The following is a 112,466-nucleotide window of genomic DNA, read 5'->3' on the forward strand; positions in this document are numbered from 1 at the left end:
TAGCTAACAGCTGCTACTGGGGAAGGAGGAGATCTGGAAATCTGTCGTTGCACTTCCAGCCCTGTTTGTGGCCTCCCACAGCTACAAGAATGATAACCAGGAGGGTGGCATTACTTGGGATGCCCATGACCACTGTCTGGGGCACTGACCACACAAGATGTGTCCAACTCAGGAAACTGCAAGGAGTAAACAAAGCTCTTGATGCATCACCAGGGCAGCACGGGGTCTGGACCCCACCTGCAGCACATCCACACTGTCTCTCTTCAAGAAAGACGTACTAGGGGCCATCACAGGGCTCCTCACTGCCCTGATGCATCCTGTAAGGAAGGAAACAATCATTTGAGATCCCTTTTTGGAAAAAAAAAAAAAGATCCTTTTGAATGCTGTAAAACCACATTAAATTATGGTCACCACAAGGCCTTATTTCATCATTTAAATATTTGAGATATAAGTATTCTCCCTGAGTTGTTTTTTCACATTTAGTAGTGAATGTCACATGTGTGTACCCAGCTCGTTTTCTCCCTGTTACTGCTGAAATACACATAAATATGAAAATACAGGCAAATATTTACAGGCAATAAATGCTGTGTGGGGTAATTAACTAACATTTCATATGGTTACAAACCAAAACACAACATTTCAGTAATAACTAAACGCAGGAAAATTAAAACTCAGTTCCCTTACTCTTCTCACACCTAGCAGCTTATTTTTTAGCTAATTAAAAAGTGGCAAATCCAGAAATGGGAGAACGAAGACATTTTTCTCCCACAGTACATAATGAATCTGTGGCTTTTACTGCCACAATGAGCTGAGGATACGAGATCCAGCGAGGCTGACAGGGGGTGGGTGTTTCTGTGGACAGTGAGAATGGCCAGAACTATCATGGTTACGAATGATGTGAATTTTGGAAGAGGGCAGACCTCCAGCTGTGGCTGCAAACCAATCTTTATTAGGGATTAGGAAAAGAGCTATGGTGACAGCCAGGTTATCTGCTTACAAGGGAGCTGCACATACTTTCCACCTTCCACCCGTCGCTGGAGGGACTGTCTGTAATAACTGCATGTTGGAGCTGGTTCAATTTTTTCCGTCTTCAATTTTTGTGAGCTAATCCCAGCTCAGCCACTCACACAAGCCACACTCACCCATGTGTGCAATGCCTGAGCACTTGGAACATCAGCCTTACTTAGCAGAAAAAACCCCAACCATCCTTTTCTTCCCAAACAAGGCATGCAAAGAATAAACAGCATTCCTTAGCTCCGGAGCACGCTGCCTAAGGAATAGAGCTGGGGACAAGACGCAAGGGAAAAAAAACAACCATGCAAGATGGCTAAAAGTGTCTCTCATAAATAAAACTAATTAATAGGCCTCTGAGCAAATACAAAGGCCAAGAGGCAAATAAGATAAACACTGCTGCAAGAGATCAGCGTGCTGTTCCCTGCAAAGCATCACAGCCACTGCTCCTTGCGCAATCGATACAAAAGTGATTGCGGCTCCAGAAGAGAGACAGAAGACAAAGGAAAAAATGACTGCTTCTAAAGAAACAAAGGAACTGCCCAGCTTAAAACACGGTTTTTCCTTTGTTTATTCTAAAATACTAGAACTACAAGCCAATAAATGAAAGGGGGGGGGGGGGGGGGAGTCAGAATCAATGTAAAAAATACTGGCACTTATCAAAAACACAGCAGGCAGTTGTTCAGTTGTTTCTTCCAGCCACCTCCTCAATAATTCATGCCCAATATACCAAAGCCAATCTTGGGAATACACAGTGCCTGAAAACAGCCAAGGGAACTGTTTCTCCCATCACCCAGATGGAAAGCACAACTCCAAAACAGAGGCACCAGCCTAAAGCACTGTACTTAAACCCCAGTTCCAATAAATAACACCAAAATGTGTCTGAAGGAGCTCAGCTGTACAGCAAGCGTGGTCCAGGAGGTTGGGTGGGATCCTCCATGCCACAGGATAGCCCTGGGCACCCAAAAATGCCCTTTGCAGGAGCCAAGCACCCGTGCCTGCCCAACCACCCAGATGTGTTCCACTCCAAAAGCACCAGCTATGTTTTTATCTCCTTGCCAGCTTCCAAGGGAATGCAGTGGGTGATATATATAGAGTTGTAAGGATAAAAAAATGGATGACTTCAGGTATCCACTGGGGATGAACCTCAAGGGCTCCACACACAGGGCTATGGAGTCACAGGGGTCATCTGTGCCATCTGTAACACGTGGCACAGACAATTGTGGGCAGCCCTGGTGAGGAGGGAGAGCAGGGCAGGACCAGGGCCAGTGGGGACATATGGGGACCACCCAGCCCTCCTGCCACCATCCCCTCCTGACATTCCCAAGGGAGGGAACATGCTCCAGCACTGGTAGTGTTTGCTGTATGAGGTCAGGAAAGAAAAAAAATCAAAGATATTTAATTAACAGATGGAGAAATCTCAAGAAAAGCAAAATGAGAAGTGGATGAACACAGGTGAGGGTCAGATATGACTTCCCCACCATCCTGAATGAAATACAACTGAAACCAGGGATGTTTGGAGCCCCCATTATTTGCCTTCTACTTGTTTTGAGCCACAAGCTCTGGTGTAACACATTTGAGCTCCCTTCTGACACTACAAAGGCTACAAACCCACTTCTTCCTGTGACCCCTTTGAGGCTGGTGTCCTTCCCCTGTGCGCAAACACCAGACAGGCCCTTGCTAGGCCTGCTCAGCCTTGAGAAGAGACAGCCGAGAGGGCACTCATCAGTGCCTGTCAGTGTCTGCAGGGAGGGTGCCAAGATGACGAGCCAGGCTCTTCTCAGTGGTGCCAAGCAATAGGACAGGTGACAATGGGCACCAAGTGATGCACGGGAGGTTTGACAGGTGACAAGGAGCACCAAGTGATGCACGGGAGGTTTGACAGGTGACAAGGGGCACCAAGTGATGCACAGGAGGTTTGACAGGTGACAAGGGGCACCAAGTGATGCACGGGAGGTTTGACAGGTGACAAGGGGCACCAAGTGATGCACGGGAGGTTTGACAGGTGACAAGGGGCACCAAGTGATGCACGGGAGGTTTGACAGGTGACAAGGGGCACCAAGTGATGCACGGGAGGTTTCACCAGAAAATGAGTTCATACTTTGCTGTGCAGTGACACAGGAACTGATTGTCCCGAGGGGCTGCAGAGCCTCCCTCACTGGAAACATTCCAGGATTTTCCGAACACAGCCCTGCACCACGTGCCCTGGGATCACAGGATCGCAGAATGCTTTTGGCTGGAAGGGCATTTTGAAGATCACCCCAGTTCCAACCCCCTAGACCAGGAGCCCCTTCCAGCCTGACTTTGAACACTTCCAGGGATGGGGCAGCCCCTTTCCCCGGGCAGCCCGTGGCTGTGGCCGCGATTTAGCGGCAGTTTTTGTGTTTGTGTCCCCGTGTCCGGGCCGGGCCCGTCCCCCCCGCTCCTCCGCCAGAGGCCGCCCCGCGCCGCCCGCCGCCGGGGACCTCCGAGCCGCCAGGGGGAGCCGCGCGGCGGAAGCGCGCGGCCGCTTCCGCCGGTCGCGGCTGAGTCACTGCGCCGCGCCGCCCGCCCGCTGCCCGGCGCCTCCCGTCCCGCCGAGCCCCGGCCCCGCGGCCCCCGTCCCGCCGCCGCCATGCCGCTGGAGAACCTGGAGGAGGAGGGGCTGCCCAAGAACCCCGACCTCCGCATCGCCCAGCTCCGCTTCTTGCTCAGCCTGCGGCCCCGCGCGCCCGACCCCGCCGCGCGCGACGAGCTGATGGCGGCGGTGCGGCTGCACAGTGAGTGGGGCCGGGGGAGGCTCTGCGTGTCTCTGGGGGGGTCTGTCCGTCTGCCCGTCTGCCCGCCGGGCCCGGCTCCCACCGCGTGTCTGTGCAGCAGCCGTGTGACCGTCCCTGGTCATCGATCCCCGGGCAGGGGGGGTGTGCGCGGCCCCCGCAGTTCGGCGCCGCTCTGCCCCCGGCTCTGACTCCCCCGGGGCACGGACAGCCCGAGAGCAGCGGGGCAGGCCCAGGGCCCCGTCCCCGACAGCTCCTACATCCTGCTGGGACTGCCCGAGCTGTGGGTTGAGCACCGCGGGCTGCTGTGCTCACAGCGGGATAGAGAATCACAGAGCATCCTGAGCTGGAAGGGACTCGCTGGGATCATCAAAGTCCAGCTCTTGGTCCTGCGCAGGATGCTGCACTGTGCCTGAGAGCGTTGTCCAAGTGCTCCATGAGCTCTGCCCTGGGGAGCCTGTTCAGTGCCCCACCACCCTCTGGGGGAAGAACCTTGTCCTGATAGCTGACTGAAAGCTCCCCTGACACAGCTCCATGCTGTTTACTCAGGTCCTGTCACTGGTTTCCAGAGCAGAGATCAGCGACTGACCCTCCACTTTGTCTCGTTAGGAAGTTTTAGACAGCTTTGAGATCTTCCCTCAGTCTCCTCTAGGCTGAACACAGCAAGTGCCCTCAGCTGCTCCTCATACATCCCCTCCAGACCCTTCATCATCTTCGTGTCCCTCCTTTGGATGCCTTTTAACAGCTTAATGTGCTTCTGGTATTGTGGTGCCCAAAACTGTCCCCAGAACTCAAGATGAGGCCACCCCAGTGCGAGATAGGGTCAGTGAGATCAGTGAAGAAGCAGGGGCTGTGCCGTGTCTGGATTCAGCAGGTACCTGGTCACAGCAGGGACATCTCTGGCATTGACAGTCCTGTTGTCCTTTTAGGAACAAACACGCTCTTGTTGCAGCAGTGAACAGCAGAACCCTTCCTGCTTCTCTTTCAGACATGGCTCCATACTACGAAGCCCTGTGCAAGTCTCTTGAGTGGCAGATGGACACGGATCTGCTGAACAAAATGAAGAAAGCCAACGAGGAGGAGCTGAAACGTCTTGACAACGAGTTAGAAGATGCAGAAAAGATCCTGGGGGAGAGCGAAATCCGGGATGCGATGATGGCCAAGGCTGAGTACCTGTGCAGGATTGGGGACAAGGTTGGTGACAGCAGAGGCTTTATGGACTCAAGAAAAGACTGCATGGGAACCCTGTTAGCTGGGCAGGTGCCAGTGAGCACTGGGGGACTTGCAGAGCATTTTCTCTATGGCACAGCTCACACATGGCTGGCAGATAGGGGAGGCTCTTACTGAAATATAAATTATCTAGAAACAAAACAGTCCTTGTCAGAAATTTTTTTCTTGACAATGAGAAAAGCTTGCAGACACCATTATTTACTTTCCTTACACTGTTAGACTTTTCCAAGCTATTTAGATCGTGCAGCTGAATTTCAGGTTACAGAGCAGATTTTCATAGTCTTTAGCTTTAAAAGATACATGAGGAACAGCTTTTCTAACTTGGATATGTCAAGATTATTCAGAATGCATGATGTCAAAGTCACAACTACCAGTGGGAGACAACACATGTTCTTACAGCAGGTATTTTGTGAATGTTCTGGGTGCTTTTAACATTCTTACAGTAGCAAATTCTGTTTTGCCAGGAGGGAGCTCTGACTGCATTCCGCAAGACTTACGACAAAACTGTGGCCTTGGGACATCGCTTGGATATCGTGTTCTATCTGCTCAGGATTGGCTTGTTTTATATGGACAATGACCTCATCACAAGGAACATTGAGAAGGCAAAAAGGTACTGCTTGGGTTGCCTGAGGGCACTAAAGCATTTTTGAAACAAGCTGTAAAAAAGAAACGGAAGATAAACACTTTTCTGTGCAGAAAGACTGGGACCTGTTGTGAGAGCAAATCAGAGGGATGGGTGGGTGTTGCTTTGTTTTAGAGCACTTCCTGCTCCTGGATTTTTTTATGGGGGCAAGAGAAAGGTTGAGATTTTGTGGTAGCTTTTCTAGCAGCTGGCTCAATTTGTATTTGTAGCCCAGCTCCCACTCCCACTTGGGGTATTGCCTGCTCCCAGTGGCACCCAGCTGGCTTTGTAAAGAGGGAGCTTTTCCTCTCTAAGCAAGAGTGGCATGGTGTGTTTTGGTGCCACTGGTAGCTTCAGTGTCTCTGTGCTCCCAATGTTTTGAACCTCAGCAGTTCCTGTAGAAAGCTGTGGTTCCAGTCTGCTGCTGCCACGAGGCACCAAGGCAGAGGAGGTTGCCACTCCCTTGTTCTTGGGCAGGGATATTTTGTGTTGTCTTCTCAGCAGTTTTGTCTCATCCCTGCCCTTCTTACAGCCACACCAGTTTTGTGCAGAGCCTTAAAAAGTGGCAACCTGAATCTTTTTCTTCTATGCTGCAGCTTTGATTTTAGCAGCAAAGGCAGTGGAAATCTGTGGCCACAGTCCAGACTGACAGTAATATTTACCTACACATCCACAGAGACTGTTGTCACAGCTGAAGAGGCTGTAAACTTTTCCTTTCAGCTGAAACTTGCACTGTGTAAAAGCCTTTGGCCTCTCCTGTCCCAGGAAGCCACTTTCCTAAGCCAACAGGTGTACAAAACCTGGGCTGTTTCAGCAAGCTGGAACATCAACCAAGTTGTTATCTCTCTAATCTCATGGTATCAGTTGATTTGTACTTGTTTCATATAACTTATTACATGACACATGAGTGAATATTCTTTGTTCTATTTTAAGTCTAATAGAAGAAGGAGGAGACTGGGACAGAAGAAACCGTCTCAAGGTGTACCAGGGCCTTTACTGTGTAGCCATTCGGGACTTCAAACAAGCAGCAGAGCTGTTCCTTGATACAGTTTCCACATTTACCTCCTATGAACTGATGGATTACAAAACCTTTGTAACATACACTGTCTATGTCAGCATGATTGCCCTGGACAGGCCTGACCTGAGGGAGAAGGTAAGGAGAGCACCAGAAGCACTGGTGCAAGCTGACACAGCCTCAACTCGTTCATCTTGAGGCTGAAGGGGATGGTGGCTAAAGGTGTGTGTTTGCTTTCAGGTGATTAAAGGAGCAGAGATCCTGGAAGCCTTGCACAGTTTGCCAGCTGTACGGCAGTATCTCTTCTCTCTGTACGAATGTCGTTACGCAGCCTTTTTCCAGTCACTAGGTAAGGCTGGGTTGTGTCCCTCAACACTGTTTCAGATCATACACAACTTTTGTGGAGTAGCTACAGTCTAAAACTAGAGCTATGTGCAGAAAAAAAAAACCTACAGAGATTTTTTCAACAGTGTCCTACAATTTTCTGCTTTGATTTTTCAAACAAAGAAAGACAAATTTCTCATCCAGTGAGCCTTGTGAAAGGTCACATCTGATTAGGTGAAAAAGCACTTTGAAAATGGCTATGAAAAACCACCTTACTTGAAGAGCCAGATCAGGAAAGATTTGAAAGCTTTCTTTGTAAAAGGGTGACACCAAAGAAAAGCTCTTCAGAAAACCCTCATTCTTGCCAGTTCTCAGACTGCTTGCTTTTCTTCTGTGAGAGAATACAAGAAAATGAGATATTTAGGAAAATCAAGGAAGATCCCTTGATTTTGTGGAAGGCTAGGCCTGACCTGATGAGACTGAGTTAAAGGGCAGCGTCTTCCTATTGCTGGCCTCATCCCAAGCTGAGAACTGATGCTGTCAGGGGAAAAAAAATCACTGCCTGGAAATCCTTGTAACTAATTTAAGAGCTAGTAGCAGAAAATTAACGTTATACCCTTTTACAGGTCTGGGTAACAATGTTTCTTCAAGGGGTTACATACCCAGTCTGCTTGTTACCCAGCCCTGCACGCAGCCCGTCCAGCTCTTGCCTTCGGTGAGGCGGTCCCTGTCCCCCTGAAAGAAGAATGCTGTGTGTTTTTACAGGCTCCCATTAGCTCTGCCACAGTATTGTTTGCATGTTCTTACAGTCCTGATTGCAGAACTGATACAGATTACATGAATTTACTTCTCTTAGTGCAGAAACCCTTTCCTATCTCGAGGAGTGCAAGAACACAATGCAGTTACGGTCACACCTATTACTTATTAACTGGTGCCGTGTGCTTTATTTACTGATATATGACATTTCTTAGAAGTTACTGACTTCTTTTATTTATTTTGCTTCTTTCTTTTCCTTTTCAGCTATTGTAGAGCAAGAGATGAAGAAAGACTGGCTGTTTGCCCCTCACTACCGATACTACGTGCGGGAGATGCGGATCCACGCCTACAGCCAGCTGCTCGAGTCCTACCGCTCCCTCACACTAGGGTACATGGCAGAAGCCTTTGGAGTCAGTGTAGAGTTCATAGATCAGTAAGTTCTTTGGCTTTTTCAATTCCTAGACATCTCCCTTTTTACCTTTTAAATATTTATGGTGATCTCATTATGAGTAAAAATCTTTGTTCACTTGTATTCTAAGTATGCCGAGTTATGTGTCTATGAAGAGTGTGAGAAGCTGGTATTTTATTAATTACTTTGGTCTTTATGTTGCTGTATTTGTTGACCTCCATGTGCTATGAAACTAGATTTTAGACAGCTTAGTTCACAGCTATGCAAAAACTGAGCTGTTCCAGCTTTGGGGTTCTGCACATTTTTGTACTCTACCACTCTCCCTCTCAGTTTGCTTGGTTTCTGTTATGTGGAGAGTTTTTCACTTAAATCAAGCATACTCTGCAGTACCAATTTGAAATAATTTTAAAATAAAACCAGCAGATTTAGATCATTATAAGAACTAAGTGGTGAATGAAGTGAGAAACTGACTTTTACTCTGTGTACATGAAGGACATTATTTTCAAATGCCTTCACAAGAGTTATTCTTGTTTCAGAGAGGTTTCAGATTTTCTAACATAGAAAACTTACAGAAATAGGAAAGTGCCTGAAATATTCAGAAATTAGTGTTTCAAGAGAAACCGAATACCATTTAATTAAAAAGTAAATTTTTTAAAGTCATAATAATGCTTATGTTTTCCTGTAATTTATTATGAGTTATAACTTACCTTACTGTTGAGCACAGGAATATTTTCTTCTACCATCACTGCTGTAGACCACCAGTTGATTAAACAAAACAATAATAATAAAATTTTTTAAAGCATTTTAAAAAATTAAATATTATTGAGATACTTTTCTAATTAATTGACTGGCATGAAGATATTTACCTCAGGATAAATTCCAAATTGCCACTCTGCATTACTGCTGCCTTTGGATTTGAAAAGTAGTTGATACAAAGCTCAGTGATAAGTTTCACTAACTCAAGTGCAACACTTTGGCCTGAAGAGAAAGAACTGAGAGGTTTTGTGTTCAGGTCACTAAAAGGATTCTTTTTGGGTGCAATGTGCAAGCCTGAATGAGATGAGGATGCATAAGATACCTGATGAAGATCCATAGGCTGTTGTTCAGAAATACAGCGTGGTGTAACAGCAGTTTCAGTGCTCTTAGGTGTACAAGTCCCTGGTGAAACAGGATTTAACTGACTTTTCTCTTTATTTAGGGAGCTTTCAAGATTTATTGCAGCTGGGCGATTGCACTGCAAAATAGACAAAGTAAACGAGATTGTAGAAACAAACAGGTATGTAACAATTCCTGGAGGTTGTTTTTAACAGACCAGTTGAATTCTATATATTCTGATGACGTTTACTACAGAAATGTTTAATGCTTTGGTATAAATCATATTCTCAGTTCTAACCCCTGTTTTTTCCCCCATGATTCCTAGGCCTGATAGCAAGAATTGGCAGTACCAAGAAACCATCAAGAAAGGAGATTTGCTGCTAAACAGAATTCAGAAACTTTCCCGAGTAATTAATATGTAATTTTTTTAATGCAAGGGAATGCAAAATTTAGATGTTTAAAACATTTTGGAAGTAACCTATAAATATATTGCATAACTTGGTATACTGTAGGGAAAAAAATAACTAGCAAGAAAGGTAGTGTTTTTACTTTCCACTTCATTATGTACACACTGTTCTGTTCTGGTGTATGGAACCCAGTTCATTTATTAAATGTATGATACCGTTGGTGATCTCTTGTAAGAGACTTTGTTCCTTTCCTTGCCTGTATATCCAGTGTTCCATGCTGAACAGCAGAGCAGGCTCACAACCTGTGAGCACAGACAGCTCATGGCCACTTCATGCTTGCTGTTTTAAGACTTTTGTATTGGAATCAGGGGTGAAAACAATCAGTTGCATAATAGCAAAGTGGCCAAAAATTTTAGTGAAGAGTGCACCCTGTCCAGATAGGAGGGAGTCTTGCAATGAAGGGGTTACAGCTTAAGGGAGAAGGAATAAGGAAGCAATGCTACAACCACAGAAACTGTGGGACTAAAACTTTGGGAACACTGGAACAGAAGTAGCCTCTCTCTTTAAACTATTTTTTTGCAAACTGTCAAAAAGGAAGCCAACATGTGAGCAAAGCATTGAGTTTGTAATTACTGCCTGAGTTAGATCTGCAGATGTCAGCGATGGTGGGAGCTGTGGAAGGGGCTGCTGCAGTCTGACAGAGCTGATCAGGTACTGCAGGGGTTACAGTTCCTTTCTTCCCAGCTGCTGAGGAATGAATGTCTCACTGGGCTGCTGCCATGCTGATGACACATGGCTCCTGGCCTGGCAGAGCCTCCAGCAGCAGCTGTTTACCCTGCTGGCCTGCCTTGAGGGGTTTTTTTCCCTCCTCCCAAAGAAGGGCTGTGAGTGAGCTCTGTGAGCTTTTGATGCCACTGCACTTGGAACATTTACTGCCTGTATGCATTGCAGCTTCAGTGCTGGAAGGAACCCCAGCAGGTAGGTGTACCCAAAGAGCAATCCTAGCATTTGGAAGCTACTATGCCACAGACTGGACGGCTTGGAATTTCCCCTGCCCAGCCCTCCCGTTGCAGGATCATAGAGGATCTCCTGTCCTGGAATTGCTGCTGCTTGCTGAGGTTGGAGCCCTTGGTGCTGAGGGCCCATTTCTCTGATGAACTTTTCTGAAACCCAAAATACAACCTCACAATTTTGGGGTTTTTTTTACTACTTACTAGAAGCTGTTTTGGTTGTTTCCCCCTCCAAGAAGCAGCTATTTAGCCAGAGTTTAAAGATTTGCATTTCAGATAGTACTAATCAGAAGAAAACTCTGATCTTTCTTCAGAGTAATAAGCAAGATCTCTAGTTTACCATGTGTTCAGCTCTGAGTCTCGGTTTTGTGTGTTCACACAGATACCATTTCCTATTAAGTTTTAATTGATAAAACTCAATATTCAGACTTTACAGACCTGCAATAACCTCTCTTGTTTTTCTCCATCTGTTCCATGCCAGATAAGTAGAGCTGGCTAGGAAGGCTTTAATCACTCTGACTTTTGGGAATATTTCCACCTTCCATAGGTGCAGGTGTGAAGCCTATCAGAAAGCCATACTGTCTTCATGTCTTCACTGACTTGAGGAATTTCTATTTAGTGCATAAATAAATTTTTCTTTCCAGCATATTTATACATGACGTGGCCTTAATTAAAACTACATCAAAGTTTCCATTCAGCATATGTATTACCATGCATTTCTTTAACTGTAAAGGGAATACAAACCTACTCAAGAAAAATCAGGCTAACAGAGGCTTCCTGCATTCCAGAGAAATCTTGCTGCTCTCTTAGTGTAAGAGCAGCAGAAAGAAAAATGGAAATCCCTACTCTCTGTGGAAAACAGAAGCATTGCTACAGAGTTTTAGTGCTTTAAGATACTTGCAGAGCTATCAACCATTTTATCTTAACTGTGGCCATCATCCTGTGGGAGCCAAGCTTCAGAATCTGGTGTTCTCTGCTCAGGTGGGTGAACAATAATGTTCCAAACAGAAGTACACAATCCTACTACAGCAAAGACACCCCCTTATTTAAAGATCCCAACTTGCCTTCACATTTCCTGGGGCCAGCCTACATCCTGTAAAAGAGGATCCAGGGAGAGCCTGGAGATCTGGACTAAGATTTTTGTGCCACAGCCTGGCAGGAAAGAGTCACAGCAATTTTAGCTGAACCTTTTAAGGCTTTGTGCAGCAGTTCAGGTCTCAGCCATGCCAAATAGTGGTGGGATAAAATTCTGGGAAAGGTGAAAGGCAGCACCTCGTGAAGCGCACAACTGGAGGCACACGGTTTAGCCAGCATGACTTCACATTGTTCTGAAAAACAAAACCAAAAAACAATCCAATACACAGGTTTTCCAAAGAGTAGGAATGCTGAGGGGTCCAGGGTGGTCAGACCTTGAGCTGAACAGGGGCATCATTTTGTCTATCCTGTTGTTTTAAAATGCCTTCTTCTCTATGTCAAATCAGAAGCATTAGAATTTCTACTTCCTGAAGTAATTTCAAGTTGATTTTTACTGTCCTATGATCATGTTAGTTTTATATTCTGTTTATCTGATCTCATAATTTCCCTTTATTTAACTCTGATTGTGAGTAGCACTCCAGACACAGGCCTTCATGCCTCACTTTTGACTCCTTTCCATGGATTTATAGTCCACATGCCAAAGTTGTACATTCTCTCTTGTAATTTAAGCTTGGGCAGTTCCTTGAGCTAATGCCATTCTCCAATTTCGCTTTGCAAGGCTGACTTGACCCTCTCTGCAAGGTAGCCAGAACCAGACAGAGATTTCAAGCCACAGCTTGAACTTCTCTCTGCAACTCATTCCCTGCATTAATGGTGGGAAGGGCAGGAGATGGGGTGGTTTAGGATTTGTTAGTAAAGCTCTGATACAAAGCAGTGGAAGTGTCATTTCTGTGCATGTCTGTGCAGTTTCTGGCTCACCTGCCAACACCTCTGGCGCTTCTCTGCTGAACACTGGGCTCCAGAGCTCAAGGTCCAGCCTTGCAGGCAAGGGACAAGGCACTGGCTTTAGGGAAAGGTCACCTGTCATGGGCAGGTAAGGATTCAGGTGAAGGGACCTAAACTGCAAAATGGAGGACAAAAATCTTCCAGCACTGTCAGAGACCACCAAACACAAGCGGCAACACAGTCCCTGCTGATGCTGAAGAAAACTTTTTTTGTATCAATTTGGGCACAAATATCAACGCCAGCTATTTCTCATAGGCTTGGACAAAGCTTTTTTTACTTAATTTCTCAGGCTGTTTTTCCTCCTTGGCAATAAAGTTTCAATCCACATTAGTTTGAACAAGTTCCTTAAAGGTTTTTGAAGTTTGTTGGGTCAGAAAATACCCCAAGCATATGCCACTTTTCCATGACAAAGCTCCCATGCTGCTTGTTAGGAACTAATCCAGCCACTAACACAGCTCTGAGCCAACGCACTGAAAAAAGCATCCAGTCAAAATAAAAAGTCCCGCGGTGGATCCTACAAGCCACATGCGTTTGATTATTTGTTGCAGGAGAACGTGATAATAATGCACCAACAGGAATTTGCATTTTAAAAAGCCAGGGCGGGCCCTCCTTTGGGTTGTTTTGGCAGCCGGTGTAAACGAGGCGCCCACGGAGCGGCGCTCCGGCCTTCGGAGAGCCCGAGGGCAGCCGGCCAAGCCGCAGCGCTCACCCCGAGCCGCACGGCACAAGCAGGGCCGGGCTGCAGCCCTTGAGCCCAGCGCTGCTCCACCAGGGAGAGCCAAACACCTTCGGGCTCCCAGGACACATCGCCCCAGCTTTGATAGTAAATGCAAAGGGCACCGACAAGATGCACAAATACACAAATCCTACACTCGGGGAACCTCTGACCCTGGGGTTTCGTGGCATGCGTTTGCAGTTTCCTACATCACCGAGTAACTGTCCCGTATACAAACTGGAGTATTTTCCTATGAGGCAGCCACTGATGGAGGGGAACTGTTTTGCACCCACTTCAGGGACATCTGTGCTTACTGGGTTCCACTTCAGCACCTGGTCAGAACCATTTTTCATCACTAACTCCTTTAGTGAACAGAGTCACCAGAAGAGAGAAGCCAAGGAGCAGCTTTGCTCTGCCCCAGGGTCAGGGCTCCCTGGCACTGCACTGCACCAAATGCAGCAAAGAAGGGGAGAGGGAGAACTTCCAACTCCACAGAGCTCCGAGAGCACAGGGTTACACAGGGCAAATGCACCTTTTTTCCCTTTTTTAACCTTGCCAGTTTTAGAGGACACTGAACCCTGTACTAAATGCAATAAAATGCAGAGTTATTCCTTCAGTGTTGAAGCAGTCAGAGTCACGAACCTGCCTGAACACGACAGCCAGCACAGAGCTCTGCACTCCCACGCGCTCCGGGCTGTGGTCACTGGTACAGCTCTGCAGAACCAGCAGCTCGTGCAGGATGGCACAGGTGGTAAAAATTGCTACTAGGAAGGAAAAGGATTTGCAAGAAGGCAAGACAAAAAAAAAAAGAAATTAAAATACTCAGTAACACAGAAAGTAAATGTAGAACTCCTGGAGGTGCTTATTATAAAAAGACAAAGCAGAAATTGCCTGTTGTCTGAACCCCATTTGTATTTTGCAGAATTTATTCTAAATATTAAGAAAAACTTGGTTTAAGAGGGGAAAAAACCCAAACCAAAACAAAATAGAGACAGAATAAAGGAAACTTTGCCACAGATGTCACCCTGAAGTCCTGTCTCACTAACAGGAGCTTTACTGGTTCTACTGCTCCAAACTCACCCATAACACTCGTGAGTCCCGAGTCACGTGCAGAGAAAAGCTCTGCAGGAGTGTTTAACCTGCTGAGTCCACACACTGGATCTTCAAACTGTGAAAACACTTTTTTAGCAGGAAAAAAAAAAAATCCAGGAAACACGACGACTCAACCACATCTCAGGCTGTAAAGGCTGCTGCTCATTATTCTGATTAGAAAAATAATATAAAGTGTGAACCTTAAGTAACAGAAGGTCCTTTGCACAGGAAAATGCTGCAGAGGTGACACAGACACCGCTCAAAACCAGGTACCAGCCCAGCCCCCTGCAGGATGGAAAGCTCCAAACCACCGGGGCTGACTCATGATGCTGAGGGACAATGACAGAATTTGACCACATCCAATTCTGAAATTAGTTCACATAGGCACCGATACAGATAATGTTTTCCTTTAATAGCGAAGGATTTTATAATGAAGCAGAAACATATAATATATTCCATGCAACCAACCTCATTTATTGAAAAGTCCTAATTTTATTGCCTTGTTTAGTAACATGTTTGTTCAACAAACTAATCTTTTCCATGAAGCAAAGCACAACTTTTTCTTATAAATAGTATAAATTATTTTATTTACAGAAACTTGTTACAAAACAAATAGACTATATATTTATTTTTCTTTTAAATATCCAAAGTAATTTTTCTATCCCATGACATTTGTTCATGTACTATACAGCAGCCAACACAGAGTTCAGCTGATCAGATGCTCTTGATTATGTATACAAATTATCAAACTATTCACACATTTTACACAGGAGATTGCTTTTAGAACCAGGCTCAACACCGAGCAAGATGCTTCCAAGGCCTACATTCACATTGACATTATGTAGTGCTCATTTCAAAATTATCTTTAAAACATAAAATATCTCGCACAAAAGGTAAAAATGATTATTTTCTGCTGAACAGTGAAACATTTAAGAATCTTTCTAAGCCCAATTCCCTCCTCCAGGACAGAATGAGTAAAAGACGAGAGATTCCTTGGCAAGAGAACTCTTACAGGAAGACAACTGCCTTAGAAATGTCATTTGGAAATCACATCTTTATTTTTTTCATGCTTTTAAGAGGTACTTACTACGGGTTTTTTCATTGTTTTGGAATACCAACAATTTGGAACATTTTCTAAATTATTTGACTAACGAATATTGCTCCCCCCCTTCCCAAAATGAGACAGTTAAATAAACTGCTGGTTAAAACCATATTTCAAACTCTTGGCATTATACTAAATAGGAGTTATCAATGGGATTGTTCCAACATAAGGTATTCAAATTAAAAGATTTTACAAAATCTACCAGTATAATTTGCTTTCTTTTGTCAACCCATCTCATCAATTTCAGATATATAGATATATGTATGTGTGTGTATATACACACACACATATATATACTACATATAGGTGGAAAAAGCAAGCTCCAAAATTTCAACTGAACATTCAAGTCTTTTAAGGAGAAGCTGTCTAAACAGTCCAAGCTTAAAACTAGTTATATCAGGCACTTTCAGTTTTTCCGTTAGTTTTAAACCACATGAGACCCACACGGATGCGCACGCACACACACGCACACGAACACTAAAAAAAGAGAAGCAGTGTGTCACTTAACTAAACGGAGCTCCTGGGAGTCAGGCAACTGAGGAGCAATGCCACATCAACCTCGAGGGCTCCGGGCTCGGCCATCCTTGGCGTGGATCCACCCGCTCCCGAGACAGGGAAAAGGGACACGGCTTTCACAAAACGGAGGCATCCCTCACATTGCAAAGTAGGCATGTTAACTATTGGCTTGGCAGTGAACCACTTCAAATTATAAAAAGGTATTTGCTTTTTTTTTTATTTAATTAATTAATAAATAAATACTAGATGATCTCAATTGTACCAAAACTGGATATAAGAAAAAAAGACCTGTGCAAAAATACATATTTAAATATGTACAATCAATTAACAAAATATGTCTTCTGAAATAGGGATACTTCAATATTTATAATAGAACAAGAAATTCCAAAATAAAGATACAAAAGTATGTTTTTTTTTCTTGTATAATTCTTTGTTCATCATTGCAGCAATTTTTTAGGTTAAGAAAACTGCAGGAGTCATAACGAGAAGTTGGAAAGACTATAAAAACTGTATCTCTTAAATTAATACCAAAATCTGTCTAGAAACAACCCAGCCACTGCAAATTCAATTTTGCAAGGAAAATTAATTTTAAGCTTCCTTAATTATTTACAGTAAGAACTAAGTGACAATAAAAGCTTCAGGAACAATGTTCTGCTTATAACCAAGATCTAAAACATAATATTTAGAGCAGGTCTAGGGCAGGCAGAACTTATGCTCGGACTCTGCTCCAGTGGCTCAAGCCCACATGGAGGAGGTGGCTGCACCCACTGGCTCTGGAGGAGCAGCCATCAGGAATTCATTTTGTACACATCTGCATGCTACTGAAGGAGCACAAATTTGCCATTTTGCTTTCAGATCAACAGAACCTTAAAAACCAGAGGACAGTTCAATCACAAACTCGCCGGCGCCCAATCTTGCCAAATTTCTGTTTCCTTTACCTTTGTTTCTACCAAGAGTCAAATTGCACTTGTGACTGATGCTATCCTGAAGTGGAAGCTCTGCCCCAGGGACTTTCATCAGAGCATGGATTTTTCTCAAACGTGCAGGATTGAATACACTTGGATTTCTTTTCGTGGCATTTTGCTTTGGTTCCTTTTACATTAAACCAATTGCAGTTCTAACAATCCTTTCAACAGGGCATCCTATTAAATACGAATCCTTTTGTTCCTGAAAAGCTGTCTACTGTTTTTTTTTTTTTTTAAAGTTTGCATAATAAGAGTCTCTAGTACATTGCTTTCTCAGTGTGATCTTTTGTATCAATTCAAAGCTAAAGTGTCTGCATAGAGGCTTCTTGTTGTTTTGCTGTATTACAATGATTTCATAGGAAGTTCAGGAGAAACTGAAAGCATCGTTAGGTAAACAACTAAGCAACTGCTACTCAGAGTGGCTTTGGATTCCCTGATGTACTTACTACTTGCCACCAGAATGGGGAGAAGGCTGGGCTACGTGAACAGCTGGACAGGCTCAGATTGTCTCTTCTCAGCAATAGCTGATGCCCCTTTAAGGCAGAAAATAAAAATCTTCCTCGTTAGGATTTCATCTTCCTTTGCTTTGCCCCCTTAATAAAAGTTTAGTCAGTTTTGAGCCTTTACCTGATGTTTAAAAACTTAAAAACATCCAGATGAGTCAAACCATAATACAAAGAGCCCTTTGGCGGAATTAATTTTTGAGGTGTTTTGAAGCAAGACAAAATAGTTCATAAAAATTGGCTGGATTATACAAAACTGCAAAGCCCCCCATGCTCCTAAAGCCTGAGCGGGCCTGGGATGACTGTGATGCACAAACCAGTGCTTCACAGTGAACTCTGCTGTCAAATTGGCATTTATTCCAGAATTTTGACTAAAAAAAGAAATCTGACTGAGTGGTAGAAGACATAACACATCAACAAATTTGTTACACAAACAAGGCAGAAAGAAACTGACCTTTATGGTTGTTAGAAAATATTTAAATATTTTAAAAACTCATTTTTAAAAGGGCTAATTTTATCTGCTGGAAGAGGAAGACAAATCCAGCCTAATTTCATCAATACAGTTTTTCTTTTAAAAAAACCAAAGGCCTGTGGTATACAGTATAGGTCAATAAATACGTTCTTTGGGCATAGAGTTTTAGAGGTTATTAGCCTTTGTCTGTTTGATATTTTTGGAATTTTTAAAGAACAAAATTAACTTTTCTTCCACAATAAAATCTCATTCAAAAGAATAGAAAATAGGTTTTGTATCACACAAATACGGCATTTTTATACTTGTTTTCTGAGCAGTGGCCTCAAACAAGTTTTTCTGGTTTTGTTGGGTTTGTTTTATTTTAAACTCCTGATAGCTTCTTATCCCAAATTACCTGCAAAAGGCTGGGCAAAACAGACTATTTTTTGAATTGTGCTATTTTTTATATTCCATTAAAGGAACATTGCTATAAAAACACTAAAGCCATATTCCCTTCTTGAGGGCTTCTTTCCATTGTGCCTCACACATTTTTCCCCTTGTCACGGGGTCCTCTCTCCGTTGAGGGTGTCTGTCTGGTTAGCTATCACCTACAAAAGACACCATCAGTATAAAAATAAGTCCACAGTAATGTTTATTTCCCCCCAGAAAACATTCGTTTGCCCAGCCAAACTATGTCAAATAGTGGCAAGATGATGTACTCCTGTAAGGAAAATCTCACAGATTTGTAGCAAACAGTCCAGACCACTGTTAACACTGATAAGAGCAATTATGTGGCTGAACTTCATCCAGTGTCCATTTCTAGTATATTCACTGCTACAGACATGGCTTCAGGGAAATTCCTTGTTTAAGTGACAGTCCAGTAGATTTCCACACCTGAGGACCATGGGAAGTTGGGAAAACTCAAGGCATCTTGGAGTCCAGAAATCCAGATGGAGGTTTTGCTTGTAGTGAAAACTGTCCAGTTTGTTTCTCACCGTGGTGCCTTCAGCTGTCAGGGACGGGCCTTCGGCTTGGGGGCAAGGAAAGAGAGAACCATCAGTGCAGGCACTGAAAACAAATTATTTTGTGGCTATCAAGGGCATATTTGGGGGAAAATCTCAGGCACAAAGCAACCTTGATAACCTGAGGTTGGCCTCTCTGAGACTTGAAGATCCTCAACTAAACTTCTTTGAAGCTGTAATGGTTTCAAGCATGCTTTCCTTCTTAGTTCACTCAAATTACATTTCTTTTTTACTTATATCGCATAGTTGAAATAGTAATTATTAGATAAGTCCAAAAATAAATTCAGCCATCTGAAGGCTTTCTTTTCTTAAGTAAACACACAAAAAGGTGAAAATCTTCCTCTGTGGCTGAAACTGAAAATTAAGAAACCACTCTCAAAAAGCTCTTACTGACCTCCTGGCTCTCCAGCTACAGAGATTTCAGTTTTTAGCAGCAGAGAAAACAAAGTTTCTTGGATTTTTGATCCTGAATGCACTACTTTTCCAGCGAGATTTGTTTTGAAAAAAATCAAAACCTCAAACTAATTTTTAAAATGGGATCTTACATACTCATGAGATCTGCTTTCTTTATAGCATATCTATTTGCCTTACCAACTAAAAAGGTTTATTATCTGATTTATTACATTTAATCTCATTATTACTAAGAAGTTAGTCAATGACATCTTGGGATAATAGGCTTACTTTATCACAGTATCACAGTTCTGTTATCAACATCATTATGTTCCACTTTGTAGAATGTTTATTCCTGACACAGAAACAAGGAGTCAGGCTGAGGCACACAGCTCAGTTCCATGGTAGGCTGGCGAGACTCACTTTTATAATTATGGTTTAAAAATAAGACGAATGAATTTTATCTGAAAGCAATTTACAGGCAACAGCATCTAAGGAATCTGAAATATCCCATTTAAGGTTTCTTTCCTAAAGCGTAGCTTTTTTATTTAGAATATGTATAAAAGTCTTGAGTAAATGTACCATAAAAACACTTAAAATGAGTACTGGACAAAAATAACTACCTTTTACTTGAGCAGGATCTGGAACTGGCTATCTATTTAATAATTAAGAGAACACATGAATTATAAGCACGTGAGGAAGCATTTCATGCTGGCTTAGTTCGAGACAAGATTTCCTACCTGATGAAACAGAGAATTGTTCATCAGTCCTTGCGTCCCTGGGATTGCACCAGTGTGTTTTGCATGAACATTGTTCACCGATGTCAGTTTGGCAACTTTGTTTGATTTGCTGCTGCTGCTGTTGATGCTGCTTGAACCAGGTGAGCACTTTCTTTTCTTTCCTATTAATTTGTCAAGGGAAGTATGTGAATGTGAAAAACTGCTGTGTGAATTTACAGTCAGCTCACTAGACTGATGAACAAACGGCCCTAAGGAGAGCGTGGAGTCGCTGCTGTTCATCATCACACTCATTCTCTTTATGGATTCTGCAGGGCTCCCGGTTGGAGGACCCCTCCCTGATTGGTCATGTTTGAGGCTAACAGAGTTAGCTTTGCTAGTCATACAGTTGAGGCCAACGCTGTGGGACGAAGCTGTCACTGACGGATGATAGGAGGCCCCAGAGTTTCCAGAGTTAACCACACAGTTTTTTCTAAAGGACTCTGTGGAATGAGAAGGTGCGAGCAGTGCGGAACTGTTTTTACGCTTCTTTCCTGAGCCGCCGCTGCTACTGACGCTGCCGCTGCTGTTACAGGTGCCACTGCCAGCAGGAGATTCCTTAGGTTTAAAAGATTTGCTGGATTTCATTTTCTGAGGTTTGCTGGCCATAGGTGAAGGTACAGAGGAAAGCACTGTAGGTGTTGAAGGGGAAGAAGACACTTGTCTTGATTGCATACTGCAGACGGGATCCACTGCACCCAGAGCAGCGGGGTTGGCGTTTAGCGTCGTCCCGTGGGACGGTACCGATTTGCCGCTCAGAGACACGCAGGAAGGAGACACCAACGCTGGCGATGACATAACCGTGGTGGGTAAGAGGAACCCTGCTGCACTGACGCCGTGCTGAGAAGCAGGCATCAGGTTTGTCCGATGTGGAGCACGGACTGATGCTGTGTTACTGGATGCTGGAGGAATTTTCCTGCAGGTGAACAGAAAAACAACGATAGTCCCCACATAGTCACCATTCTTCAGACTAATGCCCGTATACACTAATAATGCTGCCTTAAAATGATTGTATCTTGGGGTCGATTAATGCCTCTGATTATATTCAACTGACAGTTATTTGCTGCAAAAAATGTAAAGCCCAGACCATCAACCTTCAGTCTGAACACAAGATTACTTTCTTTAACTAGAATCACAAGGTTCCATGTACTTCTACAAACACCAAGAAGAATAAGAACTCTTTCACTTCTACTCACTTCCACATCTGTGAATTAAGATGCTTCTCCAACATGAAGTCAAGTGCACATCGAATGTGGTTCCACCGCTTGTCAAAGACGTAATAACCTCTTCCAATTTGCTGACTACCAAATGTGCAAAACTGAAAAGACATGATTTTTATTGGTGTTTTCTACTTTCAGTGACAACTCTCTGAATAACAATTTGTTTATGATAAATATGCTTTTAGATGTTTAAGGAGAAGATAAAAAAAATAAATTAGAGTTTTCATGTCTATGATCCAACAACTATTTTAAATTTTTGGCCTTAGTATATTGAGATAATTTTCTTGTCTTCTGATACTCCCATACTTAATAGAAGAAGTCAAATTTTACTTTAACCAAATCCTTTGATTAAACAGAGAAGCTTAGCAGTATGTTTATGTATAAATATTATACACACAGACACATATTTATGTAACATCTGCTTCTGAGGACCTACCAGCTATCAGCTAGAAGTATGTTTCTAAAAATAATAAAATTTGACATCCAGGGCAATAAATTTGCTTTTAGTTATACTAACTAACTTTTGTCAAAATTTAAATATTAAAATACCTTACTGCTATCTTTAACATGATGTTGGTAACTTGAGTAAAAAATGTATGTGGGTGTGGAGGGGGGAGTCCAATAAGAAAATTGCACCAAAAAGACACTGTTTACTTATTCCAAAACCACAGCCCTTTAGAGCAGTTAGCAATTTCATCTTTAGTATTCTGGCATTTTGTTTTCTTTTAGATTGGGGAAGTGAGCTATGAACACATTTTTTTAGAATGCTTATTTTGCAACTAGTTAAACCTTCGCTGCCTACTAGGCCACAAAATAATTTTCCCAAAATACAGGGAGGGGAAAAGATTAAAAAAAAGAAAAAAAAAGAAAAAAAGTATCACACACCCCACAGAAAACCACCCATAAAACCCCAAAGTAACTTGTTTACACAATTAGAGCCAGAGACAGACTGAGGTTAACTTTGCAAACGTACAGCGGCTGGTTGAGGATGATGACCTGAATAATGACAATCCAGTTTTTCAACAGGCTCTTCTTTTTCATCACATTCTCCCTCATCACTGGATAACCGAGATGCTGGCTCAGCTGCAGGCAAGGGAGGGTGTGGGGACTCGTGGACAGAAGGAGACTCACTGGGGGCATTTCCACTGTGCTGGGCTGGACAGCCTGGAGGCCTGGGCAAGGCAAGCAGTAACCAGGTGTTATTGAACCCAGTCCAGTTAAAAATTCCACCCTTTAAGTGCTTGTTATTACTGAGAGAAAGAAATCTACATTAACAGATCCCTGGTGTTGTCCACGGTCTCGTAACCTGCCAAGGGCAAGGACAGAATATGGCGGTTCCCCTGGAAAAGCAACGTTGCCCAATTGTTGCTCAACCGCTTCCACTGATTGCAAGTCAGCTTTTACTACTTCAAACAGTAGTTTTACTACTCCCTCCTCACCAGGAGTTACCCTCAGCAGGTAATTGCTAATTGCAGACAGGCACCAGGCCTGCAGCAAACACACTGCCCCATCCAACAGATCCCTATCACTCCCTCAAAATCCACCTCATCAAGCTCCCAGTGTTCGTTTCATACCACTGCATCTGCAGATTTTCCTTACCTTGGAAGACTGGGGGGGTGAGGTTTGGGTTTATTAGGTAATAAAGGCTTTGATTCTGTAAGAGTAACTCCATGAGAATTTTGGTGCAGCTCCTGGGAAGTTTTAGTAGGTGAGGGATGTGGTTCCCTGAGAGGGGGCATCTGCTGATGATGATCCGAATGTCGAAGAAGTTCCTTTTCCCTGGTTTTGCTTTTGTGCTCAGCTAATAACACATCAAATCGTTTTCTTCGACCCTGTACAGCCCTCCGCTGGGTTAAGGAATGTGTCTGCAGAACCAGGAATAAATCATTAATCCCAGGCTATGACATTTGTGGAAGTCAAACATTCAAAACATGTGTCAAGAGCTCCAAAACAGAGAAAATCATCACAGTCCTGGTTTAGTAAACAAAGGGAAATACAACTTAGAAAACAAACTTTAAAATTGCTTGGTGGATGATTATATCCTTGTCTGATACAGAACAACAAGCCAAACAATTTGGTAAAAGGTTTCTGTCAAACTTCTTTTTAAAAACCAAAGTGCCAAATTTTTAATAAGGTTAAGACTAGAAGCAAAAACCTTTTTTTACATTGATATTTCAACTGCCAACTCCTGCAAAACCAAGAAGAGAAAATATTTACTTCCATTTCAAAAATATTCAACAAAATAATGTTTAAAATCAGACTTCTAATGGGAGACCTGAAAAATATTTAGAAAAGTACTGTGCTGCCTTCTATAAACGAATATATTCCTTGAAAACTAATGTAATCAAATAGATATTGAGGAATTCAAAACATCCACCAGAATCCAGAGTCAGTGAGGACTCAAAGTTCTTTGAGTGTCCTGAACACTACAGACAGTAAGATGTGTATGTGTATAAACAGCACCAGTTCTAAGTAAGGTGAAGTAAATGAAAGCTATTTTTCTGAATTGTTAAAGTCACACACAGTACCTTTCTAATATGGCGCAAAGGGTTTGATTTGGTTCTTTTCAGTAGGTAAAAATTTTTGTCACATAATTCAGACACAAATGGCAATTCCAAAAATTATTTTATGAGTAATATATTCTAAAGAGTTCTTGAGAAATGCTTTTACTCTTTCTTTTTCACTTTTGATTTGCCTATTTCTCTTGTAAAATCTTGCAGCTTTCCCCTCCTCTATTAGCAAAACAATTTCCTCCCCTCTGTAATTCCAAAAGGGCAATGTGTTCAAGTTCAGTTCCTCTGGGTCATTAGTGCCAGCTTCGTGTACCTTTGTTCTGTAGGTGGTTTATTTACCAGACCTTTCCCAAACTGAGGGTAGAGCTGCTTGGCAGGAAAGCACAAAATTTTACAAAGTGCAGGGCATCTGGATTCTTGGTTCCTTGGGAGCAAGTGACAGCCCTCTATACACCCAGGGTTTTGGAGCCAGAGGATACATTTTGTCAGACTGGAAGTTTTTAAGATTGTTTAAATTAGAGTTTGACCTCTAGGCGTGCTCCATGGCTCTTTCAGGAGCTGGCTGTAGCAGTACAACCTGCAGCATTAGCATTTACACAAATTCTTACCAAGAACCTGCTGCAGACTGCTGGGGGGAGAGGAAAGAGTGTGAGAAGGGAAGAGCTTGTATTATTTAAATCCTGCATAAGCAATATTTTCAACACTTATGAGGAGTTTTAAAATTCTTTATCTACAACTGGAAGGTTACCCCCAAAAAGAGGGACACGCTGCCCCCCGCTACCTACATGTGGAGTGACACAGTTTGTTCCATGTCAACATCCATGTTTAAAGGGTTTATACAAAAATACAAATCTCCAGGTTACTTTGAGAAATGCTTTCTGAATAAATAATTAACTGAACTTCAAAAACAATTTCCTCTTGGTTCTCAGCAACATGTTTTGAGAGGTACCACTTACAGTGGTAATTACCAACAGCACAAATTTGCAGTTCTCCGTTTTCCATCATGTTCCTCAAGAATTTGAATAAAACCTTCAGATACTCTTATCCTGATTCAGATATCCTACCTTGCATGTTAAAGACCTAGTACAAGGTTTCCTGGTTTCCACATCAATGACACCACAGTATATATCAGGATCAAATTCTCTCTCTGTCAAAGACACAGTATTGAAAAGTTAGCAAAAGACATTTTGAAATACTAACATTTAGTTTCATCATAAAAATTAATCCTATTGGAAACTTTTCAAATATGACACAGGCAAATGTACAAATAAAAATGCACAGTGAAATTGTACAAATGAATTTTTCTACACTCTCAGCAAGCTTATGGTGTGCTAAAATACAGATCTCAAGTCCACAAACACTTGTAAGTGTCCTCAAAGGAGGATGTGATGCTCCTTGATAGGAGTAGAGATCACCATTTATGGATTGTGACAAACAAATGGTGGGTTTTTGCTTGTTGGCTTTGGTGTCAAGAACTTTTCTACCATTCTACTAACACTTCAAATAATTGTGTTAAAAAGTATAAAGAGCAGACTGGGTTTCCATTTTTCAGTTTATCAGGTGCTAGTTTTTTTGTTTTCTGTGTACGTTTGGACCTTCCATATAGAAAGAAGGAAACTAAAATCTTTAGACATAGCAAGAGTGTAATTTTAAAACTGTCAGAACTGACAGGCATTTGAGATCTGTACAGGTTTCTGAAAGGAAAAGTCAATTTCAAGGTGTTTGCATCCTTAAAGTGTTTGTCAAATTATAGATTTAAATTATAATATTTAAAAACTCTTACTACAATTTACAGTATTACAGGAGTTTTTATTTACTTCTGGAACTTATTTCCATATATATATTTCTAATAAAAGGAATATAGCTAATAATAATTTTAAAAAAATTACCTGACAATCTTTTATGTAAAAATTTCCTATTATTCGTATTTTCTTCAGGTTTCTTTTCCAAAAATGGAGGCACAGAGAGAAGACCTTTACCATTCAGTATCTGTCCAGGGGAAGGCAAGGGTGGCTTTGGTATTGAGGGACAATTAAGGCCAGTCTTTATTGAGGAACTCACAGTAGTAGAACAAGTTGGACCAACAGCAGCTTTCAGTTGGGCACCATCTATCTTTGGATGAATCTTTTCCACTTTGACAGATGGAGTCATACTGTTATTTATGAAAAACAAAGAGAGAAAAATTGGGAAAAAATAAGCCAAAATATGTTATTATTTAACAACACCCTGATCTATTCCAAATATAAATGCAAACCTTCCTCCTACTATCTTTCTAATTTTCACATTTCTTATGATATCCATAATCTCTCCCGTCCTTTTCTCCCTGACACTTCAGAGTGTCCAGGGACTTCAGAAACCATTATTTGCATTCATGGACAGAGAGCATCACTGCAAACTGTCCAAAGGAACTGCAATGGACCCATTACACCCAGTGAGAAATGCACCATTCCGTAGCAGTAAATTTTACCAGCATTGCTGTCATCTCTCATGTGCAGGTTGAAAACAACCTGAATCAGAGTTAAAACTCCCTTATGATCAAAGTATGCAGATTACATCAAAGAATTAGGAGCCTCTAGTAAATGACCTTTATTCTTGGTGATTTAAGATGTAGCTTTGCAAGAGTTCTTCCTCAACACAGATATGAGTATTAACTATAATCTTTGACTAGGCTGTGGGAAACCATCTGGAGGAGTTTAAAATTATTATTTTCTAAACCAAAAACGCTCTGAAACAAAAGGAAACTTCCTTGACATAGCAGTGTCTATGCAAGTAATGACATTGAACTCTCTTTCAGAAGGCACACTCACATTTTGTCATGGGGAACTTTGCTGTGCTGTACCGAATGCATTAACCTGTTGTTTCCGCTGATCTGCAGCTTGTCTTTGGGTGATTTCAACAGCTTGGAATTTGATGATGATGCACTAGTACCTCCACTGGATGAACGACTGCTCCCACTTCCACTGCTACCTTTGTTTTTTGAAGGGAAAGATGAAATGAGGGAAAATACTGAAGAGGAGGGAGGAGTCAAAGGCGGCTTGCTGGAGGAGCTGTGTCTTCTTTCTGAAAGAGTGAAAAGGGGTTTTAAGCTCCCATACAGAAAGAATTTGTAAATACTTCATGTCATTTACTCCATTAACATTTTTCCTTTATTGTCTTGGGAGGTTCCCTGCCACACACAGAGCATAGAGGATTCAAGCCTCTCTGTAATCCATGAGGTTCCACTCAGTGCTGGTCTCCAGAGGGTTACCGGAATCTCTTTAAGCTTTGGGAGCTGCACATCTCAGCCACTAAAGCTTAGCTCTCCCTCCATTTTAAACAATCAGCTCTGGACCTCAGACACACAAAGCCAAGAGAACCCTGTCCTCAGGCCAGGCAAGCTTAAATATCACACTACCTTAAAGGATAAGAATTATCTGTAAGTATGTCTCCTAATTGTCAAAATTATATTGAATCCAACATTTTCACTATTACTTCATGACAAATTTCTGGTATGGTCTACCAGACCTCCAATACGGAACACCTCTGAGAACATCAGTTCAACTATTGACCTACACTAGGTTTTCTGAGCATTCTTGGTTTTGTTTGGTTGGGATTTTCCCCTCTTGTTTCTATTTAGCAGCAGCACCACTAAAAGCAGCAACAGATATTCTTCTACAAAAACCTGAGTATCTGAATTAAGAGAGATCAGGTTCCATCACTGGACGTGTTTTTTAATTAACACCAAACCATGAAAACTTCTATGTCGCTAGCACCATTTCAGGAAAAACAGTGTCTATTGTAAAGGCAGTTCTTTAGAACCATGAATTCTCAGAACACCTGGCAGCTTCCAGCTCTGCCTACACAGGCAAGGTAACAGACAGTGCGCTCACTGACACATGGACACCCGTGATTGCTCGAGGATCCGTGTCATCAACACCTACTTAAGAGACACTTCTGGCAATCAAGTAAATGAAAACCACAGGTCTAAGAGACACAAGAAAGAGGTCTGTCGGGACTGCAAAGGCAAGGGTAACACCTCTTTTGCAGCCAAGTATTGTTAGAGGTGCCCAAATCCACCACCGATCAATCTCGGGATCACCTTACAGATTTTGACTGGAGTGAGCTGTGGAAGCAGCAGGCTACTCATGGAGTTACAAATAGAGCCAAGAGTGACAGCCAAGTCCAGTGCAACCTGTGCAGAAGCCTGTAACGCTCTGGGAAATGTAAATTAGTACATCTGTGTTTGTTTCTGTGACCTATTTGGAAGCAGCACTTGATATGTGTTCATGAGCTTAGAAAAATAAAAATAATGAATAAATACAGAGTTTGGACTAAGAAAGAAACTGAACCAACTCCTGTGTGTTCCTCTGTTTAACTGCAACAATGGGTGCAAACTACCTAACAAATCCTCCGCAAAATTTTGCAAAGTACTCATCACTTCTGGATTGGTAATTGCCGGGAAGTGGAAAAGTCAAGTGTGAAATGCTCAACAAAAATACCAAACAAATTCAGTAACTTATCAGCAATCTCAAGGAACAACTGCTTTAAAATTGTATTATTTAAAACAATTAGTTATCAAAATCATCCACTTAGTTTTCTGGAACCAGCTGCCACTGAAGAGTCTGTAAATGAAATATTTTAGCATATTCATGCTCTAGTAAATGCCTGTGCTTCTAGTATGACGCAGTGCTTATTGCCAAATGGCTTTTTATAGCAATGGCAAGAATCCCTGAGCAGCTCTGTTAAGTTACTATTTGAGGAGCATTAGAGTTCAGTGATGCTACACCCTGTGAGATAATGAGAAACATTACTCAATACTCTTCCACATTCTGTATATTTAGAAAATTCAAAATCCAAGTGCTTATGACAGTTACAAATAACCTCCAATAAGCCAGTGGATGACTAATGCAATCCTTGGGAGTTTGTTATGATGACGTTGTCTCTCTGAAGGAAGTGAGACTATTACTTTCTTGAAAAAAACCAGCAGATGAAAGAAGAAGGGACTAGAATAAAACTGACAACCTCCTTGCATCCCATCAATTAGGAAGAAACTAGACAAAATAGTAATCCCAGCTATTAATCTGGATAATAGGAGTATTTATCTTCTGGCAACTGCAAACTGAGATGCTACGGCTATTTGCACAAATGTTCAACAGGCTCAAGCGAGTTTAATAGAAAGTGTTTTTAATTGGTGATAACAAAAAAAAAAAAAATCACCTAGAGAACTAAGATTAATGGCTGATCGTGCACAAGTTTTCAGTCTACCTGTCAGAAGATTTCCATATACAGACACACACACCCAGAAAAAAATCCATAAAATTAACTTTTTTAGAATTCTGGGACAATTTCTGAAGTAACACTGCAGGGCTGTGAAATCTTCACTTTTCACATCTGTGAATAACCACGACTTATGTTGTCTATCAACAAAACAAGAAGAATTTTCAGCTCATTTTTCATAACCTGCCTAAACCTATTTTTTTTGTTGACATACATACACATTAAAGTAGGGCTGCTCCTACAATTTGCTGATATTTAATGTTTCAGTCTTTTTATAACATTCATGGTTTTAAATGAAATCTACCTAAGAACTGTTTTGCAAACCATGTGAAGAGCACTGAAGTCTCATCTTAACAGAGAAAGCTAATATTATTTTTGAAAACAGACGTGTTAAGAATTGCATGTTTGATCTCATGAATATAGTTACAGACAGACTGCCACAGTTTTTACTGGAAAAATTACTACACAAACTGTCACTGAATAATCAAGACCACCATGCTTTTTATGCCAAGCATATTACAATAATAAATTCTACTAATCTTCTGCCAATTTAACATAGTTCCCATTTGTCATTAATTCTGTCTCAGCCTGAAAACATTTAAAAATATAACTATCTCCAGGTGTTCAGGCTGGCAATCACATCCTTTCCCTTCACATAACTCTTAAAGAGGAAAACAATTTTTTTATATCACGATTGCTTATATAGCAGATCAAAGTGATATTCCCATGTCTGCACCTGTATATGATGATTCTAAACTCTAAAATTTAGGGGAAGGAGGGGTTTTATTGTTTTTGTTGCTTGGATTTTTATGTTTTTTGGGTTTTTTTTGGTTGGTTTGTTTTGCTTTTTAAATATCAGAAAAATGTAAGCTTTGGCTTTGGACAAAGAACCAGAAAGTCTTCCTTGACGCCACAGCACTGGAAAGAATCTGATCTAAAATGACAGCTGTGTTCAACACTAAACTTTAACAGATAAACTCCTCTTTAAACACCTTTGCATTTGTACAACAGGATTGTGACACTGTGGAGAAAGGCTGGAGAGAGTTACAAAGCTGTGAAAAGAGATGGCATCCCAGCAAACGATGTCTCTGCTCCATGACCAGGGTAACTGTTAACTATCAAGCTGGAAAAAAAACAGTGTCTCTGTGCTACAGCTGAGCAAGTATTATAAATGCATCAGGCCAAAGGACACAGGACTTCCTGATAAAATAGATACTGATAATATAGATCTCTTCCAGAGCTTAAAAAAAGCTTTACCTGGCCCTTAGTCTGGGTGCCAATTTTGTTGGGATTTTTCATTCTATTTCCTACTAAGCATGCAGCAATCTCTGATAAAATGCAAAAAAGTAACCTGGAAGGGGCAGGAAAAAAAAGAAAAAAAAAGATGGAAAAAAAAGAGAAAGGTTCTCATTGTGTTTGGCTACTACTGCTTATTCTTCTAACAGTTGGACTTACTGTGATTCATGACTTATTGATATATTAAAAGACTATACCCTTTTATTTAAAAAATTGATTTTTCATAAAATGCCACTTTCTTTGCTGCATGCTTACCAAAAAAAAAGGAAAAAAAAAGAAAAGAGAGCAACAACAATCTTAAAAATTTTCAAGACATTCCTCCCAGGTTCATGCTTATCTCTCAAAAGCTAGCAAGTATTTTGTGCTGTTCATTCTCTCTGGGCATCAATTAATAGCTTTGGGCAGCAAATACAAGATGTACAGATCAGGTTTCATAAACCCATTTTTTTTATACTGACTCCTTACATAAGTACTGGGCAAAAAGTCAAGTGCCCTGTGTCAGTGCTGGTGCAGCTGCCGTACAAAGCAACCCAGGAGCACAGACACAACTTCGGTTCAGCTAGACATGCTGGAACTTCAGTGAACATTCAGTAAAAGAGTTAACACAGGTTAAGAGTATTGTGTGGAATAAGTGTAAGAGTACTGCTCAAACTATAGGATTAGATGTGTATATTGAAACAAAGTATAAAAAACCCTTCATGCTTAAGCAATTGTTATTTCATGTCTGTTTCACAAAGTATAAGCACAATAATCATGAAACTTAAACCAAACTTGTCCTTTTCTCTGTCATACTGAGCTACTGTGTGTCTTGTCATCTGAGAAATTTAGACAGGCATATTAAAACAAACATCATCTACCTGAGGATAAAAAAAATACTTATTTTCTGTCAGTAAGAGTATTTCATCCCTAGAATAATGGAGAGCTAATTGACTCAGAGAGCTAATTGCCTCGGTCTTCTCATTTCTCCAGGAAGCTCAGATCCGTGACATGACAGCAGAGCACAGACACTGCTATGGAAGGGCACCTCAACACAGCTCCAGATTTTACTCAGCAAGCAACTAAAATCCCTTTTGCAGCTCTAGTCCACCAGCACACTGACCTCATCACAACAAAGATTAAAAAAAAATTAGGTCCATAAGGATTTTGCAGGAGAAACTGGGAACTAAAACAATCACAGGCATGGCAGGCAAATTGCTCCTCCTTTGCTGCCACCCTGGCAGCGTGCAGCTGCTTGGTCTGTGCAGGAGCTTGATCTGCTGCTCACTCACTTATTGCTGCTTCATTATCCTGCTCTAATCACGGGACCTAGATACCAAGGATTCTGCCTTAATCTTCCACTGATGTCCCTTTAATCATGCCATCAATTCTGTGCCCACTCTAAGGCAGGATGAGGTCACTCCAACTGCGTGGTGTTTGATCTTACACACTTAGCTGAACAAAGCCATCTTCACTTCAGCAAGAAGGGTACAAAACAGATCACTTATGGAGCCCAAGCAACCAATGTGACAGACCAACAGGGCCTGATGGGCACCAGCACTGTCTGTCATGTCCTGAGATGCTTTGTCTCACTGTTTCATAAAAAACCATTGGTTTGCATCTGGCAGCTGATATTATTAGTTTATCAGTGCTAGCAAAACCACAAGAAGAAACCAACTGACAGTCACGTATGCTTGTGGCACTAAGAAACAGCCATCTATAATATCTTTTAAAAAGATAATGGCCAAGCAATACTGAGGCAACCTTATGTCTTGCACTTCCTCACTTGAGAAATGTTCAGCACAGTAAGTTCATCATTTTCCTAGACATTAATTTTGGAGAACTAAAATCCACTCACAAGTGATCACTGTGCAAAATATGTTCAATAAAGGTGTAATAAATTATGCATTAGCAGGGTCAGTTTTGTTGCTGCCACTGAAGAAAAGAGAGGTAGAAATGGAAAGTGATCATCCTCACTAGTAAGATTCTGAATGACAACTTCAGTACTTTGAAATATTTCAAAGAGGAGATAATTATGTAACTATAATTTAGCATAAATTGATTTTTATGGTATAACCACAGGATGGGTTTTAATTCTCTAGTAACACACATTACCTGGCCAGGAATTCCATCTCCTCTATGGTACCTGCTGCAAAATGGCCCCAAACCCAGCACACTTCCCCGACAGCCAAGACTACCATCACAGGGAAGAAGAGTGAGGAGCAGATTGCAAACACAGTTATTAGGAATATAACACTAAATTATTGTATTTCAATAAATAACCTTCAAGTATCTCCCTTCCCCAACTGCTGCCCTTCCACAACCTTTTTTTTTTTTCATTTTTCCTTATTTGTTACTAATCCTTTCAAAACCCCCTTGAATTCAGCACACAAGTAGTTCTGTAATCAATTTCCACAGGATTTAAAATTCCTCTGTAAAATACATGGGTTTTCCCCTGAAGCATCAAGCATAGTGCCATCCCAAGCCTGCAGACTGACTGGGGTTTTCTGTGTTGTGTAGTGGCAAACTGGAATTAAGGACACTCCAAACAGCTTTGCTTGAGCTCTTCAGAGCCCCCTCAGACCACCAGAACTCTTGAGAGCAGTGTGGGAAAACTGATAGAAGCAGGACACTAAATTATTCATGGAACACAACCACAAGCAAAAATGGAGCCAGGGAGATGAACTGTTGGAACATCTCCCCTCATCACCCAGAGAAGAATGCTCACTCCATCCTCCTCCTAGCTCAGGAGAACCCAAATGCAAGGGGGCTTTAACATCCAAGCCCAAACTTCTGGTACAGTTCCCCAAGGAACTTGCCAAGAGGTGTGGTCAGTAACTGTCCTGTAAATCTGTCAGGCACTGAAATACAAATATGGCAAAGTTATTATGGAAGGACAGCAGAGTGTCTTAGATGGTAACGGGGCCATGGAGAGATTACAACATCCACACGATGGACACTAATCTCTGTGTAGCCTGTTGATGACATGACAATACCTCACTGATTAAAAGGCAGGTATTAAGTCATTCCTCCACTATTAAAAAAACCCCTCTTATTTCTGAAATAAACTTCAGAAAAGTCACAGTGATGACAAACAAGAGCATCAGACAGGTAAGCAGTACAGATCAGCAGTGCCTCAAGATGCACTGGGGGTCAGCTTTGACACTCTGGGTCAGCTTTCTCAAAAATACCAGACAACAGTTTTCCACTGTTTATGTTTACCCTGAATGACAATTTTAAAAGCCTCAATTTTTCAAAAAAACGTATAAAGCAAATTCAAAATAAATACCTCACCCCAACATTATTCCAAAGTTTAATAAAAACTTTGGTAAGCAAAAGATTAATAAAGAATGGTGTGTTAAAAGATGCAAATAAAAAAGGGAACCACCACCTAATTTCTGCTTTTCTCTCTCTTGGCCCACTTTCTACCCAGAAATTAGATTTACATCTCTAACACCATGTTCTTCCTCTTCAGCATCAACAATGTTCCTGAGAAGACCTTCTCACATAATATAATATTGTCATGACTTCAGATGTGCTCACCTATCCAAATGCCTGCCTGGCTTCCATCTTCCTAATGCTTCTATTCACACCAGATTGGGAATTCAATGTTTTCCCCTGTAGCTATTTCTTTATACCTAGCAAACTTTGAATCTTGTATGTTGACAGTCAGACTCAGTTCTGTTACAAAAGAAAAGGTGCTGGCAATGAAAACTTGCTTAAAAGCGGTTAGTGAACCAGAATACAAAGGGGGCTACAGCTAACTCAAATTTCTGAAGATGGGCATAAAAGAAAAACCTTGAAATGGAAAGCTCTCCACACAAAAGAGATCAACAAGAGGGAGTTGACTTTGTTTTGAGCATAGAAATGGGAGGAAATACCACAGGGTGTACATGAAAATAGTGATGTCAGCTAAGGAAATCATATTCTTTGATTTTGTCACTAAGAAACTAGAGGATAAAAAGACACTGACCACAAATATTTTTCTTATGTACTGCATTACTAACTAGTGACATCCACTGCCACACTACAAGAGCTTTGTAAGACTAAAAACTAAAATATAAACACACACATGGCTATTTGAACTGGCCAACCTCAAAGCCCCTCTCTGCTGATGGAAGTGAAGAGGGAGCTCCTGGGGCTCTCTCTGCTGTCACACCTGTGTCTCACCTGCCTCACCTACAGATGTGAAAACCCTTGTGCTTCCAGAGGGCACTCCACACGGAGGGGCAGTGCCCGCCTGCAGGAAAAACTCACGAAATGAGAACAGCATGTGGTTCTGCCTGCACAGCTAGCACTCCTCTTTCTGTTCTGAGGTTTTAAACACAAAATGTTTAGCTCTTTCACAATGGAAAAGGACTATGGGAAGCAAATCATTGGTATTGCAATATTGTTCAAATTTCCAAAATCTGAAATCCCTTGAGATGTAAACACTCAATTTGCAACATCAGTGGAAAGCAAATAACTCTGTTTCTTCTTTTAAGTGAAATCCTTACATTACTTTACCTCAATTAAACATTTTTAGGCATTAGTAAGTTTCGAAGGATAAAAAAAGATCATCGCTGCTTATTTCATTATCACTGATCAATCACAATTGGCATAAAACAACTGTTTTCATGTTTAAAAACACTGGCCACGTTAAACTTTACACTAATTAAAAATTTACTGCAGCAAAATCCTAGGGAAATCACTAATACAGTCAAATGAGGTCACAGACCTACTGTGCCTGCACAATAGTGTCTTTCAAATTAAATATTACCAGCCTTTTCACACTTCCTTTTGAAAGAATGGAGCAATGCTGTAATTAGGATGTGCTAACTAAAATGTTTGTGCAGTTTAACCTTTTAAATGAAAAACACGACTGCACTTGACACATGCAGGCTGTGCCTGCGTTTCCCATTTCCTCTGGAGCCCAGACCCTCCTGCCCACAGCCAGCCATCCGCAGAGTGCAACACGAGTGTGCTTGCCCTCTGATTTATAAATTACACGGCTGAGCACGCCCAGAAAAACTAGCTAAAATGAACACACTCTTACTAGTTTCTTTAATTAACATTTTGATTAACAGCTGCTAATTTATCTAAGGGGCTGACGGGACTGAAATCGGCTGTCTAACGTTCGGTCGCTATTTTTTTCTCTCGCCAGTCTCCCCATCTGAGCTGCGGCTTTTGGGGCTTTTCAGGTTTCCGCAGGGAATGAACTCAAAAAAGCATTGTCTGGCGCTGAGGGGCACTGCCTGTGCCGGGCCTGCAGCTCCGAGGATCAGAGCTCCGGGGTTTGTCCCTGCCCGTGGCCAGCTCGCTGCCCGCCCGCTTTTGGAGCCGTGCCAGACGGCTCCGGTGACATTTCAGAAGGGCTCACGGGGCCGCTTGCAGTGTTTAATCCCTCGCTGTGGGATTTTCCACGCCGTGCACAGAGCTCGCCGAGGCCGCGGCCCCGCAGGGAGTGCGGCCACATCCGGGCCGGCCTCGGGCGCCCCGCGGCCACCAGTGCCCCCAGAGCGCTGCCCAGCGCCGGCCTGGCCCGAAACCTGCTGGCACTCCGGGGGTGGCAGCGGCACTGGTCAGACGCTGCCAGGGCCCAGGCTCTGTGCATCTGCCAGGCCTTGCCAGCGGCTCCAGGACAATTTCTCCAGCAGACGTGTGCCTGTCACCAGCCGCCCCACCGCGGGTGACACGGCCCAGCCTGGGGGCACCCACCACCCCCAGAGCGGCAGCTCCCTGGGGTCTCCCTGCTCTGAGGGACACAGTCCCTGCCACCCTGGCAGAGACTCCTGCTGTGCTTTTCCAGCAGCAAAAATTCACTCCACTCCACTGGCCTGGACTTCCAGATGGGTCTCCACATCCTAAGTCTCCGCGCTTTGAGGTCTGACTGTCAAGGTCTGATTTCCACCCAAAGCCAGCACATGGACAGTAAAATCTAATTTTTACCAAATGATTAACTTCTGGAACTTTTCCTAAGTAACCGCTTATAAAAATTACAACGTATCTGCTGACAAAAGGAATAGGAAAAACCAGTTTGTGGCTTTTGCTCTTATTTTAAGTAACCATAATCAAAGCTGAAATTTTTGGTCTTCCCTCACTTATCAAATTACACACAAATTCATTTTTAAAACCAAGCAAATTACTTTTTCACTAAAATAATAAGTTTGCCAAGAAGAGAGGCAGCTGGCTTGTACAAACACCTTTGTGTATTAGCATCAGTGTGTTATAATACTACTTTTCTTCATTAAGAAAGTTTAAACAGAAGAAGGGAGTACCATTTCAGCAGACTGGGCTTTGTTAGGGTTGGGGGGGTTTTTTCTTTATTTAAAGAAACTTGCAGAAACCTGGAGTTTACTGCTTCCATTACCAAGCTTAGAAATGAATACTAAATCCTAAATCACACAGACACTAAATACTAATGTTCCCACGTCTATGCACTCAGAATACTAGACAACAACCAGCTACTCTGTGGCTCCAAACTTCAAGAAGTTGACAGCTCATGTCACCTATCCATTAATTGTTAATGACAACTGAGGAATACCAAGACATTTCCTCGGATTACGCTGTTTTTAAAACACTACTCCTTCCACCACTAAAATTAGTACCAGAGGCATGTGTGTTTTTTAAGGATTTGTTTCTACTGTACAGCCCTCTACTTCACACCCTTAATTAAAACTGGGTAAGTCTCCAACACATTTTAGCGGTTCACAAAATTCTTGACTTCAAAATACTATGTGGGGAACAAGCACTGATGTATTTGCTAGAAACTAGAATTCTAAGTCTTTGATTTGGCCCATTCTTATTTTAGGGACAAGAGGGCAAGTAAGTTTTATTTTGTTGCTTGTTCCACAAATAAACTGACCAAGATCAGGCCATGTAATTCCCACATGGAACAATGCAGAAAGCTGTTTTCCTTCTGGGTAAGAGTGAGGACAAAGAACCCAACTGCTAAGAAACCCCAGCAGCTGGGCATCAAGGCAGGAGCAGGAATGGAAGGGAGAGGCATGACGGGACACTCACAGAGGGAGAGAGCAGCCTGGGCCCACGGGAAGGCACACAATGGCACAGAGAATACAAAGGGATTTTTTGCCTGCTTATGTTATAGCAGGAGTATATATGCCAACTGCCTCGATGCAGGCATTTTACCTGTTATTTTCCAATGTCTAAGAGCTTCTAAGTAACACTACGCAGTTTCACCTTGAGATGGATTGTGCGTGTGGCACAGTGAAATCATGTGCTGCCAGTGTACTGTGACAAATGCAAAAGTAATTTTACTTAACGTAGTAAAAGCAACCCATTATGTAAGGCAATGAAATTAGTAAGTTCTTTTCCTGGTACTAAATATTGCAAGAGGTTTTATTTTCTATCAACAATACTTGAAGCCATTGAAAAAAAAAAACAACCCAAAACATCAACAACATTAGATTCAATAGAAACACTCATAGCATCAGTTAATACCTGACTTCAGAAGGCTAAAATTAGCCCTGCAAGCTGTGATAATGCACTGTGCAGATCCATACACAAAGAACACCCACCTGCACACGCCGCTCGCTCCCGAGGAACGAGGCTGCAGACAGGAGACTCCTGCTCTGGCACCAGGACAGGGCAGGAGGGAGAGAAGCAGTTTGATATGAATCACTGCAGAGAAACTAATTTCCAGGTCCTTGGTGTTACACAATCACCCAAGAAGGACAACTTGAACTGTGCCAAAGCCATTGCAATGGAAGAAAGTTTGCTTCCTACCACTCCAGATAAAGAACAGCATCAACCCCCTCTTTTATTTTCTCGCTGAACACATGAAACACAAAAAGGTATTTATATAATTTGTGATGCTATCACTACATACACACATACAGTAGTTCCCTTGTATGAATGAGTACTGCAGAATGTCAAGGAACTGAAAACAAACAAACAAGAATAAAAGTGGGGGAGTGGAGAGAATCCAGAAGTTGAAGTATCCTGCACATTTTGCATTGCCAGGAAAATTGATTTTAAGAATAAAAATTCTCCAGCCAATCTTTTACTTGCATTACATTTCTTGTCTGGTTTTGTAAAGTGAAATAAATGCAGCTCTATCACATCTCCTTCCACTTGTCTACATTACAGTGTTCTGTATTTCAAAATTAGGCTGATTGTAGTAAAACTGAAGAGTTGGATTTGAGATGCTGCCCTCCCACCCCCTGCTGGGAGATGTTCTGAAGATACTGGTGTTTATCATTAACAATAAAAGCAGCATTCAGACAGCAAAGGTAGGACTTCTTGGTACTGTTACAGAAGGAAGGCAGGAAGATCTTTGCTGGCTGGACACCATGAGCACATTCCAGCCCAGTCGTGCACATGTCTTAATAAATTGGCCAGAAAAAAAAAAAAAAGGCAAAACACAACATGAAACCTGAAGCTCTGTCTGTGCACAGAGCAGGAGGTGCTGCAATTGGAGAGTGATGGCAAAACACACAGGACAAAGCCACAGACAACCAGGCTTCACTGTCTTTACCGCATATTAAGACTCACTTATCCTTTCTCAAAATTCAGCAAACTTGGGCACCAGTTTCACAACCCCTTTAAACTGGCTGGTTCGAGCTAATACTGCCACAGGCAAAAAGCATTCCTGCCCTCTCCCCCAATCCTGACCACTCAGTCTGAGACTCTGCACCATCTGCTCTGTCCACAACAAAGAGCAGAGCCGTCCGCTCAAAGCCTGACAGTGTCACAAACCAAATGCCTGCTTGTGCCAAAGCTGGCAGTGAACTGTGCGAGGACTAGCAAGAATTAAACTGTGACTTGATCCCACGGAGAGGGCTGCAGGCGTAAGAACTGGGCACAAAAACCAACTGGGTTATGAGCTGCAGTAATAAGTTTGCCAGTTCCTAGAATCTTTGAGGGGTACACAGAAAAAAATCAGACTTCCAAGGAATTTCATCTGATTGATATCAACAGTGCATAAGCTGGGCTTGCTTACACTGCAGCCTGCTTATGTTTACATTTAGTACTGTCTAAGATGATTTTGTTGTAAATATTTTGCTTTAAAGAGATTGTTTGGTTACTGGCTACTATTATTATTCTTCCTGGAAGGAAGAGAATAATGGGCCTTGAGCCAACATCAAACATTGTAAAGTTGATCAATTGAAGACTCCAGCATGATTACTTAGAAAATCAACTTTGCTGCTATGGGGGGTGCATGGAAAGAACCCCTCAATTTGCTACATGACACCACAAAGCCAGCCTTAGCAAAAGAGCAGCAAAATCACCAAAAAAAGTAGTTCTATTGCCTTTTATTTGGAAACGAGTGCTCTGAAGTACCAGCATGAATTAAATTCCCAGAACCACAAGGCAATGGATTTTGAAATACGTGGATTTTTTTTTCACTAGCAGCTGGAGTGTTTTATATGCTGCATAACAAAACAAATATATTGGGCAAGATTACTGGTTTTGATGTTTTCTTTTCCAAGTGAGCAAGCTTAGAAGTTCCTCAGGTTTCAGAAAACTGGAGCGAGTCCAAAATAAAATAGATGACTGAGTACAGAGGAACAACTTGACAGGCTTGTTGGTGCACAATCAAGTGACAGCATTTTATGCCTTAGTATCAACTCCACTTACACAACATGCTTGTTTACACCAGAAAAAGAAAATATAACTGCTACTCATGCAGCGCATGTGCACACATAGAACGAAGGTATCTGTACAGAATTATGTCATTTCCAGGGACTAAAATCAGGAAAGGGCATCGAGTCCATTAGATTTCAAGTGTACAACCACAGCTATTGTGAATCTCTGCCACCTGGACAACTGGGACAGGGCAGAGGAAATAGCAAACGGTCCAGGAGCTCTGCAGGGCTTTCACCACATCCTAACTATCTGCCAACTCCAGCCTTCCTAGAGATGTTCTTGTAATCACAGAAAATCGAGATAAGTATGGCCCTAAAGGTCAGTGCCCATCCTCAATCTCAATAGAGATGAATCCTACAGAGATACAAACTTGGCACTGACCAGTTCCTAGGAGTCATTCTCAGTCTGTGGCAAGCAAAATGTGAGCATCAAGCCTTGCAATACCACACACATATATAACTTTATATAATTTCTGTGGCTATTAAAGCAGTCCCAGGTATTTTTAGAAGCTCGCTGGTGGATTGCTTTGTGACCCACACGATGACCTTTGGTCAAATAGTACATGTCACTGTGATGGGGAGGGGACTGAACTGTGGCAGTTTTAAAGCCTCTCCTCTGACCTTAGAGGCCAGGAGAGAGCCAGTGTGGCATCTTTCCAGGCATAGACATGGTTACATGTGGCTTGTCAGAGGCTGCAAGCCAAAATGGAACTGAAGAAAACGAGTGCTAGCTAGTCCTATGCCAATGATGAGCAGGGCCAGAGCTTTTACAGAGTACTCTAGGGCTTGTCATTATAATCTAGAAAAGTGAAAAGTAGTAAAAACAATTACTTCATGAAGCCCACCCCAATACAGCAGAAAACCAAAACACTTAAGAACTCAGGTGACAACTTGAGCCATGCAGTAACAAAAGAAACACAGCCAATTTTCCTCTTAGCAAGGGGAAGAGCCATGAATTCCCTGTGAATACCACGTGTACCATCACACAGTGATGAACAGCTCTTAAAACTCCCAGTGCACATCACATAAAAATGACAGCTCCAACCCAGCTCTACAGATAATCTTCAAACATCGCAAAGTTTTAGGCTCAAAGGTGGAAGGGTGCCCTGAAAGGGGCACACCTTCTACCTAATGCACAGAATTCACCACAATGCTCCACAGAAACCAGGGCTTTTCCAAGAGCCAGACATGACAAACAGGTTCTTTGCAACCAGCAGGGTTAGACAGGGAGGACACAGCACAAAATTGCTCCTGGCCCGGCAGAGGGAGAAAATCCTGTGAGGTAAAAACATAAGAAGGTGATCTGGCTAAAAGAGAAGGCTTCCTTTCAGAAAGCTACTTCATATAGAATTGTAAATTAGAGGTTTTCTGACAATCTTGCCAAACAACAAGGAAAAACTCAGTTATGTAGGAACTGCTTCAACCCTGCAGGAGCCTGGTCTAATTGCATCCTTTACAAAGCAGTGCAGAGGGAGAGTGTCACACCAACCTGGGCAACTCGTTATCGGGGAAGAGAGAACAGAAAATAGGACAAGAATCTCTTGACAGTGGTCCTTCTTTCTCTATTGCAACTTGGTGAAACAAAAGAAGATCGCTGCCTTTGTGGCCAGCAGCACTCTGACACGGCAGAACTTGCATAAAGTACAAATGTTTTTCCTACATTTTTTTTGGTATTGTTGAAAAGATTAACCTGCTTCCCAGCTGCACAACAACTGCAGGAACATCTACGCAGAGTAAAAAAAATTATTTTCTATACAAACACTACATTTTGTATTTGTTTCATCAATAGGAGATAATAAGGTTTGGAAATATTTTGGCTGTTACTGCCTGAGATAGCTAATGATGGCCTATTAGACAATAATATTATCACAAACTTACATAAAATAACTTATAATATTTATCTATTCCCGTTTATTTTCTACAAAGATATTTTTAATTGATCCATACTGTTATGGAGCTCTCACAGAGCTGGATAATACAAGAGCTAATCAAAGACTGCTACTGAAAAGCTGTTTGAATATCTGTTACAGGTAGACACAACACACCACTTAGAAATCTGAATTGCCTTCCAGGCCATTTACATTACTTGAATATAATTATTTAGTGTTAAACTGAATTAAGCCTAATGAGAAGCTTAAGAAGGTGGCATTAATGGTGTTATTTTGAAAGTGAATTTGACCCTGCAGACCCTGCAGTTATTTATTAACTTTAAAAAAAAAGCCCTCTGGTTATTTGATTGCTTTTCGTCAATAAACTTACAGGTTTCATTGTATAGAAAGTGTAATACACTCCCTCTTCTGGTTATATCTTAAAAACACAGTTTCTAGACTTAAAGTGTATCATATGTTAGTTTTTAAGTGTATCATGTTGCTCGGAAGGAAAAAACCCTCAAGGCAGTATCATGTTTCTTTTTAAAAAGCCAGCAAACTGGTGATCAAAACCGAATAAATAACAGGTGAATACTACTTGACATAATGCCCAACTAAAGTAAGTAGCAGCTACTTTTTAGCTGTGTCTAAAACCAAAATGTTATAGATTTCTTTTAATTTGGTAAGAAAAAATATTGTCCCAAGTCTTTCCGAAAGCTTGACTCATGCCTAATGCCTGGTTACCATTCAGTACACTATTGCTGTAGGTAAGAATTTAGATTTTTAAATGCTGCCTACTTTTCCACAGGTGGCAGTTGAAGTACCTGCAAAACATTGTTTTTATGTTGGTCCAGCATGATTAACTTTTTTCCACCTAGTACACTACACCTCATCTTCCCTGGGGGAAATTCTAATAGCAAAAGCTGCTGAAGGCTATACATACATCCTACTGTCTAAAAATATTATTCACAGTATGGAAAATGAGAATGGTGGAATAACATTAAGAAGTCCAAACAGAAACAGTAAAAGCAATGCAAAAGAAACCAAAAGATGAACTATTACTAAGTGCACACAGATGCCTATATCCATCTCTTCCCTTGATGCTCAGTGCCTGATAAAGCCAGAAGATGTGTGTCAAGCAGGACACATTCTTGCTGCCCTCACCCCTCACCAAAATGTGCAAAATCCAAGAACATCACAGCATTACACAAACCACATTAATAGTATTGCTGCCAAAACACTGAGAGAGGAAAAACTTGTGAAAAAGCTTTTGTTTGTTTTGCCCTGTTTAGCCTCTCCTCCTTTCTACCACTTTTCCCCTTGTTACAGAGTAATAAAACCAGCACTGTACCTACTTCATTCTCCCTCCTCCAAGGTAATTTTGTCCTAGCTTCCTCCTCATTGTCTTCATCTATTTCTTTTTACATGTATTTTACTCAAGTTCTTTGTTTTACATTTCCCTTTTTAGCTATTCCCCAGTGTCCTCTTTTTCCCCTCTTTGGACACACACACACACACACAGACTGCAAACCACTTAATTCCAGCTGTGCTGAGGCAGCCCTGCCAAAGCTGTGCACCACTGCCCCAGGCAGGTACTGCAGAGCCAGCTGTAGTGGGTGCACTGGTATCTTCACAAAAAGCAATGTAAAAGATGGTTACTGATGGTATTTCCTATCTGACCTATGATAGGGGCTTGCAGAGAAAAAGAGACCATCCCAAACACAGCAGTTCTTCAAGAGTCAGATGCTGGGATGAGAGGGTACAGTCTGTGCAACTGGAAACTATGTATTTCTATGGGGGGGGAAAAAAAAGGCAAAAAACCAACCAAAAATTATTTTCTTCATGACAGTTCAATACCCAAAACAATTTTACAAGCTTCCCAGAATACTCCTCCCTGGAATCACAAAGCGCTGTGGTATTCACTGAGGTTTGCAGTTCTTGGAATAATCTACACAGTTCATGAGAACACACTTCTCCCCAAAAAACAAATGAGAAAGTCCTCATAAATAATTCATCTGCATGTGGTTAGCTTTTGAAATTAAACTACAACTAACCCCACCCTCCAACACCAAGTTTGTATTTCCATGGCTCTGACAAATTCCCATCTCTCCAGAACAGCAGAAATTAGTCTTTTTTTTTTTTTTTTTTTACTTCAACTCAGTCTTCTTCCGCCTCCCCAGCTCTTAAACAGGTTGCAGCTCCGTTCCCCTGCACCCAGCTCAGGGCAGTGTGCCAGAGCCTGCGTGCCCATGGCCTGCCCTCAGTGTGCGCCACCTCCCCTGGCTGAGCTCCAGCCTGGAGGAGTGGCTTAGGCAGTAGAAAGAACCCTTTTAGCTGAGAAGGAATCCTTCCAAGGATGTGGATCACGTAAGCTGATGCAGAATGGCCTTCCCTGACCCTGCAGAAAGTCAGGAATGATGGCTGGGAGAGCTGTGTCCTGCTCTGCGTGCCATTTCCGCTCACAAAATGAGTTCTGGGTGACGAAACTCAACCTTGATTCTAGATTGGTTAAGTCCCCTCATTGTCAGTCATTTTTAATTGTAGAACCTGATGCAACTATCCCACCTGGCTACCTTCAAAGTGAAGCTGTAGTCATATACACTCAATAGCAGCTTTTTATTGGAATTATTGTTCTCTTTAGATCTTATTCCAATCTATTGATCAACACGCTTTCTCCCTCTTGCTGAACTACTGTTTCTGTGATAGTGAACATGGCACTGCTTCTTCTTTTCCCACAAAGATAAATATTTGCTTTTCTTTCTTTCTTCCCACTTGTTCTTCCCCATCAACATTTGTTTTGAAAAGAGAGCAGTCAGTCCCAGCGTCCAAACAAATACCAGCAAGGAGATCACTATAAAGAATCAGGGTTCTCATGGAACCCTTGCATGATTTTGTATGTTAGACTAGTTTTAAATATTTTAACATTTCAGTAAGAGTAGAATAGAAAAAACATACTCTCTCTTCAATATTAAAATAAAGGATTTTTTAAAGCCAAAGGATTTTTAAAGCCAATATTAAACCAAAAGGACTTTTGCATCTAGGTCTTCTCCTATGGCAGAACAGCATAAAATTAATTTAACATTAACCAGAGGTAAGAAGAGCCTAAAGCACACCAAGCACCTGAAGTTTCTAGTATTTTAGCACACACAGTGCTGTTGAGAGAATAACATGAGTTCCATGGTAAGCAGTAAACTGAATAATCAGTATCTCCTAAATCTGAAGCTGAACATCACCTTTTTTCTTAGCCGATACTTAAAAATTGCTTCATGTCTTTAACCAGAGCTTGACAAACTCACATACCCACAAAAAAGGAGGAAGTTGTAGTAGAAAACTGCCATCAACTTCTCAAACAGATTCCCTGTACTTTCATGTAATAAATAAAGACCAAAGCCATTCTGTGCACAAAAATAATCTTCTGCATGTGAACAGTCTGTGATGATACAAGTAACCACAGCACCGAACTCCACCGCTCTGTAAAATCTGCATGGCACATTTGGTATTCAGCTAATGGCTTGGGGGTGCACATTTCAAAGCTCAAAAATATGTTTACAGAGTTTCTTTCCACATTATAATAATTTCTTATTTAATGATGCATTATTTAAAAATGACTAAATAGCCAGCTGAAACTTTTCTTTTCCTTCTGAAACGAATCCTCTGGTGACCTCTGAGCACATTCCCTGCTATATGCCAAGATTCTTTCAAAAGATAGTGAATTTCACAAATTTCTACTAAGAAATTAAACTAGTTGTTGCTGGACCCACAGATTAAGATCCAGCTGCTGGAACTTGGACTGTGTGAAGTATTGTGAGAGGACTGTGCATTTAAACAGAAGCTCCTGAACAGAAGCTGCCAATGATAATTTGTTAAAACATATACATTAACTGGAGCCATAATGTGCCAAATGCCACCTGTGCATGTTTGGCAATATGCTTGGCAGATTGCTCCAGCACATCTGTGACACCCCACAGAATATTCAGGTTTTATTTTGGCTGTTAGACTTCTACAGAAGATCACGGATACCTAAGAAAAACCTTATGATTTATAAAAAGCCTTTTCACACTGCTTTAAAAAAGACTTTAGTGAACAGTGGACATTAATTACTGAAACAAATTGCTTGCTGCCAAAAGTATGCAGGCCACAATGAAGACTTATCCCTCTAAAATGAGGATGAGCTCAAGCAATCTCCCACAGGAGAAAAAAAACACAGGCACAAAAAAAACCCCCAACCAACCAACAATCCAGTCCTCAGGTCCAATGGCTTTGGAAAAAGATTCAGTACATTCCTTTCTTTTCTTATCAGCTTCAAATGCTGCCTTGTACAGACACTTTATCTTTGACTTTGTAATCCATGAATCCATGCTAAACACTCTCTTACTCAACTCTAAACAAGCAATACATACACAGCAACTTAAAAACATTGAATGCTGACAGATTTTCCTGAACAATTGGCTGCTGCCAAATTTAACAAACATACAGTAGGACAAATTTATATTCAATTCATAGTGTGAGAAGAACCCAAACACGTAACACTGCAGGGACTGTAATACTTATGTATGACACACATCCAAATTACATCAGCACGCCAGCAGAGATAGTTAACAGATCATTTTTCTCAATTAAAATCACAAGTATCACGTGTTCTCTCTGAATCCAGGCACTTAACACCAAGACAAAAAAACCCCTTTAGGACTCTCGAAGTGGAGACCTGCAAATGAAAGGTGGGTGTGGGCCCTGGCTGAGGGAGGAAGGACCTCGGTTACACAATCAGATGAAGGAGAATCACAAAAGACCTCGAACTGACTCGGAGGATGGACCCAAGTAACCAGCAAACATCTCTTTCTCTACTGCCAGGATCTGCCCTCCAAGTAAAAGGTTGTGTGATGCTCTATTCCAATTCCACAACTTCCTAGAAACCACAATAGATGACTGGCATATCTGTGTAGGAACCCTGCTTCTGATTCAGATACTTCATGTTTAAACCTGCACTGATTGGAAACCAAAATGTTTAAGCAATTCCCCATCAGCTCTCAGGACAGCAGCAGCAGGCAAAGCTCCCGGTGGTTGCTCACCTTTGCCACTGTGCCAAACCCATGGAAATTAATCAAAACACTTGACATAGCTTTTTAATGACTCAACAGCCCAGCACACTATCATCATCTCTTTCCAACATGTACTGTATTCATGGTTTTCACAATCACTACATGAGTCACAGGCACTCTCGGTGTAAGTTTTACAGGTAGCCTTCATTATTATTGCTGAGAGTTTAACCCTACTTTGTATTCATGGAAACTAAGGCACAGAGGGGGAAAAAAACTATGGGGGAAAAAAAAAAAAAAAAGGAAAGTTAGAAGGAAGAAACCCCACACATCTCTATGCTGATGCTACTTTCACACTGCTGAGCTCTCTCTTAGCCAGAGCAGCCCAGCCAGGGCAGAGCAGCAGCTCTCATTAGCCAGGAGGCTGATAACCACAGGGAGATGAGATAAACCTGTGGAACAGCTGAAATGCCAACAAAAGGTCACACAGCCTGAAAACCACGGCACTTCAGGGCTTCCACGAACAACCTGAAATAACTGTCACGATGGCTTCCTCAAAGAGCAACCTTTGGGTGCAGCACAAGAACTGTATCTACCATGTCTTGGGGGAGGAAAGAAGTGTTAAGGAAATCAAAGGGAGTCGGGCACATCCCGCTGTCCTGAGGAGCGTGACAGCTGGCACACCATCATCCAGGGTGTAGAGAAATACTCCTGGAGAAAAACACTTTCTGGGAATAGGTCATCACGATAAGTGATCCCAGGTGCTTCACCCACAAGACTCAGTGCCTGAACATTTTATCTTTTTTCCATCTTTCACCTCTGAACTGATCTTGACTCATCTAAGGAAGGTGCTGATACCATGAAAGTGCAGCCATTCACAAAGCAACAGCATGAACAGGAGCAATAAAGGGCTGCAATCACTTGCCTGCCCCCCAAATGAAAACAGCTGTGATCTGACAGAACAGAGGATTTGTCTTGAACCAACTTTTCCTTGGCTGGCTGGCTGGCTTGCTCCTGCCCCACCATGCCCCCAGCAGCACTGCCACCCTAAGCCAAGGGGCTAAAGCCATTGGACTGCCCTGCCAGCCAGCTACTGTACACAGGCTAGAAAGAGTGCCACAAGCTGACTTCAGATATCTCATTATATTGGATTGTTCTTAAAAACAAACCTGCATGTGGTGTTACACATACCAGCTTTACAAATCAAGCACAGTACATGAATCAACACCACTGACTAAATTATTAAAATGGAAATTCATAGCCCAGACACATGGTTGGATTGCCTAAAAAAGTAAAATTTAATATTAGTATCTTTTCTAGTCAAATGCATGAAATAGAAAAGAGCCAGTTACATAAACAAATCTGTCATTTGTATCAATAAAGTATTTTGCTAAAAAAGTTATATATTCTAACTAAATTAATAAGGTTACATTTAAATTATTTCTGACTATTTAAGGTCCAGAGAAAAAAGCCAGCATATGTCCTGCAAAGCACTTTCAGCCTACCTAGTTAAGTAGTTTATCACAAATATGCTTTGGAAGAAATTAATTAGCTCATTATGATTAACTAATAGTTTGTTTAGCTTTCCTTTGACAAAAGTGACATTTTAACAGAGCATATTCTACTACTTCACAAAACAAAGTTTCACATGACAAATTTCAAAGAACACCAAGTACAGCAACACACACCACCAAGAGCTATAGAATATTTTAAGAGATTAATACTTCTCTGGCAACAATTAAAAATAAGAGACCCTAAGAACATAACAAAAAGATACATTGATGGACTGCAAATTTTCAGAATTTTTCAATCCCTGAAATCGTACCATTGATAAAAAACTTAATTCAAGGTGAGCTAACTGTGGTGAATCCAAAGAGTGCTTTACCTTCTTGTTATCATAACACACTTTTTGTTTTAAAATAACCATGGTTTGAGGACTTCAGCAATTTCCTTCTCCTGAACTATACTGTTAAAAAAAAAATAGATCATTGTCTGGTAATCAATCATCTGCCATATTTATCAGCTTTCATATTTAGTTTTCTAAATTAAGGGACAACTATGCAAGGATTTAAAAAATGGGAAGGCTGATAGAGGGCTTTGAGAACTAGTGCTACACAAATCACCAAGTCAGCCTTCTTACCTTTCTGAGGCTATTAGATTGGCAAACTAAGGTCCTTTAATGATGTTCACCCCACCCAAGCCTGTTTTTCTCATCAGAATGACCCCGCCTGTTTCCTCTGCACGCCACAGCCCACGCCAAGACTCTTCATTGTTCAGAACAAGCTTAAGAAACACTAAGAATAACCTCATCATTTCTATCCACTCCTTCTACACTTCTCCTAAAGTATGGATCTGCCACTAATGTAAGGCTTGTGTTAGAGAAATTTTCACATTTAGGGATCACACTTCTACAAAGTGAATCAGAAGAGAAACATTATGTTAGTATTTATTACGACTTTTAAAAATACTTTTCATACTTTCATTTTGCAGTTCCCTGCTCACTCTGTGTCGTTTAAATTGCAAACAGTGCTTACAGAAGAGCTGGAATTAACTTCACATAACAAGTCTAACAGCAGTACAAGCAGCATTACAAGATGCCATGTTTCCATGTTCATGCTCTAGACACGATGCTGCACCAATTCAGCTCCTGAGCTGCTTCTGCCACCTGTCCATAAGGACAAACACAATGCTGCTCCCCACCAGACGCCTGCTTGTCAGACAGTGTTTGGAAATCACCTGCTCATTTCATAAAGACAACCTTAAGTGTCTACAGCTATCCACAGCTCCCCACCACTACAATATTACTGACCTCAAGATGGAATATTCAACATGCCATCACTCAGAACTCAGTATCATCCAGTCCTCCCCCATAAATTTATTTTTAGCCGTCAGAATCCGTTTAATATGATATTTTAGAGGGAGTTATTGGACATCTTAAGTTGATATTCAGTGACACGTGAGGAATCTCACTGGCAAGGGGTAGACTTGCTCTTGGCTGGTGGAAAAGCTTACAGCAACCAGAGCAAGAACAGCAAGAAAAGATGGCCTTTTCTTCTTCTGGCTCCCAACAGCTCTGGAGACTAATATCCACAAAACTGTGGGTTTAAAAAAAATTATTAGTACAGCCATCCACAGAATAACAAGCAACCATTAAGAATTATGACACAAAACCTATTCAGGTTATTTTCTGAGTCACGCTGTGTGACACAACTGCAGGATGCAGCAGCAGGGGTAGGGCTATATAATCCATGAGGCAATATAACAAAAAGCCAAGTTAGAGGGAGAAAGGATAAGAAGTTCACCCTCTGCACAGTCCAGAAAGGCCTTTATCCAGTCTCAAGGAAGCAAAAATGAGTATAACTTTTCTTGCCAAAGCATTGGATTATTTAAGATGCACAAAAGGTTATCCCTTTTTCTCAACACTAGAAGAGGTTCCCTGCCCATACCCAGCTCTGTAAACACCAAGCCAACCAGTAGGTGCACTGGCCTACAGAAAAGAGAGTGTACAAATACGTGCACACATGGAGAGGAAGGACTAGTTCAGAAGATGGAGCTGGTCAGAAAAAAACCTCATGAATTTCTTAAGAAACAAAAAGCTGAATTCCAAAAAACCTCCTATCCAAATATTGGCATTAAACTGTTTGAGGTTAATGTCTAGTCTTGAGAGGAGCATGGAAAAGCAGAACTGCCAACCACCCCCAGGCAGGCTTGGAGGAAGTAACCAAGCACTTGAACTGGCACAGCACTCCACATTTTCTCACTCCTCTCTAAACACTGGCCAGCCAACACAACAAGAGCTTCCTTATATAGTTTATATACAAAACCACTGGACCAGTAAAACAAATACAAATTGATAATCCTGAAAATAAATAAATAAGCTTACTGGCTATTGGAAGCTTACTACATTTTATAAATTTCGCTCTAAGTTTAGCTTTCAGTTCAAGTTCACACTGTACCAGAATCCATGTAAAAATAATCTGTATAAATACACAAAGAGAAATGACACACAGAGACACAAACACACTACACATACTGGCTGTGAAATACACTAGATATGTCATTTTAAAACTGCACTGTAGCTATGCAGCATTTCAAGACAACAATAAAAAACTAAAAAAACGAGATCTTTATGTAACTGCATTACAACGTATATAAAATTATTAAATACAGGTTATGTTCTTTGACATTTTTTATAATTTAATGATCTATTTACCATCAATTTAAAAAAAAATTGCCAGGCTTAATCCTGATTTAACCTCACCCTTAATTATTAAAAATAGTTAAGCACTTACCATAATGTGATTGAAATGCCTGTGGTTTTACGACCTGATTACAGTGGTTACACATCACCAAATAGAAATCATCATGAGCCGGGCAAAGACCAAATATTGGCATATCTAAAAACAAAAAGACAAAATGGCATCTCTCAGCTGCTGACAATTATAGAAAAACAGTTTAATTACAGAGCCATGACACTAGTGCTGAATCAAAATTTTAGAGACATTTGTATCAAATTTGAAAATTAGGAAAAAAGAGCATATAATGCAATAGATAATTTTGTGCTGGAGTATTACAAAAGCAAAAATCTTACTACAAAGATAAATGTAAAATGAGTGATTACTTGTAGAAAACATCTATTAGAAAACTGATTTAGGACTGATTATTTTATACCAGATGCAATAATGCAATAAAAAAGACTGACTTCAATTGAGACAAACGCAACATAAGAGGGGATGTTTTATGTATTCTGAAAAGGGCTTTGGATTTTACTCCAATGTCATTAAATGAATTCAAAAGTGAACTTCATTTGCTATTTAATTTTTTTAAACCATTTTAGACACACAGTCATTCACTGGGCAGAATTACATGCCTAATGGTTTTATTTGTTTAACAGTGCATTATAGTCCAGCCATCTGCTGCCAGAGATCCATGGAACAGCTACACAGGAGACAGAACCAGAGATAACAGTATGTCAGAGCATGTGTGGATTGCGGAGATAACACACATACTTGGAGACTCTTACAAATAAAATTAGTTTCTACAATTTTATTTTGAAGAATACAGTTTGTTAAGAATGTATTTAACAGTTATAACTGCATTCAGAGACTACTGGAGCAATAAATTCAGCATTGACTACAAAACTTAAAGGTATATTACATTTATATATCTAAAAATGTCATTAAATATTTTTTATAATTTATTATAAATACAAAAAAATGTATTAAAATTTATATTAAAAGACAAAAAACCAGAAACTGCAAACATAATATGTGGCTATGGATTTGTAACACTATTTAACGGTTAAAAATTGACATAAGCAATCTTATTTTCTTATAAAAACCCTCAAGTAATAGATTTATCTTAGTAGAAAATTAGAAAATAAGTTAAACTTGTTTACTCTTGTGCTAGAACTGACCCCAGAGTTTTTACAGCTACTAATTTGCCTATATATACTTTTAGCAACATCCACTGCTTTGTTCATTAATAGAACAGCAATTATTAAATAAATTGTGTTGCACATTAAGTGTGCCATAAGTCAAGGTAACTGCTCACAGAAAGACACCATCAGCCCTGTCCACCTTGTTTCTCACAGACAGAGAATATATCCACACCCAAACTACTTCCAGAATTAGTCTGTATCTTCATCATAAAAAAATTCAATACCTTTATTTAGACGACATAAGGTTTATCCCACATTTTCCACACATCTTACTAGTGCTACATCAAAGTTAAGCATGACACCTGCAATAACAGCCCCAACTGGATTTGGTAGTTGGATGCAAATGCAATGACCGAAGACATCTACCTTGGCTGAGATCACAGCTACCCTCACCTAAATCACAGACACCTTTTCACAACTGAGGTTACATCAAATAAATAAATCATCTTGTTTGCACTTTAAGCAGCAACTCTTGCTTATTTATTTATATTATATTTATTGAAAAAAAGCATGAAAACCTGTGACACACCCAACTACTGCACACCAGGCAAAATTAGTAAATATACGCTGAGAGGGGAAAAAATCAGATAGGAAAAATAAGCTTCTATTTTTCAATATCTACTTTCTGTGATGTAATATTGAGCTGTGTGAAAAAACAAGTATAAGCTTAAATGCCATTGCTCATATTTCATGCAGGAGTATTCTCTTTGGGTATGCCCATGTTTATACACACAAGCAAATACTCCAGGGTCACTTTCAGCAATAGCTGAGGTGAATGGGACAGTCAGAGCATGCACTGCCTGATATTCACACTGTTAACAGCCCACAGAGAGGCTACTCCTGTGTGATGGGAGACAGCTGTAAATCCACACCCTGGAACCTGTTCCCATAGCCGTGCCTTGCCGACTGCGCTGGATTCTCAGACTTTACACCAGCTTGTACTGAATGCAGGGGGAATTGTTAACAGGAGAGAAGGACTGCAAGATAATGCACTCCTTCAGACCAGTCAGAGACACCACATCCATGTGCCACCACTCTTAAGAAACCTTCCATGAATATTTGCTGGCAATACAGAACTGCAATTTTAAATGGCAACTGAGACAAATTGACAGAAATTGATGTACACAAAAGTGTTTTCCTAGTTCAGTTTAAGGATCCCAAGAAATCTGAATAATTTACAAAGGTCCTTTACACTGTGAAATACCTTCAGTTTTAAAATCTTAGCTCCAAGAGACAGAATGCAGTGACAGAATGCCGGGAAATACACAAACTCACAAAGGACCATTCTAAGAGTAAAACCACTTGACACAGAGAAAAGAATTTGCTGCACACACCAAACCACAACCTGATTTCAAAGGAAGTCATGCACAAGACTCCAGCCAGATCACACAAATCAATGCAAAAGGTCTTGCACTTCACAGTGGTCTCCTACAGCACTGATATCAGAAAAACATCTCGACCAGGGAGGGAGTAGCAAAGGTAAGAGGCCTAAATGCAATTTAACAATGGCTTTGAAACTCTAAGGAGTTTTACCCAACCAAGATCATTTAAAGCAACTGGAAGAGACCCGGTCCACACTTCCCAATCCAGGAGCCTCATTTTTAGGCAGGTAAGCTCTCACATCTTTAATGTGCCTCATGTCATTAGCTGAGCAGAGCAAGAGCAGGATTCAGGGAAATCTTACTTCTCTTTCTGTGTTCCAACAGGACAAACACTTGTGTGGCACTGTTAGGGAGTGACAAATTAGCCCATGAAAACTTTAGAGAACAACATACAGAACAGTTTAACAAAACTTACATAGTAAGTATGTACCAGGAGTAGGTGATGGATGCCCAGTTTTTCTGTCCCCTGTCAGCCACTTATGGCAGTTCACATCTAACGTGCAGTTGGTACTCTAACATCTAATACTTTATACCTGAGCCACTTCATGACATGCACATTCTCTATTTAGAAGGCTAATGGAGTTCCTGGTATTTTACCAGTGTCATCTCAATGCACTGTTACTCTGGGTTTGAAGATTACTTTTTGAAATATTTCACTATGTAAAGCCTGTGCCTCTTAAGGAAGAGCCTGGCAACCATGATTCACATGTTCTTCTTTCAAAGCTGGGCTCATTTAACTCTCTCCATCTGGGAATATTTTTCAAGGTCAAACTAAAAGTTTAAATCAAGACCTCAAACTTTCCATGTATTTTTCCATAAATACTGTATTCATTGTACCAACATACAGATGCTATTATAAGTGCTTCTAGTTACATTAATTCTATTAACATCAGAAAGAAAAACAACTTCATTTACCTCCAAAATAGGAAGCCTCTGGACACTGATCCCCAGAATTCACTTCTCCTTTCAAATGTAACTGAGTTTTTAGAAAAACAACTTTAAATGATGCATTACTGCACTCTTTACCAAGACCAGAACAAGCCCATGCCATACACAATTCTGAGATAACTGCATCAGTTGCTGAGCATGTAATAAGGAAAATGCTTCTTACTTGGGAAAGGTCAATGTAGCATCATTTTCTAACAAAAAAAGAAAAAGCAATAATGGATAATTTGGCATACTGTACATCAAGTAAAATGGAGCTCAGCATGCCTCATCTGGAAAGTTTTCTTACACTGATCTGCCATCTCTTCTTCTCTGAAACACATTGTGGAAACACACAAATGATTGAATAATTTCTTAGTATTTCCAGCATTCTCTTTCAGGACAGCTACACTAAAGAAACTCATGCTCATTAAAACTAACTGTGCCTGCATACTCTCGATCCCTCATTTCTATTACTTAATATCACACATAACAGAACACATAAAACAGCCTAAAACTACCTCAGAAAACAGGCCAGCAGCTTGCATTTAATTACCCACTGTGACTACCAGAGCTATGTATTTTAATTGGATTTTTCTTTTTTAACTCCCTAAATATATCAAATTTCCTACAAATATTGTACCTTTTCAGACATTGCACAGTCCATCTATCCTACTATCTAATAAGACAACATCCCTTCTAGAAATGAAATTAATTTTATCAACAAAAAAAGCGAGGTTAAGATCCTCTCCAGGACAGCAGCTGCTGGAGGAAAAGAGTAAAGGCAGCCTGTGTGCAGAGACCAGAAAGGCAGTTTCCTATTTGCCAGAAGTCTGCTTATTGCAATTGAAAGAAGGAGGAGAATGAAAACTGAATCAGAGGAAGAGAAAGGAAAACTACCAAGAGGTGAAAGGGCAAAGAACAAACTATCAAGGTTATGACAAAAGATAGAAAGCTTGGTCAAAAAAAGCAAAAGGAGTATGTAAAAGTTCTGCAGAAATATTTTAAAGCCAGAACATTGCTAATGCTCATTCTCCCCTATCCATTCACAGCATAAATATCTGCTTATTAAGATTAGTTTTTAAAGTCCAAGCCTGTTACAACAAAGATGTACATACGACTCACCACTAAGTGTAATTTGACAATGGACATTGTAGGCTGATGCCTGATGTGAACAGTAAAATGTTTTGGCTACAAAGATTCCACAGAACAGTCTAACATGCCTGCACCACTACACCAACCTGGTTATACTTCCAGAAGACTTTTAATCATTGCAGTTAATATTAGAGGCATTAAAATCACAATGCCCTACACTATTAAATTTATACTGACAGCCCAGATATAACTCCCTATTATCTTTACAACCTCCCAAACACAGAATTTGTTTTTAGTGGAGTCTGATCCAAATCCACCTTAAGTAAATGTACCAACTTTTATCAATTTACTAGATTTTACATTAAGACATCAGGGAACTGTTTCAAGTACTATATAAGGAAATTGTAAATAGATCCCATTATTTTGAAATGTTGCCAAAATCCGGATTGTTTGAACTATTTACTTCATGGACCAAGTAAGTTTAAATTATGTCCACCAACAGCTATCTTGAATACATTTGCTCTGTACTAGCTGGGTTTTGTCTTCTCATTAGAAGGCAATTAGTCTTGATCACACTAAGGTAAAAAATATGTAAGTACACCTTGTTTTAACTTAACTGGTAGCTCTCTTTCTCTACAGGCACACTTGTAGTAGAACTTTTATTTAAGATAAAACAAATCTCCACTAACGTCTGAAAAAGTTTTGAAAAGGGAAGAAAACAGCATAGTTGTAGGAACAAAGTAGTTGGCATCTTGGAGGAAAAGAAATTTTGTGATAACTCCCATAATTTGCTTGTAACGCGTGTCTCAGGTACTGTCAGATCCTGATAAAGTAATTAAAATATTTCTATTGTTTTACCCTTTCTGGCTGTGGTGAACATGCCATTTAGTATGTAAAAGCAGACAAAACCTCCCAAATTACTACTTTTAAGAGCTTGTGATGTGAGGAAGAGGCACGAGGAGGGAGAAGGAAGGCAACTAACCCGCACTGAGGACCACATGAAACAGACTGTAGCAAAACCAGGCAAGTTTCAGAGAGAAAGCTCAGCTCTGTTACCACCAGACTTGGAGTCAGCCCAAAAAATGAAACTTCTGCTGAGAAATCTGCACAGCAGGTAAGCAATAGATTCACTGCTGAATCTATTATTGACATTAAGTGTTAATACTAACTATTCTTCAGGCAGAAGGAGAATCTTGGCTGCAAACTGAGGCAGCTGCAAACAGCACTGCAATGTATCTTAACTAACCTGGTTATCTTAAGTAAAGCTCCCATCTATTTAAAGCAATACAGGCCCTTATTTTAACTGATATGAATGTTTTATTAAAAAATTAAGTGATCCAAGTTAAGGCCTTGAAAAGTTGAAGTCCCTTTTATACACAGATACTTCATTTTCTGCAACTCAACCATTATTTTCTAAACAATATCTTCCAAACTATTTTGGAGAAACACTCAAGAGCTTATCATTCACGAACAGCTGTGGTTTTGTATACTTATCAATGCTGACGTAAAATTAAACTACTGCACTTTTTTACTGTGTACCACGCAAAATGATAACAAAAGAAGAATATTTCTAAACAGATATTGTGAACAAAATAACTAAACCCATATAGAAATTAGAGTGCTCTGGTTCACACAAGTTTGGAACCAAAGTAAGAGATTCTAGCAAAACATACTTGAAGGTATTCTGCAAAATTTCAAGTAATGAACACTTAGGTATTAATAGAACACAAGTATTTTATGAGCCATATGTGCAGGCCTAACCAATTTGTGTCTGCAGAGAACATACATATAATCAAACAAACAAAACATAAAATGATCCAATCTACACCCAGAAACACTTTTTAAAAAAAAATTCTCTCCCATAAGGTTTATGCTTATTAAGATACATTCTCTCCCATAAGGTTTATGCTCATGTTGCCTCAGATACAAAACAGCCTTTTAATACAAAATAAAACAAACCAAATGCACATTCCCATATCTAAGCTGTTTCATTTAGGTTCAGAGGGAAGCATTGCTGAAGTATTTTCTTCAAGGTTACCCATCTTTCAAATTCCTTGCCAACTCCACTCTGTACATTACATAACTTACATTTCCTGCACATACAGCTTTGGAAGTCCAGATACTTGAGGGGGCATTTGAAAGGCAGAGCTCTCCTTGGGTTCTGAACACAAGTGCATGAACTTTGTTTCACTGAGTAGTTGCTGATTGATCAGCTGAAGGAAGGAACAGCTGAAGACTTGATTAACTGTTTTGACTGTGTTTTCCACTTCAGCAAATACAGCAATTACCCAGCATTTTATTGAATGCTCAAACCTCAAAGTTTTGGCTCAGAGAAATGACTTTCAGTTGAAGACCAAAAAGCCCCACAATCTGGTTTAACTAGGCACAGGAGCTGCATTACAAGATTTGATCACTGTCATAAATCTCTACTAGCGTTAAAACACTTAATTCATCTCTAAAAGGAGAGTCCTCTCTGTTCAGTCGCCTTTCAAAACTCGGGACAGTCTGTCTTTCCAAAGCTACAGCTCTCTAGATTTTACTCTGCTTTTCCCAATTTCAGATTGCCCTGCTGAAGGGGCAAAGGATGACCTACCTCTTTTCCATAGGTGCAGCTGTGTTGCATTCCCAAAACCCCATCCCCTGCACCATCCCCTTGAGCTTCACCTCCAGCAGAAAGGTTTGCTGCAGGCAGCAACACTCCTCTGTGCACACACAAATCCAAACAGCCATCCTTGTGCAAGGCTACTGGCACAGCAGTTCCCCCAGAGCCCTTCCTCCCTCTCTCTGCCAGGATGCAGAATGAAACACTAAATTTTAGTTCTCTAAAATTTAACAGTTCTGGGAAATGTCTGTGTCTTTTACCCAAGGATAAAAACTGAGCAACAGATACCAAAGAGAAGTGTGTCATGCACACGTGCACCTGCAGCCTACTGCACAGCTGGGAGTTCTAATTTTAGGCTCCCAAGATTTCAATGTTCCTGTAATTATATATAAAGCATATTAAAGTAGACATCCAAGTATTTAGTTAAATTCTTTGTATATGAATTCATCACACACAATTAATTTCTTTGAAAATCTAACACAAAACGCATGTCAGATTCTTCATTCATGCTATTAAACAGGTTTTCTAAGTTGATTGTGCAGAATAATAAATAATTTTGGTGAAGAAGCTTACAGAAGATTGTCTGTAGAAAGACTGATGAGTAAATTTCTCAATGAAACACAAGTAGCATATTTTAATCTGAAAAGCTTTATAAGTCTCCCCACTCACATCGTATCCTGTTACATCAATTTTTCATCAGCAACTTGAATGAAGTCAGTCATCTGCAAAAACCATTCCCATTTACTTTTTAATGAGTTTTCAGACCTAAAGATATTTTTAATTTCTCCAACCAATTTGTATATTACACAAATGTTGAACACATAATTTGTCATGTAAGGTATCTTCATTCAAAGTCATGCATTATTTTTAGTTGGCATGATCTCATAGTGCCACTGCTGTATTTTGGGAAAGCCAACAAACTATTATTTACGTTTTTATGTAAAAAACCCCAAACAATTCTAAAATAGCTTAAGAAACCCTCAAAAGTGAATTGAGTTTTGCAATTATGACACAAAAATTAAACTGGATGCAGGGAATAAAAACCCTATAATTTGAACAGTAAAATTAAAATCTGGACTAAGCTAATATCAAAGTGTACACAGAAACACTTCAATTATTATTCAGAAAACCTACCATGAGGGGGGAGAAAAGTTCTGGATAAGCCACTAGTCAAACAAATTCTTAATTAAACTAAAATAATTCACCCATAGAATATTCTAAAATGTATCTTAAGTCACAGCCTGAAGCACGCTACAATTCTGAATTGTTCTAACATCAACAGGTTTGGTATTTTTCTCCTTTTTCACACACAGCACTCCGTGTACTCTGCAGCAGCTGTACTTCTGGAGTAGGAAAAAGGAAGTTTGTTTTATTTAAACCTAAACTCACAGTTCACACAAAGCTGCTCGACGCAGCACAAGTATTTTGATACGACGTGACTGCAAATGGTGAACGTGTTCCAGGCTGCTCAGCCTCTCCCATCTCCTACCTAGAAATGCTTTTAAGGGAAAATAAACCTGGCATAAGTGTGACGTTTTTGCCACTTTCCTGTGTGACTGTCCACATCCAGCCATGTGACTGGGTGCTGGCTTTAACGCAGTAACTGACAGAGCACAGCAGTAACAACCATTCCCATTTACACATTTTCTTACTAGTGGGAGCTGGAGGAACACAATGTGCCCGTGACTACATCTCTTGTGACAGGAGAACACCCCAAAATTTAGCAGTAATTTTTTCCCTGCTACCTGGGACATGCATAGTGATCATCTTTGCACCTCTTCCCTCTCTTCCCTGCTGGCCACAGCCCAAACTCCTGTGTGACAGCAGTAAGGTGTTAATTCCTGAACTGTGCAAAGACAAGACATTTTGTGCAAAGAACACTCTGGCCACTTTTAACATCATGCACCTGATACCTGAGGGAGCAAATCAGCATATTCAAAAAAAAAAAAAAAAAAAAAAGAAGTAAGGAAAACAATACACAGGACCTGTCAACTGAATTGTGTATCAATATTTTCTTTTATTAGGCAAGCCAACTACCTAAAACCACCCCACCCTTGCCACTCCCATTTTCTCCATGCACTGGAACATCCACCTCAAAAATAAGACAGTTTCAATCATGCCTCATATAGCCATAAGGAAACTGATGCCTGTTGATTTTTACATACCAGCTTACACTTCCTCACTCCTCTCAATTTGGCAGGCACTAATAGTTTTTCCAGTAAAATTTACTCCCTTTGCTTTCCAGATTTACTGGGGCTTGATTTGATACAATAAAAAAAAAATAATGTCAGTTGCACAGCAACAGGCATATAAATGTACTATAGCAAAAAACCCCAACAGCACTGTGATACTTAATAAGATCAGAAGATGAAGTAAAATAAAGCAGTGTTTTTGTTGTTATAGTGCAGTAAAAGGACTAATCTACTTCTTATGTATTTGAACACACATGTAGTCACACAAAGTATTTTGAACTTGGCCATTGCATACCTTTAGACAAAGAAATATGACTATTTCAATTATCTAGCTGAGCAACTGGTAAACCCTGGGTCTTTACTTCTTACAGTTGATATATTCCAGCACATACAGAGCTACTGTCGTCAGAGATTTCCTTCCAAGAGGGGACCCACCTGTTCAGAAGGGTTAGGCTTTAAACGTGTGCTAGCTGCCCCTGACACACAGTTATATAAATTAAATAGGTAAGCAGGGAAGAAAAATCAGGCTACCCATTCACAGAATAAGGTCAGTAATTCCACTGCTGGTTATTTGTGATATAACACAAACACAGTTCAGCCTGAAAAATCTTTGTGGAAGTGATTTTTTTTTTAATGTGATGGAATTTTGAATTGTTCTAAGGAAGAAATTTTGGTTTTGCCTTTGCATGTCACCTCCTCTTTAGAATAAACCCATCACTATCCTCATTCCAAGATGTATTTCTTCACTGTTAGGAGATATTTACCTTATTTTCGGAGCCTGTCTTCACAAAATCCTCCAAAATTCCATCTCCATCTCCAAACCCCATGCATAAACATAATGTATACATAAAATACATTATACGTATGTTACAGAGAAAGAAAAAAAAAAAAAAAGAGACTTTGAAAACACTGAGTGAACAAATCTCCATCAGGTATTATTCTTCCGTATCTAGCACTAGATCTTCACTACTGAAATCACCCATTTCACTCTTCAACAGAAGAAAGGGGTTGGGAAGGACTGCAACTTGTAATATTTTAAAATTAACATGTATTAAAAAATTAGGATCATTTAGATCATATTATACATACAGAAGATCTGAAAGGAATGAACTGTTTTAAAGCAGTTTTTCTGCTCTTTCACAGTCTGGGCCTCTTTAACATAATCAGAACATCAGCCTACTTGTGATGTACACAGAAAGAAACACCTTCAGCAGAACACAATACAAGGAAAGGAGAAAAGAATTTGCTCAGACTACTTAATGATTTGATTTGGTTGGTTTGGTCCAACTCACATTTTTGACAGATACTTCTAGGACTACTTCCCTCCTCTGGTCTCTCTGCAGATAACAGTACTCATCACACTTGGGAAGGAGGTATTGGATATGTATGAATGGACCTAAACACACAGTGGGAAGTGAAAAAAAGAACTTTTCTCCCTTTCTTAGGCCAGCTAGGGAGCAAAATGCTCTACTCTAAGGAAAAAGTAGTGAAATAGGCACCAGCTTTAACTTTTAGACATGTCAAAAATGACATAAAAACCAATAAATCTGATTATATAAGTAGCATGACAAAGTCATCCTTATGCAGATTCAAGATTAGACATATTCAGAGGACAACTGTGCAATGAGACACAGGCAAGTGGTGTCCTGCTCCCCCAGGAAAACTCCAGACCTCAAGTGGTGCTCCTGATGCACTGTGTTACAAAATGAAGCCTATTTGCAAAGGGGAAATCACAGAAGACACATGGGGTCAGTATTAAGGAACAGGCACAACAAAGAACACTGAGTTGCTATTTCAAAAACACCCAGAAAAGGACACTTCAGAGCACCATTTAACTGCCCCTGGATGACTCAGGATGAAAACAGTAAGATTAAACAGACAACAGAAAACTGAAAGGTAAACAGGATCCTTTGATATTTTAACAAATTTGTAGAGTTTACCACCCTCCAGTACACTGAAAACAAATAGAACATCCACCTTCCTAAAGGAGATAAAAGATAACTACTGCAAACACATCCAGGATAACAAAACCACGGTTTACAAGAGAGGCAGATCCTCTGCCAGGCACAGCAGTTGTACACACATGACTTTCAGGACCTAGGCTGGGATCTTCAGCTCAAGCTCACTGGGAGACTTAGGCAATCTCTCCTGGTGCCTATCCAGGGTAGGCAGGAAGCCAAAGCTGCAGCTGCCAAACTTGTTGATCCAGTCCTCCCAGCGCCGGCCCACAATGCACTGCTTTGGGTTTGGAAATGGCTCAAAAGCTTTTGCTTCCAGCAACAGTGTGGAACACGTGGGGAAAAATGCCAAAGGAGCCCAAGAAAGAGTATTGCCAGGCCACCATAACAGTAGGGACGCCCCAAATGCTCCCGTGAGTCAGTGACATCAGCCCAGGGCACTGCGATGACAAACGACGCCATGCTCCCTGCAAGACCTCGGTCACCACGTGCAGGAAAAGTCACGGAGGGATTAAATTATAAATAAAACTGCTGATGCTGCACCTTACCATCATGTCTTCCTATTTCATAATGAAGAGCACCATCCACCCAAGCTGTGATTTTTGCCCTTTCCTGGGACAGGGACCTTTCTTCACATGGTTGTGGTTATCCATGAGAATTTTGGATGGTGTCAGCAGGAGGACAGAGAGCTGCACTGTTGCACAGAGAACCCCTTTTGCATCCCAAGCAGTTGTAAACAAGCCTCAGATGAGACATGTTGACAGCACACTGAAGATTTTACTCCTGTGCTCTACTCTGAGGATAAAAATAGTGTTCTTATCTCCAAGACTATCAAGCTAACACTTCAGATCATTAAATTCAGGCCACAAAAACAAGAAAAGAAACTTACAAGTTTTATTCCAGCAAACGACACAGTGGTCTGTGTCCCTACACTTCAGGACACAAGGTGGGAGTCAGACAGAACCAAAAGGAAACTTCCCAAACAAGGACTGATGCATTTGGGACTTCTCCAAACACCCCATGGAAATGGTGGTGCTCAAACAGCCAGGCACAGTCAGATGGCTGTTAAAGCATGTTCTAAGAAGATATATCAGACAAGGAGAGGATTCTGTCCAGCCTAGATACAAACCATAATCAATCTGTACCAGGTACAGCTCAGACATTGATATCTCCCCTAAAATGTCACAATACTACTGGTAGAAAAAGTCTTCCCTCAATCACTTGGCCACAAAAAGCCCCAGCCCTGTATTTAGGACAAGAATTAAAAGCACATATTAAGCTGCCTTTGGTAGGTAACACAGATATATTGAATTTGGCTCAAAACTTCTCCTCTATAAATTACAAACTACAACATGGAACAGAAGCTCCTTAACAAGAAGGATTTCTAGACAGTTGATTTGAGTAACACAACTTCACAGAAATGAAAAACAAAATTGCTTTTGGGAATTAATCTTTAAGTACTTTTATGAAGTAAATGCTGCCTATCAGGAAATTAATTTAGGCCTTTCCTCTCAAATACTTTTATTTAATACCAGTGAGAGCAGGACGACTGCTATCTCTTTTAGCTGAGCAGAAGAGACATATTCAAACACAGATTCTATGTTTCTAAAAACAAATTATCTGAACATCTGTATTGGTTTTCCACAGCCTGGTTTTTGGTGGTGGGGGCCCACAGAGGTGGCTCGTGTGAGAAGCTGCTGGAAGCTTCCACCATGCCCAGCAGAGCCAGTCCCTGATGGCTCTGAGGATGGACATGCTGCTGGCCAAAACTGGGCCAGTAACAGAGGCTGGTAACGCCTCTGTGATAACAGATTTGAGAAGAAAATCAAAACAAAGTGGGACACAGTTTTTTCCTAGCCAGAGAAGAGGAGGAGGTGAGAACATGTGAGGGAAACAACATGGAGACACCACGGTCAGTGGAGAAGGAGGGGGAAGAGGTGCTCCAGGCGCTGGAGCCAAGATTCCTCTGCAGCCATGGTGAGACCATGGTGAAACAGCTGAGCCCCTGCAGCCCAAGGGGATCCACGGGGAATGCAGAGATCCACCCACAGCCCATGGGGATCCATGGGGAATGCAGAGATCCAGCCCATGGGGATCCACAGGGGATGCAGAGATCCACCTGCAGCACCTGGGGGAGGTGCCTATGCTGGAGTGGGTGGATGCCTGGAGGAGGCTGTGATCCAGTGGAAGACCCCAGGTGCAGAGAGAGGGACCTTCCAGGCTGGAGCAGCCTGTCCTTGGAGGACTGCACCCCATGGAAGGGGGGGTCAACACTGCAGCAGTTTTGGGAGGACTGTGTGCACATGGGGGGAATTCACTTTGCAGCAGGTGCTGTAGGGCTGCTGCTCGTGAGAGTGGAGCCACACTGGAGAAGTTCACAGAGAACTGTCCCCTGTGGGAGGGACCCCATGGTCTCACAAGGGTAGGACTCCTCTCCTGGAGCAGCAAAAGGAAACCTCAGTGATGAAGGTTGATGGTCAGATGAACTGACCAAATCCCCCATGCCCTGTCCCCCTGTGCTGTTGGTGGGAAGGAGGGAATGGCTGGGAGAAGAAAAGGTGTTTTAAGGGCTTATTTTACTTCTCATTATCCTCCTGTGACATCGTTAGTAATAAATTCAGTTAGTACCTCTAAGTTGAGCCTGTTTTGCCCTTAGAGCGTTTTCTCCTGGTTCTTAACTCATGAAGCCTTCACTAAATTTTTCTCTCCTCTGCCCAGCTCTAGCAGGGGAGGGTGAGTGAGCCACTGTCTTGGGTGCCTAGCATTTGGCCAGTGTCAAACCACGACAATATCCTAAATCCCAAAATTATATTAGTTATAAACCAAAGACTAGCAAAGCCTTCTAGTTGTCAGAGGCAAGTTAAACTCCTTTAATATATTTCTAGAGTCACTCTAATTGAAAGGAATTAAATAGATGATTTTAACATTTTCTGGGAAAAGTGGAGAAATTCTTTGGAAAATGTATTATTTTGAGAAGTGCTTTCCAAATTATTTTATATGGCTGTCTCAATAATCCAACACCTACACTGTCTGACTATTGGGAACACTTTCTATTCCTTTGACATATCCATCAAAAATACTGCCAGTTAACCCAGATCTTTGCAGTGTTTGAGGCTTCTGGATATTCCACACAACTACAGATTTCTCCTGAAGGGATAAAAAGAGTATTTGGTATGGAACACATTTATATATACTGTATAAATGATGCTTCTTTCTCCTTTTGGCATCATTTGCAACAGCCCTCCAGTAAAAGATAAATGATGCTGTAAGTCTTGTTCAGTAGAGTAACACAAATTCAAATGGCATTTTCTCCAGTTCACAGAGTTACTGGGAACCACCTCGAGAAGGTTAGAAAAACTTTCAATTTCTATTACCTAGCCTTCTGACATAACTAATTATGAAAAAGGAATTTTTTAAAAGAATACGAACTAATAATAATAACAACAACTAGTTCTTACTTGTTTAGTTTTCACAATACACCACTTACAACTGGTCCTGATTTACACTGTGGTTATTCACTGACATGACATCTTCAACACTCAAAGACGTCCAAGTTACAAGATCTATTATGCTATACAGTCTTGTAGGCAGACATGCAAAAATCAGATCAGGTTCACTCTCAAAAGATACATAATTAAGCACAGACCAATGGATTCTAGATCAAGGTTCTCCTTTAAGCAGCCATCACCTTGTTTTGGAAACAACTTTACAGTTAGAACACAACTATTATTTCACAAGTGTTTCACTCAGCAGAGACAGGAGCTGCCTAATCCAGCATTACTAGGAGGAAAAAAAAAAAAGATTGTAGAACCACACCCTAGGTGTAAACTGATACAGATTTTCCTCTGTAGTTTTGCCTGAAACAATAGCCAGAGGGTGTAATTTAGGGTATATACACCTCGACAAAGCCATGGCTGTAATATCTAGGGACTGACAATTAAATGTTTGCATAGTCAAGTACCTTTGGTGTCTGTCTGATCGTGAGGTTGCACTGAACATGGCTGTCACCTCTCTCACCCACTGAGCCCCACAGCCTGGTCCTATATTCTCCTTCCAGTCACAAGAAAAACTCTGCTGACTTCAGTGGCTCACAGCAAGACCCCACATCCCCAGGTAACACTTACTAAACCATCAGAACTCTCATCTTCCTACTCACAGCATCTACTACGCCACTTATGCAGTCAATGAACAAAACCATAGACTGAAAATTAAATTTATGAAGGGTAAGGTACAACAGAATTTGATGTCCATGGAAAGCAAACATCCGCTTTACTGTGTATTCATCACAGGACTTGATTTTCAAATTTAACTCTTTAAAGCCTCCACACTTCATTTTAAGGCAAGCTGCTATAGGACTTCTAAGCAACTGTATCAGTGAGAAAGCATCCAACCAACTTGCTTGCAAAGAAAACAATGACAGCTCTAGATTTCAGAACCAAAGCAATATGGACTTAACCTCAATTGCTTCCTACAGGATTTTAGTCCTTCAGCTCTTTTGTAGATATTTTTTCTGTGCCAGTTGAGAAAGCTGCATTTTCTGTTGCATTACTGACAGCCGATGAAGATTCAAGTCCTGCTTAGCAACAGAAGGAAGAGCAGATCAAGAACACTGCATGTTTTCTGCCTATTATAATCCCCCCCAGCAGAAAAACAAGGCATAACCAATTATCCTTTCCCCCTTATATTATCAATGAGGTTTATCCATGGGCTATGCCAAAGCTATCAGAAGTGGAGATCAGGGTGGGGGCGAGCTTGTGAGTAAACCATCTTTCTCATTTGGAACATGTTACCACAAACCAGATTATTCCAGAGGGCTGATGGGCACATGCACACACAAGTAACTGAGCTTTTGAGTATTTCTAATCTACCTGAGCCAATAGCCCAGAATATTTGCCATTTCCAAACCTAGCAATCATGACTCCGAGCAATGTGGGAGCAGCTGCATGTGCAGTTTACTTTGATGAAGTCACATCCTGTCATACCCTGTAGTATCTGGGTTTACCACAGGTGTCTGACTTGCCACAAGAAGCAGCGCGAGAGCCACCAGCAGCAGTCCTGGCTCACAGCTGAACACAGCCTGCACAAGCAGGGAAGGATTTTAACTGAGCAAAGCCTTCTACCAGTGGGAACACAGATTACAATAAATTTATTGCCTTCTGTGACAACTGCTTTTATAATCATGCTACTCTGCCACATTAGACTTTGAATTCCCTTTGTCAGATTTTAACACTTGCTGCTAAAAAGCTTGAAGTGTAAGTACAAAGCTCTATTCATCTCTATGCTGTCACCTACATTGTAAGAATGCCTAGGAAATAACATTGAATATTATACATATGGGGAACTTCCACAGCAGTGGATTATTTCATTCATTACACATGAAGAGAAACAATTTTCAAGCATCCTAGAGATTATTTAGAATAGTTAATTACAAGTCAAACATGACAATGGTTTGTGAAAGATGAAATCTTTTCTGTCTTGTAAGAGACAAGAGATCACACCTATCCCCAGACAACCTTCAGCAGCTCCATCCACAGGCTGGGCATAGTCAGGAGATCTGTAAGAACTGGAGACATTCACTTTTATAGATCTGCTGCAATGGAAGAAATACCTTTTAAAATAGTTACCTTAGAGAGAGTAATCTGCATCCTCTTAACCCAATTTATTTAAAAGTATCCTTCACTAAGCCTTTTTGCCTTTCCTGCTCTACTTAGGTGACAAAGTTACCACCTTGCATGAAAGTCACATTTCTACATATTTATTGCATTGTTCTTCTCTTACTTTTTGTGGTTAAATATAGCACAGAAACACTACAAAAACCAATCTTTAACTAAGTATTATCAAGACATCACCTCTTCTGCACAGGGATAACCTAGCTAATCATACATACCACTTAAGAAGGATTAGATAACAGTCAATTCCTGACTGTTATGTATGTGTACAGAAAACTATTTCAAAAGGTTCTTATAAAAAAGAAAATATCCTGCCTCCTCACATATTATGGACAGATCAAGACAGTCTTGTGGCTGCACTTCCAGCCAAAGTCCCCAAGCCTTGCAATAACACACTAATATTATGGTAATACCTAAAACCTGCCAAGTATCTTTAAAACATATGAGATGACACAGTTCTAACTTGCAGTCTAACATCACAATATTCTATTTATAACACCTGACTCATCCCATCAGAAATAATTAAATATTGTAAACAGAACTTAGATTTAAAGGAAAAAAAGAACCAAGTAAAAAATTAGGGCCAATCACTGCAGACAATTTCAGAAGAAGCATCCTTTCAAATTGCACGTTTTTCAAGCAATCTCATAAAACCTCCACAATCTTCCTAAACAGTTCAATGCAATTTTAAAGTCTCCCTGTAATTGTTCTACGATAACCAGTCCACAAAACTTTAAAACAATTTGTGTAAATAGTCAATTAAAATGCAGTGAAATGAAGAAGAGATTTATCTGATTACACACTGTGAAGAGCTATACAGAATGCCAAAAAAGAAGCATGGCACTTTGTACTGCTACCTTAAAATATTTATTTCAAATTATTAAAAATTCTCACAAGTGTATTTGCAGGTAGGCAAGGATTATAGAGCCCTCTAAGCATATCTCTGATATGATCTGACACAACAAAAAATCAACTCAACTAAGCACCTCCCAAGGCTGAATAAAAACAAATTTAAATTTGAAATAAGATGCTGTCTCTTACTTGTATTTACAACTTAATATTGGAACAGAAGTTTCAGCAGTGCTTTAATTATTTATGGAACCTGCTGCTGGGAAAATTCTAGACCATGGGTCTATGTGATAAAGATGCTTCTAGTGAGCCTCCCAGGCCTGGATTTCAGTGCTCAACCCTGCCCAGAAAGAGCTGAAGAAGAACAAGGGTTCATCACATGGCTCTTAGTACTGTCACAGCTCTGGCAACTTCCATTAATAGCAATTAATATAATCAAACCTCAGAGCTTCTGCTGAATGCCCTAGAGGTTCACAGAGCCTTTTTTTTTTTATCCCCAAGGTATATTAACTGTCAAAGACCAGAAGTTCAGCTGTTACCAGGTGACACGATGCTGAACAGAGTTTGCTCCCACCTGCTCTCCTGACTAATTCCTACTGTCACTAAACCTTCCAGAGTGTCTTCTGAAGGTGCCCACCAAAATCTGACAATCTGCATTCCCACAGAAAACTCACTGCTTGCTTTATTGAGACAGAATATTCTAACAGCTATAAGACTGGTACTGTGCTACATTACCCCCATTACCAATTCTGACCTGGGAACCAAGTTACAGATGTTCTGTCCTCCTCTCCTCTACTTTGCTGCCAGTTAACTCTAAGTTATGGTGACAGTATAAGTGAAATGCTTGAAACAGACAGCAGCAAGTGATTCACCTCTCAAAGGATATAACACACACAAACATACCCAAACAAACTAAAAAAGGGGCTGTATGTGTAACTGAAAGAATGAGGTGCTTAAGCTACAGTAATGACACCATAGTTCCAGTATGTACTAAATACACTTTAAAAACCCACTCAATTGTAAATGGTCTAGCCAAATCTCTTTTTCTGCTCCCCATGCTTTTATTTTCCCATCTGAGATGTCATAGTTTCCTTTCTTATAATTTTTAATTATTTCAAATTTATTTTATGAGTCAGTATAAGAATACTGACTTTTATCCCTACCACTTCAAAAGGGTTGCACAAATTAATAAGTAATGGTGTATTTAATGATGATGTAGATGGGTTGTATCTCTCTGATTCTCAAATATAGATTTGGGCGTGGGGATAGCTTGGTTTTAGGTTTCTTATTTTGGATTTTTCCCCATGTTTTTGCTTTATTTAAAGGAACATACATGACAACCTTTAGCAATTGGTTGAAGGGAGAGTGAAGAGTTCCTCGGTGGTGGGAGAGGGTCAGGCCCTCAGCCCCAGTAAACAACTTTCCTCCTCACTGTTTCTATCCACAGCTTCTCTACCCTTTCACAGAGCAAAATGAGCCAACCTGTTGTTAAATTTTGCAAGAAGCAACAGTTGCCTCTGTAGAAACCTGTCAAAGTCAACCACGCATGAACTCTACACTCACAGGCACAGTTCTATTTAGAGATCCTCTTTGCAACAATGGGCCAGAAAAATCCTTAAAAGCAAACTAAATTCAGCACAACTTAGCAAGGATCTCCAGAAAAACTGTTTAAGCACTGATTATGAGGTTTGATAAGAAGAATAATTGTTTTCCAAATCAAACAGTGTCAGGTACTACAGACACATCAAGCTCCTTTTAAGATCTACTGCACCTCCAAGATGAACTGACTGAAAAAATTCTGGCTGCATCTGATGGCACTCGCTCCCACTGTCACGCAAGTCTGGAAGATGCACTTCAGCAAAGTTTCATTTTAAAATACAGGAAAAATGCATGAAGAGCATGAGATTTTCTGCCTTGCTGTTTTGGAATTCATCTACATATTACAATGCAACATGCTATCCTTGCTTCATCGCAACACAAGTGAGTGGCAGGGGATTCACACCTTTAGCTGGTTCACAAAGCAGTTAGTAATTAAGTGACTGCATGAGCCAACAGATTCTGTCACATCAATTACATATGAAAATAATAAGCACAATTGCTTCTAACATGTTCTTACCTTGATAGGATTGCTCAGCAGAAGAAGGTTTCAGTGTACAAAGTCAAAGCAAAGTTTAAGGCTTATTTTAAAGTAAAATCCTCCCATCCCATTGGGTATCCCTCTCTCATTTCTATCTCCTGGGGATTTTCCATACCAAGAGCAAGTAAAGTCCATTGAGCCCACACCTTATTCCTGCAGCTGATTTCTACATCAAAGCTCAGTGTGGACTGTTACTGTCTCAAAAAGCAACATATAAGAAAGCTTCCAGTGAGTTTCTCACTTTGATGAAGGTCAGTGAGGATCCCAGCAGGAATGATTTAATATTATGTATTAGCAGTACAGAAAGCATGTAAGAGCAGTGAAAAAGAAACATGGAAGCATGAGACACAAACACTGGGAATGTGGGAAGCCCAAACTCAAATTCTAGTTCCTACTTCAATGTTAGCTTGGTTATGGCAAGGAGGGTTAGATACAGAAAAAACTATGTTTCCTGATCCCTGCATGGAACTAGCATCATTGACAGGTATTAAGGACTCATCAGGCTTCACAACCACTAAAATGCTGAGAGAGGAGCTGCCTGATCAGCAAATAGAAAGTGCCACTGACAAAGGTGTGTCTGAAATACTGCCTCTCTCCACTGCTTGCAAATATTGCCCCAGAATTACAGTTACATTCTCCTTTATTCCTTTAAAATAGCACCCATCATTTTTGCCTTTAAAGCTTAACAAAAGGAGAAGCTGGCAAGGGTAAAGCTCCTTTTCTAATACAGTGTTACAACAAGAGGAACACTCACTCTTCATTCAGGAGACTCAAACTCAACTGCCTGTGAGGCTGAAATCCACCTCTTGCCAGCAGGCATGCTGAGGACGAGGCCATTCCCACCAGGAGATGCAGAGAACAGCACGTGGGAAAAGAAGCAACTACCACCCACACCCCAGTGGGGCATAGGCCAGTGGGAGCCTGACAATTGTTAAATAAAGAAAACAGTTCTTAGTTTTGAACCCAGTTCTAATATCTGGGCTGTAAAGTCATGTTCCTTCTTTTGCTCCCTCTCCAGGCCATGAATATTTAATTATTTTATGCAAACTGGAAGAGTTGCAATGCAAGGTTAAATTAGCCTAAATAACCTTGAAATCCTTTTGTGAAGTTGGGCCTCAGAGTCAACTCCCAATCTGTAGAGAAATAACTTTCTTACATAGGGAGTTCTGTTGTTACTTGTATTTAAAATACTGTGGGGTACCACGACAGAAGTCTTGAGGTTAAAGTGGATTTAACAAAACTTATACTTTTGGTTCACCTTTCTCTGTTAAGAACCAAGGTTTAGAAAGTCCAATTACTTTATAAATACTTGTTCCTCAATTTTGAATGCAAAATTCTTCCCAGGAAAATGAATCATTTACAGCATTTTCAAAGCTTTATTTGATAACACATACGTATGCTGGCATGTTTGCTGCTCCCCTGGTTCCTTAAGTTCAGTTAATCTAAACTTAATTAATACTATTTTAGCTCTATTTTGCAGCAGGCCAAGCTGCCTACAGGCCAGTTACAGGTATATGCCAAGTCAGTGTCTCATTCATATGTCATAAAGCAACCAAAATAAATAGACTTCTGGAAGCCTGACAGGGCTACTAAGTTTCACTTTTAATTCTCAAGCTATTTTATGAAATTCCTTCAACTCACAACCCTACAAATCATTCACATGGTTGGAGTCAGTGCAGAAAAGCTGTGTCTCAGTGATCAGCCTGCACAAAAACAGTTTCATGATCTCTCTCCAGTGGGAAAAAAAATAGGATAGATTATTCTTTATCCTGCCAGCTAATCTTTAGAATCTGGAAACTTTAGATGCTTGCATTTTAAGAGGTAGAAATAAGAGCAAATGTTTGAAAATCCTTATTGGTAAAATCCTCACCAGGATAATGTTGCACTTAGTGTTGTAAATGCTTTTTACAACATTTTTAAAATAATTTGAATGATTTGCCTATTCAGAAAAATTACATATCGAGCACAATGATTAGATTGGAACTTGGCAATGTAGTAATGAAGTGATTTTTCAAGTGCCTGAGAACTCACAGATACCCTTAAGAAGATGTCAAAACAACACAAGTGAATCTGCACGCTGCAGCACAGCTGCCTATTGCATCTTTCTTCCACTGCCCCTGACCACTGACTCTGATCCTAGAAACTGTATTTTCCAAATTTTAACAGCATTGGGAATTGTACAAAAAATAGCCATTTTGATTCAGACTCAATATGGATCACTGCCTCCCAACCCTGCCAGCCTGTGCCACCTTGCTTTAGGTTTCATTTGCTGCTTGCAGCTCACCAGCCAGTAAGTGCTGAATCAGATCATCTCCTAAGGTCACCGGCAAGTTCAGCTTCCCGTGATTGTAAACCATGTCTACAAACGCAGTCTTCCATTTCTAACAACATCAAATAAATGACTTGGGTCTAGCTGCTCTAGTATTTAAAACAGCTGGGCCTGCTCTCAGGCACTCTGAGGGAACCAAGAACCAACAATATTAAGAAAGGTTCTAAAACTTTCTCTGTTCTAAAGCAATCATTAAATTAGAAAAGCAAACAAACAAAAATTAACATAATAAATCACACTCATCACTTCCTTTTTTCCACTGCCTGTTAGAGAGTAAATAATAATCTATAGCTTTCATTCATCATCTGCTTACAACCCCAAGCAGCATTGTTACTCTTGCAAGAAACTAGGCCGTAATGGGCTTTTGCTAATCACAGGTGAAAGGTCACTCTCATTTAGCAGAGCACCAAGCAATAAACATAACACAGTGACATGACAGAGGAAGGGATTGGTATTGAAATACTGACAGGGATTATACCAAGAACAAAAAATACTGTAACTCAAGAGAAGATTTTATCAGTGTTGGTCACAGAGCTTCCTTAGGACTATTTATAGTCTTAAGAAAAACAAACCCAAACATATAGAAATACAGTAAGGACAGTCTATGCCCTAACTCATAGTTTTCAAAATACGTATTAATTTAATAATAACGCTAGTAACACCAGTCACTGACAGGCCACCAGTACTATATCCAAACCGATAGGAAACTTTGATCCTTTCTCTTTCCCGTGCCTGCCCCTCTAAGTAGTTATGAGGAAGAAAACTTCTTGCACTTTTCTTCAAGAATGAATTGCACTCACCTTCTCGGCAAAGTCGCATCGCTTCTCGGTTTCTCCCGTATTCCTTGAAACTTTCTTCTAATGCTGTTCCTAAAACCAAAAAGCCACAAGATTTCAATCCATGGAAAAGCCGGAGGGTAGGACTGACCCCCGCTCGTGACCTGTGCCCGTTCCCCCGTGGGCACACGCGGGGACCGTAAACACAGAGCAGAGGGACGAGGGCTCCCGGGCCCCGGAGCGGGGGAGCCGCTGTCAGCGGCGGGGATGCCTCACCTGCGGCGGGAGCTGCCCGCCCCACGCCGAGCCCGAATCGAGGGCAGGAGGTGCCGGGCTCCGGGGACCGGCTCCGACCTCCTCGCGCCGTGTCCCGGATTACAGGAACTGGGGCAGGCGCTGCCCGCTCCGCGCCGCTCCCGAGCCCGGCCGGGGGGCGCGCACCGCACAACGAACTCGGCCGCGAACGCCGGCGGTGGGGACGGACCCGAGCTCCCCGCCGGGCCGGAACCCCGCCGTGCCGTCCCGGGGCACCCGCGGGGAGCGCCGGGGCCGAGCGGGGGGAGGGGGGTGGGGGTGGCGGTGCTCGGCGGCCACTCACCGTCGTTCCCGTGAAGTTTAGCAGCATCGACCCAGTGGCTCCAGGGCTGCCCCAACATCGCCTCGGGGCTGGGCAGGGACCTGCGCTCCCCGACGGCCGCCATTGCCGCTGCGGTGGCGGCGGGGCCGGCGCCGCTCCCGCCTCCTCCGCCTCCTCCCTCGCCGTGGCGGGGCCGCCGCTGCCGCTGCCTGGCGGCCGCGCCGCGCTGCTCCCTCCTGACGTCACCCGCGGCCCGCGCCGACATTCTTTCCGCTGCTACAATGTAACGAGAAAAGTCAGCGGCCGCTTAAGGTGGCGCCCCGCTCTTAAGGCAGCGCCGCGGCGCTGTCAGCCCGCCCGCTCGCTCGGCTTCCTCCCCGCGGGGGAACCTGCGGCCCTGCGGCGGCGCCGACTCACCTCTGCGGCGGCCCGGGGGGCAGCGCCCGGGTGCCCATTATTGTGCGGGGAGCGCTGCCTTCCTCTTCACCGTGTAGGTGAGGCGCGCCTGTGTTCGCGCTAACAAAGCGGCGGAAGGGAGCGGGGGCGAGCGGGGCTACGCCGCCTGCCAGGCGTGCCCCGGCTCCATGGGCCGCCTCGCTACCTCCGCACCGCGGCCCCGCGACCCTACAAAAACAACGGCCGCATCACAACCCCGCCTGGCACCCGCTGCCCCGGCCAGGGGGGCGGACCGGAGAGCGACGCGGCGGGCGGAGCCGGGCGGGCGCGCCCCGCCCTCATCCCGGTCCACCTTAAACCCGGCGCCTCCTTAAAGGCAGCGGCGAGCAGGAAACGCGCTCCGGGCGGGCGCTCCCGTCCCGTCCCCCCGGCTCCTCCCGTCCCCTCCCCGCCCTCCGCGCTCGCCCGGCACCGGGGGGACACCAAGCGAGCTTCCTGCGCGCTGCTGCCCCCGCTATACCCGAAACCTGTCTCCCAGGGAGAGGGCCTTCTCATTGTTATTCCCCATTTCTTTTTTAAACAGCTATTTTTTCCCCCCTTGCTTAAACTTTGCGATGACGTCGTGCCGTGTCAAAAGCGAGGATTAAAGGATGCCGTCGTACCTGCTAACTCTAAGTAACAAAGTCTTCGCTTTGCAAAATCAAGTTCTTTGATTAAAAACCCTGGGTTTAGAATTCATTTATTACAGAGTTTTCTCCACTAGAGTGTTCAATACCAATGTCAAACTGTCAGGCAACGATTTCTCACCACACTTGATGCCACTGCCAGTAACAACATCCTCGAAGAACAGCTAAAAATATGTAAATCTGATGTGCTGTCTCCTCTACAGGTACTCGAGAGCACGGGACTGGCACTGACAGTGGAACTGCTGACAGATCCCTCACATGTATTTGCAAAACCACAGCAGAAATCAGAACAGTAAATAAATTTGTTTAACCTGCAGAGGTGCATATACACACAGGCTTACTAATTTTCATTTTCTATTTCAAGTGTGGGACTATACAAGCTAGAGATGTTTCTTTCCAAATTTATGCATATAAAAGGTCTATAAATTCAAGCTCATCACATGGAATAGCATAGGCTGTAATTATAAGACTAGTTTCAGTGTTCCACCCAAATGATAATTTATGTCACACTCAGAATGTGTCTCGTAAAACTGCAGATTAATACAGAGCAGCTAGCATGATTTTTCTCTCCTCCTGATCAGCTTGAAGTCTAACTTAGCTCTTCATAAAAGGCCAACACCATAAAACTTAGGTAAAGAGAGCAACACTGACTTCTACTGCAGGCATTTGAAGCAGAATTAATTATCAAAGGCCATCAGCCTCTTGAGCTGGGCCCTGATGTTTCAGACAGTTACACTGCCCTGCCTGTAGCTTCCCAAAACTCTTCATCTTAGTCTGAATAAAGGTGTTCATGGAACTAGAGTCTAAAGATGAATGGAGTGCATTATTGTTTGATTAATTATCAAATAGCATGCTTTATAATATGGAACACTACGTATAATTAAAGCTAAGAACACCACTGGAAGAAAAATGTCTGTCAGGTGCTGAACAGCTTCTGAACATAAACCTCAGCTTTTTTTGTGGTGTAGAAGCCAGACAGGAAAAAAGCCTATGCCTGATTTCTTCCAAGCTTAGTTCTTCAACAGTGCTCCACAAATGGAGTCTAAGATAGTATCCATAGCTGAATGCAGACTCCAGGCATAGGATAAAGCAGGTTACAGACAGATCTATATTCTCTGTGCCAAATACTCTCATTTATATGACAAACTTCATTCATGCAGCTTTCCTTTATCCTGGAGTAAGCTGTCAGAAAGCTGCCTCAGCTGCAGTTTGAAAAAGAAACCTTGACATGTCCAAGTGTCCATCAAATTCATAAAGGGTTTTTCTATTATTTACTTTACATAAAACATAAAGCAAATACACTGACAAGTGACCAGAGTCATGGAACACCATCACCTACTCTTTAACAGTGACAGAGTTGACCATGGCAGATCAATTTCATCTTCACACATCACATGATTCTTTTCTTTAAACATTACCAATGTATTTACGTCAAATTATGCAAAAAATGGCAAAATTACATCAATTAACTAACTACATTAACAAGCCAATAGATTATAAACTTCTTAGTTTCTAAAACTGACACTCATCAAGTCACTCAGAAGTGCCTCTTGCTTCAGGAGTGCCAGCCACACAGGTAAAAGCACATGCCACTGTTTTTTCATACAGCTCTGGTTATCCCCTTTCTGGCTCTTCTCTGCTCTTTCAATCAGGCTGTGGCATTTTTAGCCTCCCTCTTTCACAGCTTTTCTTCTTTGCCTATATATTCCCACTCAAGATCTAATTCTGCAGTCTGGGCCTCAGGCTGTCCTTTTGTAAACCTTCCTGTGCTGCAATATTTTCTCACTGTGCCGTGAGTACATCAGTATTCCAGCAGAGGGAGGGAAGTGGCAGCAGAAGGATCAGTTCATCAGTTCAAGTGCACAAGACCGATTAGTCAGACAGCAGGAATAGGGGCAGATGAAAAACTAATTTTACAAGGACTGGAAGTGGCGAGAACTTTCTTTCCTCACAAAGTCATTAGGCTGAATACATTGTTTGGGCTCTTTAAAGCACACTAGATCAATTTTCTTACATTGTTTCCATAATGTTGTACATGGATGCATTAATTATTTTAAGGAAAAATAGGGAAACCCCTGAAAATCCATCATGTTAGAAGTAGATCAGAATTGAAAACACATGTACTTTAACAGAGGTGGCTGTTACAAATCTGAGACATCTGGTTAGAAGAGCTGTCATCTAAAGCTCCTTTGGTGGTCAGCAGAGAGGAAGGAATACTTCTGGGCTCAGTTTGGTCCCTCCTGGTGCAAACCACAATTCAAAGAAGCACTTCTCTTCCCACTGACCCCCGAAGTAGCCATGGATGACCACGCATATAAATTAGGCACCTGCATTACACATCAAGAGTTAAGTGGGGTGAACCTGGCCAGGAGTGGGGAGAACATTCAAGTGTGTAAAACTGCCTAGAAGCCAATACTTCTCTTTAACACAACAAAAAGGAGCTTGGAAATGCCCTTGGTTCGTTCTAAGGACTTATCTGAGGAAGCAAAATAGCCCAAGCAGTAGCACTGGGACTGAGACAATGTGTGAAAAACCATGAAGTGCTCATACCTGTGAATGAGAACAAGTATTTGGAGAACAGAGAGAAAGCACGAAGAGGAGTTAAGCTCAAAGAGAAAGTAGAGAAGGAAAAATATGAGGCAGGAAAACAGCAGAAAACAGTAGATGATATGATGCAGAGAAAACAGTCAAATAATGATGTGAAAAAAGCATAAACAAACAAAATATATATCATAGCCTGCAAAAGCAAAGAAAAGAGACAAAAATAGGAAACAAAACATACAGAAAAGGAAAACTCAGTTTTAAAGCTCACTAGGTAGATTTAACAATAGATTAAACATGGCTGGCAACACTATGATTAAATGTTTGCCTACAAACAGCATGCAACTGCTGAAAACTGCAGCGGATGGTTATTTCATGGCATGACACTGCAGGCATTTTTCACCTGTACCAGCAGGTTTCATTCTTTTGCCAGGTGGTCCGGGAAAGCCGTTCAAACAGGGAACACCTACTTCAGCTGTTCAGTTAGAATCTGTATGACAGCCTCTGTATAGGACCTGAGATATGACAGCTCTTAACTGGAATGAAAAAGGAAGGATGAATCTGCAGCCGAACTCTTTTAAGAGCAGAAGTACAATGATACGATTCACCGATGATTTTCCACAATGGAAGTGAAAGGATGTGAGAGTTGAAGTGCAAAGGGAGAGACAGGGAGAATCCACGAGGGTGTCACTTTATCAGTACTCAGAAGAAAGGAAAATACTGAATTCACAAAAAGTCTGCCAAGGAGAAGCTCTGAGGGGCATTATGGCAGCAAACGAAATCAAGTTTATCCTAGCCAAAGGTATGAAATGTCTAAGAAGGGCATAAAAAAGTAAGAAGAAATGTCATTATTTGTTGGTAGGTGGGATTCAGGATGAAGTGACAACTCAAGAAGCTGACATGCTGGAGTCCTGACCCTCCCATCACCTCCTGCTGAAAACACTGGAACGGGGAGCACATTCTATGCATTTTAAAATGTATCTCCAGTATGAGAAATGTAAGACTATAATTGGGCAAGTATGGGAGCAAGAGATAAAAAGTGCACATAAATCAAAACATCCAGATGAAGACAGAACTACCTAGCCATAACAAACAGACCATTTAATTTAAGCCTCATTATGGCAAAATATTAATACGCTAAGGAAAACACATTATGGTTATCTGTAGTTCACTCTGACATCCAGGAAATCAGCAACTTCTCCCTTTACAACTACACATAGGATTGTGATCCTGCAAAATAATACTAATCATAAGCAGCACACAATAAAAAAATTATATAAGAAATCATGCTAGTTTATTATCTTTTTTCCCATAGATCCTGGGAACAGGTTGATGTGTATAATTTTATTTATGGGTTGCACTTCAAAGGTGAAACTGGAGATGCTCAGAAGAATTGGAATACAGCTACTTTAAATGCTGGAATATAAATTATTGTGCATACCTACTGCAAACCACCTGTACCAGGGGAAATAACAATATTATTAATATTAGAGGACTAACTTAAGGGATCCTTTTCTGAGAAGAAAGAATTGGGGAATGGAGGCTAATAAGTACATCTGCAAAGAATGCACTTATACTCTCACCCTGCATTAGGGTGAAAATGCAACAGATGCCCTTATATGTTTATCCAAACATCACAATGACACTTTTACAAGAAATTATCAAACAATGTTATTACCATGCATTAAGAACCTAGCAAAAGGCTACAATCCTTTCCTTCTTCAGTTAACTTTCAAATATATCTGTAAGAATTCACAACACAGTGATCTAAAGCAGAATAATGAATAGAGGAGGACAGATCTTTGCCCTGCTTCATGCCACCATATACTGTCAATTCTTGAAGGGAAATTTACAGAGAAAGCACTCTATAGTGATACAAAGTTTCCAACTGTTAAATGTAAATAGGCAAACCTACACAAAATACACGCAGTTAATGATCTGGAAATCAAACTAATGTTTACTAATTTTACATAAGGCATTGAAATTACCTTTTGAATTTGGAAATGTTAAAACTATTTCAGCAACATAACTGTGCAGATGAATCATTTTAATCAGAGGACTCAAACAGGTATGACCTTTCAGATTCTCATTATCCACAGAGAATATGATATTACAACTTAGAATTATTCAAGTACACAGCTGTTCAGGCCAATTGTAACAAAACACTAATGCTGGATTTCCATTTATTGAAACCAAAGCACTCGATGGGGACAATTTGGTACAACTGATCTGCTGGAACCGAACTGCCCTGCAAGGTTTCATAGCCCTGCCTGGTTTCTTGCCAGTTTAAGACTCTGGGTCCAAGCACAGCTCACAGGACTTGAGTTTCTTGAAGGGAAGCTGCTGGGGCCCCATAACTTCTGATGTGCTTTAAACATCAAACCAAGGATCCTAAGAACCCTGGCACAAGGAAATTTAAATTTAAACTTTCTTCTCATGTTTGACTGCTGATGCTTTGCTGATGCTACCTGCTCTGACCACATCTTAGCAAGTTAAAAACAAAATATTACACAAATTGGACATGGGCAGGTCTATGGGACTTGACAGGATGCACATGAGGGTGCTAAGAGAATTAGTCTGAAAGGTCACAGATGTGGACCATGAGATTGCCAGCAAACTGGCTAAACTGCTGTGCTCAAAGGGTAGGAATGGCTCAAAATCAAATGGCAATCAGTCACAAACAGAGCTCCTTGGGTATCAATACTGGGCTCATTCCTAGCCAATATCTTTTAGAATTATCTGGATGATCGGAATAAATACATTGTCAAGTTTGCAGGTGACACAAAAACTTGGAAAACAAATAGATCCACCTGAAGTATCCCTATGCACAGAGATTGTGACAGGCTGGAAGACTGAGCCACTTTAAGAGACACATTAAAAAACTGGACAGGGTCCAGCAGAGAGCCAACAAGTGATTAGAAGGTTGGAAAACTTCATGAAAAAATTTAAAGGAATTGAGTTCATTCAGCCTAAAGAAGAGAAGATTCAGGTAAGATGTAATCACAGTCTTCCAAGAAATCAAAAGTTAGTTATAGATGAAAGTAACTCTCTTCACAAGGAACAAGGTGTCAGGGCAAGAGGCAACAGGCACAAGTTGGTTCTGAAGTTCTGTCTAGATACAGCAAAAAAATATTTACTGTGAGGACAATTTCATATTGGAACAGGCTGCCCAGAGAAATTGTGAACTTTCTCTTGCCAAAAATATGTAATCCTTAGCTTGACCAGGCCTCAGATAACCTGTCTTAAACAGAAGGTTGGACCAGATGACATCCAGAGGATTGTTCCAATCTAGACTTTCCCAGGATTATACGAAAGCCTGATAGATGTTGTGACCCTATTCAGTGATGAGGAGCAGTGATGAGGAAGTAGAAAGAACAAAGCCAGTTTTTGCACCCAGACACTCTGGGTTCACTAAGACAGCCACCTCTCAGGTTGCTGGAAAATCCAGGGAAGCATTTTGCTATAAAAACTTCAGGTATTACAGCTTCAAAAGTTACATATTGCAAGATCCAGACAGTAACAAACATTCCTCACAATTCTTGAGCCCAGGCTAACTCTGCCACTTAAATAAGCTCTGCAGGCCAGATCCATGCTGACCATAATGGCCCTTTCTGCTGCAATCTATTTTAAAGCATATTAAAAGATGATTTGCCCAGCAAATACTGGCCAGGCTGTAATAGTCTGGATTCTTCATATCTGTGCATAAGAGTGAAGTCTTTTTTTCATGGAGTTAAGCAAAAATATACAAAATGGTGAAATGCAGGTGATGACAAAGAGTAAAGATAAATGTAAGGGAAACAGAGAAAGAAACAGATAATCTTTAAATGAATTAGCAGTACCTGATACAATAATCTGCACTAGCAGCCCTTCAGACAAAATTTCAATTTATTATCATAATTTTCTCTAACATTCTGCAATGAACACTAGTCATGTAGTATAAACACACTGTGTTAGGCAACTGTACAGTCTTATCTCAGATTACAATTCCACTTTCTGAACTTGTAAAATAATAGGACTGATGCAGGTGGTAGGCTATGGCATATGCCAGAGCCTAACAGCCTTCAAATGCTTTAACATATCATGGAAACGTGTAAATAGGAAAAAAATGTTATTCAGAAAAAGAAGATTACTTCTTCTAAAATATAAAAAAAAAAAAATTAAAATATTGATTCTACTATATTCCCCATCTGCCACCATTTCCTTTTCCAAATCACCTAATTGATTGAAAGATATAATCCAGCTTAGTTTTATCTTTTTAAGTTTGGCAGTTGCATGCCAAGTTGAACTCCTTCTAGGTTAACTTCAACGTCACTTTATTTCCCACTGAAACATACATTAAACATCTGCATTTAAAAAAAGGTCTCCCCACTGCATCTGGTAACACTTCAGACTTGCTTTGCAGCCCTGCTAATATTCTTTTCTCTACGTTTCTCACATCTAGAGATTGAGTATCTTATGCTTAAGGAAAATATTTGGTTAAGCATGTCACAGTACCTTGAAAGTATGGTGAATCGCTGGGTTGATTTATCAATTGATCTTCATCTGTTCAGATTTTGGAAGCTTTTCCTAACTTGTACCTGATTAATTCTGAAAGAAAAGAAAAGAAAAAGAGAAGAGCACTAAAACATTTGAAACCTTAACTCCATTTCCTAACGATGAACGTGTCTATTTAAAAACGGATACAAACCACTTTATCAATTTTACAAACACAGTTTGTGCAATGGATTTCAAACTGAAAGGTAAGCAGGGAGCTGTTATGGTGTGTTCTGTCCAGAGCAGCTCTCTAAATGGCAGCCTGACATTACCACAAAGGCATGCATCGGATGAAACCTCAATCTTCAGCCCAGTTCCCGCACTCGCACCGACTCTCGCTGACCCGGTTCCCGAGCACGTGGCTGCGTCCGGATCACTCGCTGGAAATACCACAGGGCTGGGTTTTCTGCACGGGGTTTTTCTAAAATGCAGCACGACCCCAACAACAGGGGCTCTCAGCATGCAGCCACTGACAGCTTCACCACCATGCCACAGAACATGGAGAGGTAAAAATGATCCCTCACGTAATCAACATCAGGGACTATCACTGCACCACCCATGAAGAATTTAGAGAAATGTACAGAATGAGGCCTTCCCACAAACAGGACCTCTATCATCTCAAGCTCAGGTTTTTAAGATCCTTTCATTCAATGCTTATAAACTTGTTTATATAAACTAAACTTACTCCCAGTTTGCTTTGGTTTAACATAAATCAATGCCAAACCGGTTAAAGCTAAACCAAAGCCCTGTTAAAACTTAGAAAGAAGTTCAACTATTTTCGTGCACAGGTTATATTTAAGATCAATTAATTGATTTTTACAAGTGCTTTGAAATTAAACTGGTTTTTTTTATCACTAAAAAGCCATGAAGATACATATAAATTACCCAAACTAGCACTGGGACTGGATGACACTTCACGGAAAACTATTAAAGGACTTAAACTATTAAACGCCTTAAAGGAGTAAAGTCCAGACAAGAGGAATGCAGTCCAAGAGGGCACCCAAGCTGTTCCTCAGTCTGTAGGGCTCTGCTCCAGTGGAAGGTGCCAAATGAAGCTTTTCCTGCCTCCTGGCTGCTCCTCTGGGAAGATGTCTGCCAACTAAGTTTATATCTTTAAAGTCTTTTTATGCACTGAGAATAAACCCCTTTTTTCATCTTTTCCTTTAAACTGCAGTAAAGCAGATAATATTACCTTGACTGAGATCCTCTAGAGATATATTTACTATTTCTAACATTGATTCTGCTCAGTGACATAGCTGATCCTAAGAAGAACATCCTCACTTAATTGTATTCTTGTTACTGCATAAAATCCAAATTTCTCTTGTTTTCAGTGGATAGGATTTGAGAGCAAGTCCAATTTTTTTTTCTCCCCTCTGCAGGCACTGTTTTGCTTTATGCTTAATAGAAGTGATCCTTAGTAAATTTCTACATTAGTAGAAGTCTCAGAAAATGCTTGTTACACATACAAATCTCACTGAATACTGCAGTATAAAACTTTCTCTTCAACTCCTGCTGCTGCCAACTAAGAAAATGCAATGCAGTGTTTACCAAAAATCCTTTTAGTCCTTTAGTAGTTTAGGACAGGAGACTCTGAATTGGTATGGATCATCTCCTTCCCAGCAGATCATTCAATGTTTAGCCTCAAAGTCCCAAGACCTTTGAGCATATGACCTACCTGCTGGGGAAGTAATTCACTCCTCCATCCTACCCCAACTTCTTTAGGGGATATGAGAGCTTTGCATGCAAAATGCTCTCTCTTTTATCCTGATATAAATGTTACTTTTCCATAAAAGGCAAGTTCTGTTGCTTCATGCAAAAATGAAAACAAAATCTATAAAGCAGAAGACATCTCCAAAGACTTACAAATCTAGAAATAGGGTAGTAAACAAATGGACAAGACAAGAGTGAAGGAAGGATCAGCAAAAATTTTATTCCTCTGTATGAAAGATCAGAGCATACTATGTCACCACCTGTGAATTTTGCTGTAGGGATTACACCTGCAGTTAAGTTTGAAAGAAGTTAAAAGACTAAGTCTCAAAAGAATAAATTGACAGCTTAATGACCCTTTAAAGAGAACTCTTTCTCTGGTTAATGGGTGGCAGAGAACAGGAATGATTCTTGTTGAGAATTTACAGCAGGTCAATTACAACCACAACTGTCAGCAGAGAGTAAGGCAAGGAAGTCATGGGATGATTGAGAACAAGCCAGGTGGAGCTCCCTCCTTGGCACCCTGGAAAAGGGAGAGCTAGTTGAAAGGTGGGAAAATGACAAAAAAAGCCAAAGCAGCAACCCAGGAAAATGGAAAAAGGCCTGCATTTCCAAACCAGTGAAGCATTATGTCACTCTTGGTGCCTGACTATCAAAGAAACTTGGACAAAATTGCTGTTTGACAGTTTGAGGAGTTACTGATATGCAAGGCAGGGAACCACAGCCCGGCAGAGCAAAAGCTACATACCCCAGCCAAAACTGTATCTACGCAGATTACATGTCATACAGGCAGAGTTACAATTACAAATGCATATTATCCATTTAGGAGGAAATGCATTTACATGAAAATTCTAATTGCAAATCAACTCATTAAAATACAGAAGATGGAAATGTATGTGATAGAGCATCCCTATCTTTTGAAAGCATTAAAACTAATGCCTCAGCTATCCAAGGTCCTTTAACTCTGTTTCTTTTCAGGTGCCAGAAATATGCACCAAAGAATGTGCCAAAATTTTGGAACACTCTTTCCCCTATGTTACCTACTAAATATTCAAATTTAAGCTAGAATACAAAGGCTATATTTATATAAACAAAGATGTGGACATGCAGGGTATAATCACACCCAGCTGTAAGTCTGGGGATAACCTCACAAGATCCCACTCTGCCCCTTGGAGAGGCAGGAGCAGGAGGGGTGTGCAGGGAGCAGGAGCAGGGCAGCAGCAGGCCAGGGGCTGCTGTTATGGCCAGCTGGCAACTCAAGGGCCAACCCAGCAGCCCCCAGGCTAATCCTGGCTGTGCTGGAGACTGACTCTGAACCCCCCAACTGCAGAATCTCAGGGGGTCAAAGATGGAGTCAGAACCACCTGTTGCAGAATTAGCCCTGCTGGTCTCTCCAGGAGACACAATTCTTCACATCTTCATAGCTCCATTCAGAGATTAAATACCAAACTTCCATAAACACCAGTTGCAAAATTACAGCTTCTCAAGATTTCATGTATTTCCTATGTATACCAATAGCAAGTGTTTCTTAGAATTACCTAAATATTTACTATTATTTGTGCAAACACAAATGCAACAGAATATTTGGTGTAAAATATAATAATGATACAAGTTATTCTGAAACAATTTCAAAAATAGGTATCTTAATTAATAATGAGAAGGATCAAACTTTAATAACTAATCTTTTAGTTACTGCATATCTAATACCTTAATCAATGGAGAAGCAATAACACCTTTTGGATAATTGACAAAAATTGCAAAATGATTATGCACAGCAAAGTGCACTTGATGGGTCTTAACTTTGACTACTGTAATTTTCCTTTGTCTAATGACAACAGGCAAAGACCAGCATTCATTATCTTCCTCAACAAATCATGCCATCACTGATTTTATCTTTCAACAATTTCTCTTTTAACTTAGAAGTCTTTTGCAGCAGCAAGATTAACAAAGTCATAAGAATCCTTTGCATATTCCACTTCAACAATTTAAGTAAAACCACACAAAGCATTGAACAGAAAGATAAAAAACATATCTCATTTCAGAAATAATGCAAGATTTTCTATATGCAAGTATTTTGTCCTATATTTCAAAACACCCACATCTTGCAGTATTATTTATGCCACAGTTTATTTCAAAGTTCAATCCCCAAAACACATTATCTTATTGTAGCAAACTAAGATAAATATGGACAGTTGAAATTATATTTATACATTTCTTTAAAAATTGTATTTATGTATGTCTGTAGAGAAGAAAAAGATGCGTTCTGCATTTTAAGCCACAGGAATATTTCTTACCAATTATAACTTGTATTACATCAGAAACACAAACAATGAAAGCCTGGTAGCTAGCAGTAAGACACTGGACATCAGGATTTTCCATTTTTAAAATAAATAAAAAAAAAACCCTGATTGGATCATTTAAAAGGGTGCATGAAGTAAAACAATAATGAAGTAAAAAAAAAAAAAGAAAAATATACAAACATAAAATATAAACATACTTTTCAAGACAGAAAGGCACAGCTAATCAAGGCAATTGAGAGTACATGAATAATAGGATTTGCAAAATTTATTACTGAGCTTCTCTGTTAAAGGTAACATTATTCAAATGACACCGTCACAGTTATTGCAGATTAAGGATTTCAAATTAGCTCCTTGTGTATATCATTATTTTGAGTAGCTGCATTTTATCTGTCTAATTTTAAATTACTGCAGGCAGATGAAAGTCATCCTAAAATCTGACTCATAATTCAGGTACCATACCACTAACCTTAACAGAGATGCTGGTTCCTACACAGGTACAACACTATCTCCAATGTAAACAAAGGACACTGGCATGCACCCCAGGCTAAGGATGTCAGCATTTTTCAGACACCTTTCTGACTGTTCCATTTTATGGTGATGCAATATGACCTACATTTTCAGCGGCCAAAGAGAGACAGAGAGATAGAAAGGGAGGAGATAGAGAAAATAAAGACAGACAGACCTTTGCTGTCCTTATCCTCTGCCAACTACAGCTTTAACTGTCCCTCATGGGGGTAGTAATGGGCAAGAATAAAAGCAGAAAAACCTTATCACAAATTCTGAATAAGAAGCTGAAAGATAGGCAAGTGTAAGAAACAGCAAGATTTTTTCCTACAATCCTGTGAACAAGTACATAGTGACACCCTCAATAGGAAAGAACAGTAGAATCAATAATTTTATAATCAATTGCCAGAACAAAGCTGTCTGCAATAGAGATGCATATTTTACTACCTTGTATTTCCTCTCATGTTCCTACCACTTCATTTCCATGTATTCCCTTAAGATCTCGAAACAAAACACAAAATAATCCACATTATTATCATCATTTTCACGGAGAGAGGAATTGAGGAAGGACTGATTTGCCTACAGTTACATGCCAGGCCTAAGGCAGGCTTGGGAACACAAAGCATCACTCTTCATTATCTCTGTCCTCTGCAATCTATATGGGACTGTGATACCTGTCACTCTAATATTTAATCTTGACATAATACCAGAATTATCTCTATCTTGTATTTCTTGCACATGAACTTCACACAGAAATCTGTACTAAATTATTATTAATAATCCTGACTCTCAGAAAGCTTTCCCTCACAAATGGTGGTCCATATTTCTCAAACTGGCTCTGTAAATGCACTTGACTGAGCTGTGAAACTCAGCTCTGGAAATGTTAATAGTCCTTTTCATTGTAAATATGCAAAAATATAGAACTAATTAAATCTTTGTGTGTGGTTTGTTGTTTTTTTTTTTTTTGTGGTTTGGGTTTTTTATTATTCTGCAGCTAAAGCACCTTTCTTCTCAAAAATTTGTAGTTTTCCACAGTTAAAACTAGTATTTAATAAATTAAAAGCTTGTTGCTAGGTTTGTATTAAGCAAAAATCAAGATATTTTGGGTTTTGGTTAGTCTTCTTTAGGGCAAAAATATCCTGCAGAATATCTGCAAAGCACTTAGAGCTGGTAGTTAATACAATATGCAAAATAATAGTAAGTAATTTCTTTAAAACTGAAAGCCAAAACAAGATCTTGAGTATATCTCTGTACATCCAGAATTACTTCAGATCTTTCCAAAGAGATTCTTGGGATTTGCACATAGATAAACAAGACTGTAATTTGGCATGGTATTTGAAACTGGAGATCAATAAAATGTATAGACTAATGCTGGGTTTGAGCTGTGATTTTTATGATAACAGCAGCTTTCTTATCAAGCAGCATTCATCTCATGAAGTGCAATCAGCCTGACACAGCAAGGGGTGAGAAACTGTTGCTCATTTGCCTGAGTGCTTCTGCCTTTTCCAACAGCAACTTTCTATCAAAATGTTTAGCAGCGAGGAGTTTGGGAGGCAAACAGCACCTACACCAAGAGGGAGAAATAAAAATCTTAAAGCCCATCTTACTTTATAGAGAAGGGACACAGCGGAGAATCAAGAGACAGACAGCTACCAAATATGAAGGAAGGGAAATACCTGTATAATGATGGGGAAAAGCTTGGAAATTGAGAAAGGCTGGACACTGCAAAGGGAGGATGTGACACAGGGGGTAGGGTGGAAGACACAAGGTCTTAAGCAAAAAAGAGAATTATTTCTCCTTCAACACTGGCCTAAAAGACTATGGGGAAGTCCTCACCCAATGAAATGAAATTACAGTCACACATTTCTCCACTTCTATTATCCCTGACTGCACTTCAGTCAGTCTATTTTACTCTTTGAAACTGAATTTAATGAAAAAATGGTATTTCTTCCATTATAAACAAACTTATTTCTGTTAACCTAGGATATAATCGTGCTGATATAAAATAAATCTCTTCCATATTGTCAGCATTATTAGAGCTCTCCTTTGTGAATATTTCATGTCAGTATTTTCTATCCTTTTTTCCTATTATTTTTTTCCTTTCTTCATAGTATCTCTGTCGCAGCTCAGAAGGGAAAGAAGCAGAAGTGGCTCTTTTATTGCTGTCCAACACCATAAACATTTCAGCTGGGGAAGCCAATCAGTGCAGGCACCAAGCCCAGCATCCATCCCAGAACGACTCTTCCCTTTGCCTACCAGTGACTGCCACCTAGAGCCAGAGTGCACCAAGCAGGACAGAAATGTTACAGCAACAACAGAAACGTCAGCCTCAGCCAACAGAAAAAAACAAACCAAGAACTCACACTCTAGAAAGTTACATCCAACTGAAAAGATTAAATTAGTAAGGTTTCTCCTCTTAACATGACTTCTGAATAATAAGCATTTGGCCCATGTCTCCCTGTTTTTCTCTGAAAATTGCTATTTTGTTACACATATTTCCCCCATGTGTGGGAAAATATACATAAAATAGCACTATACTGCTTTTCAAGTAAATCCTGTGTTTCAGTTTGTTTGCTAAGAAATGTGCTGGGCCATGCTAAGAAACTGACTCAGAATGTCATCATTAGCTGAAGATGCAACAGTGACATTTCAAAGACTACCTGTGTTAAAATGCTGACAAGGCTTTAACATTCATGACATTAGTGATATTAATAAGACAAAAAATGTCTTTTTAGTGGCATGAAAGTTAATTAAAAAACCCTAATATTTTCATTTTAAGAAATACATTCATACTAACCCAAATATACCAGTGGCTTAAATGTCTACAAAAGCCCACCCAAGCACACAGCCCTTCTGACACACTATAAGCTTAACACATATTTATAAACTGTATTAATTCATAGCTGCTTATTATACTGTTTAAAATCATATCTTTTTCTAACTACTACTTATGTAACTACTAATAAGGTGCCTAATTCTCAAGCATTAGTCAAACAACCACTAGATACTCTTTAACAGAATAAAGGAAGGATTTTTTTGTTATCATTTACCTGGAGAATATAATAATTTGCATTTTAAAATATTCCCAGTAGCAGTTCCCTTCTCTGCGAATTATACACTGCTGCAAAGGCAAAGCTGTGTGAGTGTTAGCATATTCTTTAGCTATTAAAATAATTTATTAGCTATGACTAATAATGCCTTGTGAAGAAATCAGTCCTCCAGTTTCCTCACTCTGCTGCTCATGGACAGGCAGGCTGGTAACAGAGCATTAGAAAAACAGGATTTCTTCTCACATTTATCATTCCATTAGATACACAACCTCCAGGTTCCACAGTATCCCTCCTTTTACTGCTAGTCCCACAAAGAAATTAATTTTTCCCAAGGGGATACATGTTCACAGATAAAATGAAATTAAATGGAATTACAAATCTCACTGTTGAACACATCTACCTACATATGAACTAAATGTCAAGCTGTAGTTACTGAAATCAACAGTTCGAATGCAGCCAGCTGGAAAAATTGCTCATTCTGATCCACACTCAGGACATACTTTCCCCCACAAGGCACTCCACGAATCCCCATCATTTTTCCAAGCAGAATAACAATTCTGCAACTGGCCTAGATGCAACACTGCAGCAGAGAAGAATATTTAAACAGAAGGATGACAGGGACTCACTGTAGAATTGTCCTGGAGGATGACATGAAAGAAGAATTGCCAAAAAACACAAACCCGTTGAAAAACACAACCTTTCCTTGACAACTACCACAGCTTTTCTTACAGATACAACAATTCCACTAGAAATAGAACTGATGAACAGGTTACAGAGCTGGAGAATAGCTTTCAGCAGGATCCTGTTAAAATGTCTCCAGTTAGAAATCTGTTAACCAAAGGGGAGATAGAAGGAACCTCCAAAGGTCAGCCAGTCCATCCCTCAGCCCCAAGGCATGATAACTAAGCTACCTGGTGGGAACAATACAAGTAATCAAACCTGTTCTTAAAGACCTGGGGCAAGGGATAAGCCATTGTCCCACGGGTGATTATTCCAGCCTTTCTATACTTCCAGTAGAGAACTATGTCTGTCCGTGATCAATCTTCACTGCTTGAATGTGACCCATTTATTTCTCCACCTGCCACAAGCCCCCTGCTTTGCAGTGCCCTTCAACAGATCTGTGTTGTCACCCTCGGAGCCCCCTCTTTTGTACTGTGAGGAATTGCATTCTTGTGGCAGGCACACATTGTTTATGCATCGTGGTTTTCTAAATCTTCAAGCAACTGCACTGGCACCTCCACACCTCCTCTTTCCTAATTTCATCTGATACAGACCTGATGTCCTCCATGTATGCAGTTAATGAATACTTTATTTCAAAACTAAAGCAGATCAAGCAGACCTATTTTCACAAACTCAGGATCCTCAATATTATATAGATTGGGTTTTTTTGTCTAAGGAAGTTTAGGAAGCTCAGCTAGAACACAGCATACACCCCTACTTTTGATTGCATATATATATATATATATATGCATACACACTATATATATATATACACTATATATATATACACACTATATATATATATATATATATATATATATATATATATATATATATATATATATATATATATAAGCAAAACAAATAAAAGCATAGATGATATTCCTATCCCTTTAAAAATTCAAGTCCTGTTCATGAGTTAATAAAACGTCATTGTTATGGTGAGAGCACAAATATAAAAAAGAGGTTGGCCCCATTGCCCTGCAACAAAACTATGCAGTTCCCCATTGGTATCAGAGATGGTGCTCAAAGAACAGCTGTGAAAAACCAGAAACACAGGAAAATACTCATCAAATGGCAAGAAAAAAAGAAAAAGTAATAAACTGATCAGAAAGCTTCAAAGCAAATCTTCACAAAATATGACCACATGAAAGTGAGGTTTTTCTTTTATATATCCTCCAGCACTATATTTATGTGTGTAAAGTCTCAATAGTTATGTTTTCTCTTTTTGAAGTATTTCTTTTTCTAAGGCAAATATCACTCTTAAGCTTTAAATTCTCTGATAACAGACAACAGTATCTCATATCAACATTGCTCTCGATGAGACACTTGCCTGGGAAGATCTTTGACTCCAGATATGGAATTTCCAATTGCTCCTTTCTCAACCAAAGGATAGTGGAGTGTAGCCAAGTCTGGGCCCTGCTGACAACTGGACTAGCACAAACCATTCCTTTAACTGCACTCACACATAGTTAAGGTAATTTTTTCCCATTTCTTTGTAAAAAAAATATATATTTTGTTGTGAATTGCTGTACATTTCTTAACCACAACACACAGTGCTGTATCCTACCCACACCTCCCAAAAGGTGCCTGTGCTAGGGCTGCCTGTTACCTATTTTTCCCCAAGCCATGACAGTTATTGCAGCTGCTTAAAAGACACCACCTGCACAGAAGCCAGCAGAGAACAACTGCTTATTCAAAGACAACTTAACTTTTAGAGGCCTTTGTAATGAAGCCATAGCATCCATCTCAAAAGAAGATGCAGAACAGCAAATTTCACTAACTGCTATTAGCAGAAAGAAAATGTAAGTTGCAAAATGACTGTCTTATAGTTGAAACTCTCTGTGCCAAATTTAGTAGGCTAGTCCTAGAAGGACTGGGGGGCAATTACAAACTAAGATTTGATAAGAACAATCCAGTCATTGGGAAATTTGTTACCTGTATTATCCTCGTAAGTCTACACTAACATTTGAGAAGATGAGTAAGGTTCAAAATCACTTCAAGGGCTTGCAAGACCAGGAGAGACTTCTTTAAACATTTGAAAACAACAGCTCTTGAGCTATTTCCTTCCATTTGTTTGATGACATGAACTACAGTTACAGCCAGTCACTCCTTGTGCAAGCCTTTCACATAACAACAGGACAGAAAAGCTCCACCAGAAAATCTGAGAATAAATATCCTCCTATTCCAATCCAGACTAAGTGGCTGCAGCTCAAGTGCAATTTGGGTACTTCTAAAATGAAATTTCAAACTAATGACATTTAAAAAAACCAAACTCATATGTTTCATTTTAATATACACGTGCACAATTTTATTTCAGGATAGGTTATTGTTCAACACCATCCTAACTTTATATATATACACACACATAGCAAAAACCACAAGCAGCTCTCAAAAATTAAAAAAAACCAAACCACCAACTCATAACTGCCAAAGTGATACTGGAATGAAACTGAAGAGAAAATATTTACCATGAGCCACAAAATCACAGGTGCATACTTATTAATAGCATGGCTTTGTTTTACTCTGATCTCCTACAAGCCAATCTTTATTAATCCAAGCTATGAAATCCAATTTATCTGCCTTGCCTGTTTTATTAGTTCATTTCTCTCTATGTATAATCAATATTTAATTTTTTTATTAAAATAAAAGCAAAAGACAGAGGATCAAAAAGAACTCGCAATTTTCAAGCATTCTGCACTCATGTTTTGCAAAAAAAAGAAACTCCAACAAGCGAGGAATGCTTGTTTACAGAACATCATAAGGAAAAGGTACCTTGTAACCTGCCTGAAATAAAACATTGCAAGAATAGATACATTGTTACCTACTTTCATAACTACTGCTACTAAAAGAAATAACACTTCGTGCTTAATGTTTTGGGTACACATATAGCCACTTCCATATCTCAACTGAAAATGTACATGTATGTATACACACATACTGTATAGATAATGCATTTTTGTCCAATTCCTCTTTTTTCTGATACTTGACATTAGCTTGTCTATTTACCTTTTGTAACTCACCAAAACATTTTATGTAGCAGATTATTTTATTTCACAATTTGTTGGGTGGTTTTTTTTTCCTGTTCCTTAAACTTTTCAGGCTCAAATTCTATCCCTGATGGAAATAAAGTACAGAAATCACCAGGGAGGCACTTGTACATCTTTGAATAGAATCTGACCTGCAATGCAAAAATTATCTTGATTGTTCTTTTCTTGAACTTCTGAAATTACTGGTTTGCTGTTATAAATTACTCCCTTAAACACCTTAGTCCTCAGCCACTGAATATCTTTTGTGTTGGGTTTCACTGCTGTGTTCAGTCTATCATTCTGACAGCAACACCACCTCGTACTAGTCAACAGTCTGGTGATTACAAAATTCACTCTGATGGAAAGAATTACGGGCATTAATCCCCTCAGGAAGGAGGCTAGCTGGGTTGAAGTCTCCCACACATGTGGTGAACAGTCCAGCAGATAACAGCTCTGCTAATGATGAAAAGGGAACCAGAACCACCACCACCTCCTGGGTTTTGAAAGCAAAGATTGACCTTTGCTCCCTTTTTGAAAGAAAGGGCTTATGATCCTAATTTCAAGAGAGCATGAATTCAAAATGCTCCCCGGAGAAAGGTGCTTAGCCCTGGCAAGAGGCAGGATTTAAGCACATTCATACTTCAGCTACTGCATAGAAAACGTGCAGATTCATCATCTCCTTCAAGCCTTTCTGGCTGGTACAATTTTAACAAAACACCAACAAACACTAAAGAATTTGGCTCCCCAACCTTCACGGAAACATGACCCAACTGGCCTCAGGCAGACCAGCCTTCCCTTTTGGTACAACCAGCTTGAGCCACAGCCTGGATCTGCCCCTTCTGGGTCTGACAGTCTCTGCTGGAAATGCCCAGTCATCCTCTCATTACACTTCTCTTGAAATGTTTGTTCAAACCATCTGTTTAGACAGCATTTGAAGCAATACTTTAGAAGCTACATTTGGCACACCAGAAAAAGAAAGTGAAGAGAATATGCCATCTTCCTAAGGCCGCAACTTCACTTTGGGGTTTTGCACTGTTCCCAGTCCTTACTGGGAGGCTAACAAAGTTCAGTGTTTTCACAGGATCATGGAATCATAGAACCACTGAATATTATGAGCTGGAAGAAACCCATAAGGATCACTGAACCCAAACTCCTGGCCCTGCTCAGGACACCCCAACAATCCCCCCTGTGCCTGAGAGCATTGTCCAAAACTCCTTGAGCTCTGGCAGGTTTGGGGCCATGACCATTCCCTGGGGAGCCTGTTCCAGTGCCCAACCAGTGCCACCTGTATTTCATTCAACATTTTACAAATAAAAACCTGAGCAGGCATCGCCCAAGCTCGTAATCATGCCTCCAATTATTTCTATTTCTCTGCTCAGGCTTCTTCCTCAGAAACTGGGGGTGAGAATGTGTGTCAGTGTATCATGTTCAATAGGAACAGTAAATTTTAGTGGTGCTTGAACATTACCCACTGGCAGAGTTTCTGTATTACAAGAAAATAAACCATTAAATAATTCAAAGCAAAATATAAACCCAATTTAAAACAAGAAACAGATGTTAATCAATAGACCTGATAGTCTCTCCATCTCCTGAGACAGAAGCCTTTCTTTCAACATCCCTCCATGATGTGGCCAAGCTCAAAGCCTTGTAAAATTTCTCTGTCTTCTTTTACAGCGTGGGACTGCTTTTAAAAAATAAAGAAAACAAACGTAACCAACCAATTTTTTTTTTTAAACTTCAAAAAGCTGACTCAGAAGCTGTGCAATAGATCTGATTCAGCTTTCTTAGCTGAGTCAAAGCATCTGGCCACGTGATTTACCAAACACCGCTCTGAAGTCGGGCAGGAGCTCTTTCCAAAGGAGGAAATGCCTGGTTTCCCTCGGAAGCTTGTGCAAAGTTTCCTCGGTAGCACTAACAGTTATTTATTTAAACTTGATACAAGTCAATATGATATTCACAGCTCTCTTATTGTTCATCCAATGTTTCAGACCACAGTTAAATAAAAATATTTACCATTTGGCCCAATGCCAGCAAAGACAAATTCTTCTAAAGTCAGTGGTAAAACCTCATTAAACATCCACCTCTTCCTCTGAAAACCCTGGCACAGCACTGATCACTACCACAGCCATGAAGTGAAGGATTGAAGAAGGAAAAAACAAAAATATGCTCTCTTTCCTTAGTAAAATAAAATAAAGTGAAAACATCCTACTAACAAATTAACAGAATGCTAGATAACTGACCAATCCGGTCAAAAACCCTCCAAAATTAAATAAAGTCTGCTTTCTTACAAAACACATGAAACAGAATCACACAACAGCATGAAATGCCACCCCAAAATTACCTGAGTCACTTTAAATCACAGAATGCAGACATCATGTGGGATCTCTGAGCCATTGCACAGGCAGTCTACAGTGTTAATGATTTTTAAATGACAAGAAAATTCTAACCAGCTAATCTGTCCTGCAGTGGCTTCACGACACAGAGTTTCTTGAGACACCTGTTAAAACACCTTGACTTTCTTGCTAAGTGGGAATTTACCAAGTTCCTGGGAATAGGTATCATGACCCAAAGTGCCACTCCTGCTAATCGCACTCCTCAAAGAGAGCCCCTTTTGGGACACACACTTTCCTTTGCATCCCTGCACCTGAAAGCTCTGGCTCCTACACTCAATACCTTCAGTATCATGAAATTTCAAGCTGAGTTTGACAAGCTTTAATAAATTAGTCACAGATCATCCTAAAATGTACGGTAATTGATCCTCAAGCTTCATAAATATTCAGGAGGATCTGGATATGAAATTTGGAAAGCTGTTACATAATTCCTGTGAAGACAGCTGAAAGAGGACAGTATCAGAATGCCACCTGTGTAATTGAGATTAACTAAGACACAGAGCCCTTACTTTGAAATATTTTTTTCCTAAGGACCATGCAGCACTATTTTTTTTATGACTAAAATAAGCTTTTCTCATTTCAGGATAAATGAAATAGTGATAAAATGTCTTTCTAATGAACAAAATATTTCCAGGACTAATATTTTGCAAGGTACTTTCATCACAACTTCTGGAATTTTACAGGCTTCTTCCAGTTACAAAATAAAAAAATAACAAATAAAACCCATACTGTAGACCCCAACTTGTGGTTACACTATTATCCGACAGGAACCTGGTTTTTAAAGTATGGGATTAACAGTACATTGAATCAATCTTGGTAACACAGGCAGTAGACAGCAAAATTGATTACAGTTCAGATAATAAAATGTTGTATTTTAAAATTATTGGTACTATCACCACAGTCACAACAAGTATTTTCACCATCCCTCTCCCATGCTGCTGTAATTCCATGAAAATGGGCTGGCTCTGCAGAAACACGAGTGTCCATGTCAGGAAAGCTTTCTACAAGGCTGAGAACCACTTACTTTTTATGCCTCAATCACTGGGTTGAAAGATTTCAGGTTTATCTGCCAAGAGTGACTATTTTAATATCTGCAGAATTAGACAGCCAGCATCATAGAATTTTTACAGAAGGAGATGACAAGCTCTTGGAACACTGATGATAATTTTCAGTAAATGCTGAGGCTACGGAAGACTGCAAAGAAAATAAAACTCTAACATAATTGAAAATGAGAAAAACAGTCTGATAGGTTAGCTTGGTATCAGCCTTGCACAGACTCCTGGTAGATAATCAACAGAAAGATAAAGGATGGTGGTAAAAAGTAATGCTAAACATAGACTTACAGAAAATAGGTCTCGCTAAATAAATTTGGTATGGCTTTCTGACAAGAATATAGGTTGGACTGGATAAAAATACCCTGCAGTTTCTGACCTACTATACTTAGATCCCTGTAAGATTTAGTGCTACACAAAAGTCTGATTTAGAAGTTAGTCAACACGAAGAAAACCTGGAATCTAAAACCACCTCATAAATTATTAGGGAGGCTAAAGAAAAATATTTTAAATCCACCTTGTCAATAGTTAAAGCTATTTTCTTAGCTCTTAAAAATCATAGCTCATTAAAGGCTGGAATACTATAAAAAGCTTCTTCCCCTTTAACTTTTTGTGCGGTTGGGAAAAAAAACATATACACACAGAGTTAAAGAAAAAGGGAGGAGGTACACAGGCACTTTAAACTTTTGCTCTCATAGATTGTTCCTCAGGAAAGAAAACTTCAGCCTTAACAGATTTCCTCAATAAAAAAACCATCAGGGCACTTAAAAGCCATATTTTCAGGAACAAAAAAAAAAAAGTATATGTATGAAAAATCAAAGCCAGTTCCACACACATGTAACATCTTGCAGTACTAAACTTACCTAGGTTATACTTCTTGCATCCAGAGTCACCTGGAAACATTACAGAGGATTATTTAACACTTTTGACAAGGACAGATGTGCAACAAATTATGAAGTATAAGCTGCTCCAGGGTCTTACCATATGGCACACATAAAAGAATTCAAGGAAGAGGGAAAACTGTGTGACATTTCAGCTTGGCTGAAAGCACACACAGGTACTTATTCCAAAAGAGCTGACACAGGGTCAGGTGCTATCCCCTGTGCAAGAACTTTTTCCTATTGTGTGAGTCTCCACCACTGATGCTTTAGGGAAGGTCCAGGGCTACCCAGAGTTTCTGCTGGTCAGCTGAAAGATTATATAAAAGACTGCAGCTGATAGAATCTGCACTGAGTACCCAAAGTGGTAAAGGACAAATAATTAAGAGTAAGTCAATCCTGTTCCAGGTCACGCTGAACTAATGGCAAAGACATGGCTTTGGGTATACAGCCCAGTGCAACACCCTCCACACATGTGAAACGAGGGTTGTTTCACACTTACAAGATGAAGAATTCTACTTGGAAATGGAGCAAAGCAAAACAAAAACTCCTAAGACACAGTGAATTCTGAAATAGATACAGGAACCCAGCAAGCTGGAACTGACTTCCCAAGTAAAAACATCCCATGGATATTTAATATGTCAAAATAGAGCAGGAGAGAGAACAGGCTGTTGCATCAATACCTAGCCTTAGTGAGATTCTTGACGATGTATTTACCAAGTTCTACTTGCATTCTAAAGGAGAAAAGGTGATGAACATTGATGATGCCTGAAAGCCCTGTCTTAAAAAGAAAAATAATGGCTTTGTTCTCTTATGAGCTTAAGACCCGGAATAAAAAATTCATAGAAGCTTGTAATTAGTAACACATATGAAGAATGGAACAAAAACCATTATATTATTAACTAGTCATATGTACTGCTGTATTCTAAATTAATTACTCAAGGACTATCTATTTGTCAGTCTGGAGACCTTAATAAGACTATCTGACCAAGAGTGGAATGATGAGCAAAAAGTGAGAAAAGATTGTGTTGGATTAAATGACAGAAAATTACACAGAAGTTCTGAGACGATTAATAAATAATTGTGGATTTTCACCTACAATAGTCTTCAGTTCTGACCAACTTCTCTGTGTGATAAAAACCAAAAGGGCTCAGAAAATGGAAAGAGCTCAGAGAGGTGTAAGAAAAGTCTTGATTAAATGGGATGTTTCAAAATGCTTAAGACTTCCAAAAGGAAATAAATGGATGAAGAGAGAAAGGCAGTAACTGTACAAAATTTGCATAGAGAAGTTCACCTAGGTCTTCTCCTCACCTTTTGGCAAAATATTAGGCTGTACCATAGTGACCAAAGCCTTGAGAAAAACAAATTTTTTAGTCAAACCAACTAAATGGCAACATATCAGAGTTCACAGAAGCGAGCCCCTTCAGTACAGCTTACATAGTTCATGAATGCATGAACTTTGGGCCATTCTTTGGCCCAAACCAGGGTAACTGGACAGGTTGTTAGATTTTCATACAAAATGATATCACTCACCAATCATATAAGAGTACATAAAAACTTCAAGAACAGAAGCCACTTATCCAAGTATCCTATGCTGGAAACGCTTTATTCCTAAAAGTTCTGGCGGAGTTTTAATGACCACTCCCAGTAATGCTTCCCTAGTAGCACCTTCCAAAGGGCCTGATCAGTTCCCTACTGAAGACAAAGTACTGACTTGAAACAATCTACAAATCCGTAAAGAGCTGTTAAATGCCTCTGTCCAGAACAAAACAGCGCCTTTTAATCTCTCACAGCTCTAAAACCAGGAACTAACAGATTACAGCACATATTAACTTCATTCTTTTCTCACCCTGATTTTCCCCACCACCCTAAAACTGTCAACGAATAGCGCTAAACAGAACAAGACAGTGAGCCACTTAACTGTCCAAACCAAAATGAAGAGGGAATAGAAAGGTGCCAGGCTCTGGCAACGCCTCAGCTACTGAGATATACACTACAGTAGCATTACCAGCACTGCCCAAGCATCCAAGCCTATGGACCAAAAGCCTAAAACTCAACACATGGTAACACCTTAATATCTCTTTTCTCCAGATGCCTTTTTTCCAGCACCAGCTTAGTTTGCCAGGACAGGAAGAAACAACTATTGTTCCTATCTGCTGATCACAGTCAAACTCACCAGGAAACATCAGAATAATTTTTGGTACACCCCAGGCCTTACGACTTGTCCTCCCAGCATCGAGTGGGGATGAGCCCAGGGGCGGCCAGGGGAGGCCAGGGGAGGCCAGCCCAGCTCCCTGACACCTGCACCATGGGCACGTCCTCCACACCCTCGGCAGGGAAAAGGCCCCGAGGAGCCAGCGCTCCCGCTCCATCCACCCACGGGGGCTGGACAGCCACCACAGGGGATCCCACCACCCTCGCAGTGCCATGCCAATGACACCGGGCACCGTGACAGGGCCATCCACCTGCCCGCTGGGTCATCGCCTGGGACCGTCCGCCCGCTCCCTTGTGCCATCACCAGCATCGCCGCAGGCGGGACGGCACCGCCGCGGCCGTGCGGAACCCTGCGCGGGGAGCTCGGGACCACCGAGGGCGACGGTGGCGGCACCCCGGGGAGGACACCCGGAGCCAGGGCAGTGGCGGGAGGGCGGGCGAGGCGGCCCCGACCCCGGCGGCCTCGATGGCGCGGGACCATGTGCCGGGGGCATGGCGGGGCGGCCGGGCGGGGGGCGGCGGGGCCGGTGCGGGTGGCGGGGGCGGGGAGGTGGAGCCTGGCTGCGGGACCGCCGCTTCCCTCCCCCGTCGGGCGCTCACCTGGCGGGGCCGCCCCTCGCCAGGGGGCCGGTTCCACGCGGGGCGCGGGGCTCGCCCGCCCGCCCTCCCCGGGCCGCGCGTCCGCCGCCCGCCGGCTCAGGCCCCAGCAGCCGCCGCCTCCCCCTCCATGGCCGCCGCTCTCGCCGGCTGCATTGTGGGAAGCTGACCTCACTCGCTGCTGCCGCCGCCCCGCCGGCTCCGGCACTCGCCGCCATGGGGGCCGTGACCGACGGTGAGACCTCCCTCCCTCCTTTTCTCCATCCTCCTCTCCTTCCTCCCGCCCCGCGCCGCGACCCCCGCCGGGGCTCCCCGCAGCGCCGCGCCCCCCGCCCTCCCTCCGGGGAGCGGCTGCCGCGGCCCCCGGGGCCGCTCACCCCGCAGACGGGCCTCCATCGCGGCCCCGCGGCCCTCCATGCGGCCCCGGCCCTCAGCCCCCGCGGCTCAGCAGATCCGCCCGCTGCGGCCCCGGCAGTCGGTCCCTGAAGGGCCCGGAGAGAGCCGCGCGCGGCGCCGGGAGGCGGCTGCCATGGCGTGAGGGCTGAACGGGAGTTTTTCCTCAGATGAAGTTATCCGCAAGCGGCTGCTGATCGATGGCGATGGAGCTGGCGACGACAGGCGGATCAATTTGTTGGTGAAGAGTTTCATTAAGTGGTGTAATTCCGGATCTCAGGAGGAAGGGTATCTGTTGTTTTGCTTTGTTTTTTTAAGTCTTGGAACTGCTTAGCTTGCGTTTCAGTGGAAAGCGGGGCTCGATCCATTTGGAAGAGATCCGCGTTAAAACGTGCACAGCTGCTCTTCCTTGGCTCTGGTGTTTCCAGGACAAACGCCGAGGACTGTGCTGGGAGAGGAGGGCTGCAGACGGGTCAGAAATCACTGAAGGCTGCGGGCTGTGTCGTGAAATCTGCCAGCACCGCTCGAATGCCCTCAGGATTGCTGTGCCTGCTGCGTGATCCAGCCGGGAGTCCCGCTCTTATAACAGGATCATGACTCCGATGTTTTAGTTGGCAGGTCTGCGTTTGTTCTGTTAGGGAAGGGAAATACTGCTGGTATTTCTGCTGCTTTCGTACTTTTTTTTTTTTTTTTCAAGTCTAAATTAGTAAGGTACGAGTGACAGCCTTCTGTGGGGTCTCTGTTAGTAATGGATATAAATTCCCAGAGATCACAATATTACCAGTGTGTATACAGAGAAGCGCTGCTATATTAAAATACTAATTTGGTGGTCACAGAACCAACCCGAGGTGGAAAATTTATAAGCTCTGGGTCAAACTGCTCACTGCTTTAATACCCACTTTACACTGATAAGGACATGGTGCTGAAATTAATATGTACAGTGTTTCTAACTGCACTTCCAAAAAATTGTACACTGAATCTTTGAAGTGTTTTCTTTATTGAATGATTGTTATTTAGCAGCCCCTTATGCTACATGAAGTTTTGTTTTCTTGCTCTGTGGAGTTAGGAACTGTTTTTATGCTGCTTGAGAGTAAATGTCTTGTCTGTCTTCAGATACAGCCAGTACCAACGAATGCTGAGTACTTTATCACAGTGTGAATTTTCAATGGGGAAGACTCTTCTGGTGTATGACATGAACCTGAGAGAGATGGAAAATTATGAAAAAATCTATAAGGATATAGGTAAACATGAGAAAATGTTACTGGTTTCTGTTTGACAGTTTCTCTTATGAACGAACTCAAGCCTGGTGAACATAATATATACATCTGATGAGTTTGGAGGTTTTTTTGGGTTTGCTTTTTTTCCTTACTAGATAGCACTCATATATGTGCTATAAGCATCTTGTAATTACATAGAATACATACAAACAAGAGCTTTTTTAACCTATTGTGTGTATAGTTTTTAAGCTGATGGAACTAACAAACCACCATGTCACAAACAGCTCTTTTATAGTTTAAATTTTTATTTACATGTATTGTTTGAATTCGATGTAACTCTATATCTTTCTTTTTTTTTTTTTCTAAAGAAAATAGTATAGCTGCAGCCCATGAGAAGATCTCTGAATGCAAAAAACAAATTCTGCAAGCAAAAAGGATTCGAAAAAATCGCCAGGGTAAGGCGCCATATCTGTATTTACAGTAGTGGGCTTCATTGGTTTGTTATCTTTTAGAATACATTATACTGGAAAATAAATTCTAATTTTTTGAGTGTGCAAGGCATCATGATTGCTATATTCAGCCTGGTGAGTTCCACTGACTACTGAAAGTTTTGGGTGGATGACACAGGCAAGATTGAACCAGATCTCAATGACATGAAGCATCAGGAAAACCTCAAACAGTGTCCTTTCTGAACTCCTATTTTAAGAGGTGTATTTTTTCCCTGCTTTTAAAATTATATACTCATAAATCATTGAAACCTACAGCACTCTAAAAGATGAGCAGTTGATTAGAAGCAAAAAATTGGTTTTTTCATGATAAATGAAATACCAAAAATTTCAGACACATGAAAGCTTTTAAATACAACTGTTTGATCAGTGCTGTGGATAATTTTGAACTCAACTGGAAATTAAAATAACCTTAACCAGTAAGAATGTGGAGTTCTTACCTCTTCACAAACATAGGTCTGAAGTGATTGCTTTTTGATATATTCTGTCCAGTCTGCAGCACAGATTTTTCCAGGTGAATGAGGTAGTTGTCATATGTATGGTCTTACTATCAGGAAATGGCTGTGTTAGTTGCCTTTATAACCATAATATTATTCTTAATGTGTAATAGTTTTTTTTAGAAATCCTAATAATGAAAAAAAAAATCCATGCATCATTTTATACTAAATTTTATACTAAATAATTTTTTCTAAAAATCTTTAATGTTCATGTGTAACATCAGCCCCATTTGCTGGATGTATACATTTGATTGTCTCTAAACCCAATGTTTATGAATCAGACACAAAAGACTAAGTGTGCAGCAGTGCAGGGCTATCTTAAGGTGTTTTGAAAAACATTAAAACAGTTTTTCAAGGAAAAAGAGTCTGCCATTCCGTGATCCCTGAGTTTGGGTTCTTGAATCCATATTTTCAGAAGCATTTAGATGAACTATTTAAATGTCTTTCAGAATATGATGCATTGGCCAAAGTCATACAGCATCACCCAGACAGACATGAAACACTGAAGTAAGTATAAAACTACATTAAACTATAATAGAGCAGTAAACTGGAAGTCACCAGACTTGACATTTCCTTGATTTCAGTTTGACTTTTCCTCACGTTTGTATAATTTCTTTGACACAATAAAATCTTGTGTTTCTGTGTCCTTATGAGCTTTCCCTAACGTCCCGTCTGTATGGGTCAGAAGCATTGCTAATGATTCTGTAGTTGAAGTTTTTCCATTGTTAAGGTGAATAAGTGAACTGAGATGTGCATGCACATCTGATGTCAGTTTACCTGTGAGTTGCTCAGAAAAGGAAGATGGTGGGAAATCCTTTAACTTGCACCAGCCAGATTCAGTAGTCACTTGAAATGCATAACACACAAGCAAGTAAGGTGGAATGAGAGAAAACAGGAGAAAGCTCCTAGGGTTCTTTTTTATGTTTTCCTTCTGGTTGTTCCTGCGTGCCCAGTTATAAATGGCCGTGTGGTGTGCCACACATAACCTGCCCTGGCAGGCAGGGCAGACCTGCCTGTTGTCCAACTTGTCCAACTCCCAGTGCTGTTGTCACATTCTGGGTTTGCATCACTTTCTGTGCTTTTTGGGCAGTTGTGGGGAGATTAACTTTATTGAACCATACAAACATTCCAGGATTTATTGCATCTATGAGTTTGTTGTTCTTAAACTGATTAAAGATGTGGTGTGGGATTACTGTTCCCATATAAGTGCAGCTGTGCACTTATCCTCTTCCCACTTTCAGTGAAATTGCCAGGGGAGGCTGACTTTTCATATTCCATAGCCTTTCATAGCAAATGGAAGTGATTTGGTTATACTATTACCCTAATAATAGTATTTTTAATAGCTATAAGCCACTGACAATATTTCACACCTTTCTTTCTTGTAAGTTGTTTTTCTGCGCCTCGATTTCATTACCTCAACTTTGATTATTACAGGCGATTCTTGTGAGGTTTGACTACTTACTTCATTAGTCAGCATGTGATATTTATCAAGTGAGGCTTTAATAAAGAGCTACCAAAACCACAGTTTTTCAGATAATAAATGAGAGAAGTTGTGACTGCCCCATCCCTGGAAGTGTTCAAGGCCAGTTTGGATGGGGCTCTGAGCAGTCTGCTCTAGTGAAAGATGTCCCTCCCAATGGCCGGGGGTTGGAACTAGATGATCTTTATGGTCCTTTCCAACCCAAACTTTTCTATAATTCTGTGATAAATGATATTTTTTTATCTTAGAGGATGCTGGATTGCTTAGGTTTGGAGGGATTATTGTAATTTCGCTTAACACATCCAAGCATAAGTTTATTAGGCAAAGCTAGAAAGGGTGGTGAGTTATAGCTGGTAAGGATGCAGTCTGTAGGAAAGTACACAGAAAATGATACAATGAACCAAAGGCCACCCTTAATTCAGAAGAGAGGAAGCCTCACTAACAATGTCACACTTTTCCTGAAACTCTTAATCACTAAAAACACTCGAGAAAACTTCTTGTAAGAAGAAACAGAAGGGTTTCTTGCAAGAGTTACATTTATAGCTTTTGCAGGTTATCTGGCACAATAGGACAAAGTTTAGAAAAATACTTTCTTTGTGCTTTTAAGAGTCTGTTTCTTGGAACAACGAGTCATACAGCACAAAAGAAGCTGTTAACAGCTTAGTCACAAGTAGTGCACAGGAGCCAATTCAGGGAGTGATAGGAGCAGAAGTACTGAACAACAGTGCCCACAGTGTAATTAGATGCTGTATCAGAAGAGCTGTTCAGAGAACCAAGAAATGACACAGTCTTACAAAAAGAGATATGAAGGGAAGAAGGCTAAGCAAAGGTTCTCTGGAATGTAAAGTAAAAGGAGTAAAATTCCAGATGTAGCTTGGATGTTACTAGAAAAGAAAGTCTGTCCTCTCACAGTCTGCTTACACCTGACAGCACAGTGTAAACAGCAAGATTTGGCCAAATGGAAGTTTTTCAGAAACTAGAAACCAAATGCTTCCAGAATCAGTGTATGAGCCTATAAGCTGAAGAGAGGGGTAATGTCACACACAACTCTCTCAGGTATTCCCATTGAGGTACCAAGCATGCTGGCTCAAAAAAAGACAACACCCACAGGTAGCACTAAAATAGACCTTTTCCCATCCACAGTGAGGTACTTAGGACTGGAAGCCTTTTTGTGGTTCCCTACCCAGACTAGTGGCAGCAGTTGTCAATGGCTTCAGGAAAAAAAGGTTGATTTCCTTGCTGACCCCCCTGTGACTCTGCCTGCTAATTAATCAGGGATGATCAGCCTCAATCCACTTCACCTTTAAAGGAGCAGTTTGCTCTCATTGCATGGTGCACAAACTGTGATAGGCATTAGAAGGACCAAACTGGAGGTTTGGCTCTAAGAGTTGGTGCTCCATTCTCCTTTGAAAGGTATATTATGATGCCTGCTGTTCTTGGCCTCAAAAAGGGTTGTGGTGGTCCATGGTGAGCACAAGTGAGAGCAGGAAGTTCTCCCCCAGAGAGTGGTCTGGCACTGAACACGCTCCCCGGGGAAGTGGTCACAGCAGCAATCCTGACAGAGTTCAAGGAGCATTTGGACAATGCTCTCAGGCACAGGGCATGACTCTTGGGGTATCCTGTGCAGGGCCAGGAATTGATGTTCTTTGTGAGTCTGTTCTGGCTCAGGATATTCTAAGATTCTATGAATCTGTTTCTTTGGCTTGTATTGTAGGGTCAAGTAAATAACATGTTGTGTCAGGACTGAATTGTTACAAATGCCCAGGGTACAACTGTATTCCAGCTTTGAGGCCTAATTTTTTGTAAATGTCATGAAATTACAAGTCGAGAACATAATAGTTTAAAATTACATGAAGTGACCTTACCTCTAAATCATTTCACTTGTTTTGTTTACATAAACAGTATATTTTATAGTTCTTTCTCCTCTACTTAGAGCAAATCTGTTTTGCAAGAATTTTACAGAATTTTTTAAGAATACTCTGACAATCTCTTTTCAGGCAGCTAGAAGCTTTGGGAAAAGAACTGCAAAATCTTTCTCACATTAAAGAAAATGTTGAAGATAAGGTAAGTTATATAATAATTTATTAGGAATACAGTGTAGAGTCTGCTATGGGTTGTTTGGCTGTATGTGCTCTCTGGTTCCTACAACATGTATTTTATCATTCCAGTTGGAGCTGAGAAGGAAGCAGTTCCATGTTCTCCTGAGCACCATCCATGAACTTCAGCAAACCCTGGAGAGTAAGTGCTGTTCTTTGGTAATAGGTATAACTGGGCTGTGTTTTAGCAGATCAAAAGGAATCACAGCTTCCAGCAGGGGGATGGCTCTGTGCAATTGAGGCTGGTGACCTCTTGCATTGGCAGAATTTTTTCCCAGTAGTAGTCCAGAGCCTAAGACTGCTCTGAGCTCTGAGTTTTTTTTCTTCTACAAGCTACCCACTGTGCCATTTCCTGACTAGCTTCAGGTTAATTTGTTGGCAGCAGAATTCTTAAAAATGTGAGGATGGAGAATAGCCATTTGAGGTGTTTTTTTTTTAACAGAAAATATTTCTTACACAGAGTTATTCTTGTGCTTATTTCCAAATTTCATTTTATAATTCCTATTTCAATAGTTTTGAACATGTCACTACTACCATGGTATCATTTGAGGCTTTACTAAAAAGAAACTTATTACAAGGAAGGCAAATGACAACCTACTCAGACTGTGAATCTGTGACAGAGCAGGGACTAAAACTGTCAGACACAAGAGCTAAATTCAGGAATTAGTTGTACTCATCTTTTCTCATACAAATACTTAATATTTTCAAATCAGCACTAACTTTTTGTGCTCTAATATGGGTAATATTGTTTTAAATATTTGCTGTATATTTGCCCTGTCTTTCAAAGACAGAACAATTGGTACAGCCTGTGAGCATGACCTGATTAAATGCAGAGATGGCTCTAAGAGCAGACTTTCATTCTCTAAGGCCATTTAGATCTTCTTAAGCAGAATGAACTGTTAATCCTAGGTGCACTTTAGCAGAAGGTTATTGTTATTATATGTTACTAACACTTGCTTAAGTATTAGTCTTGAAAATGCATTTTCATATGAATATGTAGATTAATTTCCAGGATTTTGTGTAACAGTAACAGTTTAGTGGAAAGCACAGCTTCAGTATAAAATAAATAAACCATTAGCAGACAAAGAGAAAGAAGGGGTTAGAAGCAATCTGGTACCATTTGCTTCAATTGAAACTATAGAATTCACCCCATATTTCCAGTAACAGCTGTTAGAGATAATATCCTTAAAAACTGAAGAATTTTTTTGTTTGTTTGAACATAGCATTCTTTAGAATGAGATACTCAACTACACATTTAAGGTAATCGAAATAAAATATTTAAGTGGGACAAAGTTCTGCAATATAGTCTGTATATATGACCAAGCATGTTTGACTAACAGTAATATTGAATTATAGATGATGAAAAACTTTCAGAAGCTGAGGAATCACAAGAAACTCAGATGGAAGCAGAGGCCAAGCAGTAGATGTCATATGAAGACTGACAATTCCTACTTAAAATCCAAGTATCTTCACTTTCTGTTGAAATCAACAGTAAGAGAGATGGAGCTGGAAATAGTTTTCTCCTGCTTCTGTGATTTTTCTGTGTTTTGCATGTGTTTCAGGGGAAAAGAGTTGCAGATGTTTGCGGGCAGGCACTCATTGTTAATCCACAAACTTTGTAATTTGTAACAAATGTACTTTGTTTCACAAAGGATGAAGCTTTTACACCATACTTGTGAGCTAAGGTGTTTGTACAACTTTGCCAATAAAAGGTGTTTTCACAGATTTTCCTATTTTTAGTAGGGATTGAGCCTTACAATAAGGGCTCCTTTTCTTATGTGACATCAGACTGAGGGCAGTGCATCTTTTCATGAGCCCCAGCTTCCATACCCTGTTCTAGATGGGACCTAAATCTGAACTAAGTAGGCTCTTAGTTTTTGAAAGTAGCTGCCATTTAAAACTTACCGTGACTAGACTAGAATTTGATCATTTCATATAAAATAAATTACTTCTATAGAATTAATGCTTGTTAAGGGTTATAAAAAACCAAAAATGATACTGCACTAGCTTTAATTTTTTTCCTCAAAGTGATGCAAAGAATTGCAATGATCTAAGCCTTGCTCTGCTGTGTTTGTTGTACCACATTAATGGTCACATTTTGAAATGGCACATTTAAAACTTCAATTTAAAAGCTTTGTTCTTGAAGAACCAGGAATCTAATCCCAGTACTATTTATAATCTGCTTCTGGATTTTATCTGTCAATTGACTATTATCAAAATACATCATAATTTCTGAAACAGATGGTGGAACCCTTCTTTTCTCACGATGAAAAACTGAAACAGTAGAGCAATAATCATGATGTTAAAGAATTAGAGATACTTTTGTTATTAGTAGGCAAAGTGGAATCTGTCCATCCACCTGGATCATCCTGCTGTTTGAGCAATCTGTTGGGAAGTAACAAAAGTTTCAACCTTCCCAAAAGAGAAGAGAATGGCTCTATGTTTTGTAAGGCAGGGAGGAAGGAACAAAGGGCAGTAGTGGGTCATGCTCTAAAAACACTCCCTAAATGGAGCCTTCCAGTGGTTTGAGTAAAGGAAAACATTTTGGATCTCACTCAGACTGTGCCATAAGCATACCTGGTTCAGGTGAAATAACAATGTTACATGGAACAGAGCTGCTGTCTCACTGGGTGACAGCTGAGGGGGATTTCCACAACTGAGACTTCAGATATTTATAGCCTAGATGCTAAGTAATTCCCACTCTCAGTGGCTGTGGATCTGGGTGGTTTGGGCTGAACAGACATATCTGAGCTTGTTTTGCTCACATTCCAAGTTTGCTAAAGGCAAGCCAGCTGAATAAGAAGCCACACAGCTTCAGTAGCACAGTGCAGCCCTGAACTAATAAGCTGTCAAAAGTCTTCTAGTTCACAGCTGGTCAGCTCAGAACACAGGGAAGCTCAGGTTTGCCTGGTGGAGCCTGTACAGACATGCAGTGCTTCTCATGCACTACGAATCTGGCAGGTTGAGCAGTGGCTAAGCAAACAACAGGCATTTAGTAGAAGTACACCATCAAAAAGTATTAAGTGTACCGGGGTTTTCCCTTCATAACAACAGGGAATGATGAAATATTTTGTAAAGCAGCAACACTAAATTATTGCCAAATTAGGAAGGAGTCATTGTCATGAATGTATGAATTATGAAGATCATAAGTGACAAGGACTCAAGGACAATTTTAAAGCTTTTTTGTGGTTGAAATGGCCTCCATGAGCTATCTGGACTGTATTTTGATGCAGTATTCACCAGTTAAAAACAGTCTCTGCAACAGTGAGAATCTCAAATTTTTCCATTCATTGTTTTACATACATCTTTGGAAACTACTTGGATCAGTCAAGTATCTTATCTCAGAACTTGCACTGCTCTGTATAGAACCTGACCAGAAACATGCCAACACCTGTCCCAACACCTGTCCAAGTCTGTCCCTCTGGTAAGGAATATTACAGAGAAATAAGTTATTCTCAAGCAGTACAAATGCATGGCAAAGGAATATATATTCCAGTTCAAATTACAGTGATGCAATCTTGAAAATAAATTATTGTCCTGGAAAATCAAATTGCCCTACTGCAATGTGGCAGCAAGAAAGTGATGTCACCAGGCCAATCAAAGAAAAAAGTAACATCAATTCATTGCAAACACAGCCTCAGTGGAACACCCAAAATATTTGCTCCTATCTTTTTCAGTATTTATATCTCTAACCTCTTAAACATTGGATTTGTACCAAAAAAGAAACGAAACCAAATGGAATTTATATACCAGCCAGTGTTTAACCTGCTTTATTACCAAGACTCAGGTTCCAGCTTTGAATCTGCCCTGCATATGCTGGAAACGTGTGTCTGCATGTCCTTTAATCTTCTGTTCTAGAAATTTTCTGTGTGTCATTTTTGCAGGGCACACACGATGGTCACTGTTACCTCCCTGCCTAGAAAGCTCTCCTCTGTCATGCTGCTTACCTGCATTGACTCTAAATGTACATGTATGAAAACCTAGGTACCTAAATTCAGAATCTCAACAACCACACTATTTTGAAAAGCTGTTTCCTGGGTTTATGATTTTCCTTGACCCTATCTAATCTGAAAAATTATAATATGCCTAAGTGGTCCATCTCAGTGCCCTTGTCATGTGGATGTAAAAATACTAGCAGAGAGTTGCTGAAGTGATAAATTGACATTTTCATTGCCAGGACTTGTTTTTCTGTCCTGTCCAAAGGAGAGCAGCAGAGGGAGAGTGGAACATTGGACAGAATTGGCAGCTTGGGCAGGATTTGTTAAAACAGATTTAGCAAGCTTCATGAAGGGATGGAAGAAGGAGGAGAAAGAATGTTACTGTGACACACTGTCAAATGATGGGATATCTCTGAAACCATGTTAATTTGAAGAAAGTTGCTGCCAGCAAGAAAAACTGCAAAAAAAAAAAAAAATATCCCAAAGATTTCTGAGCTAGAAATTATGAGTTATTTGAGATACTTGTAAGTTTTTCAGATGTCATAGCTGGCTGGTACCATGCTTTCCCTCCTTTACTCAAGGCTCAGGTGGGTTTCCTTTTCACATGAGTTTAAAAAACTAAGGAAAAAAATCAGAAATGCAGGCAAGTACTGTTAGTTCTGCTCTGGGAACCTGTGTGGCTTTTTCTTTCTAGATTCGCTGCATTAGGGACACATCCAGTGTATGAACCACTTCATAGATCTATATGCAACAGACCCTGGGGAAAGCAAGTTAGCAACAGAGAAGTGCTCCACCTTTTGTGCTTCACCCCAATTGTGAAACGTGTTCTTGGGTTACCTCAGCCTTCATTTCCCAAGTCTGTTTTAATAAAGTTTGTTAGCACTGGTTGCAGAATTCCCTCCACTCATAGCCC

At 40.8% G+C, this 112,466-nt stretch overlaps 3 protein-coding genes across 8 annotated transcripts; 2 read left to right on the top strand and 1 right to left on the bottom strand.

Moving 5' to 3' along the window:
• The first annotated feature begins 3,526 nt into the window (after window positions 1–3,526).
• On the top strand, window positions 3,527–9,859 carry PSMD6 (proteasome 26S subunit, non-ATPase 6). Its single transcript, XM_038149326.1, has 8 exons — window positions 3,527–3,770; window positions 4,756–4,961; window positions 5,462–5,607; window positions 6,553–6,772; window positions 6,875–6,983; window positions 7,979–8,147; window positions 9,322–9,399; window positions 9,544–9,859. Exons 1-8 carry the CDS (start codon window positions 3,626–3,628, stop codon window positions 9,638–9,640), a joined length of 1,170 nt encoding a protein of 389 aa, XP_038005254.1. The 5' UTR covers window positions 3,527–3,625; the 3' UTR covers window positions 9,641–9,859.
• Window positions 9,860–14,988: 5,129 nt separating this feature from the next.
• Window positions 14,989–101,567, bottom strand: ATXN7 (ataxin 7). 6 transcript variants are annotated; one of them, XM_038149319.1, is made up of 14 exons: window positions 101,430–101,567; window positions 82,947–83,039; window positions 75,247–75,453; window positions 74,851–75,105; window positions 74,277–74,345; window positions 51,192–51,296; window positions 26,688–26,940; window positions 25,770–26,032; window positions 24,945–25,027; window positions 22,967–23,232; window positions 22,341–22,539; window positions 21,344–21,465; window positions 20,112–21,063; window positions 14,989–18,989 (listed from the first exon to the last, which is right to left on the bottom strand). In XM_038149319.1, the coding sequence occupies exons 4-14, from the start codon at window positions 75,092–75,094 to the stop codon at window positions 18,972–18,974; spliced, it is 2,574 nt and encodes an 857-aa protein (XP_038005247.1). In that variant the 5' UTR covers window positions 75,095–75,105; window positions 75,247–75,453; window positions 82,947–83,039; window positions 101,430–101,567; the 3' UTR covers window positions 14,989–18,971. The 6 variants fall into 6 exon arrangements, with proteins under 6 accessions (XP_038005247.1, XP_038005251.1, XP_038005248.1 ...); XM_038149323.1 differs by lacking the exon at window positions 75,247–75,453 and having other exon boundaries at window positions 74,851–75,102; XM_038149320.1 differs by lacking the exon at window positions 75,247–75,453.
• Window positions 101,400–112,029, top strand: THOC7 (THO complex 7). The gene is made up of 8 exons (XM_038149325.1): window positions 101,400–101,661; window positions 101,990–102,107; window positions 102,933–103,060; window positions 103,405–103,491; window positions 104,489–104,546; window positions 107,517–107,583; window positions 107,688–107,757; window positions 108,972–112,029. The coding sequence occupies exons 1-8, from the start codon at window positions 101,643–101,645 to the stop codon at window positions 109,037–109,039; spliced, it is 615 nt and encodes a 204-aa protein (XP_038005253.1). The 5' UTR covers window positions 101,400–101,642; the 3' UTR covers window positions 109,040–112,029.
• The last annotated feature ends 437 nt before the right edge of the window (window positions 112,030–112,466 follow it).

Source organism: Motacilla alba, chromosome 12 (genome assembly GCF_015832195.1).
Source record: "Motacilla alba alba isolate MOTALB_02 chromosome 12, Motacilla_alba_V1.0_pri, whole genome shotgun sequence".
Taxonomy (NCBI): Eukaryota; Metazoa; Chordata; class Aves; order Passeriformes; family Motacillidae; genus Motacilla; species Motacilla alba.

Excerpts from the sequence above, each read along its gene's own strand:
- THOC7 (XM_038149325.1), top strand. Across the intron at positions 107,584-107,687 it reads AAGAAAATGTTGAAGATAAG|TTGGAGCTGAGAAGGAAGCA; the intron begins GTAAGTTATATA and ends TTATCATTCCAG. Across the intron at positions 107,758-108,971 it reads ACTTCAGCAAACCCTGGAGA|ATGATGAAAAACTTTCAGAA; the intron begins GTAAGTGCTGTT and ends ATTGAATTATAG.
- PSMD6 (XM_038149326.1), top strand. The coding sequence starts at position 3,626 with ATGCCGCTGGAGAACCTGGAGGAGGAGGGGCTGCCCAAGAACCCCGAC. Across the intron at positions 3,771-4,755 it reads GGCGGCGGTGCGGCTGCACA|ACATGGCTCCATACTACGAA; the intron begins GTGAGTGGGGCC and ends CTTCTCTTTCAG. Across the intron at positions 8,148-9,321 it reads AGTGTAGAGTTCATAGATCA|GGAGCTTTCAAGATTTATTG; the intron begins GTAAGTTCTTTG and ends CTCTTTATTTAG.
- ATXN7 (XM_038149323.1), bottom strand. The coding sequence starts at position 75,094 with ATGTCGGCGCGGGCCGCGGGTGACGTCAGGAGGGAGCAGCGCGGCGCG. Across the intron at positions 74,346-74,850 it reads TAAACTTCACGGGAACGACG|GAACAGCATTAGAAGAAAGT; the intron begins GTGAGTGGCCGC and ends TTTTGGTTTTAG. Across the intron at positions 23,233-24,944 it reads CTAGGTCTTTAACATGCAAG|ACACATTCCTTAACCCAGCG; the intron begins GTAGGATATCTG and ends CTGGTTCTGCAG.